The sequence below is a fragment of the Durio zibethinus genome, chromosome 1 (genome assembly GCF_047325235.1).
Source record: "Durio zibethinus cultivar Kanyao isolate XHJ-2024 chromosome 1, ASM4732523v1, whole genome shotgun sequence".
Classification (NCBI taxonomy): domain Eukaryota; kingdom Viridiplantae; phylum Streptophyta; class Magnoliopsida; order Malvales; family Malvaceae; genus Durio; species Durio zibethinus.
The window spans coordinates 60,526-182,421 of NC_143162.1; the positions used below are offsets into that span (position 1 = coordinate 60,526).

At 31.2% G+C, this 121,896-nt stretch overlaps 6 protein-coding genes, 1 long non-coding RNA gene and 3 pseudogenes across 17 annotated transcripts in view; 6 read left to right on the plus strand and 4 right to left on the minus strand.

Annotated features, from left to right (window-relative positions):
• ASD1 (alpha-L-arabinofuranosidase 1) overlaps positions 1–2,225 on the minus strand; it is a 14,134-nt gene extending 11,909 nt beyond the window's left edge. For 3 of the 6 annotated variants that reach the window (XR_016330984.1, XM_089749675.1, XM_022910831.2), the window contains exons 1-3: positions 2,038–2,225; positions 1,172–1,354; positions 750–804 (exon numbers count right to left, since the gene is read on the minus strand). Coding sequence is in view for 4 of the 6 variants with exons in the window: in XM_089749675.1 (XP_089605801.1) it covers positions 750–804; positions 1,172–1,351 (235 nt within the window). In the remaining 2 variants the exon portion in view is untranslated. Of the gene's footprint in view, positions 1–749; positions 805–1,171; positions 1,355–1,837 lie in introns of all 6 variants that reach the window. The other 3 variants (XR_016330947.1, XM_022910830.2, XM_089749644.1) reach the window with 3 other exon arrangements.
• Positions 2,226–32,661: 30,436 nt separating this feature from the next.
• Positions 32,662–37,843, plus strand: LOC111311450 (histone-lysine N-methyltransferase, H3 lysine-9 specific SUVH1-like). Of its 2 annotated transcripts, XM_022910834.2 has the most exons (4): positions 32,662–32,847; positions 32,952–35,410; positions 36,624–36,701; positions 37,379–37,843. In XM_022910834.2, the coding sequence occupies exon 2, from the start codon at positions 33,253–33,255 to the stop codon at positions 35,347–35,349; it is 2,097 nt and encodes a 698-aa protein (XP_022766569.2). In that variant the 5' UTR covers positions 32,662–32,847; positions 32,952–33,252; the 3' UTR covers positions 35,350–35,410; positions 36,624–36,701; positions 37,379–37,843. The 2 variants fall into 2 exon arrangements, with proteins under 2 accessions (XP_022766569.2, XP_089605863.1); XM_089749737.1 differs by lacking the exon at positions 36,624–36,701 and having other exon boundaries at positions 37,379–37,571.
• Positions 37,844–39,797: 1,954 nt separating this feature from the next.
• LOC111312953 (putative protein S-acyltransferase 1) lies at positions 39,798–42,300 on the plus strand. Its single transcript, XM_022913745.2, has 5 exons — positions 39,798–40,042; positions 40,688–40,867; positions 40,964–41,287; positions 41,464–41,685; positions 41,932–42,300. Exons 1-5 carry the CDS (start codon positions 39,911–39,913, stop codon positions 42,298–42,300), a joined length of 1,227 nt encoding a protein of 408 aa, XP_022769480.1. The 5' UTR covers positions 39,798–39,910.
• Positions 42,301–47,898: 5,598 nt separating this feature from the next.
• Positions 47,899–52,868, plus strand: LOC111311452 (putative protein S-acyltransferase 4; annotated as a pseudogene). Its single transcript, XR_016331032.1, has 5 exons — positions 47,899–48,545; positions 49,187–49,375; positions 49,998–50,306; positions 51,554–51,787; positions 52,199–52,868. The product of XR_016331032.1 is annotated as a putative protein S-acyltransferase 4 (transcript).
• Positions 52,869–56,527: 3,659 nt separating this feature from the next.
• Positions 56,528–58,000, minus strand: LOC149520224 (uncharacterized). The gene is made up of 2 exons (XR_016331054.1): positions 57,450–58,000; positions 56,528–57,336 (listed from the first exon to the last, which is right to left on the minus strand). It is a non-coding gene; the product is annotated as an uncharacterized LOC149520224 (long non-coding RNA).
• A 3,264-nt stretch (positions 58,001–61,264) lies between these two features.
• Positions 61,265–63,433, minus strand: LOC111311451 (laccase-14-like; annotated as a pseudogene). Its single transcript, XR_016326331.1, has 5 exons — positions 63,401–63,433; positions 63,100–63,357; positions 62,564–62,714; positions 61,789–62,373; positions 61,265–61,599 (listed from the first exon to the last, which is right to left on the minus strand). The product of XR_016326331.1 is annotated as a laccase-14-like (transcript).
• A 3,375-nt stretch (positions 63,434–66,808) lies between these two features.
• Positions 66,809–69,667, minus strand: LOC111311453 (putative laccase-9). The gene is made up of 7 exons (XM_022910840.2): positions 69,506–69,667; positions 69,086–69,237; positions 68,750–68,994; positions 68,446–68,571; positions 67,740–68,325; positions 67,197–67,549; positions 66,809–67,091 (listed from the first exon to the last, which is right to left on the minus strand). The coding sequence occupies exons 1-7, from the start codon at positions 69,605–69,607 to the stop codon at positions 66,952–66,954; spliced, it is 1,704 nt and encodes a 567-aa protein (XP_022766575.2). The 5' UTR covers positions 69,608–69,667; the 3' UTR covers positions 66,809–66,951.
• A 2,705-nt stretch (positions 69,668–72,372) lies between these two features.
• On the plus strand, positions 72,373–74,447 carry LOC111311454 (laccase-14-like). Its single transcript, XM_022910841.2, has 5 exons — positions 72,373–72,508; positions 72,607–72,758; positions 72,875–73,095; positions 73,209–73,319; positions 73,923–74,447. Exons 1-5 carry the CDS (start codon positions 72,401–72,403, stop codon positions 74,222–74,224), a joined length of 894 nt encoding a protein of 297 aa, XP_022766576.2. The 5' UTR covers positions 72,373–72,400; the 3' UTR covers positions 74,225–74,447.
• A 3,490-nt stretch (positions 74,448–77,937) lies between these two features.
• On the plus strand, positions 77,938–81,493 carry LOC111310876 (phosphatidylinositol 4-phosphate 5-kinase 4-like; annotated as a pseudogene). The gene is made up of 7 exons (XR_016331065.1): positions 77,938–79,239; positions 79,674–79,841; positions 80,247–80,412; positions 80,513–80,629; positions 80,729–80,922; positions 81,176–81,306; positions 81,431–81,493. The product of XR_016331065.1 is annotated as a phosphatidylinositol 4-phosphate 5-kinase 4-like (transcript).
• Positions 81,494–83,633: 2,140 nt separating this feature from the next.
• Positions 83,634–112,595, plus strand: LOC111311455 (ferredoxin-dependent glutamate synthase 1, chloroplastic/mitochondrial). Of its 2 annotated transcripts, XM_022910842.2 has the most exons (33): positions 83,634–84,045; positions 85,615–85,927; positions 87,516–87,958; positions 88,070–88,201; positions 89,403–89,501; positions 89,937–90,007; positions 90,936–91,032; positions 91,199–91,291; positions 93,080–93,225; positions 94,861–95,020; positions 95,943–96,053; positions 96,165–96,380; positions 97,005–97,162; positions 97,353–97,482; positions 99,538–99,596; positions 99,714–99,819; positions 101,488–101,584; positions 101,918–102,033; positions 102,131–102,328; positions 102,726–102,836; positions 103,429–103,668; positions 104,210–104,308; positions 105,235–105,330; positions 105,400–105,597; positions 105,704–105,778; positions 105,895–106,023; positions 106,127–106,225; positions 108,213–108,355; positions 108,446–108,539; positions 108,940–109,178; positions 109,267–109,345; positions 110,324–110,407; positions 111,961–112,595. In XM_022910842.2, the coding sequence occupies exons 1-33, from the start codon at positions 83,755–83,757 to the stop codon at positions 112,120–112,122; spliced, it is 4,884 nt and encodes a 1,627-aa protein (XP_022766577.2). In that variant the 5' UTR covers positions 83,634–83,754; the 3' UTR covers positions 112,123–112,595. The 2 variants fall into 2 exon arrangements, with proteins under 2 accessions (XP_022766577.2, XP_022766578.2); XM_022910843.2 differs by lacking the exon at positions 91,199–91,291.
• Positions 112,596–121,896: the final 9,301 nt, after the last annotated feature.

Consider the following 121,896-nt stretch of genomic DNA (forward strand, 5'->3'; position numbering starts at 1 on the left):
AAGGACTATCTAGAAGTTTTATTATATGACTTGGCCATTTGAAGTCAACCAAATCTGCTGAAGCAAGCTAGCTAACGGCCACCAATCATCAAAAAAAAAAAACAAAAGAACTTGTGCAAGCAAGTGGACAAAAACAAATGCCCATCTCATATTGAAAGTTATGGCTTAAAGGAACAGCATTAGGCATCAAGTTAAGAAATAAACTCTCCCAGGTAATTTAACATATCAGATACCTTAAAAGCCAACCCAAACCCACAAGTTGAATGAAGTCACATCAATAACAAGAAGGAAGAAAAGCACTGCATAAGAAAGATCAAAGAGCACACAATAGCAAAATCCAATAGCCTAAATGGAGAAAAGCCAATAACTTCCACGCAAAATTGATCCAAAAGGTAAACCTCCTTTCATGAAAATGGGGTATGATCCATCAAGTGATTAAAAATTTTGACTTGCTCTCCATCTCCTTCAAACCCTCCCGAAGCCAAAGAAAAGAAAAAGTAAAAAGGTTGCAAACATTGAATAAGTAGTTGGGCGCACATTTGGACCCTAAATTTATTAGTATGAACAAGTACTCTAGACAAGACAAAAAACATTGATCTGTCAAACTTGCAATCTACAGATTCAGAAGTTCATACCTTTCTTCATAAGTAGGGATTCAACCAATTATATAATTTAAACACTCAAAAGAAAGAATTTCTTCTGTTATTATTTCTTGCTACTTCCAATGATTATAAGGTTTTCAAACAAACCTCTGTTGCTTACGAGCTCTGCCCACAGCCCACCAGCACCAGCATGGTTGATCTCCTGTAGGACAAGGATTTCAATTGGATCACTCAATCAACAATCAATAAAAATGTTATAACATCACTAAACAAGGTAAGTAAATCAAATACTGCAGAAATGTTGAAAGCTATAAGTGAAAGTAATTCAAATTGTTAGTTTTCTCCATAATGGCATCTTTTTGGTAAGTAAAACTAAGGATCATTAGAGGACATCTTAGTATTTCATGGATCAATATATGATCTTTTTTCTAAGAATTTTTTTTGTAAAGAAGAAAACATTCTAGAGCAATCAAATGATTAATGTAAATGTTTGTAATAGTAGACTTCTCAAGAATTCAAGACACAACGGCAAAAATTCTGAACTGGAAGCAAATATTGATAGAACTAACCTCAAAGAATACCCCAAAGAGTGTTTGAGGTATTGGACGGGCTGACCCTTCAGATGCATCTATAAGAAGCTGAGCTGTCTGGTTTGCTTCAACTTTATAAGCCAAAGATTGATAGGGAAGGCAAAAACGGATGAAGAGGCAGAGAAAAAGCGCACTGCAAGGAACCTTGCAATAACCCATGGCCTACACCACATCCAGCATATGAAAACAGCAGTCAGAGCACATATATAATGCGTGTGTAAAAAACTTGTTACTATTGGGGATTTTGGGGGTAAATAGAAAAAGCAAATATATAACAAGATAAAGGGGAATATTCAATTATATGACAATGAATTGAACAAAAAGGAAGACAAGTTAAAACAAATCTCTGTTCAGCATGCATAAAAGTAGCCAATTCCCATGATTAACTGACAGCGATACGATGAGAAAATTTAAGGTAAAGATTCACTAATTATCAGACACTCCACTTGCTTGAAGGGAACATGATTGACTACTGAAGTAAGATACGATGAATGAGAATTGCTAAGAAATTAAGGTGGCAAAAAGCAAAACAAAAGCGGCAATTAATTCAGTTACACACTTAGGTTAGGCCTTAGCAATGAACTGGGGAAAAAAAGCAAAGAATAAAAGACGTTCAGTTATTATGCCTAAATATAGAAAACCCACCATTTGGCTACCCTTGGAAACTACAAATAGAAATTGAGAATGAAAAAGAAAAAGAATTGAAACCCCGATTATAGGAAGTGTTTGAGGAATGGGATGAGTCAAACAGGCTTTACAGTGCAGGGATCAAAACAATCCCATAAGAAATTGGAATCACTCTTACAATACAGAGTTAGAGAAATGAGAAGAGAAAAAGAATTTACCTCCTCGAGGAAGGAGAGCGAATAGTGTGTTGTCGAGATAGGAGATATGTGTTTTCTAATACTCCATGCTTTGATCGTATTGCCTTGCTTTCACGTCAGCAAAACCATATTTTGTAACTTCCAATCTTTGCCTTGACCGCTTTGGTTGCACGACTAGTAATAGATTAGAAGCAACTCAAGAAACAGCCAGTTGTCTATCTCTTTTGTTTACTTTTTAAAATTTTCTTTGTTGTCCCTTGCTTTCCTCGATCGGCAATCTTATCCATTTCCAATGTCAAGATACACCTCCTAGCTCTCCTCTAAATAAATAATTAAAAAATTATATATTTATTATAGTCACGTATAAATTCATAAATTTATAATTAGATATAATTTAAAGAGTCATCATTAATTTTTTATTTAAATATGATTTAGTCACTTAATAAATTTATTATTTTAAAAAACTCTTAAACTTGATTAAAGATTTTTAAAATAATAAATTTTAATCTATTAATCAAAAAAAATTTTTGAGTTCGATTACATATCGAGCAAATTATAGCACTTTACATGTCCATTCAAAAGATAGTACCATTTTATTTTAAATTATTCTAAGGTTTTGAATCTAATTATCTTAAATTTAATATTAAAAATAATTTTTAAAAATTTTCTATCAATTTTATTTTTTATTAAATTTTTGTTTTATTAAAAATATATATAATTCTTCTACCATTTGGATCAAAATTAAAAATATTTTTTCAATTAGAAATATTATATAATAATCTATTTGTGATTACTAAAAATTTCATCAATAAAATTTATTTTTTTTATTTTTATTTTTAAAATTTTCACCATTTGAGTCTATTTAAAATTTAAACTCTTATTAATTTCTTAATATTTGAAAAGAAAATAATGTGACAATTATTTTTTGAAGTCTCATTTAAATTCTTTCACCATTTTCAATAAATTTAGAAAAAAAACTTTTCATCTAGAAATCTTATAAAAATTCAACTATTTGTGATTTTTCTTAAGATTTCATTATTGGATAATTATCAAATATTTTCACCCAAAATTTTAAGTTATCCTTTTATATTGTTATTTTTTATTTGAAAAAAATACAATTATTTTTATTAAAATTTTGTCTAAATTATTTCATAATTTTGGTCAAATTTAGAGAAAGTTCTCACCTAGAGATTTCTTAAAAAATTTACCATTTGAAATTTCTAAAATTCTTATCCTTAAATAATTGTTAATTATTCTAAAAAAATTTATTAATGTTTTTATTTTTTTATTTTTGTAAATACTTTCTAATTTTTTCTAAAAATTAGACATAAATAGTCAAATAAATAAAATAAACAAATAAATAAACAATTATGATAAAATACAAAGATAATAGAACTTAAGAAAAAGACAAGTAAAAAACACACACCAAAAATTGAGTCACAATTAATTTCAATTGTAATTGTATTTCTTTTCAACTCATTTTTCCAACACAAAACTCCCAACAGAAAATCTTAATTATGTAAACTCAAAATACTATAAAAGGCTATAAAAAAAAATTTAAAATTTTTTTATTTATTTTTACTCTTTCTCTCTTTATTGTTTTGATTAATTCTTGATTCATCTTCGTAGGGTCTTTTTATAGGCCTTTTAATCCAAATCACAATAGAAAAAGGTTTTCAAGGTTTCCATCTCCTAATCAAAGTTAATTTTGGATTTTTAATCCAATTCTACCTTTTAACCTAACACTTTTTTTTTAATTAGAATACTAGACTTCAAATTGAATCAAACTTTTTCTTTTCTTTCTTCTTTTAAACAAACCATAAATTAATTAATTAACAAAATAAATAATCCAAAACTAAACAAAATACTAAAATTTTAAAATTAAATAAAAAAAACCTCGAACTAAATATGATATCTACAGTTGTCATTGTTTACGCATTTTCTGTGAAATAGAAATTGTGCAAAGATATAGACACTTATTATGTCCGGGTGCGACTTTAACAACAATTAAAAAATCTCGAAACTTCAAATATTCACAATTTGAAGTATTCAAAAATTTTATAATTCAACATTTGCAATTGAAACTTAAAGATTCACAATTTGAGTTCACAGAATCATAATTTTGAAATTTAAAGGTTCGCAATTCAAATATTTGCATGGTTTAAAAATTCATAAAAAATTTTAGTTTCGCAAAAATTTTTAAATTTGCAAAAATTTTTAGATTCGTAAGGATTTCAGGCTTGCAAGAATTTGACTCTCAAGGATTTTAAGTTTGCAAAAATTTTTAGATTCACAAGAATTTTCAAGTTCACAAGACATAAATTCACAAAAACTCAAATTCATAATATTTCAATTTTGAAAGAATTTAATTCTCAAAATTTTAGTTTTGCAAGAATTCAGATTCGTAACAATTCAAATTCGCATATTTTTTTAACTTCACAAGAATTTAGATCCATAAAATTTGAAGATTTGCATTTGTGAGATTCACATTTAAAATTTTAATTCAGGGATTCGCATGAAAATCACAAGGCTTATATCCAACATTAAAAAATTCACATTTAAAAAATTCTAAAAATTCAAACCCAAAAGCCAAAGATTTAAAAAAAAAAAACTTTAAGGATTCACTTTGAAGATTTTAACGATTCTAATTCAAAAATTTTAGTCTTTCACATTCGATATTTCTCATTTAAAAACTTCAAGATTTCATCTAAAATTTCAAAGCTTCTTATTCAAGTTTAAATATTCACGTTCGATAAATTTTAAAGTTTCACATCTAAATTCAAAAATTCTCATTCAAAAAATTTAGAGGTTTATATCCAAAATTTCAAAGCTTTTCATTCGAGTTCAATGATTCACATTCAATAAATTTTAAAATTTCACATTTAAATTCAAAGGTTCTTACTTAAAAAATTTAGAAATTCACATCCAAAATTTCAAAGTTTCTTATTCGAGTTTACAAATTCACATTCGATAACTTTTAGAGTTTCACATCTAAATTCAAAGGTTCTTATTTAAAACTTAAATATTCGCACTTAAAACTCAAAGATTCTCATTTAAAACTTCTTAAATATTCTCATTTAAAACTCCTTATAGATTCTCATTATTTTTAACTTTAAAAATGCTCTTTTAAAAGGCGCCATAACTTTAAAATTCTAAATATTTTTTGCATAAAATATTTTTCCATTTGAGGATTCCTAACCTTATCTTAAAAAACTTTCCTTAAAAAGTTCAAAATTTCTTATCATGAAAATTCTCAATTTTTCATCAAAGTCAAAATTTTGTATGTAATGAATGTCATGATCATGATGCAAATGCTTTCTTAATGATGGAAATGCAACAATCTAAATTTTCACAATAATGCTGATGCCATATCATGATTTAAGTGTTCACTACATAATACAAATACATGATCAAACCAAAATTTTAAATATTCATCAAATTATATACATGTATTGTTCAAACTATAATGCAAACGTAATGTATGTAATGCAGATGCCACTAACATTAATGTCATGAGATTCTAATTAATTGCGGTAATATAGTTTTCAAGACTCTACCATCTTATATCTTCATTTCTTAGCTTCTTAGCACTAACTATTTCAAAACAAATTTCATTCACTGATCTAGATTATTTTCATCATCTGATCACAACTCAAATGTTATGTCGACTAATCCATCATCATATTCATCATTTGGTCACCCATGTGTCCTTTCAAATCATCTTTTCAGACTTCTTCCATTTTTTCATTTTTCTTTTGCCCCTTGAATTTCTTTTCAAAAGAATGCAGAAATCTTTTCTAAATATTATCATTCATTCATTATCATTTCAATTCTCGATAAATATAATGCAATCATATTTCAATTCTTGACAAATATAATGCAATCATATATTTTCTTAATTTATTCTGAGGATGCATAAATAAGAGAATACAAGATGAATTAGGAGAAAGGTAATCAATACATGAACAAGCCTAGTAAAAAATAAATGGACAAAGGAACAAACAAAACATATCACTAGGGATGGTATTGAATGGTATAACAATGTCCAAACAATAAATATTCAAACAATTCTTAATATTAATCCAAAATTCTTTTTCAAAAACTCATTCTATTATCTTTCGAAATCATTTTAAACTCATCTAATTTTGTCCCAACTTTGATAAATCTTTGAATGATATCTTTTATATGTTGAATTGTCCATCCAACTTTCAACTCAGATTTTTTTTTTACCTAAATCGCTCTTTCGAGTTTTTAATTTAAGTATTTATTTTCTCTTTTTTTTTTCATTTTTTTCACATTTTTATTTTTCATTTTTTTCATTTTATTTTTCATTTTTTTCTTAATCCATTGTTAATATCTCCCACACTTCAATCTCTAAAACACAAGAACATAGCATAATTCTATTGCTCCATCACAAGCATGCTTTAGTCCAATATATGATCATTCAATTTGAGTATTCACATTTGATCAAAATAAACTTTTAAGGGTTGTAATGTAGGCTATGGTGAGGGGTCATGAAATAAATAGATAAAATAGGCTCAAACATATACTTTAAGGGTTCAAACCAAAAGATCATTTCCCATCATGTGATGTAATTTGGCACTTTGTCCCATTCTTGTTAGCTTTATAGATGATATGATGATCTAACAGAGAGGTGAATTGAATTTATTCGAATTCTTCTCAAACAAATGATTTCAATATAATTGAATGAAAATTAAAACAATAAGCACTTTTGATGAAAATATAATGCTAACAATAACAATTAATGAATCTAAAATCAAATATAAGCAATAATAAATGTAAGGAGATAGGGATAGAGAAATTAAACACAATGATTTATAGAGGTTCGATCATTCTCCACAAGGCACCTACGTGCTCTCTCTTGATTATTCACACTAAGACTTCAATCCACTAATTGAAAAAAAATTCTTACAAGATATAAACTTATCTTGTACTAAATCTCTATCTTTTTTTCAAGGCTTAGATAGTAACCTCTACCCTTATAATATCAAGAAGATATACATCACTTTTTGTTCTCTTCCATACTTGTGTATCAAAGGTAATTTTGCTAACAATAGAACAATCTCTCTAAGGCTAAGTGTTTGCTAAATTTAAGTACAAGAAAATGATGAATGAACGACAGATATAATTTGGATACAATAAATACAAAGATATGGATTTTGAAGCTATAAAAACTCTTGATTCTTTAAGATAATGAAAATATGACTTATTGGCTCTTACTCTCTTGATTCATCAATCTTCTTGGTGTGTTAGAGTGCCCAATTTATAGAGAAAATAAAGAAATAGCCATTAGAGAAGCTTGAGAATTGAAAGTAGCCATTGAATGCATGAAAAAAATAGTCGTTGGTGTGATTTCACCTAAACCCGATCGATCCATTCCCTGAGGAGATCGATTGGTTCAAATTTTGTCATTTCATACTTAAAAAACATGATCCGATAGATCCCTTCCATGAGGGGATCGATCTTGTCAATGGCTGGGTGGTTGTATCTTTTTTTGTACTCTACTCATTAATTTGATCATATATTAAGTTATACAAATCTAAATAACAAAACTATTTGAACATTTAGAAACTAGACTTAAAGGATTTTCTATCCATATAAAATTCATCAATTAATTCATTGTGTAAGAATTAAAGTGAATTTTCAAAATTACCTTTTTTGTAGTTTTTAAACAACTGCAAAGTATCTAGTAAAAATTCAAAATCTTTTTTTAGAAAATTTAGATTTTGATTTTGTTTAATCCATTAGAAAGTAGACTCAAAGAGCTTTCCAACCATATAAAATTCAAATATTAAAGCTTTGTCAATTAATACAAAAAAAATAAAAAAGTTCAATGTTGAAAAACTTTGTTCTTGTAAAATAACTTTCATAAGTCAATCTATTTCTCAAAACTAATATTATTAAAATTGTATTAAGTCCAAAATGAATAAATTCACTTTAAAAATAACAATTAAATTTTCATTTAAGCTCAAACAAACAATCTTTAAAGGTAGATTTGGTTTAAGAAATATGAAAACAAAGAAATGTTTGTTTACATTATGAAAAACATATTATTTATTTAGTAAAAAATTATAAAACTTAAGAACATGTACTAAATAAATCTTTTTCAAAATCTTAATCAAGCTTATTTAGCTTAATGGTTTGTCATTTTAAAATAAGGATCAATTTAAAGCTAACAATCTCTCCTTTTTTTATATGACAAAACTTAAAGATAAATTTACTTGATAAAAAACTTTCTTTGAAATATTTAAGATTTTGAAAAACATTTTGAAAAACTCCCTATTAAACAATGCATGGCAAAACTGCCCCATAATTTATGCATCATAATCCAACAAAACTCAACAAATATATGTTAGTTAAATAGATGAAATAAGCACAATCAAACATATGTATATCAAGCACAAGAAAATTTATCCATATGATATTTGTCCCCCTTTTTGTCATAACAAAAAGGCATGAGCATATTAATGAGCAAATAAACATGAAGAGGCATCATTAACAAATATATTCATGAAACATTTCTCTTCTTTTTTGTTTATGCTCATTATACCAAATGTTTAAGCTCCCATATCAATTGCTATAAGCATACAAGAAAAAATATCTCTAAACTTTTTCCCTTTTTGTCTTTTCAAAAGAAAGAGAGATCAATTCAAGGCATATGACAAAATGCTTGATACCAATAATATCAAAAGTATTTTGAATCCATGTAATCAAGTGTAATATGCATAATAAAGTTCACATACATGTATTTAAGCATAAAAGTATAAGTATATCCAATTGAAATGTTATAGCACAAAATCATTCATTCAACCTAACCACATAAAATTTATAAGCTAAAAGATAATAAATGATATGCAATCTACTTATAAATCATGTCATCGTAAGATGTGCTTAGAACTTAAAACATCAATAACAACTAACCATAAATTCAAACACATACATACAAGCTCATATCAATTGTTAAAGATATATTATCTTAAAGCATACCAATTATTATCACATAACAAATCAAGCAAAATTGTATTCTAAGATTTCTCTTCATTTTCAAAATAAGGATTAATCAATTTAAGTCATACACAATTTTGCATGAAAGGTATAAGCTATATCAAAGATAGGCACGTAAATGAGCATATATGAAAGTTAAAAAAATCTTTAGCAATTTTGATACCAATTGTTAGTAATTTTATTCAATAACTTTTATAGAGCACACATACTTCAGGCATACGAAAGATTCATTCAACATATGCATAAATGATAATAGTAATCTATCATAAGCTATCATATCCAAACAATAACCAAAAGCTCATATGTATATAATAAATCATGTCCTAACAAATATTATCATGTCCTAACAAATATTATCATGTCCTAACAAATATTATATAAGCATGATTTTTCAAACATGATAAGCACGTATGCTATAGCAAAAAAATAAGAAAAGCATAATTATTCAAATATAACTCAAATTATTTCAATGCATAACAAAGTACTTAACTCAAACATATGCAAGTATCTAAATATATATTTCAATCAAAATCATACAAGCATATGCTAAAATATTTTAAATCACATATAGCAATATACCAAAAAAAATTTAAACTTTTAGACACAATATGATACATGCTATCTCAATGGACTCAATCAATGAACATGTATATAAAATTTCAAAATTGTAAGTTCATAATTCATGAGTCAAGGCAATTGAAAAAAAAAATCAATATATTCAATTCATATCCATGTCCAAAGATTCAAATAAATATTTATATAATAAAAACTATCAATCAAAGTAATCAAGAACTGGACATGAATATTAATCAATCCAAGCATTTAACAAAGTTAAGACAAATTCTATCAAGTAGCTTGATGATTAATTTATGCAAAGTGTTCATAAATTCAAACATAATATCTCATTTTTGCACATATCAAAGTAAGCATGTATCAAATCATACATCAAACATTATAAATCATAAACACATAACATAAATTCAATACGATTACCTTCATCCTTATCAAATTATGTTGTTGTGCTCATTGTAGTTGAGTGAGGCTTTAAATCCTCCATTCCACATCATTTGATAGTCTTTTATGTTTTTAGACTTGACTAATAAAGATAACATACTTTGCTTGCTAAACTTAAAATTTCAAAAATGTTGACCCATTCATACTCATTTCAAGTTCTCCTAGTATAGACTTAGAAAAATTTTTTGACAAAGGATTTTCTTTAGAAGCATTAAGAAATTAATTGATAAAAAATTATACAAATTGTTAAAAAATAATTTCATATTCTAAGTCATTATAAGCAAAAGAAAATTTATTCACTAAGCGCAAGTTGCCAATTGCAAGAGAGATATATACTTAAGCTAAAGGTCATATATCAATTTAAACATCAAATAGCATAAGAATGGCACTAAAAGAAAAGTTCTTATGTAATGTGCAAAAATCAAACCTTTTAGATCATTCATGAACACAAAATAAACATTCAATATTCACGTATATTCAAAAAATCATCAGAGAATATATCAAAATAAATTTTAGGTCATATGAAAAAAAAAACTCAAGGAAAATATATTTATCATCAAAAATATATTCAAAAAAATTTTTGCACAAAAACATAAATATGTCTACACAAATTGTAGGTCATAATCAATAATGGCTTAAGCTAAAAATGTGCATCATAAGAAAATTATTTACTTAAGTCATATTACAACCATATCAAGTCAAGAAAAATCATATTTATCATATATGTACACACTTGACAAAAATAATAGATGAACAATCAAACATCAATATTTATAATTTAAGCACCAGATGATAATCAATTTTTAAAATTACAAATCAAGAGTTAAAATAATTGAGAATAAAATAATCAAGTTTTAATAATATTTCACAAGATCCAAGTATTACCAACAAGTGGAGCAATTCAAACACTATGGTTATATAGACATGTTTAACAATCACAAATCAATATGCATAAAAGTCACAAAAATCATTTCCATCATGCCAAAATCATTCAAACAAATATATTTATGCAAAATATAATAGGATAATCCATTTAAAGCTTAATATTTCTAAGATTTTTATTTTTGATATTTTGAAACTCATTTTTACTTGAAAAATACCTTAATAAATCTCATAACTGGTCAAGCTCATTTTTAACTATCTTAAACCATTTCAATAAGTTTCAAATGATAAAACAAAGTTGTTCAAGTGGTCATTTTGCCTTAGAAACAAGAAAACCAAAAAGTCAATTCTTAAATCCTATATTTCCTTGAAAAAGGCTATTAAGATAGGTAAATATGTTTAAACTCATGTTTAAACTCTTAAAACCATTTAGAAAAATTTTATATCACACTTTGAAAAAGTCCAAATGGTTTTTATGCCCATAAATGTTTAAAAATAAGATTTGATATTTTAAGCTCTAAAATCCTTTGAAACTTGCATGTAACACTATGAAAATTAAAACCAATGTAAGTTATCAATTTTTTTTTTGTTTGAGCATGTTTAAATCATTAAATTCAAGATATTCAAATTCATTGTATAATTAAAAACTTGCTAAAACAAAATTTCATATTTTAAGGCTTGACTATAGTAAAAATCATTTTCAAAGTAAAATATAAAGTCTCAAAATTATTAAGCTTTGAGTGCTCCCCCTAAGTTTTTGCATAAATATAAAAATAATTTAGTACACAATTAATCACATGAAGCACCAATAACAATTTCACAAAGCATGCATGATATCATCAATATCCAATATTTATATACACAATCATGCATAAGCACAAGTTCTCAAGAATGTCAATTTCACAAATAATATAAAAATATTATTATCATTCATGCAATCTCAATATTAAGACCATTTACATGTAATCCCATAAATTTATTGGAGCATTCATGAATTCTCTTAAAAATATATCTCAAGTAAATAAATATTAAACACAATATTAACAAATATGATGAATATATTAAAATCATACATTCAAGGGACAAAAATAAATGCATACTCAATTCAAGCTCACATGTATCAAATAAAATTAGTATATTCAAGATATATCAACAAAGCATATACTAATATCCATTAAGCATTCAATGTTTAACAAGAATAGGCAACCAATTTCATATTTACTTAAAATAAAAGTTTAGAGTTTACTTATCACTATTATGTATCCAGAATATTCAATCTTCAATATCACATTGTAGCTCATTGCTCTAGCACATCTACAATAGACAATCTCATTTGATTTTTGGTACCATAATTGCTTTGGATCTTTGAAAGTTAGTTACCAAGTCTTTTGTTCCTTTAGGAACCCATACTTGTCTAATTCTAAATGAAATTTTCTTTTTATGGGACAAGTGTATGTAGTATGACCATACAAATTAGAAAAATTACATTTAATCATTTTAGTATTTAATGAACTCTTTAAAAGCTTTTGTTTGTCATTCATCAATTCATCAAATTTCTTTTTCAAAACAATATTTTCTTTTTCTAGAAATTTATTTCTACTTTGTAAAGTTTCAAAATCTATTTTCAATTTTTCATTTTCTTTTCTCAAAATATTTTTTGCATTTATCAAAAAATCATTTTCAACATTCAATTTTGAAATCATTTTCTTATATTTCATTTTCACTGACTCAAATTCCATAACTAACTTATCAAAGGCATCTTGTAATTCATCAAAAGTATATGAATTTGAATCAATTAGGTTAGAGGTTACCTTAGGCTTTTCAAAAGCCATGAAATATGAAACATTTTGATTGAAAATTTATCTTTCATGTAGCTCATTTAACTTCCTCCATTTTTCTTTTGAAGTGGAGTAATTTGAGACAAAGTTGAAGTTATGAGAGTTAAGAGCTCCATAGAAAATGCATTTGGCCTTTGCATTATCCATCGTTTGCCTCATATAGTTTGCATTATTTAAAGGAATTCTAAACCATTTCTCTATCACATTCCAAACTTTAAAATCATAGGCCATTATGAACATCTTCATTCTTATTTTTCATTCACAAAATTCATATTTATCAAACATGAGAGCTTTGAAGACTTTCTCACTATTTTGAAACTTAAATTGAGCCATAGGATTTTTACTTAAGGTGGTTAAACTTACAAAAAGAGACCAAAGCTCTGATACCAATTGTTAGCTTTTTAAGTGAGATGGTGATCCAAGAGGGGGTGAATTGGATTTCTCCAAATTATTTCTCAACAAATGATTTCAATATAATTAAATGAAAATTAAAACTAATATTAAAATATGATATAAATAACAATGAATTGATGAACTATAAGTAAACATAAACTATAATCAAAATAAAGAGATAGGGATAGAGAAATCAAATATAAAGATTTATAGATGTTCGATCCTGCTCTAAAAGGCACCTATTTCTTTTCTTTTGGTTGTCTACACCAAGGCTTCAATCCATTATTCTTGAATTGAAATTGCAACACTATTTTTTTTCTTTAAGGCTTAAGATAAAAACTTCTACCCTTTATAGTATTTTACTGAATCTCACTACAAAGCTCTTAAGAAGATACTTTACCTCTTGTTCTCTTCCACTTTTGTACATCAAAGATAATTTTGTAAACAATAGAACAACATCTATAAGGCTAAGTGTTTGCTAAGTTTAAGTATAAAAAAATAATGAATGAATAACAAATATGATTTGGATACAATAAATACAAATATTTAGACTTTAAAGCTCAAAAAACTCTTGATTCTTTGAGAGAATGAAAATATAGCTTGTTGACTCTTATTTTCTTGATTCATCAATCTTCTTGGTGTATTAGAGTGCTTAATTTATAGAAGAATTGAGGAAATAGCCATTGGCAATGCATGGAAGAAGAAAATAGCCATTGAAGCTTGATAAACTAACTATTGGAATTGCTTCAAGGCATACTTGATCGAACTTTTCCATGAAGGGATTGATTGGTTCATGTTTTGGAACCAATTTACCTTTGAAAATCATGACCCAATCGGTCTCTTCCTTGAGATGATCAATTAGTTCAAGGGGGTGATCGATTTTTTTCATAGGATGATCAATCCCTTCTTCAACTAGGAGTATAACCTGCATTATGGGTGGAAAAACAATTGATCCCTTCTTGAGGGGATCGATCCTGTCCAAGCTGAATTGTTGTCTCTTATTTTGCACTCTACTCACTAATTTGATCATATCTTGAGTTATACAAATTCAAATCACAAACCGTTTGAACAAATAGGAACTAGACTTAAAGGGCTTTCTATCCATATAAAATTCATTACCTAATTCATTGTGTACGAATTATAATAAATTTTCAAAGCTACCTTATATGTAATTTTTAGACAACTATAAAATGTCTAATAAAAATTCAAAATCTTTTCTTAAAAAATTTGGATTTTGATTTTGTTTAATCCATTAGAAAGTAGACTTAAAGAGCTTTCCAACCATATAAAATTCAAATATTAAAGCCTTCTGAATTAATATAGAAAAATAAAATAAGTTCAATGTTGGAAAACTTTATTCTTGTAAAACAATTTTCTTAAGTTAATCTATTTCTCAAAACTAATATTATCAATTTTGTATTATGTAAAAAATGAATAAGTTCACTTTAAAAACAACAATTGAACTTTCTTTGAAGCTCAAATAAATAATCTTTAAAGATAGATTTGGTTTGAGAAATATGAAAACAAAGAAAGGTTTGTTTATATTATGAAAAACATATTATTTATTTAGTATAAAAATATAAAACTTAAGAACATGTACTAAATAATCTTTTTCAAAATCTTGATCAAGCTTATTTAGCTTAATGTTTTGTCATTTCAAAATAAGAATTAATTCAAGGCTAACATTATTTTTTCTCTCTTGATTTTTTGGATTGGTTCTTGATCCATCTTCATGGGGTCTTTTTATAGGCCTTTAATCCAAATCACAATAGAAAAATGTTTTTTTGGTTTCAATCTCTTAATCCAAGTTAATTTTAGATTTTTAATCCATGTCCACCTCTTAACCTAATACATTTTTTCAATTAGAACACTAGACTTCAAACCGAATCAAACTCTTTCTTTTTTTCTTTTTTTTTTAAACAAACCATAAATTAATTAATTAAAAAAATAATCCTAAACTAAACAAAATACTAAAATTTTAAAATTAAATAAAAAATACCTGAACTAGATAGAATGTCTATATCTAAGCATTTCAATTACAGTGTGTGTTTAATTTAGAAAAATTCACAAATTTTTTCTCTAAATTTTGATGTGGATATTTGTTTCTCATATGTGGTTTAAGATAATTTAATTATAAGGAAAAATGTCAAATTTCCAACAATACTTAAAGTCCTGAAATCAAAATTCTATTTCTTTCTATGGTATTCTAGGATTTTGAAGAAAAAAGTTGTTTTATTTCTAGATTTGACATAAATAAAAAATTGATCACATATCCATTATCTTTTTGAAAAGTGAGTCTAAAACTCAATTGTAGTTTTTTTTTAATTTGTCTTATTTTTAATTTAATTTTAATATGTGACAATTAAAGCTTTTCAAGGAAAAAACACTTTAATTAATGATTAATTAATCGATTAAGGTGTTTCTTCTTTAAAATGCCTTAAAGAAGAAACACCTTAATTGCTACATATTAAATTTTGTTTTGAATCTCAAAGACCAAGTTATGACATAATTGATTTTGATAAAGATTCAAGTAGCTATTAACTAAGTTATTTTAATGGAAAAATGCCTTAATTGATTATCACTTAAGGAGTTTTTCCTAAAAACGTCATAAATGAAAATTATTAAAATTTAACTTTCCCTCTCAATTAAGCTGTTTTTTCCTACAAATATCATAATTGTCATATATTAAAATTTTGTTTTCCTTCCCAAAGACTATGTTCTCACAATATAAACATTGTTATGTCTAGTCAACTTAAAAAGAACCTATATTTTATGCATTAAATAAGGGGTTTTTATATATGAAATGCCTTAATTGATGTTTTCATCATGTTTCAATAACCAATATGTTTCTAATTTTTATTTTAACATACCTAAGCTCAAAGTAAATACTTTTTCATTTAAACCAACTTCAGCTTCAATATCCATCATTTAATTTTTGTTTTGTTAAGTTTATCTTTATTTTTTTCAAAAAATGATGTGGATACTATCTGATACCTAATTATATGTTCTGCATTATTTGTTGCATTCTAATCTTTTTTTTTATCTTTTTAAATGTCATTTAGATCTAGATTGAAATTATGTTGATATATCAAATGTGTTTTATGATTTATTTGTTTTAGCTCCATCATCCACAAATGTTTTATTGCTGATTTATATTTTTTTTCTTGATGTTTAAAAGATTTCATATACCATATGCAAAGATTTGCTTTCTACTTATGTTTTCAACTTTAATGAGATTTTATCTTTTAAACAGTTATGACTCGTTTATCATTGAGAATGAAGATGCAATTAGTTACATTGCTTTTGATACATTTAAACCAAATAGAGACTTTGTTGCATGTGTTACATTTTGTTGATGTGATTTTATTACATATGAACATTAAAAAATGGCATAGATTATCTTATGATGGAACATTTTATGATAGGCTATGTATTAAAGAGTTAAATTTAAATGCAATAATTTTTTAAAGTGATAGACAATGTGTAGATAATACTAAAATAGATAAGAGAGCTTTTATAAAATTATGTCATTTGCTTCAAATAGAATGGGGATTACATGCATCTCGTCATATGTCAATAGAAGAACTAGTTATTAACCTCTTTCACACCATCGCTTATCATACAAAAAATAAAGTTATGAAGCGTCAAGTAACTAGATCAGGAGAGATGATTAGTAGACAGTTTCATTTTTTGTTAACTTCTATTTTAAGACTGCATACGTTATTATTTAAAAAACTTAAATCGATATCGAATAATTCAATAGATAATAGATAAAAATGATTCAAGGGTTATTTAGGTGCCTTAAATGGGACATACATCAAGATCAATGTAGACGCAATTAATAGGCCTAAATACATGATTAGGAAAAATGAAATTGATACCAATGTCTTTGGTGTTTCCATCTCATAAATGTTATTCATATATGTTTTATGGGGATGGAAAGGTTCTGCAGTAGATAATAAAGTGCTAAGGGATACCATTACAAGCAAAAATGGGTTAATAATCCCACAATGTATTATCTTTATTATGTTTGTTTTAGCTTTATAATGAAATATATTTTTTTATATTATTAATGTTGTTCACTATAATAGGTAATTACTATTTGTGTGATACCAAATACACAAACAGAGAATGATATAATTGTTGGTCCCGTATGTTCTTTTGTTGTTATTTGATTTTCTAGAAAAAAAAGATAAGTTACATATTATCATACAAATATATTAAATAATAAATTATAAACAATTAACAAACTAGGTATATATACTGAGAATTCATATGATAGATGATCTCAAACAAACTATGACCAACTTTCATAACAAATAATATATTTATATGTCATTGGAGAATCAATCAATAATTCAAAATTATCAGCGAGCGATAAAATACATTTGGTTGTCAATTTGCACTTAAAATCTCTTAATGCTTTCCCAACCAATTGCAATACAAGCTTTTTATACTCGATTGGGATGTCAAACAATTCCCATAAAAATGATTAAATTAAATAAACTCAACACACTAATTCAATTCCATTAACAATTAACAAAATTTTAGATTTCGTTGAATAAACATACCATAATTGAATCCCATATATTGTCCTTCTTATCATAAAAAATCATTCGCTAACTAGGGTAGGTAATCGATATACTCTGCTAGACGACAACTCCAATATAGCTAGCCAACTTTGCACCTCCGTTTAACATAGGCTACCAATCTTGATTGAACTCCACATGAATTTTCATCCCACTCGCTTTAAGCAATCTATTACGTTCCTTTGATTTTTTTTTTTTCAATGCAGGTTTGTTTTCTTCATTTTTAGTACAGGGAAACATATGTCTTTTAAAAGTCATAAAACTTGTAAATTTTATCAAAATTATATAAAATAAACCAAAACTTTCTCTCTACATATCTATACAGTAAATACAACCAATATCTAATACAGTAAAAAAACCAATATACATTACATAGAACAAAACTAATAATATTATACACGATATAGGCCATATTGTGTTTTATCATATCATAACAGTCTATGTAAAAAACATATCATAACAGTTTATGTAAAACAAATTAGAACAAATATAAGACCTATTTTCCATATAACTAATCGGCAAACTACAATACTCTAACTAAAAAACCAAAAAAATACCATGTAAGCATTGCAGATAAGGTGTGATACATTGGTGACGTTGGGAAATACATATTTATATAAACATATAAAAATATATAGTATGAAAGAACAAAAAAATGGCATACATAGACAAATAAACAATGTACAAAAAGGAAAAATTCGCACTTACCAAATTAAAACAATGTCCAATGACGTTGAGGGTACCATGGTCCAGAGGGATAAAGGAGATGAAGAAACAAAAATGGAAAGTGGATGGGTTTATGATTTAGGGAAATACACGAATAGTGTCTTTTATCATTAAACTATTAAAGGCATGTTAGCCATTTGGTTTTTCAAGTTTTAATAATGTAAAATGAATGTTTTAAAAATTATCAATTACGACTGTAGACACCCAATTGAGTCCAGGCCCAGATCAATTGGGCTTGGCCCAAACGGGTAAGGCCCAATTCAATTGTAACCCTGTATTTTTTTTTCTTCTTCTTTTGTATTTTATGTATTTTATTATTTATTATTATTATTATATATGTATATATGTATATTTTTATTTATTTATTTATTTATTTTTTATTAATATTTATATGTATTGTATTTATATAGTTATATATATTATTATTTTATTATTATTTTATTATTAATTTTTTTTCTTTTTCTTGTAATATTTTTTTTTGTTTATCTTATTGTATTCCTAATTATCTGTTAATAATTTTTTTTTCTTTCTTTTTTCTTGATCCGTATCTGATTCTTTTTTAATTATCTATTATTATTTTTTTATTTGATTTTTATTTTTGGAGGGCTGAGATTGAAGTTGAAGAATCCCACTGGGAATGGGAATTCAATAAGAAGAGTCCAGTTGGATTCAAAGATTGAATTCTCATCCAAGGAGGAATTGGGATTGATCAGGAACTCCTGATCAATCCCTATATAAAGGACCCCTGGAACAGATGCAAACACAGACAGAAAACAGTAAGCAAAGCTACTGATTTGAGAGAAAAGGAGGCGTATAGGAAGCTAGGAAAAGTTTAAGAGTGTTCTGGGAGTGAGAAAAAATTTTTAAAAATTTTTGGCGAAAAATTTTTCTGGAAATTTTTGGGAAATTTCCAGATTTCGGCCAAAATTTCGGCGAAATTTGAATTTTTCGGCAACAATTTCGGCGAACATTGAAGTTTCCGGCCACCTGCCAGTTTCCAACGAAGAATCCCAGAAACCGGTGATATTCCGACCAACTTCCGGTGAAATTTCCAGATTTCGGTGATATTTTCCAGAATTCGGTACCGGTGTTCTTCAGATTTTAGAGAGAAGGGAGAGGAAAAGGGAAAAAGAGAGAGAGAGAGGAGGAGCGTTCTGTCGAAAAATGAAGGGGATTGCCTTTTATACCCTCCCAAAACGACGTCGTTTTGGCCTTAAGTAACCAGAGGATCCGCGCGTTTTACCGAACCCGACCCGACCCGAGCGTCGACCCGCTTTCCTGACCTGCGCGTGTTGCCCCTCCTCCGAGCCGAGCCGTTCCAAGCTGCCAAGCCGCTCCCCCCGAACCGTTTCCCTGCCTTGAGCCGAGCCGAGCCGCGATCCGAGCCGCTCCAGGTTTTTTTTTTTTTCTTTGAAATTTTTTTATTTGTTTATATGTTTTTTTATTTTTTTTATTTATTATATTAGGTTTATTTAATATTCTTTTTATCTTAGTTTTATTTTTATTTTTATTTTACTTTTCTTTATTTTTTATTATTTATTTATATTTTTTATTATTATGTTTTCTTCAAATAAAAATCAAATTTTCCAAAAAAAAAATATTTTTAGGGAAAAGTTGAAAGTATCAATTTTCCTTAGAAATACATTTTCAAAAAAGAGATTTTTGAGGAAAAGTTGAAAGTATCAATTTTCCTTAAGAATAAAGTTTCGAAAAAAAATATTTTTGAGGAAAAGTTGAAAGTATCAATTTTCCTTGAAAACCAAAATTTTTGAAAAAATATTTTTAGGGAAAAGTTGAAAGTATCAATTTTCCCTACACAAGAACAATCATTCTTTCCTTTCTTTCTATTTTGATTTTGATTTTGATTTGTCTTTAAACAATCCGACGATGGAGCCTCTGCAAGTGAAACAGTAGTTTTTATTGCATACTCTTGAGGTGAGGGAATTTTCTCAAATTTCTGCTAAAAGTATTAGAGTCAATTGAGAAAAATTTTTAATAATTAATTACTTGGTAAAATTTTAAAGCTTTTGGATAACACAAATTTAAGCTGGTACCATCTTTTGATGGGCGTTGTGAGGGTGCTATAACCTTCCTCACACGTAACCGAACTTCCGAACTCTGTTCTGGTTAGCAGACCTGAACCTATTCTTTTAGGGACCCTTAATTTTAGGTGTTCCCTGAAAGGACGGATTCTTTAGGTGGCCAATCGCACCTAGATAAAAAAAGATTGGTGGCGACTCCTAAAAGTCAATGTCTAGCGATAGATCCCCGAATCTAGACGTTATGACAGCTTGGTGACTCCACTGGGGATTTTGAGAGTCAGGCCAGCAAATAATTTGTGTTATCCAAAAGTCTAATAAAATTGAACCTTTTTGTATATATATGTATTATTATTTATTCATGTTTATTTACTTTGTTAATTATGTCATTCATATGCATGTGCATAACATAAGCTTTACACCCGAGCTCCGTCCCTTTAGGAGGGAGTAAAGTACCTATTGCTTTCGTGAGGTCTAATGCCTCCGCAGTGGCTAGCAAAATACTCTCACTCAAATTGAACCTTTTCCGCTTGTAGCCTGTAATAAGTGAGGATTAGGGTGCCTTACTAGTCTGTGATGGATAAGGATGTAAGGAACAATTTGAGGACCTTTAGATTCTGACCTTAAAACCGCATGTAGTGAACTTTAAGAGTGCCTACACCTAGGATAGAGCTCTTTCTACCCAATGATAGATATACCCTAAAATTATGACACAAAAAAGGTGTTTATCTAATCATTTTGATTGCTTAACTTTGTGTATTATTTTTATCATATGTAACATTATGCATCAACATCACTTACGTTTCATCCACGGAACTAACTATGTTGTTTGTCTGATTGTATGCATCTGTATTCTTTTCATGATCATGTTTCAACACAATCATTTGTATTCATTTCATACTAGATTTCATTCAAAAAATGTACATTTCATTTGTGTATCAAAGCATCATACATAAGGCACAGCATAACATTTCTAATCATAAGTATGGTACTCAAGGTCCGAAAATAGCTCCATCTAGCGAAAATCTTGCTCATCCATACAACACAAGATCCAGAGCAAGGCAAATGGAAGAAGAAAGTTCTCATAGATTTGAAAAGCTAAAAAAAGCTCAGGAGAAGATTGGAAGTGAACTAAGCAAGATTCTGGAGGTCCTCAATAATATGAATAAAGGAAAAAGAGTTGAAGGAAGTACAAGCCAGCAAGAAGTGGCTGACCCTTTGTACCCTCCAAGTTTTGACCCACCTCAAGCCCAGTCTGCCCAAGAGGTCCCACCATAATATTTTGCATATCCAACATATCCTGGAATGCCATCAGCTTTCAACTCAGGGCAGTATAATAGCTATATAAATCATGTCTTCACTGAAAAGACAGCAGAACCAATTCCTGATCTAGAAGAGAAAGAGAAGGAAAAGATAAGGGTGGAAGCTGAAGAAAGCTCTAAAATTAGCATGCTAGAACAGAGGCTACGGGCTGTGGAAGGATTTAGCTGTTATGGGTCAGTTGATGCTGCTGTGCTCTGCCTAGTTTCTGATGTGGTTATCCCCCATAAGTTCAAAGTATCGAAGTTTAAAAAATATGACGGTACAAAATACCCTAAAACCCACATCACCATGTATTGTAGAAAGATGACAGCTCATGCACATGATAAAAAACTCTTGATGCATGTCTTTCAGGATAGCCTTACTGGTTCTACTGCCAGGTGGTATGTTCAGTTGGATAGAACCCACATTCGCTCCTGAAACGATATGACTCATGACTTCATCAGCCAATATCGACACATCATCGATTTGGCCCCTGATCGTTTATCTTTGCAAAATCTGGAAAAAAAGTTAAATGAGTCTTTTAAAGAATACGTCCAGAGATGGAGGGATATAGCTTCACAGGTACAACCTCTACTGACAGAGAAAGAGACCACAGTGTTATTTGTTAGCACTTTAAAGCCTTCCTATTATGAAAAGATGATAGAAAATGCAACAAAGAATTTTGCTGACATGATAATCTCTGGAGAAATTATTGAAAGTGCCATAAAAAATGACAAATTGAGAGGAGGAGAAACCAAGAAGACATCAGAAAAGAAAGAAGCTCAAGCTCAAGCTCAAGCTGTGAGCTTTGATAGACAACAATTCAGGGGTTATCAACCCTATCCATCCTAAGGTTACTCTCCATACTATCCTGCTGTGAATAATGCCTCATCCTACCCATACCAGCTAGCCTCACAACCATCTTATTCATCCACTTACCGCCTTAACATTTAAGCTCCTGTAAGAACCCAAATTCGTCTTACTAACCCAGCAAGTGGCTCACGAGAACAAAGGACTACTCGAGAAAAACTTGTATTTGATTCAATCCCTATGACTTATACAGAGTTATATCGAGAACTCTATAATAGCCATTTGATTGCCCCCAGCCATGTGGAACCACTTAAACCACCCTATCCAAAGTGGTATGATCCTACAGTCCACTGCGACTACCACTATAGAATTACTGGCCATTCTACTGAAAATTGCACTGCTTTAAAGTATAAGGTACAACGGTTGATCAATGATGGAATGGTAAGTTTTGATCAAGGAAAAGTAACAACATCTAATGTTAGCACTCTGAGTGAAAGTCAAGAACAGAAAGGGTCCGGAGAGTCACAATGAATTGACTGGCAAGATGTCAATAGAGATTCTTCACTTGATCATATAGGGAGATAATTTTTGAGAATGGAGATAAGGCTGGTTGAAGTTTTTTTTATCATTTTAAGATTTCTTTTCAAGTAATGTTAGGATTTCTTTTCTGCAATATCACTTCACTTGTTATCATCTTAATAAAGGCAAGTCAATGTATTTCATTACATTTTTCTCTTTCACTTGACCATTACTCCATGCTTTGTTACCTTTCATAACTTTATACTCCCTTTCTTAAAATTCAGATGATGAATATTTAGACAATGATAACAATGATTCTGGGATTTAATTTTGAGAACTCATCCACGTCAATGTGAGGAGATGATTTGAGCAAAAAGTAAGCTGTTACTGAAGGTGAAATAGATATGTCTTGAAGGTGTGCAATCTTTTATACAAGTTCATGAGCTTTGTTCAATAGATGATGTTCAAGAAAGGTATTCACAATTGAGATGAAAAATGGCCATATTTCTTTTACCATTTGAAAAACCATTTATTGTTACCCCTTTGAGCTTACCATTTTTTTTTTGAAGAACCCCAACCAAGGATCACCCTCTACACTGGAGGGTAAATTTTGAAAAAAAAAAAACACCACAAAAGGTCTCAAAAATGGAAAGAGAAAGAAAAGCAAAAGAAAAATAAAAGCCACACATGACTTGGGGCAAAGTAATGAGAATCTTTTATGTGAGGAAAGAAAAAGTAGTGAAACGATGTGGGGGCAAAATGTCAAGTTGTATCAAATGATCCTTTGGTTTTGAACCTTTTTAATACATGTTTTGAGCCTATTATATCCTTGTTTTATGACCCTTCACCTTGGCCTACATTACAACCTTGAAAAGTCCATTTGGATCAAATGTGAATACTCAACTTGAATGATCATAAGTTGAGCAAAGACATGCTCATGATGAAGCAATGGAATCATGCTAAATGAAAGAATCAACAATGGATGAAAAATGAGAAAAAAGAAAAAAAAAAAGGGAAAAGTGAGAAAATGAAAAAATAAAAAAAGAGATTCAAATTGAAAACCTAAAAGGGTGATTTTGGTACCAAAAAAAAAGATCCATGTCAAATGGCTCACATGAATGAAAGATCAAAGACATCTGAAGATCCCTCAAAGACTGGGGCAGAGTTCGCCAAGCTCAAGATGACTTCAACAGTAAATGGAATGAGTTTTTGAAAGATAATCCTAGATTAATGTTGAAAATTATCTGAATATTCATCATTTGGACATACCATTCACCTCAATGACATCCAATTTATTTCTTTTCCCATTTATTTTCTACCAAAATAGATCTCCATTGATTATCTTTACCATAATTCACCTTCTGTTCTCTTATTATTTCACCCCTAAAATGAATTTAGAAAATGCTTGATTGCATTATATTTGTCAAGAATTGAAATGATAATGAATGAATGAATATGTGTTTAAAAGAATCTTACATTCATTTGAAAAAAAATCTAAGATGATGAAAAAATGGTAGAAACCTAAAAGAGATGATTTAGAAGGATGTATGATGTGACCAAATAGAGAATATGATGGGGTAAATCTTGAAAAATGATACAACCAAGTGATGAGTACAAGGATGAATTGGTTGAATGGTGGGAACAATCAGTGGACAGAGTTTGTTTTGGAATGGTTAATGCTGAGACACCTATGAGTAATGATCCAGTGATGGTGGATGAAACTTGTTAGTGCTGAGAAATTCATTGAATAATGGTCAAGTGATGATCGATTGATGAAGCTTATTTCAAAGTATTGAGAAACTGAACAAGGAAAGAATGTGAGTGGAAAAGACAATTGAGAGCTACACTGGTTCGATCTTAGAAGAGCAGTGCAATTGGATCCTTGAGGAATCAAAGGGCTTGACACCCAAGAAAGAAAAAAAAGAGCTTGAGAAACTTGAGTACCATACATTGAACAGGAATTAATTGGCCAATATTTGCATAGCATGCATTGAAAATCATGCACATTGCATAGCATACACTACTTTCAAGAAAGTATAGTGTATAAATTCAAGAAGCAGGGGTGTTCCAACATCCCATATGGAGAAGACAAATATAAAGATATTTTACAAGATGGAGAAGAAACTTGTCAGGTAAGTTCCTAATCCTTGAAATAGGATGTCTTTTGATATCAGGGTTGATTTATAAGACCTTTGGGCATGATCTCTTGAAATTCTCTCAAACACAACTTTCAACTCCTTCGGACATGATTGTCGAGGAGTATTTACCTTTCCAAGTTCGTTGCCTCTGTTTAGATGAGCAATTTACTTTTCAAGTTCGTTGCCTCTGTTTAAAGGAGCAATTTACTTTCCAAAGTCGTGGTGCCTCTGTTTAGAGGAGCAATTTACTTTTTCAAAGTCGCGGTGCCTCTGTTTAGAGGAGCAATTTACTTTTCAAGTTCGTTGCCTCTGTTTAGAGGAGCAATTTACTTTCCAAAGTCGTGGTGCCTCTGTTTAGAGGAGTAATTTACTTTCCAAAGTTCCGTTGCCTCTGTTTAGAGGAGCAAATTTACTTTCCAAGTTCGTTGCTTTTGTTTAGAGGAGCAATTTACTTTCCAAAGTCGTGGTGCCTCTGTTTAGAGGAGCAATTTACTTTCCAAAGTTCCGTTGCCTCTGTTTAGAGGAGCAATTTATTTTTCAAAGTCGTGGTGCCTCTGTTTAGAGGAGCAATTTATGTTTCTCAAAGTCGTTGAGCCTCTGTTTAGAAGAGCTTTGGTCAAAAACAAAAAAACAAAAAAATAAAAAAAACAAAAAAACAAAAAAAAAACAAAACAAAAAAACAAAAAGTGACAACGTTGAGTTGAATCTGGATTGGGTGTCTACGTCTTTGCGCAATTTTTGTTTCACAGAAAATGTGCAAAAAGGGGCAGCTGTAGACACCCAATTGAGTCCAGGCCCAGATCAATTAGGCTTGGCCCAAACGGGTAAGGCCCAATTCAATTGTAACCCTGTATTTTTTTTTCTTCTTCTTTTGTATTTTATGTATTTTATTATTTATTATTATTATATATTAATATATGTATATCTTTATTTATTTATTTATTTTCTATTAATATTTATATGTATTGTATTTATATAGTTATATATATATTATTATATTATTATTATTTTATTATTAATTTTTTTTTCTTTTTCTTGTAATATTTTTTTTGGTTTATCTCATTGTATTCCTAATTATCTTTAATAATTTTTTTTCTTTCTCTTTTCTTGATCCGTATCTGATTCTTTTCTAATTATCTATTATTATTTTTTTATTTGATTTTTATTTTTGGAGGGCTGAGATTGAAGTTGAAGAATCCCACTAGGAATGGGAATTCAATCAGAAGAGTCCAGTTGGATTCAAAGATTGAATTTCCGTCCAAGGAGGAATTGGGATTGATCAGGAACTCCTGATCAATCCTTATATAAAGGACCCCTGGAACAAATGCAAACACAGACAGAAAATAGTAAGCAAAGCTACTGATTTGAGAGAAAAGGAGGCGTATAGGAAGCTAGGAAAAGTTTAGGAGTGTTCTGGGAGTGAGAAAAAAATTTTAGAAATTTTTGGCGAAAAATTTTTCTGGAAATTTTTGGGAAATTTCCAGATTCCGACGAAAATTCTGACAAAATTTGAATTTTTCGACAACAATTCCTACGAACATTGAAGTTTCCGGCCACCTGCCAGTTTTCGACGAAGAATCCCAGAAACCGGTGATATTTCGGCCAACTTCCGGTGAAATTTCTAGATTCCGGTGACATTTTCCAGAATTCGGCACCAGTGTTCTTCAGATTTTAGAGAGAAGGGAGAGGAAAAGGGAAGAAGAGAGAGAGAGGGGAGGAGCGTTCTGCCGAAAAACGAAGAGGATTACCTTTTATACCCTCCCAAAACGACGTCGTTTTGGCCTTAAGTAACCAGAGGATCCGCGCGTTTTACCGAACCCGACCCGACCCGAGCGTCGACCCGCTTTCTTGACCTGCGCGTGCTGCCCCTCCTCCGAGCCGAGCCAAGCCGCGCCAAGCTGCCAAGCCGCTCCCTCCGAGCCGTTTCCCTGCCTTGAGCCGAGCCGCGATCTGAGCCGCTCCAGGTTTTTTTTTTTTTTCTTTGAATTTTTTTATTTGTTTATATGTTTTTTTTATTTTTTTTATTTATTATATTAGGTTTATTTAATATTCTTTTTATCTTAGTTTTATTTTTATTTTTGTTTTACTTTTCTTTATTTTTTATTATTTATTTATATTTTTTATTATTCTGTTTTCTTCAAATAAAAATCAAATTTTCCAAAAAAAAAAAATTTTTAGGGAAAAGTTGAAAGTATCAATTTTCCTTAGAAATACATTTTCAAAAAAGAGATTTTTGAGGAAAAGTTGAAAGTATCAATTTTCCTTAAGAATAAAGTTTCGAAAAAAAATATTTTTGAGGAAAAGTTGAAAGTATCAGTTTTCCTTGAAAATCAAAATTTTTGAAAAAATATTTTTAGGAAAAAGTTGAAAGTATCAATTTTCCTTAAAAATAAATTTCCAAAAAATATTTTTGGGGAAAAGTTGAAAGTATCAATTTTTCCTACACAAGAACAATCATTCTTTCCTTTCTTTCTATTTTGATTTTGATTTTGATTTGTCTTTAAACAATCCAACGACGGAGCCTCTGCAAGTGAAACAGTAGTTTTTATTGCATACTCTTGAGGTGAGGGAATTTTCTCAATTTTCTGCTAAAAGTATTAGAGTCAATTGAGAAAAATTTTCAATAATTAATTACTTGGTAAAATTTTAAGGCTTTTGGATAACACAAATTTAAGCTGGTACCATCTTTTGATGGGCGTTGTGAGGGTGCTATAACCTTCCTCACACGTAATCGAACTCCCGAACTCTGTTCTGGTTAGCAGACCTGAACTTATTCTTTTAGGGACCCTTAATTTTAGGTGTTCCCTGAAAGGACAGATTCTTTAGGTGGTCAATCACACCTAGATAAAAAAGATTGGTGGCGACTCCTAAAAGTCAATATCTAGCGATAGATCCCCGGATCTAGACGTTATGACAACGACATTTATGCATAACAAATGCTTTAATTGAGTTAAACAAATGGCTTTTATTTAGAGAGCAATTAAGGCGTTTCTAAAAATAAACACCATATTTGATAAAAAAAAAAGTAATCAATTAAGGTGTTCACTTTGAAAAACACCTTAATTGACATGAGCAAATAAGGTGTTCATCATTAGAAATGCCTTAATTGATTATGTGTTAAAAAAATGATCAATTAAGGTGTTCATATACACAAACGTCTTAATTGACTTGAGCAAATAAAGCTTTCACCATTAGAAACGCCTTAATTGAGTATATATTAAAAACTAAAAAACGATCAATTAAGGCGTTCATATACACAAACTCTTTATTTGATGATGTTTTATAAATTATAAAACTAATAATTAAGGTGATCATATTAACAAATGTTTTAATTGATGATGTTTTATAAACTAAAAAAAAGTCAATTAAAATATTTATTTTTTTTATTTTTAAAGGCATCATTTGTCATTTGGGAATTGATTATTAATAAGACAATATGAAAGATTGCCTTAAGCTTGTTAAAGAGATTATGGCAATTATATAATAATTAATAACTGTAAATTTTTTTCAATCAAATGAGTGAATATGAATACGAGATATTTTAAAAATTAAACAAAACTTGGGTATTACATTTTCTCTCGAAATCTAAAATTGTACGAATCAAATGCCTTTGTAAAGTTTTTAAGACTTCATTAATTGTAGTATTTTCAACTTCTTCTCTTGAATATATTGAGAGAAGAGTTTTTTTTTTTTTTTATTAGGATCCATCTTGAATTTCAACTTGAGTGATTTTTCAAATTTTCATTACTTTACTTTAATGGGTCATTAGAAAATATGAAATTAAAAGTTATTTTATTTATCTCTAACATATTTTTATTTTTATTTTATTAATATATCTATATATTTTTATAAATTAAAAATATCGTATTGTATAGTTTTATAATATATATTTTTCACTTCAATATTATTATTTTTTATAATTATTTTTACCTCATAAAATTTAAATAGTTTTAAATTTCTTTTTAAAACATTTATCTAAACAAAACAATTATAAATACTAACATTTAAAAATAATGCATTTTAAAATACTAAAATTTTAAAATGATGCATTCTAACAAGGGTAAGAGTTACAAAGTAGCAAATTGATAATGAATGTTAACCATTTGAATAACAAGTTCTCTATTTTTTTTTTCTTTTCTTACTTTCTACTAATCAAAACTTAAGTATCCAATATTTCACTAATAAACCATACGATTGTTTTGTTGGTAAATTTTGTTTTCTATAAGTTATCTATGAAAATTTTAAATTCCACAAGTATGTAAGTTATGTTAAATATTTGTCATATAAATTATAATTGAATAGAGATCCACTTGCAACAGTGTAAGTGTTATAATTTTTTTTTATTCATAGATTAAAATTAAATTCATAACACTCACACTTAGACATTTTATTTCAATGGTAAAAAAATGTGTAAAGTTTACACTAATATAATGAATTTTTTTATTATAAATATATTAATTTTTTATATATTATGAGTAATATTTTAATTCTTTTAGTTTTAAGCAAATTTTTAACATTAACATCGCTTATAAAGATGATATATATGTGTGTGTGTGTGTGTGTGAAGATGCATCAATTTATACAATGTAAAATTAAATTAAAGAAGTTTTACACATTTTTTTTAATTTTTAATTTTAATAAATTCAAAAGGTGAGACAAACAAATAAATTTTTTTTTTAATTTTATCCCTTTGATTTTAGTTTTATAATATATAAATTGACTCTTCATCATATATATATATAATATGAATTTACTCACACTAATATTAAAATTACATATTTTTTAATTATTAAATCAAAATAATTAAATATCAATGTTATAAATTTAATTTTAATTAAAAAATAGAAAACAAATATAAAACTTACACTAATACAAACGAATCTTCACTCTAAAGGGATCAAAATAACACTTGCAATATTGAACCAAGTTATAGTTTTTGTCATTTACGATTTAAACTTAAAAACTAAAAAAAAAAAAAGAAAAAAAGAAAAAACCATTGTGTATAAGTAGTAAATAGAAAGATGACAAACGACATGAAATTAGAAAGCCTAACAAACAGAGCATGAACAGTGATACTTGAGAGTTTGCTTTCTATATATTGTTATAGATTTACGAATGACTATGTTAGTGTACCCGACTTTAGAGATAGAGTGTCGGAAACCATATATAAGCTACCTGTTGTCGTCTGGCCCATATCTTACGAGCTATTGTCCTGTCATGTCGTCATAAGTCACTTCACTTTGCAGCGCTACCTATTAAATTTCCTCCTCCCAAGTCAGGATTTTTAAATTAAAATTTTTTTAAAAAAATAATAATATTTAAAAAATAAATGTGTAATTTTTATATTCTATTAACATTAAAAAATAGAAAAAATTTCATATTTAATTAAGAAAATCTAAGAGTCTCAATTAATTTATTTTTATTATATTATTTTTAATGATATATAAATAATATGTAATTTTTATAAAATAATTAATTAATTTAATATTTATTTATTTACAAATGATTTATTTAAAGTAATTTATATATTTATATAATATATAGTTTATTTTATTTATTTATAAATTTTTTATATAAAAAATATTAAATATAAATTCAAAAAAAAAATTGTTTATAAAAAAGGTCGCCTAATATATAAAAGACTACGTTTATTATTACATAATAGCTTTGTGTTATTAACTAGATGACAGTTTGTATACAACAAACGTTGTCTGTTACACATTTATTAATTTGTTTGCTTTATGTAACCAAACACACAGACACTACGTTCTATGTGTTTATATATTCTCATTCGTCTTCCCATCTTCACGATCAAACCCACAAACTCTACGTGATCACTTTTCCAAGGAAGTCCTCCTTGTAAACCCTAATCCTCACAACCCGCATTTTATCCTCCAGGTTTTTCTCGCCATACCTTTTACGGAAGACCCATCGACAAGTAGAGTCTCCACGTACGGGGAGATCACGCTCTATGGTTCCCTGGTTTCACTTGTTTTGAGCCTTAATTCAAATCACGTCTTTGACTTTCTTGATAACTTGGATCCTCTCAGGTCTAACTCTGGCATTTGCAAAGCACCCTCATTTTGAAATTGTCTACTTTCAAGACCAAGAGTCTGCAGCTTAATCAAAAGCTTATAGCGTGCTTTACAGCTTATAGTGTTTGACTGTTGCTGTCTGTTTCCTTATAGAGATTGATTTATCAATAGAATTTGTGTTAAAATAGTGATAAGAGTGATGGGAGTGAAGAGAGGACTGGGTGATAAAAAATTATTGTTGTTTTAACAAATGTAATTTATATTTAATAAAAGATTACATTTAATTTTTTAACCATAATCTATTATTATATTAAATTGCGTTTTTAATATTAAAAATTGTAATTTTTGTTAAAACTTAAGAATTAATAAGATTACAATTTTTATAATATATTTTCAATAAAATTATATTTTTTATTTTAAAATTGTATTTTTTTTGTTAAAATTATAAAATTTAAAAAAATAATTTTTTTAAAATTATATATTTTCTAGATAAATTATTTTTTTTACTTTAAAAAATGTAATTCTTATTGAAACTATAAAATTTTAAAAAATATTATTTTAAAAATTTTATATTTTCAATAAAACTTATATTTTTATCTAAAAAAATATATTATTTGTTAGAATTTATTGAATTTCAAAAAATAAAATTTTAATAAATTAAAAATAAAAAAAAATAATTATAATCCACAAATTTATTTTAATACATTTCAATTTCAAATAATTTAATATTATTTTAAAAAATATGCATATGTTATTATATTTTTATTAAATAAATTCAAATTAATTATACAAACTAAATATAAATATAATCTTAATGAATAAAAATTTAATATAAATAAAAATTGAATTTGTTTTATATTTTTTAAAAAATAAAATTTAAATATGATCGAACATAAAAAAATGAGATTTAAAATGTTTTATGCGTGTCAGTCTGGATTTCAGTTTATCAAATAATTTTTTATATTAAAAAATAAAATAAATCATAAAAATAATTTATTCATAAAAATAAAATAAAATTTATATTCCTTAAAAAAAATTAAAAAATTCAAAAGGCGCATAATTTAGGACTATTTTCCTTTTATTGATACTGATACAATTGAAAATCTTAAAATACCACAAAAGTCACATTAGTGAAATTAAAATAAAATTTACGTTAGGAAAAAAAACTTTTGTTTGCTCGGAACCAAACGCTCGATAATAATAAAGAAAAGAAAAAAGAGAAAAAGAAAAATAAAAAGAAAAAACAGAAGAAAGGAATTCAAATTCATTCTCCAAAACGTAAGAATATCTCCCCATCCACCATATCTTCCACTTTTTAATCAGCTATCAATCTCAGTTCTCCAATGCTCGAGCTACTGAGCTTGGACATATTTCTCCTGTTTCCACTGGAGATCAACTTGTTTTAGGTAAACTACTCCTATTTCCACAAAATGCAAATGGCAAACTGCTGATTTTTTTTTTTGGGCCAAAAGAACAGAAGTTTCTTTGCATTTATTTCCTTCACTTTCCCTTTTTACCAGGTATTTATTTCTAAGCTACCAAACGGTAAAACTAGATATTTTACAAATTTAATTAAGCACTTTGCTTCTGCATATTTGTACTCATTTCTTTGTGCATGTTTCAGGGATTTAGTGCCAATTTAGGCAAAGCACGCATTTTTTAAATAAAATCTCCAAGTCTAGTGAGCCAAAGTTGGTCGCTTGTTTGGAAATGCACTTTTCTCAAAAATGGGTTTGGTTTGGGTTTGGCATTGGAATCCGTACTGTTTAATGTTCGGGTTTGGGTTTGGAGTTGGAGATGGGTCACTCTTAATAATCTGTTTGTATAACTTTATTTTTTTTTTTCAAAGATTTGGGCAACTTGATTAGTTTAGAGCTGTCGGAATTGTTGAAAAGCAAAGTCTCCACCAATTGTTTGTGTCTGAAATGGAAGAAAGCAGTGGGCAAGACCCAGTAGCTAAATCTAGGGTTTTGAATGTGAGGCCATTACGATGTCTGGTTCCCATATTCCCTTCAAACCCTAGTTTCACTTCATTTCCCCATACCCAAGCTGCTGCCCCTTTTGTTTGCGCCTCTCCTTCTGGTCCATTCCCCTCTGGTTTTGCACCCTTCTACCCATTTTCTGCTTACTCAGATGCTCAAAACATGCAAACTCCGCCTTTTGGGTTCAGTGGCACCATTCCAGCTCCGGTTCCCATCAATTCATTCAGGACTGCAGCAAATGGAGATGCAGGGTCATCCAGAAAGAGTTCCAGAGGCCGCGGTCCATCGCAATCTGAAGAAGATGGTTACAGCGATAGCATTCATGCAACTGATGCAGAAGATTCAAGCAAGGTTGCCAGTGCCACCACAAAGAAAAAGACTCAGAAGAGTACTTGGGCCAGCAGCAGCCAGGATATCGATGCTGCTTACTCGGATGTGGATATCGATGCTATGGTTGATAAAATTCTTGAGTCATTCAATCTCATTGATTTTGATACATTCAGGCGAGCTGATGGTGACAAGCAATCGGTAGGATACATTCGTTTGATCTATGAGGTGCTCCGAAGAAAAATTTCTCAAATTGAGGATTCAAAGGAATCTACTCCCGGAGTAACAAGACGGCCTGACTTAAGAGCAGGAACAATCTTAATGAACAAAGGGATTCGAACTAATATCAGGAAGAGAATTGGTGTTGTACCTGGTGTGGAAGTCGGGGATATTTTCTTTTTCAGGATGGAGATGTGCTTAATTGGATTGCATGCTCCAATTATGGCCGGTATTGATTACATGGGCCTCAAGGTATCTCAAGACGAAGAGCCAGTAGCAGTTAGCATTGTCTCATCTGGAGGATATGAGGATAATTCGGAGTACGGAGACGTGTTGATTTACAGTGGCCAAGGTGGCAATGTTTATAAGAGAGGCATGGAAATAACAGATCAGAAGCTTGAAAGGGGTAATCTTGCTTTAGAGAAGAGCTTGCACCGGGGTAATGAGGTTAGAGTGATTCGCGGTGTAAAGGATGTAGCAACTCTAACTGGAAAGATATATGTTTATGACGGTCTTTATAAAATCCAGGAATCATGGGTGGAGAAGGGGAAGTCTGGCTGCAATGTATTTAAGTACAAATTAGTTAGGTTATCTGGGCAGCCTGAAGCATTCAATGTATGGAAATCTGTTCAGCAGTGGAAGGATGGCAGTGCTGATAGAGTTGGAGTTATACTGCCAGATCTCACTTCTGGGGCAGAAAGTATTCCTGTTTCTCTTGTAAATGATGTTGATGATGAAAAGGGGCCAGCATATTTCACATATTCTCCCCACCTAAAGTACTCAAAACCTGTAAATTCAACCGAATCTTCGACTGGCTGCAGTTGCCATGGTGGTTGTCTAGCTGGTAACTCCAACTGCCCTTGCATTCAACGAAATGGTGTACATCTCCCATACGTTGCAAATGGAGTTCTTGTCAGCCAAAAAGCTTTGATACACGAGTGTGGTTCTTCGTGTAAGTGCCCTTCTAATTGTAAGAATCGGGTATCTCAGAGTGGTCTGAGAGTTCGTTTAGAGGTGTTTAAAACTAAAGATAAAGGTTGGGGTCTGAGGTCATGGGATCCCATCCGTTCTGGGGCTTTTATTTGTGAATATGCAGGGGAAGTGATTGATATTTCTAGGGCAGAAGAGTTTGGAGGTGAAAATAATGATGATTATATTTTCAGTGCAACTCGCACTAATTTGCCTGGGGAAGCTATGCTGGGTGTATCTAATGAGACTCCAAAGATCCCATTTCCTCTAATTATAAGTGCAAAAGATGCTGGTAATGTAGCTCGGTTTATGAACCACAGTTGCTCCCCAAATGTATTCTGGCAGCCAGTTTTGCGTGAGAATAGCAAGGAGTGTGATCTTCATATTGTATTTTATGCAATCAGACACATTCCTCCAATGACAGAGTTGACATATGGCTATGGAATTGTTCCACCAGATACAGCACACCAGAGGAAAAAAAAATGCCTTTGTGGATCAGCAAAGTGCGTAGGTTACTTTTACTAATGGTGTATCAACTTGTGAATTTGGATCAACATAGTCTTTGCCAGCTCGTGGTTTGAGAAAGGTTAGTTATCTACTAATCTCCAATCCTGTGATATGTCATTGTGTATCTTGTTGTACCTATCATTTACTTTAAATACAGTTTATCTTGCTGGATTTGACGAACTATTGTAGATTGCAGAAGTGGGCCATCATCATTAGTTGTACAAAGTGGTTGCTTCCTTTTTTCCTTTAAAGTGCAAACCTTATTTGACATGACGTGATCTATACTAGTATAACATGGAATGGCAGTGTTTGAGTTGGTATCATACCAATTTGATCTTAACTTTTAAATGAGTTGGTTCGCATCTCAGTAACAAGCTTCTCCTAGTTATCTTGCATTTAGTCTCTCTCTCCTTTTATTAGAGATCAAAATACTAATTTTATTTATTTAACTCGCTTTCTTCTGCTGTTTCCTTCTCTCTATTCTCTTTCAACTTTTATTTCATAGAATAAAAAAAAGTTAAATACTAATTTTATTTATTTAACTCGCTTTCTTCTGCTGTTTCCTTCTCTCTATTCTCTTTCAACTTTTATTTCATAGAATAAAAAAAAGTTAATATAATTAAAATCTGCCCATCTGGTTTTTGGGTATGTTTTAGTTTTTTGTTTTTGCTTTCTTGTAAGTATTATTTCTTCCACAAACATACAGTCTGCTATTTATTTTAGTATTAGGATTTAGTAGATTCACCCCACTCACACCTTTTTTTCATTTTAGAGAACTCTGGTCCGACGTTATCTGTGTTTCTGTGCTTATGTATCAGTGTGTATCTCAGTATTTTAAACCTGAACATCCAATTGTCATTTCGTTTTCAGTTAACACTCTATGTTGTCATGTTATATTCTAGTTCTTGAAATCTTCTTATATAATTCTAGATTCTTGTTACTGGTTTAATATAAATAGTGTGTCCTGTTGGATTGATTTTGTTGTGATAAATGCTTGAACCAAACCAACCTTGATATGTGTTTAACTTATTAAAAGGAAAGACAGAGCTGTGACGAACCAAGCCAGACCAAACTGTTTAATTTTCTAACTTAATGAACCGTGAAATCTGATTCATCTCTTTCTCACCTCTACCCTTTCCTCTACCCCTTCAACTTTTTTGCGTAAGAATTTTTTTTTTTCTGGGGGAGGATGAGTTAATTTTTTGTGTCCGATTTGGGTTGTTTTGCTTATTGATAAATGCTCTAACAAAACCAACCTTAATTATTTTTTAACTGATTAAAATGAAAAACAGAGCTCTGGCTGTAGCAAACCAAGCTAGACCAAATTGTTCAACTTGCTAGCTTAATGGAACATGGAATGAAGACTTCATGTAAGTATTTTAGCCTATCTAAAGTGCTGAATCTTTCCAATATCAAATCGTGACCAGAATTTCTTTATTTCGATGAAACTTTTATCTTTGTGAATCCTAAATCAGTTCAAACGATTAACAGCTTTCTTTATTCCCTTTAATTTAATAGTTTTGTTGTCAGCATAACCTGTGCAATTTCCAAAAGATTATTGACACTGTAATTATTTAGACAGTTTTTAGAACTGCTTGCTAAGAATTAAATATTCAAAGGTTAAGTTTTGTGTGTTTAAGGTGATTGGGGATTGGGAGATCACTTCAATTGTTTAGGAGCATTGGAAGTGCTCAGTGATGTAGATGTGTCAAAGTTCGTTTCTTTATTCTATTCCTCTCCTTAGCCTAAAATGTTATCAACTGATTAAAATCTGATTATTGTTATGCAGTTTTTTGCTGCTGTATCTATCATGTATCTTAAAGAATTAGCACGTCCAAGCACCTCTATGTTTTTCTTCTGATTGACCAAGAGTTTGAACTGTTGCATTATTTTTGGCTTTGTATGATGGCTCTGAATAACTTACTGTTCCAACTTGTTAAATTATGAGCCCCTTGTATATTCTTTACTTCATGCTACATAGGATAGGTTGTTTCATGAATGTATTTCTGCTGAATACATTGGCTTGAAATAGATATTGAATTTACAGGTATGTAGGCTTACCGACTTTCCTGTTTGTGGCTGCTGAATGGGCACGGAATGATCCCTTCTCACTTTTTCTTCATCCGGCATCCATGTTCTTGTACTATTAATTTGTACTAGAGTTTTGAACTTCTAACATTGGAACATTAGTTGAAGTTATTTCTAGCATTTGTATAGTCTAGTTGAGTTTTTTCTATCTCAATATTTTCTGTAATCAACTCAAGTTATTTTTGTCTGAAATGTTCACTTCTAGATTATTTTCCCCCCTGTTGTAAGGTGCACTGATCAAATTGAACAAAAATTTACCTGAGCCACCAAGATTCCTTGTATAGAACTGTTGGACAGGTCTTGTTTGTTCTAGCACCTGAGGCCCTAGGAATTAGGTTAAATAGAAGGTTCTGTAAGTATTTTTGGATATGTAATTAATACTTGAAGTCTCTTAAGGAAAAGGAATTATTATTATTAAGGTTAATGTTATGAATGGGTCATAAACTATAATAAAATATTTAATGTGATATTTGAATTATAAATCTATTAAATAATGCAGTATTCATTTCTAGTTTGATTGTTTTAGATAATGATTAGAGACAAGTAAATAATCTTTTTAAGTATTATATTAGTTAATATATTCATAATTTAAGTATGACGTTGAATTATTTCATTATTGTTTATGGATTATTCATGACATTAATCTTTATTATTATGATTATGAAGTCTTTGCATGACATTGTGACATAGGGCTTCCAAAGGCATTACCCAACCTGGGTCAAACTTTTGATTTTGTTGTTTCCGAAGGGAAAGGAATTTGTGGAGGGCTGCGTAAGAGTTTTCTTTTCCTTTCCTCTTTTCCATGGATGAGCTAATTTGTGTAACTAGTACGCCTAGTCGATTTAATGTGGTGTTGAAGATAATTTCAACACAAATATCTAAAATAATTATAAACTAAAAAAGAAACAAAGAGGGTGGCACCGTTGCATTCTATAACTCATACTAGATGAATTTTCACCATTTACCCATAAAATACTTCTAATTGTACACTCCAATAAATTTTTGTATATTTGATTTAATTGAATAATCTATTCATATTCGATATGATATTTGTAAACATAAAAAATGGTCTTTTTGTTTTTAAGCAAAATGTTCTGTTTGGCCTAGTGGAAGTTTTTATAACAAGTGCTGCTCAAGTGGAATTATGTTAAAATTATTAAAAAAGAGAATTTAAAATAACATTTGGTAAATTTAGCGTAAAAGTGTTGCAGAATATTAAAAGTTATTTGATCTTGATTGGTTCAAATGATAAAAGGAGTGCGGTTTTTTATTTTATTTTATTAATTATTTAGGTTCAAATTTATTGAGAATTCATTGAAAAGTTATTTTTTTTATAAATTCATTAGATCTAACATAAATAAGCTTGCTTAAACTGGTCTGAAGAGGGGATGTATTGAGAAAAACTTAAGAACCCTTTGTCACAAATTAAACAAAAAAAAAAAACAATTTGATAGTATTTTTATATATTTAATAAATAAAAAATAAATTCTTTAAAATTATATCACAAGTTTTTACGTGAAAGAAACAAATAAAATAAAGAGATATTTTCATTAATTAGAATAAAAATAAAATAAACAAAAAATTTTAAAATAAATGAATATGAAAAAATGTAATACTCTTTATAAATTTGTGAATTATTGAAGAGCAAAATAAGAATATAAAAAAATTCATTTATTACTTATTAAAATTAAGATTTCTATAATGTTAGATACATTATATATAAATAAGTCTAAAAACACATGATTTCTGCTTTTACAGTAGAAAGTTCTCAAAGATGAAAAACACATTTCTTAAAATTTTAACAATTTAAATGTGATTAAATATTTTCATCTAATTTAAAAGTGCACGAGTTATGGTATTAAATCTAATTATTCTTTTCAACAAAAGATAATTTAGTGTATATATAAACATGCACACACCCTTAAAGTAACGAATGGATCAATTATTAAATCTTGTTATGTTATATATATATATATATATATATATATATATATATAAACGTGAATTTGTTCTATATTTGTTGTCATTAAAAAAAATTGCATTTGTATAAATATAATGAGATAAGTTGTAAATAAGTTAAAATGAATTAAGGGCAATTATGTTTTGTGTCTACTCAAATGGCAAATCTTATATATATTGAAATATAAGATGCATTTAGCTTTGGCTGCGGAAAGCTCGCTTGAATTTAGAAATTTTGAGGACGCATCAAAAGTTTGTTAAGAAAAAGTTGTACGGATCCATCTGGTAAACCAACAATTTTTAAAAAGGGAAGTTGAAGAGAGAGACAGAAGAAAAGCAAACACCCACAAAGCGTTTGATATCGTTGTCCTTCCCTTTCTTATGTTACGGAAACAATGAAAGCCTTTTGAGCCCTTTTTCGAATTTTTGTAAGGTTGATTCTTTTCTAAAGTTTTGGCTTTCTGCAGGTATTCCCTTTGTGGGTGTTTGTCTCCATCATCATCAGGTAGCTTGGATCGTGCATACAATACAAATGAATGACCGAAAAAAGAGAATCATGAATAGGAACAAAAGCCAAATTTATGACTCTTCCTCCATTCACATGGAAAACTCCCCTCCCAAATCCATTCCCAAGAGGATTTATCAAGTTTGGAAGGGAAATAATGTATTTTTCTTCCTTAATTTGTTGTCATTTTTCTAACATTTCATTTTTTTTTTCTCTATGATGGATCATAAGCTTAATTAAGTTCCCTTTTTCTAATAATATTCTTCTTATTGCTTGTCATCATTATGCATTGAAAGTTTATTAATTTGAATTAGTTATCAACTTTTAACATTGTCCATGCCATTTTTATGTTGTTAATACACCTTCAAATTTTTTTTTCATATTTCTGTGCATCTCACAACCTAGTGTCCATGCCATACTGTTTTTTTTTTCATCAATTTGTAAATGATTTCTAATTAAATTTTTTGTATGACAGAGCTATTGTAATCTTTGGCTTTGAATTTTGATGATGGGTTGAGAGACTTTTAGTCTTTGCTTGACAGGAAAGATGAAAATGAGTGAGGCTGAAAATTTTGTTAATCTAATTGATTAAAATTCATAATAACTTTTTTATTTTGTAATTTAACTATTAAATTAATAAAATTTTCATTTTTACCTTTTTTCATCTTTACTTTTGATTGCTTTAAATGAACATGGGTCATGTGTTAAAAAATTTGTATGATTTGCTAATTGCTAGTATACAAGCTATATAATACCTAAATTCGGCATTTATGGAGTAATTAATGAGCAATTTTCAAATGACAGAAATTTTGTTGTGGTGGGAGAATGATTTTTGGCCCCGATGCATCATCACTTTTCTTAACTTCGTTTCTGATTGGATGTCCTGCAATAGCATTCTGCACAAAGATGGTGGTGAATATCACGCACGACGATCCAGTTTTTAACTATCAAATGTTGCTGGGGGGGCTCATCCTCACTGTTTTGGTAGGTAAAAGAAAAATAATAAATTCAACTTGAGTCTCCCCTACCTCTTCACCTTGCTATTTTACTAGATTATTGTTTTAATTTGCGCGCATGCAGGATTTAGGTTTTCTATTTCTGACAAGTAGTAGAGACCCGGGAATAATACCTAGAAATTCACTACCACCTGAATCGTCGTCCGATGAAGTAAATTATCTGTCCAAGAATCCATCATTGGACTGGGTGATGAGTAGTAAAACTCCAAACCTCCGAATGCCAAAGATTAAGGATGTAATATTGGTGAATGGTAAAACGGTTAAGGTCAAGTTTTGTGACACATGCCTGTTATATCGTTCGCCGCGTGCATCTCATTGCTCCATTTGCAACAATTGTGTCCAGAGGTTCGACCACCATTGCCCATGGGTGGGTCAATGCATCGGACTAGTAAGTTTCTATAATTAATTAATTTCCATTTCTCACGCTCACGCTCACTCTCACTCTCACCCTTACTCTCACACACACACATATATATAAAACATATAGACAGCGATAGATATTAGACAAGGCCTAAACTAATTAGTTACATTAAGTTTTTAAACCAAATTAATTAATGTTTGCAGCGCAACTACCCTTTCTTCATTTCTTTTATATCATCATCCACTGCCTTGTGCATATATGTGTTCTTGTGCTCTTGGCTGAACATTCTTCGACAAGACTGCGGCTTGTGGGATGCCATGTCTCGTGATATACTGTCAGTTATTCTCATTGTGTATTGCTTCATAGCCATCTGGTTTGTTGGTGGCCTAACAGTTTTCCATTTCTATCTCATTTGCACTAACCAGGTGATGAAATTCGGCTCTCTTAATTAATTTCCGTCCGTCATGTTTTTTTTTTTTTTTATTTAATTTCTTTTCATTCTATGTATATGCTTGTTTTTTCTTATCTACATCTTTAACGAAAGACTTGGTTTTATATAATTAAGCATAAACTAATTTTAATCATTAATTAGAAATTAATTTGTTCATTTCAATATATTTTAAATTTTTTTTTTTCATAATTTCTTCTTTTGCATGTATTATTAATTTCAGACAACCTATGAGAATTTTCGGTACCGGTACGATAAGAAGGAAAATCCCTTTAACAAAGGCATATTAAACAATTTCAAAGAAGTGCTACTTTCAAAGATCCCACCTTCAATGATCAATTTTCGGGCATGGATTTCAGAAGATGACAACCTTTCCAACGGGGATTGCATTGCTTCGAAAGAGAATTTAGACATAGAAAAGGGGAACATCGATAGTGTTGCAGTTCCGAACCTTTCGCAGAGGATCGACTATGATGGTTTTGATAATAGTTTAAAGGGGAAGGGCGGAGCATTTGATGATCCACCTAATAATTCCTTTTCAATTTCCAACAACCAAAATTTTCACAAATCAAACGAATTTGTTATAGCGTAACTACCAAATGGTAGCTCCATTTGACTTTTACATCTTTCATTTTTAACAAATACATATATATTACCTTGTCATTGATTTGTTTCTACTTTATTAATTTTTTCCACTTTTGGATTAATAAGCACGTAATGCGTACACAGCTTGTGCACTCAAAATTTAAAAAAAAAATGTTTTTTTTTCTTGTCAGCTCAATCTCTTCTATCAATTAAAAAAAAAAAAAAGTCATGTTATCTTACGACGGAATTACAAAATTATGCGGTGCAATGAGAATTTTTGTTAGTTGTTACCATGGCTAAAATTGTTTATTATGACAAAAATGTAGAAAATAAAATTGTTCTTATTTTTTATAATAAAGTGTAAAAACAAAGTCAATTGAAAGAGTCAAGCCCAAGCTCTTGCCTGCCGGCCTTTATTTTCTCCCACGCGATTTTCCTTCTCTTACACTGGCATATTTTCATTTTTGATTGGACATTATCTCTCTAGCACTTTGATAGAAAGAAAATATAAAATTTTTTTTATCAAATATAATTGCTTGTGGTATATATGTCTATTCTTATCAGATTTTGATAAAATTTCATATTTTTCTCTAAACCGATCATCCAAAACTCCGTAAAGCTAACCCTCTTTTGCTTTCCACTCTTTTCCCATTGAAGACAAAACTCTTTGAACATATATACTTTATATGCTTCTTGCAATCTTTAAAGTATTAGAGATGTACATAGAATTTAAACTCATTATATATATATATATGTTTCTCATTAAATGTATAGAATTTAAACTCATTATATATATATATATGTTTCTCATTAAATGTACGTATACATATGAGCTAATTATGTAAATTCGAAACCTCGATGTACTTGAATATATGAATATTATTACTATACATCTTGTTCGACCAAAGAGATAGGTTTAGCTTCTTGTATAAAGTCTTACATGCTTAAAAAAAAGTAATTATCTTGTTTTGGAGTTTTATTGATGTGTATAGAGAAATAGTACATATGTTTATGTACATGAATTTAAGCTTTTTCAGCACATTTGAAATCCAATGTCTAAAATCTCTTGATTAGATTAAAGGGTTAACTCTTCAATTAATAACTTTTGATAGTAATTCACATAAATGGTTATACCCTGACAACCTAGAAATGAAAATGACAAAAAAGATATCTTCTTTTACAAATGCCGAGAGAAAATGCCTCAAGTCAAACAGTAAGAAAGCACTACAATCGACCACATAAAGAAAGAGTCCGAAGAACAAAGACGAACTCTTATCTTCTAAAAGTGATGAAGTAAAGTGATAGCCGTTGCAAATACCAAGACATCAAGTACTTGGACTAACAGGTCTTATAAAAGTTGTTCAAATTTATGGTGCCAAGACAACAAAATACCACGAACGAACAATGAATCAAGGTATTAAAAACCTTGGCACATAAAGCTGCCACAAGTCTGTAAGCACACAAGCAACTACTAAAGTTTGAAGTGCCCAACTAGATGAAGATAGCACGCCTGCAATGAGTAATTTGGACAACAAGCAAAGAAGTTAGGATATACTGTAAGCCACCAAGTGTTTGGTCATTAATCGTTATTCACATAACAACAAATTCGTTATCCTTCTCCAAAGTATGGAAAATCCTCGTGCAAAGTCGCTCGAAGACCTATATAAAAAACTTCTCTTTCTCCATAGTTGAACTTCAAGGAAGGAACTCTTCCTCATGTTCACTAACATGTGCGAAAAAGGAGATAAAGCGAAACATAACAAGCCTCCAATTACCCTAGCCGCCTATCTCTATATACTTATCATTGGGTGCAGCAAAGTCGCAAGGTTATATTTATAAGCCTTGTCTTGCCTGAATTATTTTAAATTGGGCCATAAACTTTAATTGAACACTTTAATTAAGTTCTTCATATATTTTAGTTTTTATTCAATTAAGTCATACTTAATTGAATTTCAATTTTAATTCGGATGATTTAATGTGTATAAACCATTAAGTTCCAACATGTTAGTAATAAATATAAATCCAAATCGGATAAGGATAATTAATTATATTTATAGATCATGAATGATATTTAACAATGTATCATGATCACTCAAATATAAGTGAGTCAAAATAGTCTTGACATAAATTTTTAATGTTTAATTTATCAATGTAATTCGATCTTCCTATCAGATATTTCGAAAGGTTATGAGTATGATGCAATGTTTATCTATTAAATCTTTTTATATTAGTTTTTGCGGCATCTAGTCAACATGTATGAATTTAGTATGAATTTAATGAGAAACTATTTATTCTAAATTCAGTTTGCTTTGGCCGAAAACTTTATGTGTTGTCTAACGTCAAGAACAAAGATATATCCTCTTATGTCACTTAAGATGAAGAATCCTCTTTTAACCACTCATCCACCTTAGCATTCTTCAAATCATACTAAAAAACACCATTTTTAGGGAACACACTCAGAGTCTCAAGGGTGCGCATGATGTCCCTAGAGGTGTGCCACCTGATGTCTCAAGGGATGTTCACCTGATGCCCCAAGAGTGAGCCCAGAGTGTACAGCTGGTGCTGGAAGAAGCCAGGCCTGAAGTGATGAAAGCCCTCGCTCGATGCACTCATGGGGCGCACCCAACTTGCCCGACCTGGGGAATGCCTATGCGCTCGAAATCCTAAAAATGAAGAGGGGGTAATCACAAACAAGAAAAAGTGAAGATAAAGAAAACACTTCTTTCACAGAAAACTCAAGTAAAAAATAGAGATAGAAAATCTTCATGTCAACGACTAAGTCAATTAGAAGGCAAGCAATTCCTCTACAAGGCAATGATACGTTCACCAAGGCTAAGAAACATGAATTAGCAAAGGTATTGCATTTTTTGAAGTTCACAAGAACTCTCATTTGAAGATGAAGAGCTAGTCGGGCGATTACTGGAGACACTAGATGTCTCCCTCGAAAGATCATGACTATTAACAATATGTTCACTAAAAAGAAGAAGACATTAGGATTCGTTATGAAAGCAAAAATAGAGCCTGAAAAGATAGCGACAAGTTACAATGGGGAGCTAAGGACCAGCGAAACCAAGTGGCACGTATCCCTCAACATTAATGTACTAAACAAGTTCTCCATAACGAAATCGCAAGTTTAAGCTAAGGCTAAGCCAAAAGAAATTACCTTAAGAAAGAATAGCTTTAATGGTGGAAGCAACTTTGACAAGGTGAAAGCTTGTCAATCACTTCAACAGCTAAAATTGAAGAACTATTTATTGTAGTGGGAATTTCATAAACAGAATTTCTATTATACTTTTTCACCAGTGGTGGCCTTGTGTTGAGATCCTTCACTAGTAGATGAAAGGAAAAAATTCTATAGAAATATTATTTGTTTTGCAAATCTTAGAAACAAAAATCAAGTTTCTTTGCATTTTAGGAACATGCACAACTTTAGGAAAATGTAAAGGCTTGTGTACAATGGTATTTTGGCTGAACCAATGTTTTTAATTGGCAAACTTGAACCATCTTTAATTAGGATTTCTTCAAGACTTCCATGTTTAAAATAGATAGGCAGATTGTTAAGGTCAATAGTTACATGATGACAAGCTCTTGAGTTTACCATCTAATTTTGACTGTTTGCATAACTTGTTGATCGAACAAAGTTAGCAGCTACATATTTCATTGTTGAGATGTTGAATTGGTGACGTGTTTTGGCACTATGACCAATTCAAGCACACAATTAACAAGTTGTTCCATTTTTGTATAGCTTGAGATATACTAATTAGTCCTTCTCTTTGTATGAGTAGAGTTTTTGTGAAACTAATTGTAATGTGCACATTACCTTTAGGATTATTTCGTTTCTAATATTTACAGCTCTTTCCCTTTGTTACCATGTTAGATGTGATAACAAAAGCAGTCATGGATTCCTCTTGATTTTTGCTTTAAAATCTCAACTTTTCTTATAGTCCCTCTAATGATATTAATATTGCATTTTCTGTGACTCTTGTGGTAGTAGGCATATCTTTAAATTTAGTGCCTAAACCATTCAAGATGAAAATAATTAAGTTATCTTCAGCTATAAGAGCTTGTGTCAGTGCTAACTCATGTGCAGTACTCTTCATTGATTGCATATATTCAGCCACAGGTTTGTTTCCTTATGTCAACAAAATAGACTTTTTGCTTGCAAAAAGTTATGTAAGTTTAGCTATCATGGATATGACTGTTCGAGTAACTGATGCAACAATGACATTAAATATCAATTTGTTTTGTCTGATCCACTTTGAGTATTTTGGATTTAAGGTTTGGGTATCACTAACTATGATGTATTTTGCAAGGTAAGGATGACTGCTATCAACATAACCAACAAGCTTTAGAAGCTTTGATACCTTAAAGATAAAAGGCTTTTGAACCAATCATAACTTTGATTATTGTCAAGGGTAACATACTTATATATCTGTTTAGTAAATAAGTTTGAATTAATCTTATTTACAAACTTTGAAATATAATCCTAATCTAAAATATAATAAATATATTTCAAAACTATATTGTAAATAAAAGACTTAATCACCTAACTTCTTGTATCGTAGCATAATTATGCTTCTCATTGGCTTATTTGTAATAGTCATAATATCAACAACTTTAACCAAAGAAGTTTGATGGTGTTTACATTGTATTGACGTTAACAAATTTTGAAGGTGAAAAGATTTGATTTAATTATGTGAATGATTGAACAGGGATTAAACTCATAGTTTTATCTAAATACAAGGACTAACTACAAAATTTAATTCTTTTTAGATAAATTCTTAAATTTGTTTAGTTTCATCACATCATACCATTTTTACTAATGTTAACTATTAAAGTTATCTACTTTTATTCTTGTTACAATTTGACCTAAATAGAAGGAATTTCAAAACAAAATATTAAACCTTAAATTGGTTGTGATAAAATCAGCAGATGTTCCTAAAATTAAATTTTAGGATAAATTTTAGTCTCATAAACTAGTTTTAACTTTAAAAAATATAAACTTTACATATTTAAAAAAAAAAAGAAAGAAAAAAACACAAAACAAAAGTGAAAAATGATAAATTCAGATTTGAGAAAATAGGAGAGGAGTATTTCCTTCACTAAACTCGATTGGGATAGATATAGGATCTAGAAATGATTGATAAATAAAAATAAATAAATATCTAACTTAATCTGGACTGAGATAAAAATAGGATATAGTAATGATTAGTAATTATAATAAATAAATATCTAACTTAATCTAGAATAGGAAATACTGGAAAATTTTTATTATTAAAATGAAAGTAAGGAATTAATATATTAGGGTTAATTGTTATCGGGATCTTAATTTAGTAGTAATGAAAAGAACCTAAAATCTCAAAATTTTAGATTGAAATTTCATCTTATTTAGATGTGATGATTATCTAATTATTTTTAGTTAATTCTAATTTATTAATTATTTAAAATATATTATATATGGACATAATAATTGATTATGATTATAAATTTTTTTATAATTGTAATTTTAAAAAATATATATTAGTAATAAATTAAAAGAAAAAAATATTTATCAATAAAAAGAAAAAAATTAGTACTTAGTAAGCATAAGCGTAAGGAGAAGAACAGCAAGCGCGTGGAAGCCACGAGTAATTGAGATATCCGCCCGACTCAGAATGCTTAGAGTTTGCCAGCGTTAACCCATTTTTAATTTATCTAATTTTCCTTCAAGAGAGAGACAGAGAAAGACAGAAAACAAAATCTGGCAAGTCTACATAGAGAAGAAGGCGACAAAACTGTCACTTTTCTCTTCTTTTCTTTATTTTTTCTTAAAAATGAGGGGAGAAAAGGAAAAGAAAAGAAAAGAAAGAGGCAGTATCGTAGCTTGGTAGAATCCGTCTTTGTTGTTGTAATGTTGGCAGAGAGACGAGAGATGGCAGCAGCTGCTCATAGCTGGTCTTTGTTTTTGATCCAAAAACCTGTCTCTCTCGTTCCTCACTGCTCATAGATTGCCAGCCATCCGAATTGAGTCACACCCACTTCAATTATCACTTTAATTTTTTGAATTTCTTCGTCGCATTTGGAAGATGAACGAACTATGGTTTTGTTTTGTTTGGTTTGGGGATATTACATTAAGAATTCATTACTAGATATTTGGGCTTCTTCTTCGTCTTCTTCGTTATCATCAATCATTGATCATCGACTCAATCAGGTATGGCCCTGAGTTCTGATCCTAAACACAAGAGGCTTTATCAAGTTTGGAAAGGGAACAATGTGAGTTTCTTCTTCTTCTCTCTTTCAATTGGGCTTTTTTTTTTGTCGTTTTTGGTTGTGGAAACTATGATTTAACATCACTATAGTACCTTACTCTGCGGGACACTATTGCTTTTTTTTTTTTTACCAAACAATTGATAGACATGGTCATCATTCCGAAATATCCTTTTTAGCTCAAATTCTGAAACTGCCTGGATCAATTTTGCAGTTATGTTGATTTTCTTTTAATACTAGTTAAATTAATAGTTTAAGAGATTAATTACCCATCACAGTATGGATGGACGGGTGTTGGTTTTCTTTTAATAATAAGGTCTAAGGTGATGGATGGATAAATGAAGCTTTCTTGAATTGAATAATTGCCTGCTTCATTTCCATACTGAAAATCAATTTCAAGAGTTGTTACACTCTTACTGTCAGTTTGGAGATTCTTCATCCACTTTTCTCTTCTTCAAACACCCTCCTAAAAGAAAACTTCAGAAAAAGAAAGAAACAAAAACCAAATATCTTCTAAATCACCAAATTCACTTTGTAAAACCTTGACTATTGTGTATGCTCAATCAGAAATGTAGCTTCATTACTATTATTATTATTGTTGTTGTTGATTAATGAGGCTTTTGTCCTTGTTGATTTTGTTCTAACAGAGATTCTTTTGTGGTGGGAGATTGATCTTTGGTCCTGATGTCGCATCATTGTTTCTGTCCACACTCCTTATTACTGGCCCTGCCATTGCGTTCTGCATAAGGATGTATATAAAGATCAAACATGAAAATACCAAACATGTTGCTTACTGTTACTCCATATTCATTCTGGCTGCCATACTCTCTGCGTTGGTAAGTTTTATTTTTTGTTGGTTTGGCTGATAGAGGTGGTCAATGTTACAGAATTATGCCAGCCAAATAGATTTCAAACTCGTAAATTACTTGATCTGAACATGGCCATTTCGCTTAATTTTTAAATTAGAATTTTTATTTTACATTCTTATGTAATTTTTTTTTTTGCACTTAATGTTGTATTCCACTGTTCTTCAGCAACAACTTAAAAGCTTCTGAAGGTGACTAAGCACATAAGTAGTCCTCATTTTATAAACAGTTTTATTTGGCGAGTATTGCTGCATTTGCATAAAAGAAAGCATGCTTTGTGTATGAGGACAATTTTGATGCTACCTGTAACCTATTTCTTGTAACTGGGCTATGGGATAACTTTCTTTTGTTTCCTATGGCCCTTGAGTATGTTATATTTCATTTACAAATTGCAGAGGTGTTTGCTGTTTAATATATATATATATCATCGTTTCATTGTCCATTGGCTTCAGTGAATGGTTTGTTTAATCATTTTCTTTTTATTCTTTTGGGAAATTAACTAGTTTTATGCCATATATACTTTCTGAGCCGGTGAAACCCTCACCTTCACAACAGAAAATGGAAAATTGATATGAAATTCAACTCTTGGCAGGATTTGCTCTTCCTCTTCTTTACCTCTGGTAAGGATCCTGGAATTGTACCTAGAAATTCAAAACCTCCTGAATCAGATGAAGCATTTGATATGGCTACCCCATCTATGGAGTGGGTTGATGGTAGAACTCCTCATTTAAAATTTACTCGTACAAAAGATGTAATAGTTAATGGCCACTCTGTGAAAGTAAAGTACTGTGACACCTGTATGCTTTATCGTCCTCCCCGAGCATCTCATTGTTCAATATGTAACAACTGTGTTCAGAGGTTTGATCATCACTGCCCATGGGTTGGTCAGTGCATTGGAATAGTAAGTTTAAGTTTCCTCTATGCAAACTTTCTTATTGACTAAATGTACTTACTGTTAGGATGTACATAAATAGTTAGTTTGAATTATTTTTCTTGACATGACTTGAATTAGATTGGCGTAAGCAATGGTATTTTACAAGAAGATATCAACTTGGCTTTGTCATAAAGATATTTTAATAGTATAACAACCGAAGTAAATATTGCACTGGGCCTTAATTATTGTTCTTTTAAACTTGATTGGACGTGGTAGCTACCGAGTCTTTCTCTCAAATCTGCTGTTGCCTTATTCTCCACACGTCTAAAATGAGTAATGCTTTATGCACTTGATGTAGGTCCAGAGACATGGGCCTTCCCCAAATTTGCATGAAATTGGTAATGTTATAAAGGAAGAAAATTAGGGTTTTGATGCTAAACTTTTAGGTTTAAATGGAGTGAAAAGGTGGGACATTAAAAGAGTTATTTGCGTTTCTATGGAATTTGGTAGGTCATTAATGCCACGATGAAAAAACAAGGCAATCAAAATGCTATTTAGAAGCCATTTTGGCATGGTGAAAGGTAATTTGGAGTTTAACGTTGAATTTAGATAGTTTATTCAAGTTGCTGTTATTGAGGTTTTATTTCAAATCTGAACCATGAACTGGACACAGCAGAAAACCAAATAAGGATAAATAAGGGGATATTGGTAAGCTTCACGTGTAGTTTTCCTTAAGATTCTCACTTAGACTTGATTGCATCACACCAGCATAGGAGCAAAAATGCTTGCGAGAATAATTCTTTTCAATACTAGAGGATTATATTGATATATGTATAAGTCTCTAGCACTTCTAGTCCATCTGATAAGGACTAGAACTCTAAACCTTATTAGCATTTAACCTAAAAATGAATCAAAAACTATTATTAAAACCTAAAAATATAGGAAAGTATAAAATAAACCTGAAAATCACACCTCGAATTTGCATGTTATCTTTTTACGTATAGGCGATTGGCTGCTGCCAGTTGGAAATTTAGCATTTATGATCACTATTTTTTTTCATATTGTATTCAGGATTTTTACTTATCTAGGGATATACTTTGCTAAATTGCACAAGTTGTAAAATTATGGTGCCAATAAGTTTACTCAAAGTTGTTGCAAAATCTTGTATATGATCTCTAAATGGATGACTTTCAGTATTATATATTTGCAAAATTTTGTAATTACTTATTTGTGATCGAAACTAATGGTGCTTTTGACGTGTGTGGTGGTTGCAGTGTAACTATCGGTTCTTCTTTATGTTTATATCAACCTCAACCATCTTGTGCATATATGTCTTTGTCTTTTCTTGGATCAATGTCCTTGAAAAGGAAGTCGACAATCATAACAATGTTTGGAAGGCTATGACACATGATATCCTATCCATTGTTCTCATAGTCTACTGCTTCATAGCTGTATGGTTTGTTGGTGGCCTTACAGTTTTCCATTTCTATCTAATTTGCACTAATCAAGTAAGTTTCTTGTCAAAGTTCCATGCTTCTTTGAATAAATGGTAACCTTTGATTATTATCATATTATATATTTATGGTCCCTGAAATACTTTGACTGATAGGGCAATCTTGAATTGGCTGGCTGTATATCTGATGTCTGTAACACATTTTGGGTTTTTGTCAATCAATGCATTCTTAAATCTTTCTCTAACTTATACTTTTTGCAGTTGTGTCCTGTTTTAGTTTCTCCACTTTTTCTATTTGGTGCCTTGAGCCTATTTGGCCAAGTGGTACAGTTGTGTGGATGACCATGCTAGAGCTTATAAATGCCTATATTTATACTATATATTACTTTTTTCTTTTTGGCATAGGACATATATCCTTGTGAAAAATCTTTAGTTATCAGCCCTGGTTTGTTTTGTTTCTTAACAGACTACGTATGAGAACTTCCGGTATCGATATGAGAAGAAGGAGAACCCCTATAACAAGGGAACAGCAGGAAACCTTGGTGAAATATTTTTCTCCAAGATTCCACCTTCATTGAATAATTTCCGTTCATTTGTGGAGGAAAGTGAGCCTATGGTTGTGGGATCAGTGACTTCAAACTTTCTGGAAGGTCCTATTAGCCCGAAAGAGAAAATTGACATTGAGATGGGAAATAGATTTGATGAAGATACTGGTTATTCACTTCCCGGAATTTTGAGAAATTTGGATTATGATGATTTGGAGGATGAATTGAAGATAAAGCAGGAAACAGGAAGATCTACTGGTCCATTCTTTCTTGATCGGCAAGATATGAATAAGTCTGTTGAAATCTCCATTCCAGGGGATGGAATGGTAAGAAGTGAGCAAAGTTCCTGAAAATGGAGTTAGAGAATTTATGCAAAGCTACACTGCAGGAAATGAAACTGATACAATGGAGAAAAATGAAGAATGTCACAATTCTCAGCCAACCACAGCATTGTCTCTTTGAGTATAAGTGTAATCTTGTTGTTCTCTCTCTTTCTCTTTTTAGTTAATAATTCTTGTGCCAATTTTATTTTCAAATTTTTGGTAACAAACACTGGTATAAATGATAGTTATACAAGTTTTGGATTAAGAAGAGCTTTGGTTGGGGTTTGCGTTGAAATTAATGTGAATGATCTCCTTTTCTTCTATAATCGCAGAACTGTGCAGGTTTGAAGGACTAAGTCAAGGTGGAATACAAGCTCAAAAGAGGTTGTTAAGAGGCTGGAAAAGCGGCAATATATCTGTTCATTTTGAATTTCAAATACTTTTATTTGTTGTAAGTTGTAAATGTCACGTTTTGATGGAAATAATGCTGAAACTCAAAACAAATGGTGTCTGTGAGGGTGAAAAGGGGTTTGTAGATTGTGTTGTAGGTTCATCATTTCTTCCTGTTTCTAGAATTTGCTTATTCAGAATAGAGATTTTGTATTTCATTGGTTAGGATTGTAGCATTTCTAGAACTAAATAGTTTAACATCTCGTTTCATTCGATGGTGGTATGTAATTATGTTTTTTTTTTTAATTTCATGAGTGAAATTTTTAAATTTTACAAACAGAAGTTTTTAAGCTTTATTAGTTGAATTGAAAGATTATCATGTATTTTTTTATTATATTAATATTTAAATTTTTTTAAAAAAATATATTCTAAAAAGATGTGTTAACTCTCTGACTTTTCATTTATATATGAGATAAAATTTTTTATTAGAAAATGTGTTGGAATTTAGTTTTTGTGTGTAAAATACATTTACTTAGAAAATGCATATTCTTTTATCTCATTTCATCTAGAGTTCTTCTAGTATAGACTTGCCGCCGTTCGAATTATTTGCCACGCTTGTGGACTTCGGCTCGATTCAAGTTGAGTCCTAGATAGGATTTTATAAATTCGTTTTTTTATATTGTCGGTGTTGATGTTAAACTGTTATTGTTTTGTCACATGTTTTATAATTTTTATAAGAATTTATTAATTTTATTAAATGTGCTCTAATGGCAAGTAGTGGCTAAAATGATCTACTACTTTTTAGAAGAATTTATTAATTTTATTAAATGTACTTCAATGGAATATGTGATAAGATAATCGATTAACTCCACTAGTACACATTTTAAACTTTAACTGATGAGATGAGATAAAAAAAAATTTTTAAATTACAAAAAATTTAATGAATCTGGGATAACCACTTGCAAGACGGAGGAAGATGTGAAGAGAGGTCACAAGTGACTTGGGCTTTTGCTTTCCGATAATCAAAGGTGAGCAGAAATATGAAGATAGGGTGATTGATAGACCACAGAAGATTGCAGAGATAATGGATAAGGAATTGGAGCAATGGCAACTAGAGGGGATTGAGGATTTACTGTCTCCGCAACAGAAGAAATATATATTGGCAATTCCTATTATTTGTCAGAAAGGAGGTAAAGATAGATTGATATGGAGTGCTCAGTTCGATCTGGTTACCTTTTGGCTAAAGATAAAGAGCACAATAATCAATTAAGTGGAACATCCTAAGATCGGGAAATTCTTATGGAAAGCATGTCTGAATGCAAGGGCCTCCATTGACAACCTGGAAAGATGGAAAATTGTCTTTAGCTCTGAATGTCATTTGTGTGGTGCAGAAAAGGAAACAATAGAGCATATCTTGTTACAATGTGAGTGGACTAGGTTGGTATGGTTTGGGTGCAATCTTGCTCTAAGAATAAATATGTTGGATCTTTTAGCACTTTTAATCAATGGTTGTTAGCAACATGGAAAGGTATGGAGCAACGAATTGAAAAAAAGGGAGATTTTATTTCATATAAGATTTGTATGTTGGACAATCTGGAAAGTGAGGTATGAAGCAATATATAAGCACAGGAGACCTGATCCTAGAGTCACTATAACCGTAGCAGATGAAGCTTTCTGGGAATTCTGGAACTCATCAAGGAAAAGCGTAATGAGCACCAGGATGAGGTGTGGAAAGAAATGAACCACACCAAGAGGATGGATTAAGATAAATTTTGATGGAGTGGTCCAACAGGTTATTTTTTAATCTTATTCAGCTATCTTGATAAAAGAGATTATAAACAAGAAGAAGAAGGCAGATAGATGGAAACTAGTTTCGTTGTTAAAGGATTTAAGGGAAATACTGAAGTATATCAAAGATGTCAAGTTTCAACTAGCGTCGAGCAACTGACTGGATCGCAAACCAGTCTAAAAGGAGGGAGGATGTGTCATGAGAATTGGGTAAAGCAGGTGAATATTCGAGATAAAGATGGTTTGATATGAAATCTCAGTTTCATCTAGTGTCTTATTCAGAACCTCTATAAGATGATTCTGACAAGTGTTAAAAGTGGTGAACAATGATGTAGTTGAGACATACTGACGTAATTTCCCTATTACTGATCTAACACAATTCTATTTCATTGGCCAAAATAAAGATGCACTTCCATTTCACTATAACACAGTTCTTCTCTGAAGGATTAAGGGCATAATTATGCCACATCATTGTATGAAACGTCAAAGGACGTTTTATCCTACTGAAGAGTTTTGTAACAAAATCTGCATAGTCTGCATAGCTTTTGCTTTCCTTCATAATATATATATATATATATATATATATATATCATCACATGAAAAATAGCATCCAATTATTTTCTGTTCTCTCAATTCATAATCATTTACAAGGACGACATTTTAGAATCATCCTTCTCGTAATTTTTTTTTTTTTCACATGGAAAGACTTTTCAAAATTTTCTTTAAGGTTTGTTTTAAACACACTTCTTTTTTAGTCATTTTGCAATAAAATTATGGTTTTTAAAATAAAAAACTTGATCTGTGGACATCGAAATGACTAAATAATAAAAACAATAAAAATAAAGTAAAAATAAATTCTCACTACAGATATGATCAGAATCAAAACCAATTAATGGTCTTGTCACTGCTGATGCCAAGCCCTTAAATAGGGAAAGGGGATTACTATATATGTCATTGTTATTTTTGCTGTTGGGAACACTTGCGCTTGTTCTCTTGTTACCCTGTAGCAACTTGCTTTTTGGATCGACGTTTGAAATAAAAGCTTTAAATCATCAAGAAAAGAGGAAGAATGAAGCCGCTATTTTGGAATTATGACAAAGTAACCTCTTGGTTCTGAGATTGGGAGAGAGATCACTAGAAAAAACCAGAAATAAATGAGGTTTCTAAAATGAGAAAGACCAAAAAAAAATCTGAAGATAGAAAGAGAGAAACAAGAAAGCGAAGGCAGAAGAAAGTGAAACGCAAGAAAACTTTTTTGGATTCGTGTCATAATCCTGGTGGTACATAGATTTTGAAATGACGTGGGTATCATCCCTCCCTTAACAGGTCCTCACCATTTCAAAGAGCAAAAAGAGAGGACCTTGGATTTTGACTGTTTCGTTCCATTATGTATGTGCAGTTTAAAGTTAAGATGACGTTTGTATTCTTGTCTATTCTTGTTTAGTAAGCAGTGTTTTATTAATTAAACTGGACTTCTTACATAGATTTGCCATTATGATGCATGTAAACAGGGCCCTCCTGAGTTCATTGAGTTGGCAACTACAAATTTTACAAGTTATCTGTTAGCGAATAAATCAGTCTCATACCATACCAGCCATCATTGTCATATGGTTTTATTAAATTTGCTTCTGCTTTTGCTTTTGCACCAATTCTGATAGTTGTCTCAAGAATACAAAAATTGATATACTTCTTTTGAAAAAAAAAAAAAGAAACATATCATATCATATATCAAGGTCAAATTAAGAAGAATTATTTCAAACTACTCCAAAAAATTAGATCTTCCTTAATTTGATTTTAGGGTTATATAAATCGCACTTGAACTATAAGGCAACATTTTCAAATGACAGTCTTATTGACAGGATTCCAAATAAAATCCGATCCATTCGAATATAGATCCAGAAACTACTTATCCTAGATTCAGGACAACAAGGCATGCCGGAGACTAACGGTGGACGGATGCTTGTTTCTACGGTGGTCCCATTCTTCACAATGAAAACGGTGTCCATAACCCTGTAGACACCGAGCCTAGTATTTTCATTTCAGTATAATATTAATGATTTTTATAATAATAATATTAATAATATTTTTTAAAAAAATAATTATTAATTATATAATAAAATAATAATAAAACAACAAAAAAAACAAAAAGTAGGGTGGCTGGCACTGATGCCGCCCCCGACCAGTCACCCTACAGCCACTGTTCAACTACTCTACCAGCCCACCTACAGCCACCCTACAGCCACCTAGATTCCCCTAATTGAAGCCATTTAAAATCCACAGCCCTTTCCCCTACGATCTGGCTCGGACCACCCTTTTCCAAAAAGCTAAGCCTCTCTCGAACCCCCTCTCAAAAAAAACTCTGAGACCAAGAAAGTACCCCTCTCGAAAAACCTTCGAACAGATTCATGCCAAACCTCCTACCCATCAGAAAACCAAACAGCCAGATCACAAAAAAAAAAAAAAAACAGAACCACAAAAATCAACACAAAAAAAAAAATCATAAAGAAGAAACCACAATCCTCGCCTAATCGGCGAGGAACCCAGCGCCAAGGAGATACCTGCAACAAAAAAGAAAAGGTCATTAGCTTGAGTTTTTCAAAAAAAAAAAAAGAACAGAAAATTTTGAAACCCGATCTACGTCGATCGGGGCCGTTTCCAGTGAACAGGAGACCGGATCTAGAAAGATCGCGTCGAAAGCAGCTTCCTGGTCACTTTTTGAAATTTTCAGCCACCGGTTACGGTTGACCAGGCAGCGGGCGGCGCGGTGCTCCGACGACCGAACGGCGGACGGCCGGACCTCTCCCCCACAGCTCTCTCCCCTTTTTTTTTTCTGAAACAGAAAATAATGAACCAAAAAAATCTTCAGCTATATATAGGAAAAGCAAAACTCAAAACGACGTCGTTTAGGGAAAGACCCCCCAAAACGACGCCGTTTCAACAAAAGGAGAATCAGCGTGTGGACTCGGATCAGACCCGAGATCCGTGCAAATCGACCCGCCAACCCGCTTCAGCCACTGGTCCGAATGAACCGCCAGTAAACCGATCCGAATCGCCAGATCGTCGGATCGATCAGACCGGTCCAGACCAGCATTGACCGATCTGGTTCAGTAAAAAAAATTTTTTAATTTTTTGTATATTATTATTTTTGTTATTTTGAGTTTGTTTTATTTATTCTTGCATAATAAATTTTTAAATTTGTTAGAATAAATGTTTCATTGTTTTTATAATAATAAAAATATAAATAATAATTAAAAATATATTTAAAATGTTTAAAAAAAATATTTATTATTATTATTATTTTTCTTGTCTAGATGTTGGAGGGAATAAAAAATATTTTTTAAAAAAATAATTTCGCGTAGATGTTGAAAAATTATTATTAATAAATTTTCATAAAAACAAAATATAAGAAATTTTTAATTAATTTTCAAAAATTACTAAAATTAAAAATACTTCGAAAATCCGTCAAGATGTTGAGAATTTTTAAGATGTTCACATTTTCTTAAAAACGAAACCTTAAACGCTAATTATTAATTTTCAAAATCTTAGGTTTCCAAAACCCCTAAAATCCAAACCCTAAAATCCAAATCCCTAAAATCCGAAACCTCTAAAATCCAAACCCCAAAATCCAAATCCCTAAAATTTGAAACTCCTAAAATTCAAATCCTAAAATCCAAAATTCCTAAAATCTAAACCCAAACCTCAAAACCCAAACCTTAAAATCTCCAAACTCTAAAATCAAAACTCTAAATCTTCCATATCTTAAAATTCAAGCTTTAAAACACTCTAAACCTTAAAACCAAACCTTCAAAACCTCTACTCAAGCCCTTACTCAAAACCTCCTAACAATCCTAAGAACACGTGTGAAAATTTTATTTGAAGCAATTTGTTCCCGAATGCCTCCTAGATGATGGGGTATTTAGGAAATTTTACTTCATTAAGTCTTTTCACACAATTTCTTAATTCGATTAATAATAAGATTAATAAATAAAAAGTATAATAAAATTGGGATCTTAAATATAAACAGTCGCACCTAAGCTCTGCCTAGATGTTGGAGAGTTGGGGTGGTCTCATTATACTTAAGAATCCAACTCTTAAATTGCATTTCATTTTACATGACATTCATTAGCATGCATACGTTAGCATGTTATCATCAATAATTGTCTACATTATTCTCTCTTTAATTTATTGTTCAATGATAAAATATTTTATAGTAAAAAACAAAAAAAAGGAATAATACTAAAAAAAATCTTTTTGTGATATTATAAAATAAATTAAAAATAACATTTCGAAATAAATAATTCTTGGTACTCTGTCTAGATGTTGGAGAGTCACTAACAATTATTTTCTATAAAGATTATTATTTCATTTTAAGGATCATTGTATTAAATCTTAGGGAAAAATAGTTATTTTAAATTCTGCCTAGACGATGAAGAATTCTAAGATAATTCTTTAACTTAAAGATTTTCTCAATAATTCTAAATAAATATTTTAACAAAAATTTTTTTTCAAGTGAAGGAAATTATTGTTAAATTTCAAGTCAAAATCATTTTTATCCAACACAGAAAATAGCGCATAGTTGAATGGTACCAATTTATGAGCGTTATAGGGGTGCTAATCATTCCCCACGCGTAACTGACTCCCGGACCCAATCTAATTTTTTGTAGATCGAAATTTATTTTTTTGATAAACTTTAAACTCGTTTTTATAAGTTTTATTAAAAGGATAAGCTTTTGGGTGGTCAATCACACCCTAACAAAGATTGGTGGCGACTCTTTTTATTGTTCTCGATTTTAAAACCCTTTTACATTTGGTGGTCTCAAAACCGTTACTACAACCCCAACTACTATGCCTTACGAAATGACAGTGCATAAACCAAACCCCTGAAAAACTGTACATCATTTATTATCAATTAATGACTCTCTCACTTGCTAAAAGAGGGCAATTGTTTAATATCTTTACTTAATTAATTGAAAACTTACTAGGATTAGTTGTGAAAATTCTAAGGGCACCCCATCCTCGACCAGGAACGTGGACAGTGTTAATGAGTGGTGGATCAACCAGGTTGTAAAAGCTTGGGTCAGTCACATTGTTAAAATTTCCAAAACCAGTTCTAATCCGATAAAAGCTAAAACCGTGCAAATGAATTGGATGACTTCCACTACCATCAAGTTATGTTATTTGAAAAGGATTATTAAAAACATTTTTTGTCAAAAACATTTATAACAATTCTCTAAAAAAATTTGAAATGAATTATTGAAGACGTTTTTATAAAAATACTTTTAATAATCCTTCATAAAAATTTATGACAAAAAACGTTTTCAATAATCTCTTAGGTCAAAAACGCTTTTAATAATCTCTGAAAAAATTTGTAAAGAATTACTAAAGACGTTTTTGACAAAAAACATCTTTAATATTCTCCTCAATAAAATTTAGAAAGAATTATTGAAAGTGTTTTTAGCCAAAAACGTTTTTCAATAATCTCTCATAAAAATTTATTGAATGGATTATTTAAGACGTTTTTGACCAAAAATATCTTGAATAATCTTATTGAATTTTTTTGTAATGATTATTTAAGACATTTTTCTAAAAAAAAAATACCTTGAATAATCTAAAAAAAATGATATACTTATGAATTTGAATCATTTTCTTTATCTCCACCTGCCACCAACTCTACATATATAATCTCCACCTCCCACCAACTCTTTTCAACTCTTATCGACTCTACAAACTTAAACCTATCAGCACCCATTTTGTCTTAGATCTGAATCAAAGTTGAAACATCAAGACTCTCATTATTTCTCAAAGGTATTTTTTATTTTCGACATTTCAATTTTGTGTCATCGAGTATGTTTTTTTTTTTTTTTCAATTTTTGGCTGTATTGGATGAATCTAGGCTCAATCTTTGTCGCTTCGAAAAGTATATGAAGGTCTGGAAATGTTATTAACGGCACTATTTTTGTTAATATAATAGCTTTAATAAGAAAAACAAATGAAATTTTCATTTGTTCTATTGTGGATTGGTAGCTACTTGATAAATGTGACTATGGAACATGTAACTGGAGAAGAACTTTTCTTCTTAATCTAGTAAGTAGCTTATCCTTAGGCCTCTTGGATAAAAACATTATTAAAAAATCTTTTTTTTCTAAAATTTTAATGCCAAACCATATCATATTATTATTATAAATAAATTAATATTAATAATTAAATATATAATTCAAAAAAATAATTTTTACCGATGTCTTAAAATTTATACCAACACCTTAAAACATATTAGTCTATACTGAAGAGTATTAACCGTCGGTATAGGCAAAAAAAATTAAAATATATAAGTTTATATTGATGGGTGTTAACCATTGGTAAAAGATATAATAGTGGAATACATAACATATGTTATATCAATAGATATACATTTACTGACAATTTTGAACCGTGGGTATATCTCTATAAGTTATTCCGACACCTTAAAAATTATCATTATAAGTTTATATCGAAAAAAGATATACTGACGGTTAAAAATTTATTGAAATACATATTTTAACTATCGGTATAAAATTTACAGTGCTATATTGATGGATTTTGGAGTTTTACCGACGTTTTTTCCGACCCGATAAAAGCTAAAACAGAGCAAATGAATTGGATGACTTCCACCACCACCAAGCTGGGTTGCTTGGAGCACAATCTCAACTGCTTCACCATAATTTAGCACAGCAGCCCTTGTGCCTTCATCAGCAGCCGTTTCGAAACCCGTCAAGTTTCCAGTGAAGTCATAGAATACTGGTGGCTCAAGGGGAAAATCTTCGGTGAAAACACCATTGGTGCTCCTGTCATAGGAACATAGGAAAAATTATATAAATAATTAGCCTTTATAAATGAAACTACTTTTCTAATGGTACCAAGATTTGTTAGTAAAGCAAAGGACAAAAATTCACAGTAGTCCAAAATTACTACAAGTTGAAAATATAAATATGGATTAACTTTAATCGAATAAGCTGGAAACTATGCATATATACCTGTTGTAGTATGCTTGGAGAATGTCAATACGTGGGAAAAGAAAGCTGACATTGTTCAAACTTGCAAGAAATCTTTCAGAATCAAGACATTCTGAGGTGTTGCAAGGCAAGGTGTTTGTGGCGATTGCGATGTAGACTCGTCTATCAATACTGTCGGCACATTCAATGGTGGATTCTGTGTGACGTTTGCGTTCCTAATTCGGCTGACAAAATTATTGGTAGCATTTGTATCGTTACTTGCAGGCAGCGTTATTAAGGAAGCATTCAATCCACCCACACTGTTTGTATAATGAAAAACACCAGTAGTGATATTGTCGTTAGGTTGAGCAGCGCCATCGGAGAAAGGCCTAGTAGCCATGTAATACTGGCCAATGTTTTGGTTTTCATAGACTAAAACATCCATGGTTTGTCCAGGGCTTATCAATAAATAGTCACGTGTAAACCTTTGAACATAGGAGGCATCATGTGCAACGACTGTGAGGCTGTGGTTTGCAATGGCAAAGAACTTTTCTTCATTCATTGCAGCATTGATAATGCGGAGAAGATATGTCTTCTCGTTATCAACTTGCATACGGAACATTGTATCTGAAACAAGTAATTATATGAATTTTCTTCAACTTATGCATGGTATAAATTCAGATTCTCATGAAACTTGAGCATATCCTTGACTATATTATTTTAAAAAAAAGAATCAAATCTAGAAACAAATGGTTGGGTAAGTTGACCATGATCATTTGAACGCTAGTATAATTGTACGAATGCTTGGCGTACATACCATTGGGGCATCCATATGTGTCTCCTAAATGCCCATTGATAGCGTAAGCATCAGGCTGTGGCGGGGGAAGACCGGTTGTAAGTGCTTCATCAATAATTTCCTTGTAATCTCTATTATACCATGATTCTATCAATAGAATAAAGAAACGTAATTAAGTTTTCCATGTATAGTTTAAAGAAGACACAAGAAAGTGGACTGTTCCTATTCTTATCATTTTTTTTTACCATGCTGATCATGTCGTAGAAAATAATTTAAGTCAATTGTGAAAAATTGAAAAATTGAAAAGATATCCATATCAAGTATGATTGTTTGATCTGCATAAGGCGTATGAAATGGATAAGTTTCATTTTCAGCTGGCAAAATGATGAAGGCGCCATGGATTGAGCCACGAGTCCAGTCACTGTGAGCAAGCCACCATAAGGTTTTAATTTCATCAGATAATATAACTTCGCAAGTGAAGTTTGTTCATGGTTGAATTGGGCACTGCGTTATGTATTCAGGGCCATCTGACCGTGGATTTCTTGGTTGTTTCACACCGTGCCTATGGCAGAAAATTTTTCCAAGGCCTTGAGGTTGATTGAATTAATAATATTGGATGAAAGCAACAAATGAGAGACAAAGAGAGTTAAATCAGTAATATACCAGTGAATGGTAAAGCCATAGTTTCCTTGATTGTGGACATTAACAAACACAGTATCCCCCCTTTGAACCCGAATCTCTGGCCCTGGATAACTCTCATTTACGACCAACATCGTCTTTATGTTACAGAGCTTTGTAAAGTTTGACTCTCTTACCTGCAATCCATTAATTAAACAATCATTTTGCCATCTGAATAACCAGCAACGAAGTAACAATGCCAGTCTTCACCATTATCATGCGCTTTGCGATGATTTTTTGGAGTAAAAAACCTTGCTTATTAATTATTAGACCAAATATGTAGTATATATCACTACATCTAGTAAATTAAGTTTTTGGAATTAAAAGTGGGAGGACAAAGTTATCATTTTCATATCAACTGGTTGAAGAATACTCATCCTAAAACTCCAATAGATACTTTCCTTCTTTACCAAGTTTAAGGAAAAAACTATTTATAAAGTAATGATAAGAATATTAAACGTTGAAAAAAACAGAAATTCCTAATTAATGTTTACCTAATTAGAGGAAATTAACGAGCACTTGCAAAGAAGTCATAGTAATGGACATCTGCCCTGCAAAGAAGCAGGCTACTTGGGAACAAAACCTCAAACAACCATGACAAAAAAAACCTTGCTTCAATAAACCCATTTTTTTGTTTTCCCAAAACTCGTCTCTCAAGATATGTATCACTTTCCTGATCTCTCCTAATGTGTTCTTCAGTTCGCCCCTAATTTGTGATCGTTTGGTTATTACAAATTCATGATCAATTCATAGAAGAAAAGTGTACATGTGCTCTTGAGTTTTTTCCTGGGAGTATAAATTATTGACTGGCAAGAATGTGCCAAATTTTGTCAACAAATTAATAATAATTACATGTCGCTTTTGTAATTAAGTTTCGAGCGTGTATATCCAGATCATGTTTTATATATATATATATATATATATATATATAGATGTGCGGAGTTTTTTATAATAATAATAATAATAATAATCTGCCAAAGAAATTAGATTTCATGTTGAATATTGCATGTAGCAGCCCACAGAATCTATTTGAATATTATACACCTAAAACCAGGTAAAAGCCACCCTATTCCTCTATTATAATACGTTATTGTCAAAGAGAAATAGAAAAAGAGAAAGTAGATCGCATATAAGTCTTGGATGTATATAAGAACATTTCATTGAGGATAGAAATTACATAAAGTTAATTTCTTACTTATACTTTTTTATAAAAATAAATTAAATATATATTTAAAATTTCTAACTAAATAATAATAAAAATAAATAAATTTCTGAATAGTTCAAACAAAGTCAATAATTATCGATATATAATTTCCTTTTTATATTTATTACTGAAAAATCTCAAGAAAAAATTTATAAAATTTTTTTATGAAGTGATATCTTTTATCAAACAAATAAAACCATTCAACCAATTTGAATTGAATTTAACTAATTAGTTTGATTTTACCACGAAAGCGTGTATTAGGTGTAGACGGACCAAATTAAGGTTGGTTTGTTAAGAAAGAAGTATGCTGAAGCAGTTGAACAAAAAGAGCAAGTATTCAAGCAAATATAAAAGAGAAAAGCTCACGGTTATCCCTTTGAAGTTGATTACTTTGAGATGATAGCAAAGTACGACTTGATTTACTCACCATTTTCAGGTTAGCTAATTTGTCAGTAAACACATGAATATTGGCATACAATTATAAAATGCTTTGGTCTTAAATTAGGTTTTTTTTTTCTTAAAAAAAATTATTTTAGCCAAGACTTTGATCTTAAAATCTTAACGCTTCTAAAATTGCTATAATAATAAAAAAAATGATTTAGCTTTCCTTTGGAGAAAATTTTCTTCGGAATTTAATTGCAACTTTCTTGAATAAGAAACTTAGTTTTACCATTGAATCCATCCAGGTTTGAAAAATCAATAACTCCGTCAAAGTTTGAAATAGAAGACAAAGTTTAATAATACATGTTTTCTGACTTTTCATGCAATTAGTTTTTTTTTTACACGTGCATTCATGAATGATATAATACATTAATATTAATTAGTATTTAAAATGATTTTTTATTGAAATAATACAAATTTAATTTTTTTAATAACAAAATAATAAAAAATAATTTTTAATATTAAAATAGTGTGATCAATAATTATTCATCAATTAATTATTAAAAAGTTATAAATTTTGAAACTTAAATTTTTAACCGCTAATTAGTAAGCCATGAAGCAATTAAGAAATTTAAAAAAAAATTAAAAAAAAAACTCATAAATGATTTACCAAATAACCTTAAAGTATTGAATCTTGACGTCTTACAAAACACTAAATATATCAATTCCACTAATAATTAACCTATAAAAATATTTTAAAATATGATTATATTTTTCTTATTCTTACTGTGGAGTCATCACTAAATATATAATTAATAATTTATCAACAGATTACATAAATTGTTAACATGACTACTAAAATTAAAATTTTAATATTTTATCAACCTATCACAAAACTGTTGATTCCATTTTAATTAATTAATTGATCACATGGCTAAACCAGTAAAATCCCTCCTTACATGCCATTCACACTAGTGTTTACATCAAAATGGTTAGTTGTAGCTTTGGTGAGAATTCTAAATTGTATCTGTACCATAAAAGAAAATTCTAACTTGTATCATAATTTTTATACTCTACTTCTCTTAATTTTTGGGAGGGAAACAAAAACTAAATTATGTCATAAATTGAAGATGAAACTAAAGTTATAGATTGGGGAACATGTCAAAACATTTAGAAGTCAATTTCTCTTATCAAGTGATGATACTTTTTCTGGGCTGCTGTTTGTAGCTCCTTGCATTAGTCATATGTTTGAAACTTGGATCGTCTTATATTAATAGAATGATTTGGAGTTTATTGTAGTAGTGTGCAAATTGTGTTCTCTTTCCCACTCATTGTTTTCATGATTACTATGAAGATGTCAATGCATTTTAACTTTATCTTTGCGTCATTAATCATAAAAAACAATAAAGTGAAGTGACAATAGATTCAAGAGTTGAATTATTTATTTAAGTTTAAAGGTGGATCAAGTTTTAAGAGTATTTGAATAAAAATTTAAAACTTGTTAAATAATTTTGAGCATAAATTTTAGGTCTATTTAAATTTTAAATTAAATCTTAAATAAAAAAATTAAAGTTTGAGTACTACTCGATTAGGTCTAAATGAAATATATATATATATATATAATTAAAATATTATAATTATATAAGTATATATGTGTGTGTGAATTTTTATTTTTTATTTTTTAAAAAAAATTTAATTTTTATTATATAAATTAAGTTTAATAAATGAGTTTGTGATTTATTTTTTAAATTTGGATCGGATTTAAAAAAATTTTAAAATTCAAAATATTAGACTAGATCTAATTTGAATAAATAAATAAATTATTAATATTAAATATAAATCTAATTCGATTCATAAAAACCTCTAATAACAAAAAATACATTATTCTATTTTTGGTGAGACAGAGCTTAGATTGTCGTCGGAAGAATACTTCTGCCTTACTTCCAATTAAACAGAATCATAATATATAAATGTCAAAATAAGATGAATTCAAACAAGTAGTCTTAAAAATGAAATCTTCTCTGCAATGATTGCATAAATAATGTATGGATTATTAAGTTACATTTCAACAAATGAGAATCTTATTTAACATTATTTTTTGATCGATTTGGTTGTTAAAAATATAGATCCAGAAGTTATCCTACTTCTAGGTTCCAGGACACCGAGGCATGCCAGGTGGCGGTGGAAGGATGCTTGTTTCTGCGGTGGTTCCATTCCTCACAATGAAAACAGTGTTCATACCCCAACTACTATGCCTTTCAAAATGACAATGCATAAACCATACCCCTGAAAATATATACGTTTATACAAATTATATCAATTAATAACTTTGTTTAAAAAAAAAAAAAAAGGGAAGAAGAGTTTTTTTTTTTCAATTAAATGAAAACTTACCAGGATTATTTGCAAAAAATCTGACGGCAGCCCATCCTCGACGAGGAACGTGGACAGTGTTAATGAGTGGTGGATCAACCAGGTTGTAAGAGCTTGGGTCAGTCACATTGTTAAAATTTCCAAAACCAGTTCCGACCCGATAAAAGCTAAAACCGTGCAAATGAATTGGATGACTTCCACCAGCACCAAGCTCGGTTGCTTGGAGCACAATCTCAACTGCTTCACCATAATTTAGCACGACAGCCCTTGTGCCTTCATCAGCAGCCCTTCCTAAAACAGTCAAGTTTCCAGTGAAGTCATAGAATACTGGTGGTTCAAGGGGAAAATCTTCGGTGAAAACACCATTGGTGCTCCTGTCATAGGAACATAGGAAAAATTATATAAATAATTAGCCTTTATAAATGAAACTACTTTTCTAATGGTACCAAGATTTTTTAGAAAAGCCAAGGACAAAAAATCCACAGTAGTCCAAAATTACTACAAGTTGAAAATATAAAAATGGATTAACTTTAATCGAATAAGCTGGAAACTATGCATATATACCTGTTGTAGTATGCTTGGAGAATGTCAATACGTGGGAAAAGAAAGCTGACATTGTTCAAACTTGCAGCAAATCTTACAGAATTAAGACATTCTGAGGTGTTGCAAGGCAAGTTGTTTGTGGCGATTGCGATGTAGACTCGCCTATCAATATCCGTCGGCACCATCAATGGTGGATTCTGTGTGACGTTTGCGTTCCGAATTTGGCTGACAAAATTATTTGAAGCATTTGCATCGTTTATTGCAGGCAGCGTTATTAAGGAAGCATTCAATCCACCCACACTGTTTGTATAATAAAAAACACCAGTAGTGATATTGTCGATAGGTGGAGCAGCGCTATCGGAGAAAGGCCTAGTAGCCATGTAATACTGGCCAATGTTTTGGTTTGCATAGACTAAAACATCCATGGTTTGTCCAGGGCTTATCAATATATAGTCACTTGTAAACCTTTGAACATAGGAAGCATCTTGTGCAACGACTGTGAGGTTGTGGTTTACAATGGCAAAGAACTTCTCTTCATTCATTGCAGCATTGATAATGCGGAGAAGATATGTCTTCTCGTAATCAACTTGCATACGGAATATTGTATCTGCAGTATGTAATATTAATAAATTTGTTACTAGAAGAACTTTTAAGAGGTAAATTACATTAACTGAAAAATAAAAAACTACGAGCAATAATCGATCCTGATTTTAATGCTAGAACATACCGTTGGGGCATCCATATGTGTCTCCTAAATGTCCACTGATTGCGTAAGCATCTGGTTGGCGTGGAGAAGTACCGGTTGCAAGTGCTTCATCGATAATTTGCTTGTAGTCTCCATTGTACCATGATTCTGTCAATATAATGAAACTGATTAATATTCATATAATATAAACAAGAAAATCGAAAGAGAGGACTGTTACTGATTTTAATCATTTTTAAACTAGTATGATATCAATGGAATATAATAATCCAGTCAATTATGAAAAACGGAAAAAAAAAAAGAAAAGTTGAAAATTAGATATTCTTACGAAGTATGATTGTTTGATCAGCATCAGGCGTGGGAAATGGATAAGTTTCATTCTCAGCCGGTAAAATGACAAAGGCACCCTGAACGGAGCCACGAGTCCAGTCACTGTGGGCATGCCACCACAGAGTTCCGATTTCATCAGATAATATGACTTCGTAAGTGAAGTTTGTTCCAGGTTGAATCGGACACTGCGTCACGAATTCAGGACCATCTGACCATGGATTTCTTGGTTGTTTCACACCGTGCCTGCAACATTAATTTATTCTAAACGCCTTGAGATTTCAATTCCTTGTGAAATTAATATTGGACGAAAGCAAGAAATTAAGTTCATAATTACCAGTGAATGGTAAAGCCATAGTCTCCTTGATTGTGGACATTAACGTAGACAGTGTCACCTCTGTGAACCCGAATCTCAGGCCCAGGATAGCTGTCATTTACGACCAGCAGTGTAGTTGTGTTGCAGAGCTTCGTAAAGTTTGATTCTCGCACCTGCAACCAAGAACCACCACCAAATGAAATCTCAATAGTCAACACTACTATTAAAAAAAATCATTTTTTTAATATTTTGAAATATTAAAAGAATAAGAATAATAAATTTTCAAAAAAGTGTAATTTAGTATTTTGTCATTAAGCATGTAGGTTTAATATATATATATATATATATATCAAGTTCAAGATCACTAAACTTAAAATTCCAAAATAACTATAAGAAAGAATTAACAATTACATATGAGTATGTAAAGAAAAAGGCACATACAAAGAACTCATAGTGATGGACGTCTGCCCTGCAAAAGAGCAGGCTAATTAGAAACAAAACCCCTACCAACCATGGCACAAAACCTTGCTTCAATAAACCCATTTCTTTTTTTTTCTCAAACTCTTCTCTCTAATGTGTTCCTAGTTCTCCCCTTAATTTCTTGCTTTGGGTCATAAAATCCAACAATTTATAGGAAGAAAGTGCGTGCTCCTTAAGTTTCTTCGTGGAAGATATAAAATGTATTGACTTGGCAAAAAAAAAAAAAAATGAATGTTCCATAATACATACCTAGCATATAAAAATTGCATTCAGTCAACAAATAATAAATCGCATTTCGTGTTTTTAATTAATTAAGTTTTGGTCATTCAGATTGTTTTTATGTATATAGCTTTTTCAATATTAATCATCCGTCCATGTAAAAGTCAGCCTATGGTATTATATTAATTTCAGGTGGCAGCCCCCGGCATCTGACAATGTAAAGCAGCCTATGTTAAATTTTTTTTTCTAAAGTAGTTATCATTAACTTAGTTATGGTTGTGGAAAATGCTTGTTTTAAAGTTAATAAATAATTTAAATACATCTTGTTATCCCAATTTGGGAATCATGTTGTTCACTGCTGTCCTTGTTCAATAATATTTTAATTAAGTTACAAAATTTCTATACATTTTTCTCAAATAGCGAATGAGAAAAAAGAAAAGATTGCGTTAAGTTAGTTTTTTTTATATGAATATTTTATTGACGGTGAAAATTAGATAAAAATTTGTTATAATTTTAAAATTTTTTATAAAAACAAATTAAGTATTCAAAATTATTGTTAACTCAACAAAATGAAATTGTCTATAGTTCATACAAAGACAATAATTCCAATAAGAATACAACTTATATATTTATTAATGAAAAATCTCAACAAAAAATTAATAACTTGCAAGTGATCATATCTTTTATTAATAGATAAAAACCATTAAACTATGTTTGAATTGAATCTAATTAATGTTTTCTTTTTTATGTTTGAGAAAAAAAGATTCGTCTCTTATTTGAGTATGAATTATGCATCAATCAAATGAACTAAATGTTTATATATAAATATAATTTAATAATGTTATTATTCTTGATTTTACCAAATAAAACATTTGTATACTTAGCTGCATTGAACCAAAGCAGGTAGGTATGTTACGAAAGAATTTCCACTGAAACAATTGACAAACAAGCTCAAATCAAAGAATTCAAGCAAAAGTAGAAAAGAAAAGTCCATTGCATTAAAAAAAAAAAAAAAAGTTGGTGATTATCCTTTGAAAGACTGAAAGCAAGCCGTATACGACTTTATTAGTATGTAATATTTATTAGCTAAGTTTGTCGGTAAAGGCATGATTGAGATACGTGAATGATGAAAATGCTTTGGTCTTCTAGATGCGTTGTCTAAAATTGCTCTAACGAGAAATGATACAAACTTTCCTTTCTTATTCAAGAAAGTAAAAGCACAAGGCATTTGAACTGATCCAAGTCTGAAATAGCATACAAATCTTAGGTACAAAATGTCTGTTTTTGACTTTAATGTTATGAGAATTTTCTCCCCTTCTCTTTTATGCTGATCATTGAAAAAAAAATGATAACGTATACAAGTTTAAACATTGACCAATTTGTATCATTTTGGTCTTTCTATCCTAACTTAATCACTTTGCTAAACTAGTAAATTCTTCGTTATATGTACATGGCATTCAAGCTTTACCTCAAACTAATGGTATAAGGAATCGTGGGTGAAAATTCTAAATTTGAGTCATAATATATACTATGTAATATATATTCTCTCAATTATTTTTGGGATAGAAAAAATTTTTATCTAATAAAAGTTCAATTGAATGAAAATATATATTTTTGATGATTCAATTAATTGCAATAAAATGATAAAAACTTTAATAATTATTTATTTTTAATTTAAAAACTTTTTTTTTATACTTAAGCCACTTATCTTCTATATTGTCGTGAACATAATAATGATATTAAAGAGTTTTGCTGTTGCTTTCTCAAGTTTGACATTGGACGATCAAGTTTTTTTTTTAGTTCTAACTACTAACTTTGTCTCTCCCAATTTGAACGCCAAAATTGAAAATTGCAGAAAATGGTTACATGTTGGAGAACACCATTTCTGACTCTGGATTTTTGCAGAGAAGACATCCAGAGACACACATAACAAAAACCGGCATTGCCATCCTCGTCTATCTTATTACAGATACAGTTAGAGTAATACTTTGTTAATGACTTTGGCATGTTTGAATTTTGACAGTTAAAGAAATTAGAATGTGTATGTAATTTCTATCCTAATTGATAAACTTGGAATCCAGGAAATCCAGAAAGAGGCTGCTACAGTCTCTGTTGTTGCTTGTATTATTAAAAAAAAAAAATGATAATCAAAATTTATAGCCGTCAACTCTTTTGTTTTCGTCCATCTGGTAAAAGAAAAGTATTTTTCCACGTAACTTGTCTTACCTTCATAATCAGGCTTCATTTTCAACGACCAGTTAGTTGGGACGAAAGAGCACGCAAAATATTTTATCAAATTTGACTATGACTTTGCACGTAACTTGTCTTACCTTCATAATCAGACTTCATTTTCAACGACCAGTTAGTTGGGACGAAAGAGCACGTAAAATATTTTATCGAATTTGACTATGACTTGGCTTTCGATTATGTTTCTAGACAATTGGAAATTTTCTATTGTATGGATTTTGATTTTGAATTTCTGATTAGGTACAGTAATTTCAAAACCTTGGGTTTTTTCTAGTCAATAATTCACCTCCAAAGCAAATGATTTACGCGTGGACAATGGCTGCTTTTATAAATAGGAAAATGGATAAAAAGCAAAAGATTGCATAGAGAGGGGAGAACTGAAGAACACAGATGCATAAAATGGTTTCTCAAAAACAGGGCTTTATTTGGTTATCGGGGCTTTTGTTTCTGAATGTCCTTCTCTTTTCTAGGGCTGATGTCCACCATTATGAATTTATTGTAAGTTATTGCTTCTAATTTCCCCTTATCTTTTCTGTTAATTAATTAGAGTACAGATGAATTTTCATTTTGTGTTTGTTTCGTATTTCTGGTTGCAGCTACAAGAATCCGAGTTCACAAAGCTGTGTAGCACAAAACGCATCTTGACAGTAAACGGCAGCTTTCCAGGGCCAGAGATTCGGGTTCGTAGAGGGGACACAGTGTTTGTCAATGTCCACAATCAAGCAAACCATGCTGTTTCCATGGAGTGGTACTTCCTCTTGCTCTCCTTCTCCTTTTCAATTTGCCAGCTACTATTTTGTGATGAGATAAATAATCAATTACTTTTTTTTTTTTGTGGATTGTTCTTTCTTGGAACATCGGTAGGGAGGGCGTTGAGGATTCAATTGATGGTTCAGATGATTTGATTCAACCTGGTGGAAACTTCACTTACGAGATCGAATTAAACGATGAAATAGGAACTCTGTGGTGGCACGCTAAGAGTGCCTGGGCCAGTGCCACCGTCCATGGCGCCTTTATCATTTTGCCTGCTGCCAATGAAGATTATCCTTTTCCTGCGCCTACTTCAGATGAAACAATTATACTTGGTATGATCAATACGATCATATATAAATCTTCTATTTTTGTTTATATATATATATATATATATATATATATATTCTAAAGCTTATGACAATTCTTTGGCATATTCTTCTGCCAGGACCATGGTTCAGACAAGAGTTAACGGAAGCAAATGAAACCATTGCTCCTGGCCAAGCAGATGCTTACACAATCAACGGCCATCCTGGAGAAACATATGGATGCAGCAACGGTACGTATATATGCACTGTTGTTTATATCAAACAGTAAATATGTACGACATGAATTTTAGCATCTTCTTCCCTACCAAAACTTGAAAGTGGATGGCTTGATTTCTAGGAAACAGAGATAGAGGGGAAGAGAATAGATGATAAATCCAAATTCTCATTGTCCTAAAAAGGCTTTGGCAAATTATACAAGTCTAAGAAAATCCGATCAGCAAAAAAAATCCCAACACCGTAGGATAATAATGACAACTTATATTAACTTAATTTTTACTCTGTTGTACTAATTTATTTGCTATGTCTCCATGGGTTCAGAAATGAGGGCAGTATTGCAGTTATAGCAAATTATAAGAATGTTTTTGGGCCAAAACTCATTAGAGTATATATGCTGCGATTTATTTATGTCACTTTTGAGTATAATTTTGAATTTTGTTGTTTGCTTTTTATTTATTGCACATTGAGTGAAGAAAATTACTAGTAAATGCTACAATCAGATAGAAACAGAGACAAACCCATGCGTATTTTGCTTTACTTTATAAATGCTAATATATATTTTTGTTGTTAAGCTTCCTTTGTAATGACAGTAGTTTCATGATTATTTCTTGTTGCAGATACAACATATCGCCTACATGTAGACTACGAGGGCATTTACTTACTTCGCTTAGTAAATGCTGTGGCCAACGAAACAATGGTGTTTGGCATCTCATACCACAGCTTCACAATTGTTGGACAAAATGGGGCTTACACTAGACGCTCTTTTGCCACTTCTCTAACACTAGCCCCAGGCCAAACAATCGACGTTTTGTTCTGCGGAAACCAAAATCTCGGCCATTATTACATGACTGCTCGACCGTCCTCTGGTAGACATATTACCACCGGTATTGTACAATATACCACAACAGCTGGTTTTTGATGTAATTACTTTAGTTTCGAATCCCAAGGAAAGGATATAAGATTTGTTCCTCGAATAAGAGATTCAATAGGGCAAACCACTATATATCAATGCCCTCTAAATCATTCATGCTTTAGCTAGCTGTGGAAAGTAATTTGTCTTTTTCCAATAAAAATTTGTTTGTTAGCTGTAATTCGTGTTTGTTTTATTTTATTGTGAACGAGGATCAGGTTTGAATGTCGAATTTTTTTTTCTTTTATTTCTTTTTTTTTTCAAAGGCAAAATTCACTTCATTGAAAAAGCATGTAGTACAAGAAAGCATATCAGTAAACACAAGCTGCTATAATACCCAAACAAAAGTTCAGAATATATACTGAATAACAAACAAAGACAGCCACTAGCATTTATGGTAACAAAATAGTTTTGCAACATGATCAGATTTTGTGTTCTATTCGCTCCAGACTTTGCAAGAATGATTAAAACTTTTCTTTGATAGACTACAATGTGATTTGTTTGAGACTAAAATTAATCGAACAAGGCTTGAATTGCCAGGGGTTGGGGCTAGATTTTGATGAAAAATATAAACGAAATTCATGATGTTGGAATTTGAACTTCATAAATTTATACAAAACAACAAATAATTAATCATTCAAATGGTACAGTGGGAGAGTTCCAAGAAAAACAATCACTTTTGTTTACAAATGAAGATTCCTCCAATGAACCATTTTAATATGACCAAATTGAAAAGCTCATTTCAAGCTTTGAAAGTACTTTATTCTAACCACATGCTTGAAATATTGAACTTGCCAAGAATAAATAGAAGTAGAAGCGTATAAAATTAGGATGCTGAAGAAGGGGGCATATAATCAGGGGAGGCCGAATGCTGGCTTCATTGATGGTTCCATTCTTCACTATCATGACGGTGCTTATTCCCCATATCGCATGAGGCTCGAAATGACAGTGCATAAACCAAAAGCCTAAGACAAAGGGGACAAAGAAAATCAGCTTATATTATAGTTGCTTCGGCACTGAATTAGTTATGGACCAAACATGTCATACACATGAGCATGAGACAGAAGGTCATCAAATTATTGTTAAACACCAGAACCAACTTGTTTATGTTTTTTGGGAAATTACAAAGGGAATACCCATGTGTTTCAAACCAAATATGTCATATAACCGGTCGAACAGAAAATTTAAAAAAAAAAAAAAAAAGAACAATAGTTTCAATTCGTCTCAAAGATTAAGAAGGGTAAAATTAAAATCCCAACAGATATAAAGCATAATATTTTTGGAGTGTTTGGATACATATTGTCCACCTAAACAGTTTATATTTTTTATAATGAAGCTATAGCAATTGCAGGGTCCTTTACTTTTGATGGAAGTTTTTTCTAATGCTTAGCTTCTAGCTATGCATTGCAATATACTCTCCCTTGCTGCTAATTAGTTTCATTGCTTTTATTTATAATCAGCCGCTGTGTCAAATCATCACAACCTTGCAAGGGAAGAAGATCTAGATGGGCCAAAACGCATCATCAGGTATTCTCTTTTCCTTTTTAATCTCATATATAAATTTTCTACATCAACTATGAAATGAAAATTTTTATCTTCCTGATCATATTCATTACCGACGGATGCAGGAAATAAAATGAAGAAAAAATTGATTCGGTGATAGAGAAATGCTATCAAACTTATTTTAAAGACAAGAAAGATTGGAGTTCATCTAAGTTCTACCGAGCAGTATGCGAAACCGTCTAGTAGTCTCATTTATCTTTGCCTCTTTAACTCTTTCAATAAGTGCTAAATGCACGAATAACTGTTAAATAGGGAAAATTGCAATAATACCAATGTATGATTAATAAAATGAATGTCTAAGAAGATTAATCTTTCAATAAGCATATTATTGCCGATGTTGTTATATCCATTACGGTTATATTTGGTATACAAAATTATGATAAGTTAAGATAATATGATATTATAAATATGATTAGATTAAATAAAGTCATCATATCTTATGTTTGTGCAAATGTCATGGTCTTCAACCTCTGGCTCAGAATCCGTGCAACCTTAGACCAGAAATGTGTTCCTTAGGTCAGAAATGTGTTCCTTAGGTCTAAGTCAGCCTATGAACCAAACGTGTGAGCAAACAAACAATTGGAAAGGTAAAATACTTAAGTTAGAGAGAACGCAAAGAATACTAAAATATATAATGTATTATGAAGAACAGTGTGTCTGATAACATACAAATGAGGGTAGGATGACCCTCTATTTATGGTTGATACCCCCAACTCTATTTATAGTTATCTCCTAAAATCAAAGGATTTACAAGATTCTTAAAAATTAAAAATTACACATTATTATACAGATTACATAAAATTCCTTTTTATTCTCAGAGTCAACCAAATCCTCCTATTGAATGCTGTTGATCTTGGATGCCTTTGAAAGATTTTGGATTGGCTAAGCTCCCTTGGGTCCACCTAGGTGCAATGCGGGCATGTTACAGGCATGGTCCTAGCTATGCGGGCCGGCCTGCATGCAATGTGGGTGGTTTGGACACTTCTCGCATTCTTATTGTGCCAACCCCCGCAACTATCCTTGGTGCTTGAGTCTTGGTCGTAGGTGCTCGAGCCTCAGTTTTTAGTGCACCCACCCTATGTGACACAAGGATTAAGATAAGATAATTTATTTGTTGGTTAAAATTATTTTTTTTCAAAGTTTATAAAATTTAAATTATTGATATAATTTGTAAGGGTATAATAAAATATATATGTATAATTTCATGAATTAAAAATAATTTTCTTTACCTTAAGAGGATTAAATTATCCTATACTAAAAAGATATAATCCTCCTTGAAATTTTATTCTTTTCAATTAGATACAAACTAAATATAATATAAAATTATTATCATATTATCACATCCATCATTTTATATATTAAATATAATCTACCTGCATAGATTTTCTCACATCCATATGCATATTTTCCCTCGATTTTTGAATAAGATTGATTGCAGTGTATACTTACATCTCATTAATTTACAACTCCAAAGTTGATTAATTGAAGATTAAAATATTATCGAAATAGTCGATAGTTTTTTCAGTGTTTGTCAATTTTGTAAATTGGATTTTGGAGGCTGGAAATATTTTCATTTTGCTTCAACTATTTCGTAAGGTATCTCTAAAAATAGTAAAACTTGCATCCTAGTTTCGTTTGTCCTTCCAAATGTTAGGGCTTTTAGAGGTTGTAGGAGATGAACAAGTCACCCTTTGAATCACAAAGAGAAACAATATGGGAGAGAATTGTGCTTCTCGCTCTAACCTTCTTTAGGCAAGAAACTAAAACTCATAGTCAAAATGTTGTCATTTAATACGATTAATGTGGGAATTTTAACACGTAATCTGATTTTAAACATAGTAATGCGATGATCAATTGCCACTTCATCAGTTTATTTGTCACAAATCCCATGCATGCTAATTGTACGGTCTACTTGTGACTCTCAGTGATCAGACCACAACATTTACTCCCACAAATTTTTCAAAAGAAAAATGAATTTGACACAAAAATTTGAGAAGAAAATGGAAGTCTTAGGTTCAAACACTCTTTTCGGTTCCCTTCGTTGAAACAAGAGAGAAAGGAAGAAAAACATTGCAAGGTTCATACAATTTGTTCATTACAGAGTTCTTTGCATTTTATTTATTTATTTATTTTTTACATAATTAGTTCACTGCATCCTTGAACCACGTAAATATGACATTTTTCTTTCAAGGTTGTCATGATTTTCTTACGTACAATCATAATCAGATTTGAATGATAAGCGTATAGTATGTTAATTATAACGCGTAAAACAAGTTGCACATAATGAACAAAGAGCAAAGTGGTGTTCTAAGGGCATGGGAGGCCACCGTGCGCAAAACACAAGCTGCAAAAAAGCGTGCAAATAGCATTTTTGGGACAATATCTATGGCAAATGTAGCAGATGATGATCTCGAAGATGATAATGATAAAAGCGTTAGCCTATTTGGGGACGCATACTTCGCAGAGAAAATTCTTCCAAATGGGGATTATTATACCGGGCAATGGTATGATAATTTTCCTAATGGACAAGGGAAATATTTATGGACCGACGGGTGTATGTACTTAGGAGAGTGGCATAAAGGCAAAACTATGGGGCGAGGAAGGTTTAGTTGGCCCTCTGGTGCTACGTATGAAGGGGAGTTCAAAAGCGGATATATGGATGGGACTGGTATATATATTGGATCCGATGGGGATACTTATAAGGGAAAATGGGTAATGAATTTGAAACATGGTCATGGTATAAAGCGTTATTCAAATGGAGATTGGTATGATGGAGAATGGCGTCGCGGTTTACAAGAAGGACATGGGAAATATCAATGGCAGAATGAGAACCATTATGTAGGAGAGTGGAAGAACGGTGTAATTTGTGGAAAAGGGACTTTTGTATGGAGTAATGGGAATAAGTATGATGGCTATTGGGAAGATGGTATGCCAAAAGGGAATGGAACTTATCAATGGCCCGATGGAAGTTTTTATGTGGGGAATTGGAGTAGGGATCCGGATGAACAAAATGGGACATACTACCCTTCAGAGTCCTCCCTGGCTGCAAATCTTGAATGGGATCCTGAAACCGTGTATAACGAGTTGGCTGACTGCAAGATTTGCCCAGGAGAAAGGGTTTCGATTATGCCATCCCAAAAGAGATTGGCAACATGGTATTCAACGAAGGCTGCGGACAAGCCACGGAGAATGTCGGTTGATGGGAGGGTAAGCGTAGGAATAGAGAGGCCATTTGATAAAATGAACATGTGGGAGAGTGATGGTTATAGCAACGATTTAGGAGAAGTGAGGAGAAATTTAGATTGTGATCAGTTGTTCGGTGTAAATCATGATGATACGAACCCTAAGTTTAATCTCGGATTGCCATTAAAAGCGCCAAAACCAGGAAAAAGACAGGGAGAAACAATATCCAAAGGGCATAAGAACTATGAACTGATGCTCAATCTGCAATTGGGAATCAGGTGACATTCTCTATATTCAGTATTCTACTCTTCTTTTAACTTGTATTCTCATCTTGAATTATATATATATATATGTTTAAATAATTTCTTAACAACTTCATTATCAATAATGTAATGCTATTCTTTGAAAAGGTTCTGTAATAACACTGTGTACTATTGTTGGTTTAATGAAAATCAAAATTAAATTCATAAGAATAGAATTAAGAACTATGTTTTGCAACATTTTATACTTTGTATTGAAGACACCATTAAGTACATAGTTAAATAAATACGTACTAATTCTAATTAAAAAAAGCTATACTAAAATTTTTCATGAAATTACACTTTTCCTTCTAACTTTTATCTAATTCTCAAAACTGGATCACCTGATAATTATATGCTCTGTGTGATGTGGAGTTTGTTACTTATTACCAGTTTTTGGAGTGATTACACAGGCATTCTGTAGGAAGACCTGCTCCATCCACAGCTCTTGATCTTAAGGCTTCAGCTTTTGACCCCAAGGAGAAAATTTGGACTAGATTTCCTCCAGAAGGCAGCAAATACACTCCACCACATCAATCTTGTGAATTTAAATGGAAGGATTACTGTCCAGTAGTTTTCAGGTAACATGACATTTTACCATACGTGATTCCTATTTTTTTTAGTGTGGCAAGGTGTTATAATTTCATACCATCTTCACAAACAGGCCCTTGATGGAACTTCAACATCATAGTTTCACGCATATTTAGTTTGCAAATAACTTTTAAAAGATTATTTCATGGGATTATCCAAAGACAGAAAATTTCCTTAAATATAAGGAACCCTCTTTTCTTTAAAGCTAAAGAAATAAATCAAACTATTTTAAGTTATGTAATCATGATGACATTTCACAAGAAAATAATAAAGCCAGATCTTTTTTTTTTAAACTGCCACTTGATTCTCTAGATGTGCAAATTCTAATCTAAGAATTTTTAGATCATGCATGCTAAGTAAGTGATTAACTGCTGCACATTATCATTTGTCTAAAGGACTTTGAGGAAGCTGTTCAAGGTAGACCCTGCAGATTACATGATATCTATTTGTGGGAATGATGCACTTAGGGAACTATCTTCCCCAGGTAAAAGTGGTAGCTTCTTTTACTTGACCGATGATGATCGATACATGATAAAGACAATGAAGAAGTCAGAAGTGAAAGTGAGTTCTGTACCTTCATACCTATAAACTATTATAGTTTGAAAGCAAATGTCGATTGTTGCTAATGTAGGTTAATAACTGCTTTTGATTTGTTCTATAGGTGCTTTTAAGGATGCTTTCAGCCTATTATCACCATGTTCGATCCTTTGAGAACACTTTGGTGATAAAATATTACGGCTTGCATTGCGTTAAGTTAACTGGGCCAACTCAAAAAAAGGTAATTAGCAAACAACAATATCATCACACAATCCAATTTTTTTTTCTAAAAATTTATCAAAAAAGATATTGGATGCAAATGATTAGCTTGACAATCCAGGTGCGATTCGTTATTATGGGAAACCTCCTACGTTCCGAGTATACAGTTCATAGGCGCTTTGACTTGAAAGGATCTTCTTTAGGACGCATAACAGAGAAGCCTGAGTCCGAGATCGATGATACTACTATACTTAAAGATCTTGATCTAAATTTCATATTCAAACTTCAAAAAGCTTGGTTTCAAGAGTTTTCTAGGTGAAATACAGCTTCTCTTTTATTTTGCTTAATTTCTAGATGCTTTATTCTACTAGTTTGACATTAAAGTAACTAATTAAGCATGTTTAGTAACCATGAATATATAACACTTAGTTTTGCTAGTAAGTTTCTATATATATATTTTTTTGTTTTTCTAATTTTTCTTCAAAATCCTTTCACTTTTTTTATTTTCCTTTAATCCTTCTTCATCAACTACATTGAATATTTATATATGTTTGAATTCTCCTCACAGGCAAATAGACAGGGATTGTGAGTTTCTTGAACAAGAGAGAACCATGGACTATAGTCTTTTGGTGGGTCTTCATTTTAGAGAAATATCAACTAATGGAGAGCTGATTCCTTGTGAAAGACATACTACATCCGGTTATCTTTCATCTTAAGATTTTTATCTACTCAAATAACCTTAATTTCTTAAGATTAATTTAAGTGCATATATACTCTCTCTTTTTTTTTTTTTAATTAACAAGTTTTGTTTTCTCTGTTTCAGGCAATTCTGAGGATGAATCAGGCCCTCGTCTTTCTAGAACAGATGTGGATCAGCTCCTTCTAGACCCTAAGAGGTGAAATACATGTCTCCATATATATATATGTATATATTCAAATTAGTTATTTTATTTCAATCTCACTAGTTAACTAGGTCCATCCATAGTATACAGTTCATCTCTCTATTTGCATGTCCTTGATTCTAACAAGCAAAACATCTTTCACAAGATACAAAAAAAAGTACTTTAAGGAAACGAGATGAACCAAATGAACGTTGCAGGTGGGCTAGCATCAAGCTGGGTGCTAACATGCCAGCGAGAGTAGAAAGAACTATAAGGAAACCAGAGTTTGAATTACAGCTTGTGGGAGAACAAACAGGGGAGTGTTACGAAGTTGTAATGTTCTTTGGCATCATTGACATACTTCAAGATTATGACATTACCAAGAAGCTTGAGCATGCTTATAAATCCATCCATTATGACCCTACTTCAATATCTGCTGTGGATCCAAAGCAGTATTCCAAGCGATTTCGTGACTTCATATTTAAAGTTTTTGCTGAAGATACTTGGCAAGTTTCAGCTTTGAAGAGGGGACATATATAGTCTTCAATGAGTCTATAGATGGAGCTAACTCTAAGTTTAAGTTATGCCCCATTGTTATCAATATCATCATGTCATGCAATTGAAAAGCACCAATTAGCAGTGTTTGAATTATTTTTCCAAGTTTGAATTCATCCGTTGAATTCATTTACGACTGGAATGTCGGTTTTTCGGTGAACATGTAGAATACATTGTAGCCAGGAAAAGTTCAAGCAAGTTTCCCAGTATAAACATTTTTTTTTTGTATATCTTCTTTCCAATTATTCTTTTATCTATTAGAAGTAGAGAAAATTTCCTAGGATTCCTACCATTTGTGTTGGATTTAATTTTTGGGACCAAAGATATTAAGTATTTATAAAGAATTGAATGGGTGTATTTCATTTACAATTCTTTTTAATATAATCTTATAAGTTTTACATTCAAATCTGTGCCCATTGATTAGTGAAGACTCAAACGGGTCTCCGGCGCAATGAGATCGGTGGTGATTGACCACCGGACCCAAATGGACCCAGTCACCAACCTCACCAGAGCTTTTATTTTTTTTCATTTTGCCCCCAAAATTTTAATGTTAATGCAAAATTGCCTTCATCTCTATTTTTTTATTATTATATAATGTATTAATAAATAAATATTATTATATAAGAAACTAATAAATAAATATATTTTATTTTATTTTTATTATTTTTAATTATTAATTAATAAAACTGTTATTTAAAATAATTTAATTTAATAATTTTTTAATAATTTAATAATTTTATAAATTTTAAATCATTTAAAATTTTTATTAAATATAATTTTTTATTTGAATACCCTTAATAGTTATTTTCTTTTTTCATTATAATTAATCTTATCGTTATTTTTACATCAACACAAAAATTTTTTATTAATTTTAATCTCATTACTATAATAATTAATATTATATATTATTATTTTCAACTTCATCAGATTTAGTTTTATTATCCATCCAAATACACCTTTTGTAACACAGATGAATTCACTAAAAAGTGAGATTCCATTTGGATGTCATTAGGGCTAGGAATGGTTTTTAAATTGTGATTAAGGGGAAGCGGTGTGGTGGCACACTGAGGTTCAAATTGGACAATTATATTTTTATATCTTGATTTTTAATTCAATATATTACCCTTACATTTATTAAATTCAAATACTAAAAAATGTGTTAATATTTTTTATTGAATATTTTTTTTATACATTGAAACTATCAAATAAAATATAAAATATATATAAAAATAACTTATTAAACTATTTACATATTTAAATATCTAAACATATATAACATTATTAATTTTAATCTCAATATTATACTATCTAATTTTATTATTATAATGATTAATTTCATCTCGTCCTTTAATCTCAGTAAAATCAATCTAATTATCTATCCGAAGCGATCTGAGTAAATATAAGGCACCAGTGAGCGGTGATTCCTGACTAACAATATGAGATTAGTAATGTTAGGCACCACTGAGCAAACGAAATAAGCACCAAAGGTCTGAATGGCATGACGTAAGCAAAAAGAAAATCAAACTTTAAAAAAATAGAAAAAGAAAATGAAGAAAATATAAAATAAAAATAAAAACGGAACCAAATTCCAGGAGAGGCGGGTGGCTCCGGTCCTCTCTCATATTTTCTTTTATCTTCTCCAAATCCACATTTCTTTTCCCCCCATCAGTCCTCACCCACAAAAATTAATTCTCTTCTCTCTCTCCCAGTTATGGCTATTCTCCAATCTCTATCTCCCATTCCTCATCTCTCTTCTTCCAAGCCAACCCCACTCTTTTCCTCTGACAATCGATTGCTGCTCGTCGACTTCGTCGGTTTGTATTGTAAATCCAAGCCTACTACTAGGCGGAGACTCGCCCTCTCCGCCAGTACTCGTACTACGCGCCGCTTTTCTACTGCCGCCAACGATTCTGTTAGAGCCGTTCTTGATCTTAAAGCTACTACTAGTACTACTACTGCTTCTTATGCATCTGATCATCGATCATCCGCTCCTCAACCTAAGGTGGAGTTTCCACTCTCAATCAGCCATATATTTCTACTATATTACTTAAAATATAATAGTGACGAGGGCCACGATTGGTTTTCACTTTTTTCAATCCAATGACTCACTTGTTTATTTACAACAAAACAAAAGGCAACTACTGGTTGGCTACGGATGAACCAAATGCGCCTTTCGTTTTTATTCTTTTCAATAATTCAAATTTAAAAGTGTTTTCACCTTTTCTGAATAGAAAAAAAAATTATAATTGTACTCTCATACGAATTGCTGGATGATTTTTTTTCTTTAAAGTAAGTAGTAAAAGTAACAATTAAAACCGCTCATTATTAATGACAATTTAAATCAAATTAAATCAAATTTGGGTTTTGGAATCCAGAAATTATGTTTAGAAAAACCAAGTTTTTCGTTTTTCTTTTAATATTATTTATTTATTGTTGTGTAAAATTCACGTAATTTCATAGAATAAGCAACACAAGAAAGTTTTGGTGTAATAATCATATGATGCTTGCTAAATGTTTAAAATTTGAAAGGCTCAAGTTTCGGTAGCTACAATGACTATTAGCTAGAAGGTCATGGTTCTGCCTATCATGGTTCTCGGCTTTTCTTTGTTGATTTCTTCTTTCCTTTTGGTCAAGAATTTATTAGGTTTTGCCAAGTTCAGAGTTACTAGTGATTGCAACTTGGTGGTAGATTTAGGTAGTGCAAGGTTTGCAGAGCATTGAGGCCTATTAGTATTAGGATGCATTAAGTTCTTGGTTTCTTGTGATATGAATTATCATCAATTCTTTGTATTTATAAACTTTGATTTACTTATTTCCATTTCGAAAATTTTCTTTATTTCCTTTTTCTTTTTCAAGGTTTATTTCTTGTAGGCATTCTACTGTGCCTCAGATGGAGACATGATAAAACAATGAGCATTAATGTTTCCCATCTAACGTTTTCTTCATCTTTCAATGTTCAATATAATGTCCAAACATTCATTAACTGAATATTGACAAAGCTTCCTATAACGTAAGAGGAGTATTGGATCCTTAACTGCTACTTATTGCTTATGTTGGTGTAACCCATAGGTTTCCATGTCATAGGGTGAAATTACTAGGCTTTTTGAGTATCTAGGGAGCATGTTTAAGTTTGGTTCATCCTATGATATGTATAATTAAGGTATGAGGGTCAAAGAGTGATGCTGCATCCCCCTTGCCCCATATTGCCTCACGAGATATGATGGTCATACTATCATAGAGTTGTTATCTTCTCCCCTCATTGCTTCATGAAGAAATTCATGATCCCTTTGATTTGAAATTTATTTGTTTAGAATCTCTTTTACTTAGTATTGATTTTCTGTTTCTTTTCTCTTGGTTTTGCTTCATGGTGGTAAGGAAAACTTTTTGTTTTCTAGGACTCAGTGGGAATAATAGAAACAGGAATTCACTTGACTTCTAACACACGTATTTGATGTTTTTATTGAAAATTGTTGTCGACTTAGCATTTCTTTACACTTTCTTCATTTGTGTGATCATAAATGAGCTGTTTCATGCATTTACTTATTCTCATTATGATCTGAATTTTATATAGGTTGCAAATTTGGAGGATATAATATCAGAAAGAGGAGCTTGTGGAGTTGGATTCATTGCCAATTTGGAAAATAAAGCATCACATGGAATTGTTAAGGATGCTCTTACAGCTCTTGGTTGCATGGAGCATCGTGGGGGTTGTGGAGCAGATAATGATTCTGGTGATGGTTCAGGAGTGATGACTTCAATCCCTTGGGATCTGTTTGATAACTGGGCTGAAAATCAAGGGATTGCATCCTTTGATAAGTTGCACACTGGTGTTGGGATGATTTTTCTTCCCCAAGATGATAAACTTATAGAAGAAGCCAAAAAAGGTAATTGTTTGCTTTAATTACATCTACTAGTTTGCTTTTCTATGTTTCCTAAAATTTGGGCACATGTATGAATGAATTGTATTTAATGCCTTAACTTTGCATATTATTCGGGTATGAATGAAGCTTTTGTTCTTTTATGTAGATGTGAGGTATCCTGATTGGGATTTGGTTCTGATAAATAAGGATTAAGGATATACGAGTAAAAGCTACTTGGACTTCTTGGGATATTTTGAAACCATTAGTATCCTAATGTGGGCTAGAACTTGTTATGATTTGGAATAGGGATGTAAGTTTAGAGATAAAAATCATATATTGAACTGATTTGATCATGGAATGAGAATTCTGAGCCAGATGGTGTTAGGGTTGAGTTGCTGTATTCAAACGGTTTAGCTTGTGCGGATTTGTCTAAAAGTTTTGACCGTTTAGGGTTTGAAATAGAAATGAAAGGAGATTTTATAAGGAGAAGGAAAGAAGAAACTAGTTCCGATGCTGTGGTTACTGGTTACTTTGATGTGAGCATTAACTTTAAAGTACTCAAGTATGACTAACTCTTTGATAACCCAAATTTTTATTCATTTTAACTCTACTCATTGTGGAAATACACAGAGTTAGAAATTGGCATATTACTTTATCCTAATTAGATTTGACAAGGATTCTTAATTTGATTAGTTTTAGGAATTAAACCCAATTTAAGTAACTTAACAGCCAATATAAGACCTAATGAACCATGATTGAGGCCTGTACCAGCATAACTGAACGTGATGAATGTACCCCTGAACAATGACAACTGAATGGAAAAATTAATGCCCTGATGACCAATTTAAAACCAAGGAAACTTTCCCTTGGACCAAAAGGACTTTTTTGCTATTGAAGAGCCTGGACTTTGCCCCTTAGCTTCCAAAAAGGATCTATCTGATCAAGCTATTGATGCACCATTATGTATAATTCAAACCAGAGATTTTCTTTCAGAGTCCATTTGAACATTTGAGAATCTTGAATTTCAGTTATGGTTGAATTTTATACATTTAATTGTTTTGATTAATTTTTGCTTTCTAGTTTTACATTATTTTGGAATTAAGATAAGGAATTAATACCCAACTAAAATTGACATCAATGAAATGGATACAGAACTAAATTCCAGTAAGTTTTATTATCCAAATGTTTAAGAGAGAGAAACTCATAATTTGCTTTTCTTTCACTTCCTTCTTATGCCAATTCTTATTTAAATTTAAACTAAAGAGTTACTTATTTCCTAATGATATTATTCAATTAGCTATTATTGTTGGCTTTGGGCAGATGAATTAGATATATAAGGATTCAGTTCCTAGTTGATTAAACGTTTTTTAAGGGACTTTCTAAATGCAGTTTAATCAGTTAATAGCCTTTGTGAAGCTAATATCTCTTTATTTATTTATTACCACTAATTTTATAGCTTTTGTGAATTCCGGTCACATATAAAGAGTGTTTGTCGTGTAGAAATAAATTTTCTCATCTCTGTACCATATATTCTCCATTTCTGTTTCATTGTGATCTAATCTGTCTTTTACATGTCTGTTCTGGTGTTTAATGATTCTTATTGCTTCTGTAGTTATTGTAAATACTTTTAGACGAGAGGGTCTTGAGGTGCTTGGATGGAGGCCTGTTCCTGTAAATACATCCGTGGTTGGTTTTTATGCAAAAGAAGCCATGCCTAATATACAGCAGGTGTTTGTTAGAGTTGTTAAGGAAGAGAATGTTGATGACATTGAACGGGAACTATACATCTGTAGGAAATTGATTGAAAGAGCATTTGCCTCAGAGAGCTGGGGAAGTGAGCTTTATTTCTGTTCTTTGTCCAATCAAACTATTGTTTACAAAGGCATGCTTCGTTCAGAAGTTCTTGGACTATTTTATTCTGACCTTCAGAATGATCTTTATAAGTCTCCATTTGCCATTTATCACCGAAGGTATAGCACAAATACTAGTCCCAGATGGCCTCTTGCTCAACCAATGAGGTTTCTTGGTCATAATGGAGAGATCAATACCATACAGGTTAGTATCTCTTTAAAAATCGAGCTTGTCTAATAATACTATTTCCAGTATGACAAATATGATTTACAAGCTAAATTTGTTCTCTGCATATTAATCCTGAACTCTATGCAGGGGAACTTGAATTGGATGCAGTCTCGAGAAACCTCGTTGAAGTCCCCTGTTTGGCATGGTCGAGAAAATGAAATTCGCCCTTTTGGTAACCCAAAGGCATCTGACTCAGCAAATCTTGATTGTGCAGCTGAAGTATGAGCTATAACTTAATTAGTTTTGTAGCATACTACTGAAATGTTAATATATCCATGATTTGTGAATTTGGAGCTTAGCTCAAATGGTTCACCCACCTCTCTTAGGAGATGGATTCCCGCAACGCTGGGGTTCGATCCCCACCACTTGCAAATTCCCCTTAGGCCTTGACCTCCTTTGTACAGAAAAAAAAAAAAAAAATTTCCCCTTAGGCCTTGGCCTCCTTTTTGCAAACTCTGGTTTGTGGACTTAATTACTCATCAAAGAAAAGGTAACTTTTATCTCCAGAGGATGCAAGTTGTTAAGAGCTGCGTGAGGGCAAACAGATCGGTAGAATTGGCTTTGTTTTAACATAATAGGTCGTAGTTTGTGTAATTTGATTATTAGTTTGATTGCTGACACAGGTTACTATATTTTTTTTTTAACATGGGTGACATTTATGGGTTGGAAATAAGAATGTGTAATAATTTGCCATCCGTTAAATATATTTTAATAGAATGTGCATTATTATTTCCTTGTATGTGGTTGGCATATCATGGAAGATCTAAGACTGCATGCATCCTTGAGGAGGAAGTAGGTTCTCGTGTGCCAATGTTAAAAAGCTACAAATGATCCCTCTGAGTAAACTTTTGATGAAGCCAAATCTTTACTTGACCCAAATCATACTGGACAATTTTGGTCTCATGCAGTTCGCACACTCTCAAAATATGAGGATAAAGCAGAAAAATGATTCTATTTTTGTCAGTTTGATGTGATAGAGTGTCATGCCGTTTGCATTTTAGCAGAGGCCGTTTCAGTCTTATAGAGAACTATGGCCTTGGTAGAGTGGCAAACTAGGTTCTATGTTGGCTTTTGTTTCAGCCTTGGTTGGCAAGTAAGCTAACCTTTTCATTCAAGTACTGTATGAGTTGCTGGAAGTTTGGTAGTCTAAAATTTGAATTATGAGAGAGAATCAGTGCCGTGGTTTATGGATGAGGTTTATCATGCATAATGGAGCTAACATTTACATTACTTCTGTTACTCACGTGTACCATTTGCCAACTGGTATTATAGCTATATATTCATTGGTATGTGTCAAGAGTATGGTTATGAAGTTGAGCCATGAGGAATGCTTGACAAAATCATGTTTCCCACATGCTTGTGTTCACTTTTCTGCATGAGCTGTCTGAGAATTTTACACGATTCTCTTTATTTTGCCCAGTTACTGATACGAAGTGGCCGTACCCCTGATGAAGCTCTCATGATTCTCGTCCCAGAGGCATACAAGAATCATCCAACATTGACAATTAAATATCCTGAGGTATGTTTCAAGACTAGGCTGATTTATTTAAGTTGCTTATAAATTCTGCCATGGGAAAAAATGTTGTTATTTTCCACTAACAAATTTTCTTCTCTTTATATAAGTATAATGAATTCTCTTAGTTTTAGCCAGGTTATTTCAGTTCCAGGTTACTTTTTTAGCTTAATTAAACCAGATAGATAATCAAGTCTATATCCATCTGTTTGGTCAGTTGGATGATTCTTCTTGATTTTACAACTCTTAATTGTGCCATAACCACATTCAGCACTGTGTCACTCACTTTTTCCTTGCAAAACCGAGTCAGTTTTTGATAGTGTGTTTTATCCAGTGTTGCGCACTCATCTCTAGTTATCCTACTTCTTGTTGCTAGTGGATTTTTATGTGATTTTAATTATCTTTCATGCAGACAATACTAAGTTAATTGTTTCTCCTTAGGTTGTAGACTTTTATGACTATTACAAGGGTCAGATGGAAGCTTGGGATGGACCTGCCTTACTCCTATTTAGGTAATACTCTCAGGGACTGATCTACCCATTCAGGGGACTTGTAGTTTTGTTTTCAATGTCTCCTTGTGATCATGGTGGCTGACAATCTTTTAAATTAAATGAAACAAGTAAAACAGTTTGGCCTTGTGTCACAAGCATATTTTATGGAATGCATGATTTTGGTGCGTGCACACATATGCACGCGTGCATTTATGTGTGTGTATGCGCACATTTGTGCACATATATTCTGTCGTAGCTGTTGACTGTCAATGACTTGCATTTCTTTTGATTCCAAAAGATAGCTGGTGCATTAGGAACATACACGCACACATGCTTGCGTGTGTGTGTGTGTGTGTGTATGCATACATTTGTGCATATATATTCTGTTGCAGCTGTTGACAGTCTGTGACTAGCACTTCTATTGATTCCACAAGATAGCTGGTGAGCTGGTGCATTAGGAACAGTGTTGTCCTTTGATGGAATGAATGATATATTTGGAATATGCTTATTAAGTGATAGCTATAGACATCCTTTTCTATTTTAATTGGAAAAGTGAATACCTCAGGCTTTAAGGACTGGTAAATTTATCCGATATGTGAAGGATGATGGTTTACACTTCTGATTTATAGTCTAGCATGTTAAGTGGATTTTCTGTAGATGTTGATCTGTAATACACTTTTTTTTTTGGCGTATATCCAGTAGAATCACTGCATGGTGATAAATAAATAGGAAGTAGAGTTCCTAATATATGGTCAAAATAGAGAAAAGTATTTTTGATGACATCAGGTTGTTAAATTCAACTGTATGAGTAGCTTACTATAGTTGTCTGAACCTTTGGCAGACAAATCCTTGTTAATTGTTCTGTTACTTATTTGCACTTTCCTCTCACATTTTTCCCCAGTTTTTATTCTATTTTCTAATACTTGCTATTTTAATTCGTGTGGCTCAGTGATGGAAAAACTGTTGGGGCTTGTCTTGATCGGAATGGACTTCGCCCTGCTAGGTATTGGAGGACAATTGACAATGTTGTATACGTTGCATCTGAGGTGTGTTTTGATCCGTTAGTGATTGCAGTTCCTTATGATTGATAATAGTCAGAATCCAACTTCTATACTTTTTTACATGCATATAAAACTGACATGTACATAATAGATTTCCTACCTTTTATTGGTCTTTTTGCATTTGCTTCCTGTTAATGTTTATTCTTATTAGGTTGGTGTTCTGCCAGTTGATGATTCAAAAGTTACCATGAAAGGCCGTTTAGGTCCTGGCATGATGATAACTGCTGATTTATTAAGTGGTCAGGTTTGTATAGCGATTTATTGTGGTTTGATATGTTGCATGTCCAGCTTTTGCACTGAAAGAGTGTTCATAATGACTATTTGTGATCACTGGACTGTTCATTATTAACTTATTTTTTTCTTTTATTTTTTGAGATTAACTTTTTTTTTTCTTTTATTTTTTGAATTTCTGGTGGGTTTCTTTAGAAAAATTATTTTTATGTCATTCAAAATCAATCTTATGTGATACTCGATTTATGATATGTTTTTCTATCTATAATTTTTTTCAAGAAATTCTTTTAATCTTCCTTCCCAAAGATATGTAAATGCTCAAATTCTAAGTGGTCATTTAGTATTGTTTTTTGTTTTCAAAAATTTTGTTTTGTTTTAAAAATTTTTTAAACATAAAACATGTTTGGTGAGTAATTTTGTCACGTTTTGAAAAGAAATACTTAAAATTGTTGCAATATAACAATTCAATACACAAAAGAAAATTTGAAGAATTAAATAACAATAATATTATATTCATTAAAAAAAATTATATTAATATTAAATATATTATTAATACTAGTATGGTAATATTAGATCTTATATTTTAATCATATTATACTTTGATATCTTTTAAATAATATTATAATTAAATATAATGTTAGATAATATAACTAGAAAATATTAATTAAATTACTATTAAAAGTGTAATGCACATATAAACATTAAATAATATTAAATACAATTATTTAATATTAAAATTTATTACATAATAATGTAGCTTAATATAATTCTGAATTATATTCTATAATATTATTTGTTTTGGTTTTTAGTAATATTAAATTATTTCATATGACAATATTTTAATAACATTTTTAAATTATTAGATAGTAAAATTCCTACTAATTAATATTTAAAAAACTATATATTATTTTTAATATAACATAAAATACTATTATTAAATATTATCATTGAAATATTTAAAATTAATTTAATTTAATTATTAAGTTATTTAATATTATCAAAGGATATATTTTAAAATTGTTTTAAAAACAACATAACATTGAATAATATTATAATAACAATAACAATACACTAAGCCTTATATCCCATACTCTGGAGTTGGTTGTATAAATTTCATCGTAATTTGACTATATTTTACATTGACTATCAACTTATTGCAACCCTTCTTTCTTATGCGGGCTTGGGATCAACAGTGTGATAACACACAGGCAGAATTAAATTATATTAAATAATATTATTGAATAATATTATTTCATAAAATAATAATTTAAATTATATGTATATTTAAATAATATTATATCAATTTGAAATTATATTATATTATAGTGTTGAAATATTATATTTTCATGTGATTTTTATTCAATATTGTTTATATTTTTTAATCTGTTTTTAAATTTTGCTCTATTTAATTTTTAATTAAATATTTTAAATTTTTTATTATTTTATAATAAATATAATTTTTTTATTTACAAATTAATTAATTTCATTTATAATTTTTCTTATGAAAATGTTCATAATTTTTTAATACATAGACACCATTCTCCTACTTGTGAAGGTGCTAGAAACGAAAACATTTTCCTTGAAAACAATGGATGTAAGAAATTCTAGCTTTCAACAATTTTGGAATTTTTTTTGTGAAAATTGAAACATGTTGCCAAACATATATTCTATCATTATTTAAAAAAAAAGAACTGAACAAAAACAGAAAATAAAATACATAAATGATGCCAAACGACACCTAAGTAATTTCACCACTATGCTTCTAGATACTTATTTACATCTTAAGTACTTGGATTTATAGGTATATGAGAACACAGAGGTCAAAAAGCGAGTAGCTGCATCAAATCCATATGGAAAATGGGTTAGTGAAAACATGAGATCCTTGAAGCCGGTAAATTTTCTCTCTGCAACAGTTTTGGACAATGAAACTATCTTAAGACGCCAACAGTAAGTCTTCTACTTCCTAGTAGTTAATGTGGTGTTGTGTTGAATATGAATAAGATTGATTTTAATTCCTTTAATAACACCAATATCTACTGATCTTTTTATGTGAGCTTATTTAGATTTATTTGGTTCTTAACTGATATGTCTCAAGTGGTGAATTTTTCTTTTTATTTGGAACAATGCATTTGTAGTTCTGCACGCTAAAATGATTTACATCCTTGACAACTAAGAGCAGGCCAATATCTAAGGAAAGGTTATTATTCTTTCAGGGATGGTTTTTCTGCTTACTGAAGTTTGTTTAAGAGATGTAAAATCTCTAAATGTTTCTATCTAAAATAATTAAATTGACTTGGATTTGATGTCAAATGGAAAAAACTATGTGCTTCTTGATCACTCTTTTTAACATGGTGAATAGGCTTGGCAGCTCATGGATCTGCTTAGCGCCACATTGCTTTTCAGAAAAATCACATTAATCGAATAGCAAAGTGGTTCTGAGGTTTATTCTGATAAATGGAGAAAAACTATTTTGAATTTTTGCATTTGAATGGTTAAGTAATTTATATTTCTTTGCTGAGAAATCTTCAAATATTTATTACCTCATTTCTTTGTGGGCATAGCTATAATTAGATGCTGCATGGTAACTCAATAGGACTAAAAAAATGGAGAATATGATAGGGCAGGATATGGGGAGAATAAATCTAATTTTGTTTTCCCTTTCATATATAATTAAGGTTTAGTAACATGAAAACATGTGCTTCTTCTCTCTCATTTAATAGAATTTCTCAAAACTCCCATTGAGTATGTTATCACCATGGGTTTACTGAATAAAATGAAAGGTAAATAACGTGGCAGTATATAAGGATGATTAAGAAATGTGGGGAAGGTTTACTGAATTTAGACTGCTTTATTATTTTATTTTCGTTTTTCTTCATATATTTTATAAATTAAAGAGAGAATTATGATGAATGGAGTGTTGGGAGAGTGTGGTAAATAAAAGAATTCTTTATATAATGGGTGAGGATGAAGTTGGTGTAAGGTAATACTCACTCTCTTATAAAATTATAATGATAAGGGCAAATTAGTTTTAAAAGGAATTATCATGTTTGTGTGCATGCTAATGCTATTGCCATAGATTGATGACATTTATATTTCTTTTTCCCTCATGGTTTAGAGATTCAAAAGGTCCAAAAAGAAAAAAAGAAAACCGTGTTCAGTATTAAATTTTCTAACTGTAAAAACATGTTTTGGATGGAACAACATCTTGAATCAACCTTCATATGTTTATGTTTTGGGTTCTGCACATTTCTGCCTATCACATGTGCCCAATGCATTATAAAAGAACCATAGGGTGGTAAAACAAATTACCCCTAGTTCTTGGGCAAAGCGTTCTTAACAAGTTTATGCCTGAGTATGTACCTGTATGGTACTTTTACATAAGTGTGGTTTAAGCACCTGGTTGTTGGTGAGCTGAGTATAATGTGAAATCATCTTGTTAGTTCTTGGTATATTTGTTATTGAGTTTGATTTAATGTGATTGAAGTATCTTGGTTTCTAGTGACCATAACTTAGTCTATCATCAAATATGCAAATATTGACGATTTGAACTGTTCTTATTATCTTTACAATGTGATGTCTCAGGGCTTTTGGTTATTCAAGTGAGGATGTTCAGATGATTATTGAGACTATGGCTGCTCAAGGGAAGGAGCCAACATTTTGCATGGGTGATGATATTCCATTGGCAATATTGTCTCAAAAGCCACACATGCTTTATGATTATTTTAAGCAGCGCTTTGCACAGGTTTGTTAGAATTTTAATCAAGTTAACGAACTCATAAATTTGCTGCATAGAAATCCTACGATAGTATGGTGTTTAAGTGTTTGATTTTGATATATGCATGATTTTACCTCTATATTTTGTTTTCAAAGCTGTCATTCCTTGGTCTTTCTTTTCTCTCTCTTTTTTTTTTTTTTTGGAGAATCCTTGATTGTTCTGCCATTATTTATGCTTCATTTTTATTTTAAGATGCCAAAGGAATATTTGCACTACATGCTTGACGTTGAGTTTGATTGAACAAATATATCAATGTTAGGAGATTGTGCACTAATTGGTGAGAAAATCTAGACAATTATTTAAGCTCAGGATTTAACATGCAAGATAATTGAGTTCTTTGCACTGAGGTTGAGGAACAAAATTGTGCTTGACAGTTGCACAACAATGAGGCAGATGTTGCAGCTGTTTGTGGGTTCATGAAAAACCTTCTTCACCTCCAGTCTTCCCAACAGAAAAATAAAAAAAGAATCTTTGTTGGCTCGAATGCTGTCTTATTGGAGAAAATAAAAGAAAAAAGTTACAAAATGAGAAGGAACATACAATTTTAAGAAACTTGCAAGGAAATTGGAAACTGACACTAAAAGCATATATTTTGTCACTTTTCTATTATTTATTTTTCCTTTTTTTTTTTTTGGGGGGGGGGGGGGGTGTTGACTCATTTAAAGACCATGGATAAAGACTCACGCATTAATTTTATTTATGCAAACCTTTAGAGAGTTGCATGAGATGGAGTTCCTAGGAACACCAAAACTGGTACAGCACTTTTGTTATCAAATTTAGTCTAATAATTTAATTTCTTATAAGTCCATGTTATAGTAAAGTTTATTTTATATATCTGATGTTTTGACTTCATTTGCTTTATTTATTGTTTGCCACTGTTTATATGCAGGTCACAAATCCAGCCATTGATCCTCTTCGTGAAGGATTAGTTATGTCTCTTGAAGTCAATATTGGAAAACGAGGAAATATATTGGAAGTTGGACCTGAAAATGCTTCTCAGGTTTGTACATTTTCCAATATTTATATTTGATGCCATCACATGGTTGTTGTCAAATTGGAAATTATTTTAATCATTTTCTCACTATCAAAATTAATTGTCATCCTGAACCAGGTCGCTTTGTCTAGTCCTGTACTAAATGAAGGGGAGCTTGAGTCATTGCTAAAGGATCCCCAACTAAGGGCCCAAGTCTTGCCTACCTTTTTTGATATACGTAAAGGGGTTGAAGGTTCATTGGAAAAGACACTTTACAAACTATGTGAAGCTGCTGATGAAGCTGTTCGTAATGGTTGCCAACTGCTTGTGCTTTCTGATCATACTGATGAGCTGGTATAAACCATTTTATATTCATATGAAAGCTTATGAATCAGTAAAAGATCTGCTGTGAGAACTAGTTTAGCTCTGATTTGAGTATGTAATCATCAAAGGCTACTGTTTCATATACTTTCATCTCTGATTATAATAGAATTTTCTTTTCTTGATTGTTGTGTCATCAAGTGCACTTAGGAATCCCTTGCTGTTGTTTTTATATGGGACAGACATTGATGTAGTTTTCGTTACCTGAATTTTATTCAATTGCCCTGCCTAGATTTATTAAATATGTGAAGTTCTGTGCTGTCTAAAATTTGGTAAGGGTACGCTAGTGTTACAGAACGGGGAGGGCTAAGAATCCGCATCTTCATTTTGTCATTTAATGTGGCTGTGTGAACATTTGTCTTCTTAACTTAGTTGTTATTTGTATGACTGTTGTGTTATACTTGGTTATTGCATCTCTGTTTCTATTTTTTGTCTTTATATTTTTGTTTATTATGAGAGTCAAGGATATTTGTACCTTGTAACTTTCTGGTATCACTATAATCTCTTTTCAAAGAATGGCTTCTTCTCTTTTGATCTTATATATCTCAGACAGAACTTTATTCTGGATGTGTTTTTCCTTTTTCTGTACCTCTCCAGGAAGCAACTCGTCCTGCAATTCCCATACTTCTAGCTGTAGCTGCTGTTCATCAACATCTTATTCAAAATGGTCTGCGGATGTCAGCTTCCATAGTTGCCGATACTGCTCAGTGCTTCAGTACACATCAATTTGCCTGTTTAATTGGATATGGAGCAAGGTTTGTTCTCTTTTCATTATCTATCTGATGAAATTTTTTTTTTTTTTTTTTTTTTTACTTTTTGTCATTCTGTTCTTTGGTTCATAGTGCTTACCTTATCAAGAATGCTAAGCTACACCTGACTAAAAATTCTTTTGTCTTCATGATCCTGAAAGTGCATCACCTTTTTATGTTAATATCATTTTTGCAGTGCTATATGTCCATACTTGGCATTGGAGACTTGTCGGCAGTGGCGTCTGAGTGCTAAAACAGTGAATTTGATGCGGAATGGAAAAATGCCAACTGTGACAATTGAGCAGGCTCAAACAAACTTTTGCAAGGTCAGTATATATCCAATGATAAAAAGATTTTTGGGATGTTATTTTGTTGTCTTGTCATACAAGAATTTCGTGATCTACGTCATACAAGAATTTCGTGACCTACATTTACTTTATGTCTTGTTATGTTTTATATCCTTGCTACTGATTTTCTTTTATTTGAATGTCATGAAATGGCAAATGGTGATATTAGTAAGAAAAACAGTTACTATCATAACTATGAAGCACAAATATAAAATAGGGATGCAATACAATTTGGATTTGGGGATTTGATACTTCTCAAATAATATAATATGAAACAGCAGGAGATGTCTAACAGAACTTTCTTAGTATTTAGCTACAAATATAACTTTAATGTAAAATATAGGTAAAAGTAAGGCTGAGCAAACGGTCGGTTCAGTTAATTCGGTCATAAAAATGGAATAACTGACTTAACTGACTTAGTTTATTTTAAAAACCGAACTGATCGATGTATATAAGGAAAACCGAAAAAATCAAATTGAATTGAAGTGATCGGTTTCGGTCAGTTTTTTTGGGTTAGTCGGTTCTAGTTTTTAAGTCCTGCATTAATTGTGGACTAGTAGATTCCGGGGGAAAGTGTGATTCCTAGGAAAATGCGATACCCAGGGTTTTTTTCCACTTTCAGGGCATCCCGTATTCAAATTCACTCGTTTGGTTTAGGGAAATCTACATATATTAAATCTTAAATAATTACTATAATCTCCTTGGCATATATGATAGTAACTTAAATAATACAATTTTTAATAAAAGGGGATTATTTAAGGCCTTTTTGGTCAGAAAACGCTTTGGATAATCCCTTATACCCTAAAACCTAAAAATTAAGGATTATTCAAGACATTTTTGGCAAAAACGCCTTGAATAATCACCTCATAGAAATTGAAGGTGTTTTTTTGCCATAAATGCCTTGAATGACCTTATTAAATTTTTTGTAAAGGATTATTTAAGGTGTTTCTTGCAAAAAATGCCTTGAATAATCCCTTTCAATTTTTTTTTGGGATTATTCAAGGCGATTTTGCCCAAAAAAATGCCTTGAAAAATCCCCATCATTTTTTTTATTATTCATGAAATTTTTTTCAAAAAACGCCTTGAATAATCCTTTAAACCCTAAACTCTAACCCTAAAAATTGAGAATTATTGAAGGCGTTTTTGGCCATAAACGCCTTGAATAACCAAAAAAAAAATGATAAGGGATTATTCAAGGTGTTTTTGGCCAAAATGCCTTGAATAATCCCTCATAAAAAATTTTTTAGATTATTCAAGATATTTTTGACCAGAAACACCTTGGATAATCTCATGCAATTTTTGTAAGGGATTATTGAAGGCGTTTTTCATACTAAATGCCATATATATAAGAAATCTAGGGGAGAAGAGGAGATAAGAAAATGTGGATAGTGTAAACGAGTGGCTAGGGTTTAGCAACTAAAAGAAAAATCTAAAAAATGGGTGAATATAAAATTTTATTTAATTATTTATCTTATATTAAATCGGTTATTTTGGTTTATTCGGTTTCAAATTTAGAACCCGAAACCTGACTGCTTTAATCATTTAAACTGAAAGCATAACTGAAATACCCAAATTAATTGACTTGATTTACCCAAAAAATTCTGTTTTTTGGGTTTTAACTGATTTTTGCTCTCCCCTAGGTAAAAGAATGGAAACTTCTTTTTCTTATTAAATTTATATGGGTTTAGTGTTTGAAATTTTGTTTTTCAGTTCAGTTTTTCAGGATTCAATCTTTGAGTTACTAATGACCTTAGTTGTCAATTTTACATACTCTTAAATAAAATATTGTTCTCGCCTTGGTTAAGCTTAATTTATTTCAATTCTGAAGAGACCTAAAACTACTCTATTCTATTCCATTCTTGCTTTTAGTGTGAAAAAACCTAGTTGTCCACGAACATAGTTAGCCACCTTAAGCACTGATCTTTTTCTTGCATTTTTTTTGTGAATGTTGGGGGAGAGAGAGTTTTAAATTGCCTTAGAATCAAGTTTCTTTCTTATACTTTGCTTGTGTGCTAAATATTTTTTGTGATCTAGGCAATCAAAGCTGGTCTTCTCAAAATTCTTTCTAAGATGGGCATCTCGTTACTTTCAAGGTATGAGTTCTGAATGGAAAAAAGTTATCCCTGAATGATTGAATATGGATTTTAATGCCTTGTTATGTGTTTCATTTATTTGTACATATTGACTTACTTTTGTTATTCTCTATTTAGTTATTGTGGTGCACAGATATTTGAGATTTATGGACTGGGGAAGGAAATAGTTGATCTTGCATTTTATGGGAGTGTGTCAAAGATTGGTGGGTTAACTTTTGATGAGGTTAGAAAGATAACTTGCTCTTTGAATTGAATATATCCTGGTATCGGAAAATTTGTGCTTGTTCTTATGAAATAATTTCTCCAATCATTCTTTTATAACATTTTAAAGACCATGCTGTGATGCACCATCAATGTTGTGTTTTGATTTTGTATTGATACTAGTGTTTCTCATGTGTAATATTGCAATTAGGCCTTAATAAAATTAGCAATGTTGGAGTTGATTGTGTAAGTACATGAAAGACCAGTTTTATTGTGTTTTCTTCGGACAGATTGCTCTGCTAACTTCTTGGCCTTGGACTCAGAAATATGCTGATCTTTCTTTCAAGTTGAGGTTTCTAGTGTTTTTTATGAATTATGGAGCTGCATAAAAAAAGTCCATTTTTTATTGCTATGTCAACATTCTTCTTGACCAAAATGGGTTTTCATTGTAAAAACTCAAAAAGAGTAGCCTCTGTCCATCAGCTGTCCAACATTAAGCAAGTTTTGGGTTATTTTAGAAATGTTAAGAAATGTCACGAGTAAATATGCTTTTATATGCATAAAAAATAATGACTTATTTTTCCTTGACTTGTTTCCAAAAATTTCTGTCCAAGCATGACACATGAGTAAATTTAATTGTCAACCTCACAAACAAGTTACAATTTCTAGTCATATAATAACCACATTTTCTCCCAAGACACCATACAATACTTTTCTTTTTTATCAAACAAGCATAAAAGGTCTTCACTATAGCTTCTTCATCATTGTTGTACGTTAAGGATCAGCTTCATGTCCAAAATCATTTATAGTGTATACTAAATGTAGTGATTTGATGTTTTATGAAAAATTAGGCTAATAAGTAATAACAGGTTATTCATTGTTGGGAATTATGGAAAAATGTCTCCTTCACTAGCTTGTTTGTTGTTTTTCTTTAGTGGACAATTTAACAAATTTTCAACTTTCTTATAATTCCAAAATTTTAGTAATTTTCTTGTAACATTTAATGATTGATTTTTTTTTTTTTTTTGCTTGAAGAATTAGAGTCATCAGAAACCATGCTTCATTCAACTTTCATTTGCTTTGAATTGGAGTCCTTATCTTTCCTTTCCTTTATACAACCTTGATTTGATATTTGAATAGTTTGTCCCAAAAATCGGAGAAAAATTTCCTTTTAGTTTTATTGCAAGTTTTATTGCAAAGCCCTGACCAACAACTCAACAATATTCTCAACCATCTTTGTCCATTGGATTACCAGGAAGCGACCTATTGTTCAAGGGGTACCATTTTGAGACTTTTGTTCTTCTTAGTTACAACTATGACCTATTTTTGGTACTAAGATAAGAATGGATTTTCAAATAATCTGCTTGCTTATTTTACAATTACTAGGGTTTAGGGAGTACCATACAAGTTTTTATATTCTTCCAGTTCTAGATTACTTTTGATTGAGAGTATTGAGAAACTGAGAGTTTTGAAATTTCCCTCAGTTTTGATGATTCTCTCCAAATCTTTTGAGTTTCTAGTGATTTTTGCATTTTTCTTTCCCTCTTCCCCTACCTTAGGTGGCCTACTTAATTTGCTGAAGTCCTTGCATTCTTCTGCCATTTTCATCTCAATTTTCTGATTAGGGTGCTATTATGCCGTTTACTTCTGTGTCCATTGATTTTTTTTCTGTGAATCCTGTTTTCTACAGTTGGCGAGGGAGACATTGTCTTTCTGGGTGAAGGCTTTCTCCGAAGATACAGCTAAAAGATTGGAAAATTTTGGATTTATACAATTCAGACCTGGAGGTATCACTTATTGTCAAAATATTTATGCATTGATGGGCAGTCATGAAAATACATGATTTTAGTTATAATTTTATATCTCTTCCTATTGTGGTACTAAGACACTTTATCGGGAAATGAGTGAACAATGTGCTGGATTTAGTTGTAATTCATACAAATTACCTTAAAGGAGGTAATATCATCTTAGTCTGAATTTCTTTTATGTCAGTTATTCCTTGATTTAATAATATTCTCAATCAAAATGGTTTATTGAGTATATTCTGTTTCATTTTCTTTTATAACTTCTATATTTTCATTATTATTATTATTATTGTTCTATTTTTTAATTGTTAAAAGGGGAGTATCATGGAAACAACCCTGAGATGTCAAAACTACTTCATAAAGCTGTTCGCCAGAAGAGTGAAAGTGCGTTTTCAATTTATCAGCAGCACTTGGCCAGCCGTCCAGTCAATGTTAGTCAATACATATGATATTCCTTTCTTGTCTCAATGCAATAGCTATCATTGCAGAATTACATGAGATGTTTTCATTCATATTTATTAACTGTAGGTTCTTCGTGATCTTCTTGAATTCAAAAGTGATCGTGCACCAATTCCTGTTGGAAAAGTTGAACCCGCCTTATCCATCGTTCAAAGATTTTGCACTGGTGGAATGTCACTTGGAGCTATTTCCCGGGAAACTCATGAGGCAATAGCCATTGCTATGAACAGACTAGGTGGAAAGTCTAATTCAGGAGAAGGTGGTGAGGTAATCCAGGACCCGAGATATATTGTACTGTTTCTTTCTTATTTGTATTCTTTTGAGCATATATATATATAGTAATCCTTTGGTCACAAGCACTTGTTATTTCAAAAGAAAAGGTCAGTGCCATGTGTAACTGCACGGGAAGTGCTGAGTTATATTTACTGTTTATTAATTACTCATTTTGCTAGCAAATTATAGACCTAAATAATCTTGAAACTTATCACTTCACAATAATCTTGACATGTTTCTGTTGGCTTAGCTGAAGAGGTAGAGAGCATTGGTAGGTTTGATTTAGGTCTTCCTATTGCTAGGAGAATGGTCCTTTTCTCCCCTCCGCTAACACACCAAACATTTGGAAAAAATTGAAGAAACTAATGTTTCTTGTTTTATTTTCTCGAAGGATCCAATTCGCTGGAGCCCACTTACGGATGTTGTTGATGGGTATTCTCCCACGCTGCCACATCTTAAAGGTCTTCAAAATGGCGATACTGCTACGAGTGCTATTAAACAGGTCATCAAACAGAACTTTGCTTATGAAAAGTTTCATATGATTCTGTAATTTTTCATGTGGGCCTCACGAGTTTTCTTAAGGGCACTGATATCGAAACAACACACCTGTTATTATCTTGCACAATGTGAATGATATATATTTGGATTACTTATGCATTAGCCCCATAATTGCATAGCACTCAGTCATATTTGGTTTCAAATGTGACTTTAGTTAGCTACCTTGTTATTTATTGTCACAATTATTACAACTAAGAATTGCTTTTAGAAATTTAGAGTAAAAAGTTAAAGAACTACAAAATTTAGTAAAAAGAACGATACAATGACCTCAATACTTGAATCTCCTTTATTGTTGGCACATTTTTGGTAAAATTTATATATTCAATGAAAAAAACAGAAAAATAACTGAATACACTATGGAGGCAATCTGTCACTGTGGCACCAGGTGCATAATGATCCCTAACTTTTTTTCATTAGATGGGAAGCACATAGATAAACCTCATGGTTTTGATCTGCCAGGAGCAGCCTGTGCTTTTGATACTTCAAGTAGTCATGCATATTGTTCCTTTTATTCTTATGCATCACTATTTCTTCAGGTTGCTTCTGGTCGTTTTGGTGTTACTCCAACATTCTTGGCCAACGCTGATCAGTTGGAAATCAAAATTGCACAAGGTGCAAAGCCTGGTGAAGGAGGTCAGTTGCCTGGGAAAAAAGTTAGTGCATACATTGCAAGGTTAAGAAATTCTAAACCGGGTGTTCCACTTATATCTCCACCTCCGCACCATGACATTTATTCTATTGAGGATCTTGCTCAATTGATCTTTGACCTACATCAGGTAATTGATTGCTTCATATTTTATCTAGAGTAGATTATACATATGGTACTTGAACTATAACAAATGTACTGAGCTTTAAAAACATATATCTAGTACAACCAGTAACACTGTTAAACCAACTTGCTTATGTGGCATCAAATAGGTTTTCAACATATCAGTTTTCCAGGCAACCAAAACTCGAGGAAATCTTCTGGAAACTCGAAATGAGTTTGGTAAATTAATACAGGATCATTGGCAACCACAACTTGAAAATCGAATAGTAATTTACCTAAACTGATTTTAAGTTCTAGAACTTTTCCTGAAGTCTTAGTTGCCTCCAAAAACCAATTATGAAAAGTCAAAAATCGATTTTAATGCAACATAAGAAGGTTAAGTTAATGGTTGCACTAAATTGATCTAGATTTTGAAAGTTTAGGGGCCTAATTACACATTTTTTTAATTCAGCTACTAAAATATCATTGCAATCTGTTTATAGTCTTACTAAAAGCAGTATCCTTGGAGTACTGACAGCAATACTATCTTATATCTACCAAATACATAGGTCAACCCAAAGGCTAAGGTGTCTGTAAAGCTAGTGGCTGAAGCTGGAATTGGAACTGTTGCTTCTGGGGTTGCAAAGGGTAACGCTGATATCATACAGGTTACTGTTCACAATTTATTACGAGTATCTTGAGCTCTTAGCTGTGTCATGTTTCTTCAGCTTTATATCCATGCCCTTTAATGTTGCTGTTTTTTTTTTTTTTTTTTTTTTTCTGATTTCTTCAATTTCATAACACTCTAATCAATCTTTTTCGAAGATGGTTTACCATAAAGGTTGTGCCTCGACAAATGTGCTTAGAACGTTTATGCATTCTTCTATTGTTAGAGTATACTAGTGCTTAACCAATGCGTCAGGTTAGGTTAGTAAGTTTCAGTAATTAGTGTAATTGTTTCCTAATGATGAATATATATGTTCATTGGTAATTTTGAAGAGCAATTATTAACAACTATTGATGAATAAAATAAGAGCAACAGAGGAAAAATAGATTAAGGGACCAAGTTAATTTTTCTGGAGGAAGGAACTGCAGTAAAAGGGAGCATGAAGTCATACAATTAGAAATATTTATTTTGGAGGACAGTTCTGCAGTTGCATATTACTAAGAATTCCAAGCACCACAAAACTGATCACTGAAAAATTTGATATAAGAGGAAAAAATATAAAAAATAACAAAGAAATCGATTTTCATAAATTAAGATATGTAAAATGAAGTCTCAATGTCATGCTTGAAACAAGAATAACCTTATTACATGAATGTTACAAAACATTGGTGCACATTAGAGAAACATCATAAAGTTGCATAAAGAGATATATAAACAAATAGGGAAATGAAAGAGGGAAAATAAATCTAAAATTTCCATAACATGTGAAGCTCATGTTATGTCTGCACCTGCAAAATATACCAAAAAAAAACACCATTAATATTTTTTCAAGACATGAACACATTAAATATTACAGAAAAATGAAAATAAAGCTAGGTCTTGTACTCAACTAACAACTCTAATTTGCTTCTTAATTTTATTTTTCAGATATCAGGGCATGATGGTGGTACTGGAGCCAGTCCCATAAGTTCCATTAAACATGCTGGTGGTCCTTGGGAGCTTGGACTTACAGAGACTCACCGGGTATTTGTTTATCCTACCAAATTATTCATCATTTGATAATAGCAATAGTAAATCACTGATCTTTTACAGACCCTCATTGAAAATGGACTAAGAGAAAGGGTAATTCTTAGAGTTGATGGTGGTTTCAAAAGTGGAGTTGATGTTTTAATGGCTGCAGCGATGGGTGCTGATGAGTATGGGTTTGGTTCTGTGGCAATGATTGCTACTGGTTGTGTTATGGCTCGCATTTGCCACACAAATAATTGCCCAGTTGGTGTTGCCAGTCAGGTAGTAAGAAACCCTTTTCATTTTGTGATGCTATAATTGATAGTGCTCTTATATAATATATTATCCCATTTTTTTATTAATATATATTTTCTTATTTTAACATTAGCGAGAAGAACTTCGTGCACGATTTCCTGGCGTGCCTGGTGATCTTGTCAATTTCTTTTTATATGTTGCAGAAGAGGTAATACATATTCCTGATGGGGTTTTGCATTTTAGACTTCTTTTTTAGAGTATCATGCTCGCTTTTGCTTTTCCACATTCTTCCCTTTCTAATAGAATTAATTTTATTTTGGTCAGGTGCGTGGCTTCTTGGCACAATTGGGTTATGAAAAGTTGGATGATATAGTTGGACGAACAGATTTATTAAAACCACGAGATATGTCACTAGTGAAAACCCAGCATCTTGATCTGAATTACATCTTGTCGGTATGTATTTAAATCATTGCCTGCTCTCATCACATGAGTGTTTTTCTGGTGAATATGCTTACTTTTATCTGCACTCAACATGAGAACCGTCTTTGTTTCCTAGAGTGTTGGATTACCAAAATGGAGCAGTACTGCCATCAGGAATCAAGAAGTTCACTCAAATGGTCCTGTACTGGATGATAATTTACTTGCTGATCCTGAGGTAACACTTGCATGACTAATTATTAATGAATAATTTTGTTGATATGTGTGCCTACTAGTATATTTTACCCATATCCATGTAATTTCACATTCATGATTAATGCCTTTGTTCTTGACTGGGACATTAAGTGGCCGTACCTTGTGAGATTTAGACAAACAAAAGATATTCTAGTAGTCCCTTCTATTTCAATTGTTCTTAAAATTCTTTTAACTTGATTCGGCAAGTTTTACTTCTCCACTTGTGTCATCTTATTGTGTATGGAGCATGGATATTCCTCAACCCTCTGCGTATTGGTGTTGGGTCTGTGTTGGATGCTTTTAATATGACAGGATATGTATCCAACATGTCTGTATATGAAAAAAAAAAAATTTTAAGTAATAGTTGTATTTGGACATGGTGATCGATGCCAGAAATTCAAAAACAAAAACATGATACAAAGGGGATAACATGAAGTGACGATGGAGGTGGCAATGCCTTGACCAGAAAAGTGTAGGAAAATTTGATATTACAAAGAGAAATGGTAGAAAATAGAGGGAGTGAAGTAAGGTTGGCTTGGGTGTCTTGGTGTCAATGGCAGCTTTTATCTCGGATAATTTTGATTTAAGCCTTAAATCAGAGAAGAAAAGAGAGGAAATTGATAGTGGTTGGTGGCTGGGTTGGAAAAGAGAAGGGCAAATGGAGTCAGTGGATTTGCAAGAGAACAAGGGAATTTGAATAATGAAAAATAAGCAACTCACATAATCTTCATATTGCATATGGCTTGGATTTGGCCTAATAAATTTCTAAATAAATTTCTAAGCTTGTTGGTTCATGGCATTCTGTTTTAATATCTTTAAAGCCCAAACTTAAAGGCTATTATGTCTACTTACAAAAATCTTTTCTCGATCATTAATTTATCTTAATAACTTATTACAAAAGAACAATTTTATTTTGTTTATTTTAAAAGATTTTTTACTGTATACTTGGTTAAAATTAATCAAAATATATTCTTTTGTTATGGTATCATGCCTTGATTGTATCCTAATTTTTTAGAAGTTGCCATGTCACTATGTCCATATTGTCATACTTGAACCTTATCCTGTGTCAGTAGCTTTGCTTCCCAGGTAACAATTTTGCACTTCAAGACTCCGGGAGAATTTTCAAGTGAAGGATGTCATTATAGTTGATTGTTATAGTTGCAATGTTTCATAAACAAAATCTGTCCACTAATGATATGACCATGATCTATGAAATCTGAGTTCTACTCTCTCAGTTTTACATAAGGTACCATAGAGAATTGATACGGTCAAGGACTTTGTGGCTGTTTCTGTTAATAATCCTTATGCTATGTTGCTGTCTGAATAAGAAAAACTACTAGGTTCAGGTATTGGTTGCGATAAGTTCAGGTATTAGATGGAAGAGTATCAAAATCTCCCAACTTTCAATAAAATGGTTTAGAGTTAAGAAAAGGCCTTCAGTTTTAAGTTTGAAAAACATAATTTTTTTATTGACTTTACCCAGTAACTTATATTAAGTGGTATTTTCCCACATTAGTGAAGTTTTGGATTTGTTGTGGCTTTATATTGAGTTGTCCGTCTTCATTTATTTCTAATTGGTTTTAGGTTGGATGCTAACATGGTATAAGAGCCTAGGTTTCTTGTGTTGCTTATTAGTCTTGTTCTTTGTTGCCTTTATTTGTTTGTCCTTGTGCTAGGCCCCTTAGTTTCAGTTGTTAGTTTTCGACCTCGATGAAATGGGGTTGTTAATTGCCACTATCACACACTGGTTAAGTCTTGAGTTTGTTGTAGCCTTATATTCACATTGGGCCTCTCCACCTGTTGTCAACTGGTTATACATCTATAGGAACTAGAAACAACGCGGTAAGATAGAATTTAATCTTTAAATTTTTTTGTGAAAACTGTTAATTGAATTTATTTTGTTCTACAACATCTGTAATGAGTTATTACTAATAGCCACTAATTAAGAAGCTTTCTTTAATTCTTTCCAGATATCTGATGCAATTGAAAATGAGAAAGAGGTACATAAGACTGTAAAGATATACAATGTGGACCGTGCTGTTTGTGGTCGTGTAGCAGGTGTGATTGCAAAGAAATATGGTGACACTGGGTTTGCAGGGCAGCTTAATATAACGTGAGATCCAACTCCTTAACAGCTGATGTTAGTGCTTTAAAAACATATCTTTATTCATGCAAGCTAAAATATCTTTCTTATTGTCCATAGATTTACTGGTAGTGCTGGGCAGTCATTTGCATGCTTCCTGACTCCTGGAATGAATATTCAGCTTATTGGAGAAGCTAATGATTATGTAGGAAAGGTACTTTGACTGAACTGCTATTTGCATGCTCTGTTGGATAATTTTAAGGCTCTGAAAAAACGGTTTTGATTTTCCAAAATTTTGAAGTTGGTTAGCAAAAAACTTGCATTTTTGTGATTCTGTTGATTTTTCTATCGACTCTGGCTACTCTAGACTTAACTAGGTATGAAACAATCTAAACATGTAAACAATAGCTCAAAATTTTTCCTTTTCCGAACATGAATTTTCAAAACTATCATGTCCATTCATTTTGATTTTACTAAACTGATGTAAACATTGTTAGCCATCTTTCAAGTTAAATTGGAATTTAGGACAAATTTTTTAAGATGGGCCTTTAAGCAATGATTTAACTTTACATTGTTTCTTCATAGAATCTGACATGAATTCTAAATATTACAAGGGTATGGCTGGAGGTGAGTTGGTAGTAACCCCTCTTGAGAATACCGGGTTTTGCCCAGAGGATGCAACTATAGTAGGAAATACATGTTTGTATGGGGCAACAGGTGGCCAAATCTTTGTTAGAGGGAAGGCTGGAGAGCGTTTTGCTGTGAGAAACTCGCTTGCTCAAGCAGTGGTTGAAGGCACTGGTGACCATTGCTGTGAGTACATGACCGGTGGTTGTGTGGTTATACTTGGAAAGTGAGTAATGTTTTTTTTTTTTTTTTGTACTGGTTATTATGAAGCTACTTGATGGAATTCATTGAACATTGGTAGTTATTTTTTACAGAGTGGGGAGAAATGTTGCTGCTGGAATGACTGGAGGTTTAGCATACATACTTGATGAGGATGATACTCTAATCCCCAAGGTTTGTGCAGCAAAGGCCTATCTTCCTCTCATATCCTGGCTTCTTAATTGTATTATACAATGCAAAATATCTTGTTTAACAGTCTTGCATCCTTGAATATATTTTGTAGAAATGCTATGCAGTTAAATTTGTGATGAGGCCTTTCTGCTGCTCTAGGAAATGATTCTTAACTATTTTCATTGTCATCTATTGTGTGACTCATTTTCTTCAGTTGCTCAGGCAGAATTTTGCCATATAAAACATATGCAAAGTTTTGCCTTCAATGAGATAAAATATTTTAATGCTTCTCATTGGCTTTTCTCTCCTTTCTTTCCATTTCAATTCACCTTATCATTACTTTTATATATTTTTTTTTCATTGATGCTAAGCTTTGTAGTACTTGCCAATTTCTTATCCCCCAAACCCTCCATAGGCCAAAAGGAAAAAAAAAAAATGGCCTTTTTGAACGTCTCAATTTCTTCTCCTAATTTTGAGGCTTGAATTTGTTAGCGAAAGCACTAGATACATAGCTTTTGAATTGAAGGCCTCTTGTACATTTCCAATCCGCTTGCTTCATTGTATGCAAACCTTGCACTTTTAAGTATAATTGTTATAAGATGTATGTCAGTGGAAATTAATGTTTCTGTTCTGATTCTGCTGGACTCACTATCTATGTGAAAAACATATAGTACTATTGTCATTTGGCTTCCAACACCTTTAACTGCTGATAGTCTACACTATGGTTAAATAAATAATTTCTTCTCTTTATTTAAGAGGTTTTTTTATACATTATTCCATTTATGTCATTGTTACCCTGCGTCCCCACCCCATCCCCCCTGTTGTCCTTTACATTATTAATTTTGCATCATCATTTAGCAATATTTGTTTTTCAGTTATGACTAGATCTGCTTTTGCTGCTTCTATTGCTTCTTTTCTCTGTCACTACCATCAATATTCCTTAAAATCCACATCTTTATACTTTTATAAATGTTTGATCAGGTAAATAAGGAAATTGTGAAGATCCAAAGAGTAACTGCCCCCGTTGGACAGATGCAACTCAAGAGCCTTATTGAGGCCCATGTTGTAAGTTCACCTTGAATTGTCCAACAATCATCATGAATGAATACAACAAACAAATGCTTTACTTACCACATATTTCTTAGTAAGGGTATTCAAAATTCGGTTTTAATTGAATTAATTGATTAAATTGATTTAATTTGGTTATTCGGTCAATTACCGAATTAATTGATTTTCAGTTAATTCGGTTTTCGAACCAAATGAACTAAAATTTTAATCGAAATATCATAAAATTTACATATAAAACTTAAAATATATGAAATTGCTCATTTTATTTTAAGTTATTAAAATTTTGAATTTAATACTTTGGTGTTTGAATATTTTTATTGGATGATTTTTTTTAATTTGTTTTAAATATAAAAAAATTTAAAATTTAAAATATAATTTAACTTAATGTATTTTATTATTTGGTTAATTGAAAAATTAATTAAACCGATAAAATTAATTTCAGTCAATTAATTTTTGAAATTAAAAAATTCAGTTTTATTAACAAAAATAAAATAATATAATTCGATTTTGAGTAATTCAGCTCAAAATTAATTGAACTGGCTGAATAAACATTCCTATTTCTTGACATAAGGGCTACTGCTTGCTGACCAGTGGCAGAGCCACAGTCAGACCATGGCCCGCCTAAGTTTTAGTTTTCTAATACTTACATGGTGAATAATTTAGTTTAGGTTCTCATTAAGTATACGAAAACTAATCTGCCCCCCCCCCCCCCCAACTCTAACCCTTGCGTATAAAATGATGTTAAAAATTTATAGAAATTTCCTTTATTTGAAGAAACATTTATAAATTCTGGTTTCCCAAAAGTTAAGTATTGAAATCATGTTGAGTCTTAACTTAGAATTTTCTCTATAGTATATTCTTTTAACAAAATCTTATGTTACTAATTTTAAGTGATTTGTTTGTTATGTAATAGTTGTCACAAGCATGTTACTCTAATGCGTTTTCTGTGTTACTAAATTTAATTTTTACATAATATAATATATATGTATGTTTATATGTGTGTGTGTTGTGTATTTTATTCTTTTGTTTCAAAATTCCTTTGAAAGTTTATTTTCCTCTATATTTTCCAAAGCAAAATAAGTCTTGAAAGATCTAGGATGTAAATCAATAACATGGATGTAGAAATTTATAGCCGTTTGTTTTGATTATGCAAATTGTAATTTAATGCCTGCTGCTACTGCTGTAACTGAAAACACTGATTTTCTTTATTTTCTTTAGACGAATTAATAGTTGTTATTCTTTAAGCATGTTACTCTAATTAATAGTTGCTGTAACTGACATCCTCTTTTGTTAATTTGAAGATGTTATCGTTGAATAATGTTGGTTAAAATTATAATCAACAGTATCTCATGTAATGAGGATTGTCATTAACTTTAAAAACTAGTCTTGTAAATGTTGGATTTACTATTATTGTTTAACTTTTTAAAGTGGTCCTCTAATACTAAATTTCTGATGTCTACTAGATTCAGAATCGCAAATCATCTTAAGAACTGCATTGCCTTTATTTTATCTTCTCAAACAATGTCTTTACTTTGTAAATCTTCATGAAGGAAAAAACTGGGAGCACCAAAAGCTCTACGATTCTGACAGAGTGGGACAAGTACTTACCACTGTTCTGGCAGCTTGTTCCACCTAGTGAAGAAGATACCCCTGAGGCTTGTGCTGAGTATCAGAGTACAGCTGCTGAGCGGGTGACATTGCAGTCAGCATAAAGATAAGGTATGTTCACTGAGACTATTATTGCAGCCCCACCCTGTACAGATCAACCGAAAGGGGATGGGTTGAGGGTGTTTATTAAAGCTTTCATGCTTGGGGAGTTCGGTGCAGGGAGGTACAAACTTTGGTAATCAAAGGTACCTTGCCCTATCTATCCAAAAGGATTCAGCGCCCCCCCCCCCCCCCCCCCAAGTGTTTATAGAAGTTGTATAGTGATCTGTGTTTGAAAGTTGTAAATTCAGGTTAGTTTAGTTTTCACAATCTTGACTAAGGTTTATTTTGTAGGCAACAATTTTTTCATCCATTTAAACTTCTTTCGTATGCTCATCTTCAGTTTTGCCATTAGTTTCATAGTTTTGTTTTTTGTTTTTCATTGTCAGCAAACCAGTTGGAATATAAGTCTTTCAATGCCCATTACTTTTGAATACTAATTTAATAGTCATAGGCACGAAGATATGATTATTTTATATGATACGGTAAATATGCATCGGTCTATTTCATAAGCGCGAAACCAGTTGTCAAAATGGAATCTGTTGGTCCGGGGACCTTCCATTTAATGGTTATACTGGTTTGATTTTGGCCAATGTTGAAGAACTCCCCTTGCTCCCGATAAAGTCATCCGTGTATAAGAGCGATGCCACCCAAGCTTTGCATCAAGAAAGATTGTCCATGGGAAGTATTTGACCTCCGGGGAGGACCCTGTACACTAATGAAGATGTATTCTGGATCAACCTCCATCCTCGTTTTGTTGCATGTGGGGTTGGCAAACTAATGCAATCGATGTGTTATCCTTAAAGTTTTGTGGTTATGGTAACAAAAACAATTGACAAGAAAGAAAGAAAGAAAGAAATCTAAGATACTTTTAGGAAGCTGGTTTGGAGATAATAGCTTTTTCATCAGTTGCAAGTGGAATTTTGAAAATGTTTTTCACATGATATAATGCCTTAATTGAAAAAAATAAAATATTGCACTTCAAGTTCTTAAAACTTGAACCAAAATAATTTTTTTTTTTTTTTAAAAAGTGCTTTTAATCTTGAAAGAATGTAAAGTAGTATCAAATGCATGTTAATAAAAGTGTTTGTAAGTCTCAATCATGTTAGAATAACCCTTTTCATCTATTTTCACCTTTTGGATGAAAAATTCTCTCTTGAAATGAAAAACATCGTTCAATGAATATATTTTTTAAATTTTCAAAAAGAGCATTAGGATATCCGACAATAACATCGGAATTTTTTATGTCATTTTTCAAACAAAAAGCATTTGAATGCGTGAAATCTTGTTAAGTATTTGAATATTACCTCAAAATATTAAAATGGTCTAGTTATTTTTCTAAACAGAAAGGAATTCCATTCGATTGCCTTCTTAAGGGATTCATTTGAATACTTTTTATTTCATTCTAATGATTTTTTTATACTTCCAAAATATCATTTCTCAGTACATATTCATATTACATAGTTATAAATCATTATTTTCATATTAATATACTTTAGTGAAAACATTTTTTTTTGTAATATATAAATGTTTCCCTAGAAATGCTTTGTTAAAACACTCCAACTCTCTAAATCCCACAGCTCCGATTGTTAAAAGGACAATCATGGCCAACGTCTTGTTAGTTCCTCGCGAAGGGAGAGTCAAAGGCGAATTTGGACGGTGATTCGCCATGAAGCGGGTTAAAATTAGGGTTTTTTTTTTTTTTTTTTTGTAAATACAAATTACGGTTTTAATTTGAATAAAAAAGTTTTTTATTGATTAATTGATATGTCATGTCATCTAACACGTGCACTTATGGTAAAGGTGATTGCCACATCAGCATTCAGGCGGCAATCCAAGTTTGGATTTTTGACTCAACACAAAACTTTTAGTGACGTAATCAATTTCTATTAGTCGGACTCAATTTGATGAATATTCTAAGTTTAACTTTTTAAGTATTAAATAGAATTTAAATTTGAACTATTTGTATTATAAAAAGGGAGTTTTAACCGATCAAAATTTTCATTGATAATGATTGATTTGTTGGTCAAGTGAAATTTTGTATTAAATAAATAATAATAATTTGTTTTACCGAAAAAGAAATTAAACGTTGGTTGTTATTGATACACTAGAGATAGAGATGAATATATTTCCCACAGTGAGCAAAATCCTCCACCTGTTGGCACACGTCTCTTCTCTGCGTTTTCTCTTCTTCATTTGACTTATATACGGTCCGTTTTTGTTTTTCTTTCTTTGCTTTCCTTGCTGTATTTTTTTCTTAAGACTTTGTTTATGCTTTTCTACCTTTTTACGAATAAAAATATACACATAATTTACCAACATAGTCCTGAGGCACGCATGATGTGACCCACATTTGGTTGGCCTAGGTACATATATATCACATTGCACTGTTTTCTTCATTACTCATCCGTTTCCAATTTTCCTTCTTAACATTCTTCATCTTCATCCCAATAAAGTTTTTCATTTTTACCCTGTTTTTATACTAGACTATATATTTCATTTAATTAATCTATATACGGCGGGGAAAGAAACCAAAATATGTGAAAATTGATTAAAAGAAGAAACAGGCAGCACCGCTACATGCATATATTTAATTTCATATGGTTACTTGCAAATACAATAATAATAATAAAAAAAAAAAAGAAAAAGAAAAGCAATTTCTAATAAAAATGCTTCTTGGAATATACTGGGGTTTTGGATCAAGCAGAGGAGGAGATATCCAAATCGGGCATTTTGGAGGGGGAAAATGCAAGGAAAAGGAGAGCCAGCATCATCAGAACTGGGATTAACAGGAGGACGAAGGGTGGTGGTGGCAATGGCGGCAGCACTAGTGGCAGCACCAAAAGCAGCACGGTGAACACAGCCAATAGCATAATCTCATTCACATGACAACGTTGCATGGAAGATGAGACACTGCAGGGGAGTTGTTGATTTTGATTGTTTATGTGTATTTAAATAGAAAGGAGAGTTGGTTTGGGGAAGAGAGAGAGAGAGAGGGATAGCGTTGCAAGTCATGGTCTAAACACTCACACAAACACTGCTGCTGCTACATGTCCTGATTCACCCAATGCCAAACGTCCCAGTAATGACTCTATTTATTATGGCTTCTACTAGTATTTAAACTACCTATAGAGGCGTTTCGGGAATTGTCTTTAAACCAAAATTTTCAGTTTCTTTAATCTCATTTACCAACAAACATATATTTAAACGCAATTTATCTATTTATAGAAAGGAAAACATTTAACTCAATTTGAAGAATTAAGGCTCCATCCCACACGAAGCACGTCAAAGCTCACAACCCAACAACTTTTCTAACTTCACGTGACAATACAGCACGCAAACGGATAGATCGTTTCGAATTTGAGTTGCATTATTTTGATGGGTCAGGCTTCAGCTTTGATCCTAGCTAGGCACGCACGTGAGTGCGAGCTGAAGCAACATCTACTGTTAATGGACACTTGAAGGCATGTAAATCTAAGCAATCTCTACTTACTTTAATTTCGTGCTATATAAATATATATATATATATAATATTCGAAACATGTTATGTTCAAATTTGATCAAGCTGAGGTTCAATTATATATCTCAGATTTGTTTATACTATATCACATGCATAGTACGTATAAATATAAACTAAACCAGAATTTAATGTTAAAAAACTATCCTTTTTCTATTCCTTTCTTTTCAGAGGAAATATTATCTGCTTCAACATTGAAGAAGTATTTACTTTCCTTTTTTTTTTTTTTTTTGAGATTGCAGTTATTGGAAGTATAGCTGACGCATTATGTAAGATATTATAATAGGTATAACTAGAGGATTAATATTGTCTTACAAAAAAAAAAAAGGGTGGGGGGAATAGAAAAATAACAAACTAGGATCAAATTCATCTTATTTCGTACTTCAAATGATAAATTCTTGTAAATAAGATATTTTATTATCTTTTAAATGGCTATATATAGTATAAATTGTCGTACCATTACTTTATTTTCAGCTCACAAGAACATGTGATATTGGGGCAAAAGACCTGTATACTCATTGTATATATGATAATATTATTCAAAACATTATTCTATTTTCAACTTGTGAAGCTCATCTAAAATAGCAATCTAAATTGATCAACTTTGATGTACACTACCGTTTAAAGTTTTAAACATAGTTATCTAAGTAACATATTATAATATTAATTATTTTTAAAAGTTTGAGTTAAACAAATATTATATTATTTAATATCATCTTTATCATAAATAATGTTTCACTTAAAATAATAAAATATTGTATCTATTAGTGTTTTTACAGCATAAATTATTTTTTTAAAAAAATAAAGATTTAAGTACAAGGATTAATTAAGCTCAAATAAAGCATATGAATACTGTAATCATATTATAAAAATAAATAAATAAATATTAAGGTTTAATTAATTTAGGGTGTTGATCATGATCACTGACCATGGTGATGGGAAGTAGATGAAAATTGTTCTGTCAGTCCAAGTTAAGTTCAATGTATCTCTTTTAAAGGGTGGATCTATATATTAGACGTTTAAAGTTCTTTTAATCCAACTTGAAACTTTCCTGTTCATAACTTATTTTCTACATTAGACGTCTAATTGCCATTTTCCAAATCCCATTTCCACTCTCTCTCTCTCTCTCTCTCTCTCTCTCTCTCTCTATATATATATATATATATATATATATATATATATATGCCCACACCAACTAGAATCGAAATTATGCAAAATAATAATAATAATAATAATAATAATAATATATTATGATATTAATTATATATATATAGACATAGAAAAGGAAAATACATGCACCCGCACTTGTGATGGACGCAATTATACCAAATTCAAGCCGAGTGGGCGACAAGCTAATTCTAAAATCAAATGTCAGCAAAAACAATTGATGTGCGATGAAAAGAGTGATGTTTTTGGGTTCAATAAAGCATGAAATTAAGAATATGAAGGATCGAGTACTATTTCACCACTCATGTGGAATTTTTCCAGAGGGGCGCCAGGCCCTCAGGGAGCTAATTAAGCGAGCTACGCAAGACAAGATTGATATTTATTGGGTAATGCTATTTTGTTTGCAATTGCAAGAGAAAGAAACTTATACTTAACTTCTGACTAGTCAAATTAGTACTTTATTAGGCAGCTGAAATTTGATCTTTGTAGTTGATTCTGCTTGCTTGGTGAGAAATTTGCATAAATAGATGGATACCTTTCCATATTTCTCTTCTTTCTCCAAATATTGGAGTTTTGACAATCATGTCCACACTCCAGACATGGAAAATCTGCACAGATGACATGACACAAATTCTCTTGGGTGGATGGTGAATCTACAAAAATTGACTACTCATTCCTCTTTACGTAACAATCCGAACAACCCAGATCTGACCTGGAATTCAGCCATATTATTTGGGAATACAAGGATAATTAATTTCTTTTAATCCATGCATTAATCGTGTGATCATTGACTTTTTTTTTTTCAAAGAAATGGGCCTAAAGTTCCCAAAAACAAAGCCTCGAACGAAGCAGTAGACGGCTTGCTTGTTACTAAATGCCTTAAGATGAGGATACCCTACTCTTAGCAAAATCCCATTATTTATAATATGCTAAAAACAAAAAAAAAATTTTGAGAAAACTTTGTCGTGATTGTTATTCAAATGTTAAAATTTTGGATAAACAAAAAATACTGATGAAATTAAATTTTGTAACACACTTTATCATTGAGAGTATCCTCAGATTTAGAATTAAATGAGAGTAGAAAAGAAGCTTAATAATTTAAAACTAAATATGTATGATATATAAAAAATAAATGATGTTTGATTTATTATTGAAGCAAATTAAAAACTTAATAAAAACTATATAAAATGTAATAAAAATAAAAAAAATATATTTTATATTATCATACATAATTTTTCTATAAAATAAAAAAAAAAAAAAAAAAGAGAAGTGAAGTGAAGCTTTATTAGGAGAAGAAGGGGTTTGACCTACTCTGAGAGTGAGGGTAAGAGCACAAGCAGCGTTAGACATAGACCTGGCATCTCACAATCATAGGTTTGTAGACTCGTGTATTTCAAGTCCAAGTGAGTGCATGCATCAAGCCTCGATTGCTAGCGGTGAGCCGCACTGCTCGAGGAGGTGGTGGACCCCTCGCATCACCAATGGCCCCGCCACCTATGGCTATGCTACTTTCCCCCCTTTTCTCAGCAGTATTCATTACCATATCCTCTCCTGTTTCACCTAGTTTTCGCTAGTCTTAAAAGGTATTAATACTGTGAACTTTCTTCATAATAACATTTTCATTTCCCAGAAAACGAGAACATATTTATAGGACCAAATAAAATAAAAAAACACGCACTAAAAGACAAATCTGAATTGAGGTCTGAACTCCAAGTTAAAATAACGTTAATTACAAGCATAACAATAAATTGAAATGGATTAAAAAGATAATTAGAAGCCGAACCTTGAGCACGCAATTTTTCACCTGTCTGTTCAACGAATGATCATCTTCGAAGAATACCTGTTTGTGCTAGTGCTTGATACGAGGATGAAATAAAAATGGATTTCGGCTTCTTGGTCACGGCATTTAGATGAAGAAACAATGCTTTTATAATATATCTCACTTCACATTCCGGAGAGAGCAACGTCGGGTTCCTGTAATGGAGAAAATGCCAAGAAAAAGAGAACAACCATGATCAAAACTGGAACCAGTAGAAGTATCAATGGTGGCGGTGGCAATGGTGGCAACAACAGCGGCAGTAACAGAAGCGACACGGTCAACAAAATCATAACCATGATTGAAGTTCCACTAAAGTATTTGACGATCATCAAACCTATACTCTGTTTTCGAAAACCGAACACGAATCATTGATCTACATCATACTACATGCACCTCCATCATCCTCCGTCGGGTCATAAGGAGAAGCTTTTCATCTTCTAGGAATTTTTTGGACAAGTATTTGACAGAGTTTGAAGGGTATTTATGGGATGATAAAGGGCGCCGTAGAAACTAGTCATTTAGGGTTACCATCCAACCCCACTTATTATGTCCCAGTTCAACTGACCTTAATCTAAAATACAATCTTTATCTTATTATATTTAAGTCCAGTTTGGTAAATTAGGAGAATAATAAATTTTTTTAATGACTGGTTTAGTGGTTTTCTCACGTTTTAAAATAATCTTCCGTATAAAACTATGGTCGCGACTCGCAACTGGTAATCAGTTTCCTTTGTAGTTTTTTTGTAAAGTTAATTATATATATATATATATTTGATATTTGAATTTTGAAAAATATATAAATTAATATTTAAAGAAATAAAATGTATAATTTGTATTTGAATTTTTAAATAATACATTATTTTAATTCAAATTATAATATTATTAACATAACTTGTTTATATGTTATTTAACTACTATATTTTATTATAAATATGTTATTTGTTGAATAAAAGTTTTAAATATTTTATAAAAAATTTTATATAGATATCACATTATAAAAAAATGATTAATCTAGATTTTTTTACGGTTCAAGTAAATTAAATTTTTTAAAATTTATTTTTAAAAAATATTGATAGTATGTATGATGAATATATAATTTAATAATATTTATCAAATATCTCGTATATAAGTAAATATGATTAAAAAATTAGATTTTAGATTAATATGATATATAATTTAAAAGTTCAAGATATAAATTATACATTATTTAAAAATTCATAATGTAAATTGTATATTTTATTTTTTCTAAGTATTAATTTATATTTTTTTTTCAAATTTCAGATATAAAAAATGTAATTAACTTTTTTTAATGAAAGTGCTATATATATAGGTAATTATTTTTATATATTAATTTTTTTTTTATTTTAGAGTGGTTGTTTTAAAAGAAGCCTTCAAAACCGCGGACATACACAAGCACAACGTGCCCTCACTTGGGACGTGGAGTAGAAATATTTGTGTAACACGCATGTGGTACAGCTTAAATTCCAAAGAAGGAAACAAATTCTCAGCCTTAACTTTTGACCGTTGAGCAACCGATGAAAAGGTTTTGTGGCTTTCTTACTCAATTTACACATCTCAAATCAGAATTGCTCTCCTGCAATTAATTAAAAAAAAAAAAATCCACAAGCCTAAGTGAAATTTTGGCTCTTTGGCTTTGTTAACTCATGTGGCAATGCTTTACATGCTGTGATATGCAGAAATTTAAACCTAAAATGAAAGAAGAAAGTATTTATTTATATATATATATATATATATAATTGCTGACTTTCAAAAACCGATGGAAAACACTTACATTGCAATTTCAGCATATTGCACAATCACAATTACAGCAAAAACAATCATCACTCGAACAAACACAGCTGTTGGTTCATTTCCAATTCATGGAATTTGAACAGCTGTCAACAAAATACAAAAGTAGTGATACTCTGCCAAGTTAATTTGCCAAAAATTTCTTTACCTTGAAAATACTTCATTTTTCAGGACCCTTTGACAGAGATATCCATTTCACAGCCACTGACTCACTGGTTTCCTGATCCAAAACACCTTACTCATGGTACTAAAACATTATTATACCAATTTTAACTGATCAAAGAACTAATTCTTCTCAAATCTATCTAACTATAAAATATCATTCACTTATTTTGTGTTTATTCAGCTTTAGATTAATTGATTATGCGTGCAAGATGACAATAGATATTGCACAACATTCGTTGCCTTTGCTGATGGATTGATGAAGTTGTCGGAGCATCTATACGAAACTGGCATGGAGACATAAATTTTAGAGTCCATTCCTGCATGTGTTGAAATTGAGAAAACTCAGAATCAAGCATCAATTACAAGCTGCTGGTTCATCAACCTCTCAACAGAGAAACAGCCCATGCTTCCAAGAAGAACATCATCCGTCTTCACCAGCTTTAACACAGATTCCACAAGACTTATTTCCACAAGGATCACCGGGAGAAAATAAAAATAAACGAAACGAAACATAGGCACAATACTGACAAGGTTTCTTTGGAAATTCTGATTTTTTTTTTTTTTCTAATATCATTTGGTTTGCTCACTGTCACCATTTCCGTCTCCTTTGACAGCATTCAAATGGAAGATGACAATTAAACATTGAATCATGTTTTGGCACCAAAGCATTGAATAAAAAATTACACCTATAATAACCGCTTAAAAAATCTAACGGCTTCTCCTTCTAAATCACATCACATCTTCAGATACTTCACACAATTTTATACACCTACTTAAAACTAATATTGCTCATGACCGTTCTGGTTAACCAAACCCACCAGAAAGCGCAGACAATCAATTAGTTATTCATTAAAGCACTTTTCCTTTTGCTTTCCCTCAAAATTGGGAGAATTTAAACAATGAATTAATTTTTTTTTTAGGGGAATTGGAGGGATAATGTGTTTCCATTCCTTAACTTTTCATTTTGGATATGCATTGTGAACAATTACATAATTTTCCAAGCCCGAGTCTATTTAATTTTAATTTAAAAGATACATTAAAATTTTAACATTTTTTAAAATATTTTTGAACCTTTTAGGCTGACGGACTAAGCTTAACCTTGGACGGGGTTTTTAAAGACCGACAGAAGCTCAGCCGGTCTGGCCCATTGTTACCTCTAATACGTCTGTGTAAAAAATTGTATTTTCATAGTCATTAATATATATTCATAGAACTTTTTTTTGAGTAAAAAAAAAATGTATTGTCATATTCATTAAGCCAAAAGCTCTGGTGCATCATCTTTAAAAACTAAACCAAGGCTATA

Coding starts and splice junctions, on each gene's coding strand:
- LOC111311454 (XM_022910841.2), top strand. CDS start 72,401: ATGCATAAAATGGTTTCTCAAAAACAGGGCTTTATTTGGTTATCGGGG. Junction 72,509..72,606: donor TCCACCATTATGAATTTATT/GTAAGTTATTGC, acceptor TTCTGGTTGCAG/CTACAAGAATCCGAGTTCAC. Junction 73,096..73,208: donor AGATGAAACAATTATACTTG/GTATGATCAATA, acceptor TTCTTCTGCCAG/GACCATGGTTCAGACAAGAG.
- LOC111311450 (XM_022910834.2), top strand. CDS start 33,253: ATGGAAGAAAGCAGTGGGCAAGACCCAGTAGCTAAATCTAGGGTTTTG.
- LOC111311455 (XM_022910842.2), top strand. CDS start 83,755: ATGGCTATTCTCCAATCTCTATCTCCCATTCCTCATCTCTCTTCTTCC. Junction 102,329..102,725: donor ATTCAGGAGAAGGTGGTGAG/GTAATCCAGGAC, acceptor ATTTTCTCGAAG/GATCCAATTCGCTGGAGCCC. Junction 108,540..108,939: donor CTAATGATTATGTAGGAAAG/GTACTTTGACTG, acceptor AAATATTACAAG/GGTATGGCTGGAGGTGAGTT.
- LOC111312953 (XM_022913745.2), top strand. CDS start 39,911: ATGAATGACCGAAAAAAGAGAATCATGAATAGGAACAAAAGCCAAATT. Junction 40,868..40,963: donor GGCTCATCCTCACTGTTTTG/GTAGGTAAAAGA, acceptor GCGCGCATGCAG/GATTTAGGTTTTCTATTTCT. Junction 41,686..41,931: donor ATCTCATTTGCACTAACCAG/GTGATGAAATTC, acceptor TATTAATTTCAG/ACAACCTATGAGAATTTTCG.
- LOC111311453 (XM_022910840.2), bottom strand. CDS start 69,607: ATGGGTTTATTGAAGCAAGGTTTTGTGCCATGGTTGGTAGGGGTTTTG. Junction 68,995..69,085: donor TATGGCTTTACCATTCACTG/GTAATTATGAAC, acceptor TTAATGTTGCAG/GCACGGTGTGAAACAACCAA. Junction 68,572..68,749: donor TGATCAAACAATCATACTTC/GTAAGAATATCT, acceptor TTATATTGACAG/AATCATGGTACAATGGAGAC.